At 41.4% G+C, this 122,040-nt stretch overlaps 7 protein-coding genes and 3 long non-coding RNA genes across 21 annotated transcripts; 6 read left to right on the top strand and 4 right to left on the bottom strand.

The window, feature by feature from the left end:
- Nucleotides 1-993: 993 nt before the first annotated feature.
- LOC133487157 (uncharacterized) lies at nucleotides 994-4,865 on the bottom strand. 2 transcript variants are annotated; one of them, XR_009791224.1, is made up of 3 exons: nucleotides 4,617-4,865; nucleotides 2,236-2,349; nucleotides 994-1,200 (listed from the first exon to the last, which is right to left on the bottom strand). It is a non-coding gene; the product is annotated as an uncharacterized LOC133487157 (long non-coding RNA). The 2 variants fall into 2 exon arrangements; XR_009791223.1 differs by having other exon boundaries at nucleotides 994-2,349.
- A 1,385-nt stretch (nucleotides 4,866-6,250) lies between these two features.
- Nucleotides 6,251-38,773, top strand: tbl1x (transducin beta like 1 X-linked). 2 transcript variants are annotated; one of them, XM_061791421.1, is made up of 15 exons: nucleotides 6,251-6,597; nucleotides 27,769-27,874; nucleotides 30,215-30,360; nucleotides 30,455-30,674; nucleotides 31,485-31,617; nucleotides 32,202-32,343; nucleotides 32,437-32,500; nucleotides 32,616-32,713; nucleotides 33,367-33,427; nucleotides 33,521-33,642; nucleotides 33,738-33,812; nucleotides 33,914-34,041; nucleotides 34,383-34,548; nucleotides 34,655-34,756; nucleotides 37,126-38,773. In XM_061791421.1, exons 2-15 carry the CDS (start codon nucleotides 27,817-27,819, stop codon nucleotides 37,150-37,152), a joined length of 1,542 nt encoding a protein of 513 aa, XP_061647405.1. In that variant the 5' UTR covers nucleotides 6,251-6,597; nucleotides 27,769-27,816; the 3' UTR covers nucleotides 37,153-38,773. The 2 variants fall into 2 exon arrangements, with proteins under 2 accessions (XP_061647405.1, XP_061647406.1); XM_061791422.1 differs by lacking the exon at nucleotides 6,251-6,597 and adding an exon at nucleotides 8,980-9,100.
- Nucleotides 38,774-39,645: 872 nt separating this feature from the next.
- Nucleotides 39,646-47,766, bottom strand: gpr143 (G protein-coupled receptor 143). The gene is made up of 9 exons (XM_061791423.1): nucleotides 47,408-47,766; nucleotides 45,828-45,937; nucleotides 45,647-45,741; nucleotides 44,447-44,539; nucleotides 44,112-44,221; nucleotides 43,902-44,010; nucleotides 43,701-43,818; nucleotides 42,997-43,252; nucleotides 39,646-40,028 (listed from the first exon to the last, which is right to left on the bottom strand). The coding sequence occupies exons 1-9, from the start codon at nucleotides 47,661-47,663 to the stop codon at nucleotides 39,925-39,927; spliced, it is 1,251 nt and encodes a 416-aa protein (XP_061647407.1). The 5' UTR covers nucleotides 47,664-47,766; the 3' UTR covers nucleotides 39,646-39,924.
- LOC133486387 (ankyrin repeat and SOCS box protein 9-like) lies at nucleotides 45,857-53,902 on the top strand. Of its 6 annotated transcripts, XR_009791017.1 has the most exons (10): nucleotides 47,887-47,956; nucleotides 49,902-49,954; nucleotides 50,024-50,430; nucleotides 50,507-50,586; nucleotides 51,495-51,602; nucleotides 51,787-51,937; nucleotides 52,014-52,148; nucleotides 52,612-52,803; nucleotides 52,869-53,049; nucleotides 53,575-53,902. XR_009791017.1 is itself a non-coding variant. In XM_061791426.1 (9 exons), the coding sequence occupies exons 3-9, from the start codon at nucleotides 50,364-50,366 to the stop codon at nucleotides 52,994-52,996; spliced, it is 861 nt and encodes a 286-aa protein (XP_061647410.1). In that variant the 5' UTR covers nucleotides 45,857-45,957; nucleotides 49,902-49,954; nucleotides 50,024-50,363; the 3' UTR covers nucleotides 52,997-53,902. The 6 variants fall into 6 exon arrangements, 5 of the variants coding, with proteins under 5 accessions (XP_061647410.1, XP_061647409.1, XP_061647411.1 ...); XM_061791426.1 differs by lacking the exon at nucleotides 47,887-47,956 and adding an exon at nucleotides 45,857-45,957 and having other exon boundaries at nucleotides 52,869-53,902; XM_061791425.1 differs by lacking the exon at nucleotides 47,887-47,956 and adding an exon at nucleotides 47,734-47,852 and having other exon boundaries at nucleotides 52,869-53,902.
- A 3,569-nt stretch (nucleotides 53,903-57,471) lies between these two features.
- mospd2 (motile sperm domain containing 2) lies at nucleotides 57,472-76,824 on the bottom strand. Of its 2 annotated transcripts, XM_061791313.1 has the most exons (16): nucleotides 76,602-76,824; nucleotides 76,447-76,504; nucleotides 75,763-75,918; nucleotides 75,005-75,091; nucleotides 74,738-74,892; nucleotides 73,769-73,829; nucleotides 73,653-73,691; nucleotides 73,446-73,570; nucleotides 71,536-71,709; nucleotides 65,814-65,926; nucleotides 61,920-62,013; nucleotides 60,950-61,046; nucleotides 60,595-60,715; nucleotides 60,428-60,521; nucleotides 59,418-59,459; nucleotides 57,472-57,959 (listed from the first exon to the last, which is right to left on the bottom strand). In XM_061791313.1, the coding sequence occupies exons 1-16, from the start codon at nucleotides 76,632-76,634 to the stop codon at nucleotides 57,807-57,809; spliced, it is 1,602 nt and encodes a 533-aa protein (XP_061647297.1). In that variant the 5' UTR covers nucleotides 76,635-76,824; the 3' UTR covers nucleotides 57,472-57,806. The 2 variants fall into 2 exon arrangements, with proteins under 2 accessions (XP_061647297.1, XP_061647298.1); XM_061791314.1 differs by lacking the exon at nucleotides 59,418-59,459.
- Nucleotides 59,343-61,589, top strand: LOC133486346 (uncharacterized). Its single transcript, XR_009791000.1, has 2 exons — nucleotides 59,343-59,845; nucleotides 60,458-61,589. It is a non-coding gene; the product is annotated as an uncharacterized LOC133486346 (long non-coding RNA).
- A 214-nt stretch (nucleotides 76,825-77,038) lies between the features above and the next one.
- fancb (FA complementation group B) lies at nucleotides 77,039-84,725 on the top strand. Of its 3 annotated transcripts, none has more exons than XM_061791311.1 (9): nucleotides 77,039-77,208; nucleotides 77,296-78,041; nucleotides 78,271-78,426; nucleotides 78,801-78,890; nucleotides 79,000-79,128; nucleotides 80,584-80,756; nucleotides 81,686-82,107; nucleotides 82,523-82,763; nucleotides 83,695-84,725. In XM_061791311.1, exons 1-9 carry the CDS (start codon nucleotides 77,166-77,168, stop codon nucleotides 84,092-84,094), a joined length of 2,400 nt encoding a protein of 799 aa, XP_061647295.1. In that variant the 5' UTR covers nucleotides 77,039-77,165; the 3' UTR covers nucleotides 84,095-84,725. The 3 variants fall into 3 exon arrangements, with proteins under 3 accessions (XP_061647295.1, XP_061647294.1, XP_061647293.1); XM_061791310.1 differs by having other exon boundaries at nucleotides 77,039-78,041; nucleotides 83,695-84,012; nucleotides 84,421-84,725; XM_061791309.1 differs by having other exon boundaries at nucleotides 77,039-78,041.
- Nucleotides 84,377-87,016, top strand: LOC133486344 (lymphocyte antigen 6S-like). The gene is made up of 4 exons (XM_061791317.1): nucleotides 84,377-84,514; nucleotides 85,727-85,902; nucleotides 86,493-86,612; nucleotides 86,712-87,016. Exons 2-4 carry the CDS (start codon nucleotides 85,821-85,823, stop codon nucleotides 86,864-86,866), a joined length of 357 nt encoding a protein of 118 aa, XP_061647301.1. The 5' UTR covers nucleotides 84,377-84,514; nucleotides 85,727-85,820; the 3' UTR covers nucleotides 86,867-87,016.
- Nucleotides 87,017-88,676: 1,660 nt separating this feature from the next.
- glra2 (glycine receptor, alpha 2) lies at nucleotides 88,677-104,519 on the bottom strand. 2 transcript variants are annotated; one of them, XM_061791315.1, is made up of 9 exons: nucleotides 103,828-104,214; nucleotides 103,485-103,606; nucleotides 99,827-99,894; nucleotides 96,286-96,509; nucleotides 94,977-95,059; nucleotides 94,234-94,371; nucleotides 93,950-94,164; nucleotides 91,616-91,765; nucleotides 88,677-90,859 (listed from the first exon to the last, which is right to left on the bottom strand). In XM_061791315.1, exons 1-9 carry the CDS (start codon nucleotides 103,905-103,907, stop codon nucleotides 90,578-90,580), a joined length of 1,362 nt encoding a protein of 453 aa, XP_061647299.1. In that variant the 5' UTR covers nucleotides 103,908-104,214; the 3' UTR covers nucleotides 88,677-90,577. The 2 variants fall into 2 exon arrangements, with proteins under 2 accessions (XP_061647299.1, XP_061647300.1); XM_061791316.1 differs by lacking the exon at nucleotides 91,616-91,765 and having other exon boundaries at nucleotides 103,828-104,519.
- A 4,348-nt stretch (nucleotides 104,520-108,867) lies between these two features.
- On the top strand, nucleotides 108,868-117,230 carry LOC133486347 (uncharacterized). Its single transcript, XR_009791001.1, has 3 exons — nucleotides 108,868-109,046; nucleotides 111,248-111,292; nucleotides 116,801-117,230. It is a non-coding gene; the product is annotated as an uncharacterized LOC133486347 (long non-coding RNA).
- The last annotated feature ends 4,810 nt before the right edge of the window (nucleotides 117,231-122,040 follow it).

Here is a 122,040-nt window from a genome sequence, read left to right as displayed (position 1 = left end):
CTTGTTGAACGACCTCCTCCAAGTTGTCTTTGGTCTTCGTCTGCCTCTCTTTTCAGAGCCAGACGGGCTATGTTTGTTGTTGGGTTCTCGTGTGTTTGTGTGTGTCCTATCCAGCCGCACATTTGTCTCCACAGTTCTTAATGTGTTTTACAAAGTTCTGCATTGGTAATTTTGTCAAACCATCTGTGTTAATGAATTTCGGACGTTCTTTGGTGGATCTTTTAGTGGTGTGCCGTGTGTGCGTTGAAAATGCAGATTTTTGTTTTGAAAGATGCGGTCTGTGCATTTCAAATTGCTTTGAACTGTATATAGTTTCATTAAAACATTTAGTTTTGGTGTTAACGCTGAGCTAAACGTAAATAGACACTTAGGATGAAAATAGCAGCTGCCCTGTGGGGGGGCGGGGGGTGGGGGGGGGGGGGGGGGGGGGGATTCCGACAGCGATTTAAAAGGCACTGTAAGAAGAAAACATTGTAAAGTCATTGACTGCCATTGTAGTTCAGGGGGGTGCATGGAGGCCCTCGTATGGCCAGGTCATCAACCCTTGACCTCTGTCCTCGACCCCTGGAATCTCTGACATCTGTCAGCTTTTTCCCGCCTTCTTCCACACCACAGTCTTCCCCTCCCCCTCCGCTGTCAAAGGAATTTGATTACGGCGGGGTTAAGGGGTGGGGGGAAAATGTGACTTCCTAAAGTCGCTGAAAAAAAAAAAAAAGCAGGGGTGGGGTGACTTTTTCAACTCCTCGGAGAGCCATACTACATTTCGTTAGCCTAATAGCAAAATTGCTGTAGTTTTTTTTTTTTTTTTTTTACTTATTATCAATTAAAAAATACCAATGTACAAGTATTTGCTAATAATATTTTGCTTTCTGAATATGTTTAAATGTTGGGTGAGGTTAACTTATTATGGTGGGTAGGTGGGGTTGGCTGGACGATGTGTGGTCCATGTGCCACACACACTCACACACACACGCATACACACAGTGGAGTATATGAAGTGTTTGAAAATGCTTTTATTGTCTTTCGCAGTCTGTTGTCTGCTCTCTTGAGTAGAAGCTGCTGTAGTCAAAAGTAGTAGTAGTAGTAGTAGAAGTCTGGCCCTGGTCGTCATGGTAACAAAAACCGTACTCGCCATTGGCCCAGCAGTGTATGAGGTGACGGCGTATACAGTTGCTCACTTGCATGAGATAGGCCCGGACCCTTCAAACAAAATATGTATTAAATATTTGACCAAGCAGCAAATGTGCTAACAGAAATAGCATACAGCTGGAAGCAGAATGCCACATCACATGGTAGCAACATCATGTGCTTCCATTTAATCCCTCCGCAGCAGCACACACGCCCACTGGAACCCACTAGCCATTTCAATAGGTACGCTTGCACACTTTAATCAGAACCAATACACAAAACTACTGGCTTTCTATAATTGTGTTCATGGAGGTATTCATTTCACATACAAATATGGGTTATTATTATTAGTGCGCAAGCAGAGTGCTGCAAAAGGCCTCTTGAAATGGCTTTGTCTCTTTGTCGTTGTTATTCTTAGCTTTTCCCATTCTCAGGTTTTCCACAGGCCTGCAAATTTTGGTGAACATTTGCAGTACGTCTGATAGGCTTTGGTAGCACTCTGTGGAATTTTTTTTTCAAGTTCCTGAATCCAGTTTCACTTAATAACATGAAACCCGATAGGCATGTCTATCATGAGTAGACCCGTGAAAAAGCCTCAAGAATTCATGCCTAAAAAGACACAGGAAGTCTACCATTTTGGTTTGAAGCAGCCATTATCGGCTCAATTTGGCATTTTCTGTGTGTCCTTCAAAAATTCGACTTGTTCTAGACATGGGCGACTGACACTCCGATTTCCTTACAGCAGAGGTTCTTAACCTTGTTAGAGGTACTGAGTTTCCTACGCGCATTACCAGAACTCTTCGTAATTGGAAAACTAAAATATGGTTTAATTCAAATTCAAAACGGTTATATATTTTATTATTGCACAAAATGCACCAAGCATCAGTTAAAAACAAAATCGCTCTGCTCAAAGAAGAGAAACAACAAAACACGGAGGGAAATAAAACCCTACAAATTTACTTTAAACTATGATCCCAAAACAGTTTACTATCATCTTATAGTAATTTTACAACACCACCCTTAAAAATAAAAGGCTTTTCAGATTACTTGATTCTGGAAAACCTCCCGCTCACAACCCATGCTAAACTTAGCTCCTCCCCGACTCACAAAGAAGTTGTCTCTTAGTCGAGCTGTATTTTTATAACTTTCAGGCCTCTGGCGCCATTTTGTGGCATCTTGGAGCTTTAAAGAAAGCAATCAGCGAATACCTCAGGATAGGTTCTACAGGGGGGAAAAAAATGTGAAAAGGTGAATTCACAAATAGCAAACTGTGAATTGGCGAGGGTTCACTTTACAGTAAATACTGTACAGCATATGTATGATTAACACTTTTAGGCCATAAATATTAAACCAATGAAATGAAAAACAGTGAATATGGCCAATGTGTCCTTATGCTGCTGCGCAAACTACAGTAGTTTATTGTGCGACGTTCGTAACATTAAAAAAAAAGTCGTATTAAGGAGCACCTTTAGCGTGCCTATTGACGGGATGGGCAAGGGCCAGTTTGTTTGCATTTAGAACGGGACTACTCGCCTCAAATGCTCGCTTGGACCATGTAAGGCCCGCCAGCCGTACGTTCCCCACCCATGAACAAAACAATGCACATGAGCTAGCTTCAAAATAGCTGCTTATGTAAGAGGTGCGCTTTTTGCCACAAACCTTTGTTTCCTTTGCTATTGTAAAATGATCTGGCTATTTTTCCCCCCGCATTCGGCTCGGCTTTGTGTGGAAAACGAGCGTGCGCGCGCTATGACATAACAGTGCGCCACAGAAACCATGTCTAGCCGCTGGAGATGGGCGCAATTGGGGGGGGGGGGGGGGGGATGGGGGTGCTGCTGTACATTGTGTACACAAAGCTCACTCTGCTCACTCGCCAATGAATGCCGTACACACACGCACACACACACACACAACCACTGAATCTCTAACAGGCCCGCTCTCATTGCACTAGAAATAGAGGCAACTCAATCCAATATGTCAATGGACGCAATGAGGAACAGATCTCCCCACGCTGGATTCCCCCCCCCCCCCCACGCCTGGCCCTAATAGCTCCATAACTGTCTAGCACCGCCCTTCCCCCACCCGTACATATCACCATTGCTCCTCAGTGCTGTCTAGAGAGGTCATGTGACCTTCATCAGCTTCCCCTCCGTGGGGGAGGGGAGCCACATTGAACCTGTTCTTTGTTAGGAGGTCAGCCCAGACTGTGGCAGGAAGTGCTCCGACCGTAAGCCACCTAATAGAAGCGCACGCCACATGTTTCTCGGGTGGGGGAGGTGCGTCTCAAGTGGATTCAAGCGCAAAATGTGTGGATTTAGAGCAGTCATGCACGCCAGTTAAGTAATAAAAGTTTGATCCTTTCGAAAAGAGAGTGTCAAAACAAAATGATGATGATGATGATGTAAGACGAGGTAGCGGTGGTTGAGTAAATGTCAAGCAAACGCTTCATTTACTTCTGGAAAATTGCCATTTTCCAGAGGTCGTAGCACAGCAGAATGTGAACATTTAAGTCATAATAATAATAAAATTCTTGCCATCGTACTGAGTGCACCACTGTGTTAAAAGGATGTCTGCTGTAGTTTATGTAAGTGCTGAGCAAGAAATTAAAGTAACTTTTACTCATCGATTCGTACCGCCATTTAGGAAAACTCCATTTGGTTTGACAAAATGTAATTGTGATTAAAAAAAATGTGTGTCATTTCCAATGAGGGACTTAATAAATAAATATATCAATATAATTTAATTTAATTTAATTGCATGAGTAAATCATATATTTGTAATTATTATTACTTTAAATATTTTTTGTGTATTTTTTAATTTAGTTGTTTCCATGTTAAGCAAATAATTCCTTTCTCTGAATTAAAAAATGTAATTATTTTCAATTGAATCAAAATAAATAAATCAAATGATTAAATTTGTTTGAAATTTGTTTCCCCTTGGGGATTAATAAACATTGAATCAAATGTAGCTGTATAGGAATAATATTGCTCATAATGAGAGTAATTACATTTTAGATTTATTTTCATTTCTAAAAAATGGAGTCATGTTTATCAATATTCCTATTTTTCCCATGCAAAATCTTGAATTTCCCCTAGGGCGAATTAATAAATAGTATTTGTTTCATTTATATGGATTCAAATGTAGATGTATTTAATCAATTTACAAAAAAACTAATAAAAAGATGCTGTTAAAAAATTTCAAATCCCTTTAAAAAAATCTTTTTTCAAGTTGCGGCATGAGTCATTATTTAGCAACTGTCTGTCAGCCAGTGGTGGTTTCAGCATTAATTTACAGTACACAGACGGGACCTCATAAATTAAACTTCCATGGCCGAATTTTTTTTATACAGCTGTTGTATTATATCTTAGAAATGTACCCGATGAAGTGGCTGTTGACTTAATTCTTTTCTAGTCCATTGCTGGTGGCCACCAAGTGTTTACTTGTCAAACTAATCCCTCTATTTATTTAGTGAATATTTTTGCACCCACCTGAATGGAAAAGTACAAGCTCTTCAGCAGACATCAGTGAACATGTATGGCAGAAGCAGGAGGTCGCAAAGTACTGAGAGTTGGTCTTTTCATGTATAAACAAAGAAAAAAAGTGGCATTTCCGTTCCAAGCGTGTGTGACACAAAAAGGCTCTTTGGTGAATGCCAGGCTGTGTCGTTGCGAGTCTTAGCTCCTGTTGTCGCCATGGTTGCCATCTCATATTTTGTATTGTGCTGTTGGTGCCAGAACTGCCTGTGGCTCAGTGCAAACAATAACTAAGAGTGGTAACGTGTTCCACCCACTCAAGTTGACACAATATTTTTCATTCTTTTTGTCATATGACAAACATTCCAGACTAAAATGACAATTCCAATAGGAATAAGAGGCAAAAGTTGATCTCTGCCTTTTGAAGTAAAGGAATTGGCGTCCTACACAGCACACTGCCAAGCCCCTTACAGTTTGGAGACTCGGCGAGAAACACCTTTCATGCCAAAGTAATACAATGAACCCCGGGATCAGGAAAAACAATGTTTATTGAATTTAATGAATGGATGTGATGTGATTTATCTGCAAAATTTACAAAACACAGTGCGAATGACACCATGAATATAACCAGAGTGTACCGGATTGGATTGTACTCTCAGGCCATTGTGAAGTAAAATATCCAACGTCGCACACATTAGCTACAACGTAGGAGACAGAAATTGAGAAATGGTGGTTAACATATCACATCATCATTTTGATGGTAATTTTCGGGGAAATCTTGTGATGTTGCGCCTGTCATTTTTGCTTTTGTGGCAAAAAATACAAATAGTCTAAACCACGGCTCGTAACTGAAAACAAAACAAAAACACTTGTAGGGCAATACAGTGTATACATAAAATATCATCGGTATGTAGTTCAACAGCATCATGTGAGTGAAACCGCACTGGGGCATGATGGATTTTTTTTTTTTGAAATAAATCGCTCCATACGGTTGTGGTTGCGCGCCTATTGTGGTCATTACGGTAGGCAAAGGAATGTGTCACACTTGTGTGGAGCCGTAATGATGTCAACTTGTTATTTACTTTCCAAATCTGAATGACTGGGCAAGGCAAAAGGAGAATTCATCAAGCGCCGCCTTGACCGGGCAGGCGAAAAAGAGGAGCCGCGCGCGTTGGGGGAGGGGGAGGGGGAGGGGGAGGGGGAGGGGCCGGGGGACTTCGCCTCGAGGCCTGCTGCTAACATGCTCCTTCTGTATAGCCCGTCACACTGTAGCATTGACACTCCCGAGACGATATCAACGGCGACATTTGACGCTTCAGTCTATTTTAACGAGCGCCTTTTGTGGTGAATTAAGTAGTGGCATTGGAAGCATAAGGGGCTTGTTTAATTAAAAAAAAACAAAAAAAAAACACACACACACAACACGACCAAATACAACCCGTTGTGAGAGATACGAGGTCTAAAATGGCAGACAGGCTTAATGAGTAGCCTATTCGCTTCGGTTATGTAGCGTTCAATATTCAGGTTTAAGGTCAGTGAGAAGCAACGTCCCGTCCCATCCCCCACCTCTCTCTCTCTCTCTCCCTCGCTCTCTCTCTCTCTCTCCTGTCTTCGAATGTCTCTCTACCCCTGGCGTTAAGCGGCTGCTTGCCGCTGTCGCTTCGCGTGCCCCCCCCTCTCTGGTTCTCAGTGAACGGCGAACTCCTCCGTAGTAGCCCGCAGTGGCGACACGCTAACTCGGCTTTTATTATTATTCTTTTTTTCTTTACTCCCCTCCCCCCTTCCCCCACCACCACCTGGGTCGTAGCCGATTTACCCCCACCCCACCCCCCACCCCGGAAAAAAAAAATACACCAGCGGTCGGAATTTGAAATATGACGCTGAGTAAAATGGGAGGAAAGTCGTCGCTAGCTTGTTGAAGTTGGAGAATCTCCTTGTGGAAGAGGAAGAGGCGGCGGCGGTGGACACCACGAGTTCACTCTCGTAATTTCGAAAGGTACGCTTTCCAGTTGCCTTTTTAAAAAAAATGTGTTAATTTTTTTATTTTTTTTAAAAAAAAGAGGAAAACCGCTGGTTCACGTTTATTGTGGTTGTGAGGAAGAAACGAGTGCTTAAGCGCTGAACGTGTTGTGTGTGTGTGAGAGGGGGCTACCGGCTCATATCCCCATTGACTCCACACGTGTGTTGAAATTCCTGCCTGTCCCTTTTTTATTTTTCCACAATTCTCCCCCTTTATAAGCCCCGTTTGCCTTTCGGTTACCAACTGTTTACCCTCAGGATTGTTTACACTCCCTTCCGATCCCCTCTTTAATCATTAAAAACAAGTTTCCAAAAACGCTTTTATCTCAATTTGGGCAAAAGACAACAATGCCTACTTCAGCTTATAAGCAATGCTGAAACCATTCAGCTCACGTAGTGGAACTTTCTCATATTTTTCATCACATTTGGAAATATGATGATAAATATTTATATTGCCATGCAGACTTGGGAAGCAGTTGAGTGGGGGAGGGGAAGGACATCCAACTGTACCATAGGTTGCTCCTCGGTTTTCAAGAAACTGTTCATGTTACTGTACATACATCTAATGTTACCCATCCCAAATGACTGGGTGTAAACACACCAGCAGTGTCAGTTCAAACAAAATAAACACAGCTATGTGGGATTCTACGTGTAAACTCTTAACCGGACCAATACGTCACATTGGAGCTAAACAAATCCTCTTATTTAACGTAAAACTGGATCTTATTGTAATCTGTATTTCATAGTTACGAGATCAAGTATGTGCAGGCGCAGTTAGTACCTTCTGAGGGTCAATACTGGGCAGCCAAGCCTAATAATTCGAATATAATAAGTATGATTGGCCCTGCGACTTGTATGTATTAAGTTGCAAGTAAAAGTCACCAACAGTTGAAACACCAAAGGCCTTCTACTACAGACCCAACTCTTTAAAAAACACACACACAAAAAAAACGTTAAAACTATCAAATCAATTAAACAGTGGAACTGGTTTGTTTAAACTACTGACCTACTTACCTACAGGTTGTCCACCAGCATCCTCACCAAAGTTGAGCATTTGCCATGAACCCTTAATTGCGGTCATTTTAAGAAACAGTTTTAGTGCCAGCCATTAAAAGAACAATAGTGTTTTATGACTGCCTTGCAACTACTCTAATGTTCCCATTCACTAACTATGTTAGTGTGTACATTGAATGTCATTAAATCCTCTCATTGAGAGGTTGATGATTTGGTCACTTTTCTTTTTGGCATAGTGTCTTTACCCTGTGTAATTTCCCAAAAATCACAGGCTTCGAATTGTTGTTTTGATTTCTCTCCCCCCCCCCCTCCCCCCCTCCCCCATCCTTACATTTTGTAGTCATATGAAAGTCCACTATCTCAGCTGTGAGATGACACTATCTTATTTTGATGATATGCTTCAGTCTAGAAACAAACTGAAGACCTCATGTGGTGGATTATAGCCACTCGTCATTTGGCCAAGCCATTCAAATCTGCTGGGGGACTCTGAGCCAATTCACCTAAGAGACGGCAGCGACTCCATTGGCTCATTTTAAAGGACTCCGTGTTCAAAACAGCATTGTATCCTGTGCAGAAGTAGGGCAAGGAAGTCCCCGAGAAAGCCAACGATGACCCTCTGCTGCTGTAACGCCTATATCAAGCTGTCCAAATATTTTTGTTGCAATATTTACTTATGATAGACCATTGGGGGGAGTTGGCAATTCTCTCTCTCTAAAAGGGACATGCAGTGCACATGGGCCTCCAGCCAACTGGCAGACTCAGCGGTTACTCTAAAATAACGTCCATATAAGTACTGGTCAGTTGAGGTTATAATTATTATTTATTTACGCTTATTTTAGATGTAGTGTGGTTGTTTTTATAGCCTGGGACCTTTCTGTTACCTGGAGTAGGTACTGTGTCGATGAAATGTAAATAAAAAGTTGCAGGAGGAAGCGGTTGAGGTTGGTGGAAGAGATTGATTCCAGGCTTCGCGATGGCAAATCCAGGGGTTGGAAACTGACTTGTTCCTCAATCATTGCAACTTTAGAAAAAGGAATATTGACATTTCTTTAACAGGTTTTAGTGAGTAATCATGTAGACATTGTGCTGTTTTGGTGAAAATTTACAATGTCCAAATATGGTCAATTTCATATTTTTACACAAACCGACACTAGTGCCCAGTCCCCACATAGTCTATTTTGAAAATTTCAATCCTACCACAATGTTTTTTTACATCATTTGATATATATCGCTATATAGTACAAATCACTCATCTTAAATGGTCCGTGTTACTCTTAACCTTTTATTTATACATTTTTTATTTTTATTTTTTCAATGGCAAAAGTTGGACATACGGCAGCATGGCTCAGGTGGTAAGAGTGGTCTTCTCCCAACACAAAAGTTGTGGGTTCCATCCCCGGCCCCTGTGACCATGTCCAAGTGACCAAGATACTGAATCGCCAGTTGCTCCTGATGCTGCGTCATCAGTAAGTAAATGAGGAGACAGTGTTAAAGCGATTTGAACACCTTGAAAGTGGCAAATCCCTATACAAGTTGAAGCCCATTTAACATGGCATGGAACATTATACAACCATGTAAGGCAAATAAAACGTATAATCTTACTATGCAAAAGCATTTAAGTTTTCCAATTCCAATTTATCCCCAGGGAGTTGGTAATGAGGGTCCATTTGTTTAATCATCCACTTGAATCCCCTACTACTATTTGCTTATTGGTAGCATGTCTTTTGGGATACAATTTTGTTGTTGTTTTCAGATGGGGGCTGCACGCTACTGTTTCTTGTCAGACTTCACAAAACCAAAAGAACTCCACAATACCAAACTATTCGGGCCTTTCTTGTCAACGATGTCATCTGTTGAGGATGTGGACATCCAGCCTTGGGCTGTCTCCCGTCCTTTCTTCCGAGAGGAACATAATTTGTTTTTCTCTCTTCCCCTCCAGCTCTCTCCCACGGCTGCAGCAGTAGGCTACAAAAATTAGCGGCTGTTACGTGCCGCTACTAAATTTACTGTGTGCCGACCTCACTTGGCATGGTTGTACTGACGCCACATGATGGGTTCGGTAGGGAGGGACTCATTATTTATTATTGGCCCTTCGTATTGTCCGTTGTTCGTCAACACCGTCAAAACGGACGGACCATCGTAGCCGCTAAACAGTGAGACTGAGACAGAGCACGCCACTTCAGTGGTGGCCCCTCCAAGGTTAATGCAGAGACGCACATGCTGGCCATGGTTTTTGCTTGCGTCATTACAACATCCTGTTTAGCCCACAAAAGTCTTTCAGCCAAAAATGCGCTTTTTGGCCATTTTCGGTTGCAAATTTTGGTGTATCACTCTCTACAATTGTTAATCATATAATTTGATTACAACAAAAGTTCGAAGCGAAATCTCTGCCTCGAAGCTTTACAGGGATCATTTTTCCACATGGTCTAATATTACTACAGTCGCATGTACCACTCCATGTAAATTAAATTATTGCAAAGCCAGGATGAAAGAGTCCATAAAAGACAATGTCCAAAGTTTGGGATCATTTCACACTTAACAAGAAAGATGAAGTGCAATGTCTACCCCAACAGTCCGTTTACAATCGGCAGCAAGGTAACACATCGTTGTTAGCTAATTTGATATAGCCTACTCTCGCTAGTTAGAATGTATAGTAATACCCCTGCAAGTGGTGAAGGATAGACAGTCACCAGTGCGCTTTAAATCACTTTATTGAATAAACGGTAAGAAAACAAACATGTAATAAGTACATAATTACACAATCTGCTATGGCTACAACTCACACCGAGTCACTCAGAACACAGACTGGCTAACAGCCAGCCAACTCTACACTCTCATTCGCTGACGCCCACGTCACCCTCCTTTCAAATCCATACACAGTCAAAGTCACAGATACCTCAGTAGAACGAGAGGATGGCGACCCCAAATAGACAAAAATATGACCTGTACCTCACATGCCCATTATTCTTTAAAAATGCAAAATATTTTTTTATGCAATTACTTGGTTAATCAAAAGGATATTTGGTAGAATACTCAAGTCTAAAAGTATTCGATAGCTGCAGCCAATTTCCGCCATTATTTTATCTGTGACGTACTATTGCATTGTAAGACGGACAAATTACACTCATGCGCTTGACATTTTATTTTCACAGACCACTACTTTAAACCTTTACATGGCAACAGTCACACCACCATTGTCAAAAAACCTTCACTTTGCGACAAATTATGAAATGTTTGTATTTTTATGCTCCAAAAACCCTATTGTCATGTAAAAGAACAGCCAAACAGGCAACTGTGTTTATTTGTTTTCAGTTCAGTCGGAGCAGCGGAATGATACAAGGAAGAAATTCGCAAGATATGGAACGTTTGTGGGTTAGGAATGAATTGAGTAATCTGAAGTGTACAGTATCTAGGGCAAAGGCATGGTGTGTTTTTTTCCCAACATGTAATCAACAGGATCTCGTAGTGTATTCTGAGTCTTGTAGAAAGCCACTGGATATATTTCTGGGACCTGCATTTATAACCAAATCTATATGTAATGCTGGTATTTAGAACTTCAGAATTACACTGTGTCCAAAAGTCCGACAACATACATTCATAGTGTTATGTTTACATTGTAACAGCAAGCAAGAATTTCAGATTTTTTTTTTTTATTGTTTGTGTGAAAGAAATTCACATATCCAATCTTTGCTTGTGGCTTTGCAATCATGGGAGACAAATATGGAATATACTTCTCAAACTGCTTGTGAAAAGACTGCTCTCTCCCCTAACATCATCAAAATACAAAACCAGGCAATTTATGTAAAGTGTGTGTGTGTTGTAAAAAGCCAAGGCTCATTGAAGCTGTTCTTTGCATCTGCACCTCACACAGCGAAGACATTTTATGTTGTATCACTGGCATAACAGCTGCGTGATGATGACTGAACACAAGTCCCAGAGAGAACTGGCCCAAGGGCAGGGCCCGTGAAGGACTCCACGACAGATAGCTGACTCATGATTACTAAAACAATCACTTAAATATGTATTAGCAAAGTAAGAATTGAACCAGTTATGAGCTGAAACAGAGATGCCAAGACAGTTATCCAAGCTATTAAGTAAATTGGCATGGTTGATGGCTTGAGAGGCAGCAGTTAAATGGAGTGGTAGAATGCAGGGGAGTTGCTGCTAATGGAGAGAAGGCTTGGATGCAAGATGAGAAAATATTTGAGAGTATTGTGGCAAACATTACGTGGAGTTATGATTAGGTAACAGCATAGTACATATACTGTCAAGCAATGGGGTTTCTGTCGTTATGTGTTGTGTTATGCGAATAATGAAGGGTGCATGGTTTTTGAAAATCGGAAAGATCTATTTTGATCTCCTGAAAACAGGAAAGAATTTCAGAAATCATGAGGGTAGGTATATCTGGAGTTGATTATTTTATCATAGTATTTAGTAATTTGTTGTCGTTAAGAACTCGAGAGTTCTATAATGTAATGAAAGTCGAGTCAAAATCGATTAATTGAAGATATTGATATTTTTTTCAGCACAGTACATTGGCCCCCAACCTTTTTTTGCGCCACAGACCGGTTTCACGTAAATACATATATCGACAGACTTGCTTGGAAACAAATGATGAAAAATACAAGTCACTATTATGCGGAATATCCACACATCCATCCATTCTCTCAACTGCTTATCCACACTAGGGTCGCGAGCGTGTTGGAGGCTATCCAAGCTGACTTTGGGTGAGAGGCTTCAACTGTTTGCCAGGTAGTCGCAGGGCACATATAGACGACCAAACATTCATATTTACACTAGCGCTACACAATATATCATTTGAGCATTGTCATCACAATGTACAGTACATGTGCGCAATAGTCATATCGCAGGGTCTTGCGCAATGTTGGTGGATTGATATGCAGTCAATCAACTGTAATACTAATAAGTAACCAGCAGAGGGACCTGGTTGGACATGCTAATAAGATTAGCGCTGATTTTAAAGTTATTTATAACGCATCAAATAACACATACCGAGCACCCCAGGGTGTTAGATACTTAGGTTTTGTGTGCTAACTATTAATTAGGACACAGGAAACAATTACACGCCTGCATTTACTGTATCTCTCTTCAGAATGTGACGAACGAATGCATGTCACAACAGATTACACCTGGGAGGAGCCATGGCGTTATTGAAGGGACAAACCTAAAGTGTACCCGTTTTGTTTAAATTAATGCACTCAAATATAACTGCTTACTATGTGCGCTAGCTCACGAGCTAACTGGCTAGCAAGCTAACGAGGCATCGAGCGCGACAGTACGGCGTCGGCTCATCCGTCTGACTTGGTTTTGTGTTGCGGGTGCATCCACATAACAGCGACACATTAGGGAAAGTTAACTGTTTAATAGACACAGCGACAGTCAGCTTGTGGCTATGTGAGCCGAGCTACAGACACATACTTGATTGACAGCTGAAGGGGAGCATTTAGCGGACACGCCCACACTGGCCTGCAGCTCGAGGGCGGGCTTTATTTTGAAGTGGCGATGATCAATGTGTTCTGCAATTCATATTAGTTCTCGCTACTACTTTTTTAATATCCGGCAATTAACATATGTCCCTTATGTAACCCAGATACAGCCGGCACAACCGACGTTTTGTAAACATATAAATGCAACAACCATGTTATTTTCATTCTCATGGATGCAGATGTATGTAGACTGTCACCGTCTCATGCAATACATTTCGATGCTCGAGCGTTGTAGTTAGCGATGGCTACAGATGTGCAAGTTGCAAGTCTTCTGTAAATTCACCGATTGGAAGCAAAAATTCCAAAAACACGTGATTAGCAGTTAGTCGGCAAGAAACGTTATACGTCGATGCAAAGTCGTAAAGCTAACTCTTCTAACAGCCGACTAATCTGTCCAATTCCGAGTAAAAAGAACCGCCGCTATGACAGCCCGTCTGAGCAGCATTAACCTGCTCAATACAACACTAGCATGGACACAGGATTTCAGGATGATATTTGAAGATTTTTTTTTTCAAAAAATCATCTTATTGTGCAGTTATCATTCTTTGGCTGTCTTGTGGTTCACATACGTAGCTGATTTAATGCATTTAGTAGCGTGGATTGTTTCTCAACGACCCAAGCAACACCTCCTTGTGTGCCTGGCAAAAACAATCCAGGGTGTCGTCAGCCACAATTGGCTTCAGTGCTTATCGAACAGGATAAACATTATTGAAAATGGATGGTCTCAGTTATCAGTTTAAAAATGTGAAACTTGAACTCTTCTGTTTTATTGAAAAAAGCAGACTACTTGAATAAGTCCTTGTAATTGCTTTACGTGTCTGTTGCAACTGCATAATGTTCATTTTCTGTGTTTGTTTCCTCATAAGATCCCAAATGAGATGTAATTTTGCAAGCCGTTTCATTCGTGCATGTGCACCGTATAACTGAGGCAAGAGCACGGATAATTTTAAGCAGATGACTATGAAACCTCTGCATGGGATTTGACACTTCTCAGATCTGGGGTGATCATTACTTGTGCGATATTTGTCACCTGCTGCTCCAGAGGCACTGGAGACAGAGGGTAGCGTTAAAGGTGACATGGAGGATTAATGTTCGCTGCTTCCATCTTGGACTGAATTACAGATTGACCTTTATCATATGCGATAGCACTTTGATAATCTCTTAGTATGAATTGTAACATAAACAAAATTTTCAGCAATGTACTTTTGTCACATTCTGTTATTCCCATCTCACAAACTCCCTTTACACTTAACTACGAATGTTCCTGGTCGATGGAGATGCGATAGCGCATTACGCTACTGTAATGTTGGTTACAATGCTGGATCAATGTCTGCCCAGAATAGAACGGGACAGAGCAGTTCATTCACAACCTAGGCAGAGCTCTCAAAGATCTTTTATGGAATGTTATGGTAATTAACACAGTGGATGACATTATGTAGTCATTGGTAATTTCTGTGTTGCAACGGCAGATAATGCATTATTACATCAAAGTCTCTGAGGCTTTTCATCTCCTTGTTTCCTATCATCAAAATTGTTGCCTTTTTTTTTTTTTTTTTAAAAGCCAAAGAATTTATAGACATCCATGTTCCTTTTTGTCCTCGACTGTCCGGAAGCTTAAGACAAGCTCACATCCAAAACACACACATCCAATGATTAATTGAATTCAAATGAATAGACTGAGCATGAGGCTATCTTGGGGTGGGGGGGAACCCTGTCCTTTTCAAATGAAACCATAATTCATAAGAAATGAAGGTGTATCGGTGGATTTTTTTTTTTTGTGGTACTTTTAGAAGGTTGACTATCTTTTTTAGAACAGTTGCTTCTGGTCTCTTTTTAAAAAAAAAAAATAATTTTTTTACAGAATGTACAGTGGCCCTGAAGTGCAAAACACAACAGCAAATAACTAAACAAGTTAATGGCAAGTTAAAAAACAAGACAGCAAATAACTAATCACAACAACAAATAACTAAACACAACAGCAAATAAAAAAACAACAAATAACCAATCACAATGATATAACTAAACACAACAGAACACAACTAAAGTAAACACAACTCTTCCTGTAGGTTCGTCTTAGCAGCGATGAGTCTTATACCTGACCAGTACCTTCCTTTTCCGGTAACTTAATGTTGTTTTGTTTTTTCATTTATTGTTGTGATTAGTTTTTTTTTAACTGCTGTTGTGTTTAGCTACAGTATTTGCTGTTGTGATTAATATTTCACTGCTCCTACGGTGAAGGTGTAACCCGAATTTATATGCAAGTCTGAAAGCACCATGGCCCATTACTAACTTTTAGCTAATGCAGTATTAAATTCATAATAATTAAAGTAAATATTTGTATGAATAACACTTGTAAGCCATAAAACATTCTAATGGAAAACCAGTATTGTAACTACGAGGCTAACTGAACGTGACTTCTTGTACCGCGTATGACTGTTGCTGATTGTTACACTGTATTTTTAATATTTTGCTCCTCCTCTACTTGGTGCTGTGTCACAACATAGTCAAAAATTTTGCCGATTGTTACTTTGGGCCAGCATCTTCGGCTAATGAGCGTTATGTTTTGAGCTGACGTGTCAATAATTATAGGTGTCTTTGTATATGTAATGAAATAAGTGAAATATTTTTTATTTTACTTTTTTTTTTTTTTTTTTGTCAGTACTGAGAAAATTGTGTTCAGAATCAGAAATCTACGTTGTACTGTACCGTACTATTGTACTGTATTCTCAATGGCTGTCTATATCTGAAGTGGATCATTACAGAATTCTTTTTTTAATAAAATAACAAAGTCACACAAAATATTAGCAGGTTAAGAACACTCATGGAGGTCAGTACGTGTGTAAAATGAAGAGATATCTTCCTTGATATGACTACAGAGCATTTATTACTACAAAGCTGGTAATCATTAGTGACACTCGGTAGACCGGGCAGATTAGTCTTTGTCAGAAAAAAAAAATAAAACTGATAAAGCTTACCTACATGTGTAACAAGATTTCAGAGGTGAAGTTTTAGCATAATGGTGGGATAAGTACAAAGAAGGAAAAGCACATGTTCCAAAGTATACCACAACCGCCGTCAAACAGTATATAAATGCGGTGTTGTGCGATAAGTATGTCGAGCTGCCAATCGGTGGACTTGCTTGTCTTTTATTAATGATGTGATGACCGATAGAAGTAGTGATAGAAATTCTGAAGTGTACTGGGCTTGCTATCTGCTCTAGTTAGGCCAAAGGAGGGAATTTGTATGGTGCTTCACTTTACAAGTGAATAATGTCCAGGCAAAGCAGCCCAAGACCTCAAGAAACAATATGGATGGCCTCAACTCAACCCAGTAAAGCCTTCTTTTTTTTTTTAAACTATAGACAAAAGCCCACTTTTAACTGCAGTGCAGTTTGCGAAGTCTTTTTTTTTCTTTTCTTAGAAATAAAAGATGCCAAAACAACACATCCGTACTGCTGTTTGGCACACATTTTGCTGGAGTACGAACTGTGCTAAATGTGTTATAGACAGAGCAGCAGTCCAAGGATTAGTTGATGGAGAATAACCTCTGTGTTACAACAGAAATGGAATAGGAAGAAAACAAGTAACAAAGCTTGCCTTCTTCGTGTTATAAATAGCCTCATGCCAAGAGGAAATAACCAAAATGTTGGATGTCTTCCATTGTTGCCCTTTGTTTACTGTGTCTCTGTTGAATTTGTTGGCGAGTTCCACTGTGGTGAGCTGCTGTGATGTCACATTATATCCTTCCATCCATCCATCAATTTTCTGAGCCGCTTCTCCTCACTAGGGTCGCGGGCGTGCAGGAGCCTATCCCAGCTATCATCGGGCAGGAAGCGGGGTACACCCTGAACTGGTTGCCAGCCAATCGTCACATTTTTTATGTTTGTTTAATTATTTATTTAACCTGTCCCGTGAATTTTTTGGCGAGTTCCACTGTGTTGAGCTGCTGTGATGTCACACTATTTATGCGTCCTACCCACCTCGCTGTGGAAATGCAAGCCACTTTGGGGTTTATCGTTCTAAACTGCAATGGCTTGCTGAATTATAGCAATAAATGAAAACATGGCTAAAGAAGTCCCATAAATGGACAAATTATTCCCAAAAGTATACAGTGGTACCTCCAATTAGAAGTTTTTCGAGATACGAGCCATCAGTCAGCCAATTTAAGAAAACAAACAAAAAAACTTGCTGAGTTGAGTTACAAGTGCTGAATGGTGGCAGCGAACAACACAAAAGCAGCAGATAGTAAGCAATTCTTCTAAAAAGAGGCCAAGCACTTGCCTCAGTCGGCTTATTGCCACTCCCAGTTGAAGTTTATTATAAAACTAAACACAAAATAAACAATTACGTATTTTGTATTGAACCAAACCACATAACTTTTTGCCTTACGCAAGTCCACTAGCTTAATGCTAACATGCAATGCAAAACATCGTAGAGGGGCTAATGAAACTAGCATCAGTGCTACTGTAGTTATAACAATTTAAGCGCTGAATATTTGAACACAAATGGTGCAGCAACACATGAAGACAGACAATATAACAATTCTTATAGGTATACTTTATCCTTTGCGAAAAAACGACTCTCTGCTCCATCTTCCTGACCTTAGAAGAGACCGCTGTCTTCGTTAATTTATTTTGTAAGTACAATACTGTAGTTTTTGCCAATTTAAAAACTTTCTACTATTTTGTTTTGCTGTTTTTGGAGGGTTGAACTGATTATTTGCATTTCCATTAATTTCAGTAGTGGAAGATGATTTGAGATGAATGTTTTTAGTTGCATGTCACAACAGATTACACCTGTTACTTTTACTTTGTTTTTGCATGGTTTTTCTTTTAAAAGTTGAGCATCTGAAACTGAGGACTTTGTCTCAAAATGTATTTGATTTGAAACTGTGTGCTATTTTTGATAAGCCCTCTTGACTTTGAAACGTCTACTCTCTGGTTTTGTTTCCATTTCAATGGAGTGCTGAAGACAATTAGAAAATAGATCTTTAAGAGAGGGGAAGTAAAAATAACTGAAGTGTTTGCACAAGTGTACACACCCTCTTAAAACTGTTGATGTTGCGGTGTTCAGAAAGAATGAATTTCATTCAAACTCATGTTGACTGTGAGTCTGCACACATCATCATTTAATTTAATTCATTTAAAATGCCCCTGATGAATCCCCAATAAAGTTCAGATGTTATAATGGGATTTTCCTGGCATTTTTGGAGTCACATCTAACAGTATAAGCCATGGTCAGCAGAAAATCTCCTCAGCATCATTGTTCAAAAATGTCAGACAGGAGAAGGGTACAAAAGTATTTCCGGGAAATAACAGACACTGTGGATCACAGTGAAGGCAGTCATCAAGTGGACAAAATATGGCACAGGAGTGACATTACCAAGAACCCGACTTCTCTCCAAAATTGATGAACAGACAAGAGAAAACTGGGCAGGGAGGCTGAAAATAGGCCAACAGCAACAGTGGAGCTGCAGGAATTTCTGGGAAGTACTGACTGTTTAATACATGTGACAACAGTCTCCCGTCTTCTTCATACAGTACCGTGACAAAGTATTGGGCCCCTTGTCTAATTATATTTTTGCATAGTTTCCCCACTTTTAAGATCATCAAACAAATGTAAATATCAGACAAATTGAACTTAAAATGCGGTTTTTAAATGATTTCATTTATTAAGGAAAAAAAACCTATTCATAGTTACTTAGTGCAAATGCAACACTTACTCATGGTGGTGGCAGCGTCATCCTTGGGAGCTGTTTTTCTTCAAATGGAACTGGGGCCTTAGACAATCTGAAGGAAATTATGAACAATTCCGAATACCAGTTAGTATTACCGCAAATCCTTTAGGCTTCTGCTAAAATGCACGAAAACAAGCCTACTAGAACATCTACACTTTATTTGGGGTTAATAAAAGGCGCTTTCAATTTAACAGGTTTTGAAAGTGATTGGTTAATTCTGGAAATACCCACACCCACAGTTATAAGACTGTGTGTACTTGTGCAACCACTTTAAGTTCTTTTATTTCCGCTCTCAATAAAAGATTGTATCATTTTCCGGTTGAGTTGTACAGGTTATAGGTCACATTAATAGTGGGAAAAGATTTAAAATTATTTGTCTTAGTCTCATTTTTATATTACAAAGGCATAGCATTTGAACAGGGCTGTGTAGGTTTTTTTTATATCCACTGTAGATATGTAATTGATCCCTCAGGAAATTCTGTTAACATGAACATAAATTTGGATAATCCTCATAGCAACAGGCACCATTCCCCTATCATCAGACTCATCTGTAGTGAATATTATTGAACCGAAAATAAGCACAAACAGTTACACAGTTGACGTGTTTGGGAGCCTGGAAATCAGATCACAATCAGTTTTTGCACGTGAGTATGGTAGTTTCTCTACAAAGTGGCATTGCCACTAAAAGGGAGATCATGTAGGTGTAGTAATTGCATTGCACTGTAGAAAGTCGAGGAACGGCATGGCTCGGAATGAAGATGAGTATTTCGGTTTGACCCCAAAGTCGGATGGAAGGGAAGTGCGAGGAGTGAGGGGGCTGATTCGGGTGGCATGAGCAGCTGTTGACAGAGAAGCGAGATCTACTGGTTGCCATAGCAACATTTGTATTGCCCACAGTGCGTGTGCGTGGCACTGTGTTTACAGCTTATTTGTGCAGTCCTTGTGATGCCGGAAAAATAATAATTGCCCGGCCCAAGCTTTTGTGTTGACGACTTACCACCTCAAGGACAGCGTTTCTTTCTTTTTTGCTTTGCACTTGGGAACATACATGTACTAACGAAAGACGTGGCTGAAAATGTTTTATCATACTGAAACCGTTCTTGAGATAGACCCATTTATAACATTTCCTTTTGAAAAAGTGATAGTTTCACATCCTTTCAGTAGTAAGGTCGCTCTTTGTATCATCACTGTCACTGTACTCTCACTTCTCTACATACGTTTTTGCTGTATCGCAGATGCACGCTTGTTCTTTGACACAGCACACAACATAAAGAACCTGTCACACTGTCTCACAGCAGCCTCGATTTTACGCTGTTTTATGTCGCCAATATGTCCTCTGTCATCTTGTACGTTTATAAATGCATAAGGGATTGGTACCATGTTAAACAAGCGTCTGGTTTGTATTAAGAAGAGCCATTAAGGCAGAAGATTTTGTGTTGTAGGTACATATGCTGCACTGAGGCACTGTCTGTGTCCCGCAATCTCCTCAACACACACCACACACACAATATATTCATTGCCACCCACCCCCACACTGTCATATACACATGCAGGCATCATGATCGTGCTCCCAACAGCATCCATATCAGGCTATTTGACTAATAGATAGGATGAGGTTGAAAACGGGGGACGGTTTCTGGACAGCTCCTACAATAAATTGTTTCGTCTTCGTTTTGTACGGTGGTACCTTGAAGGTCAAACGTCTTAAAGCGTCGAAACTTTTGAATTTGACCACAATTTTCTGGAAAAGTATGCGTTACAAGTAGTACAAATTTTTGACATCAAACTATTATTTTGCGTGAAGCCAACACAATTTACTCCACTTAATTTCAGCCAGAATCAAAGGATTAACTGCATGTTTTGAATTTTCCTCTTTCAATTTGTGTCTCTTTTTCTCTGAAAAAAAGGACAGTGGTAAGAGAAGAAGAAGAATTTTCGAAGAAATCCACTGGAAGTTATCTTGAAGTAAGCTGACTCATTTCAGGCAGAAAGACTCCGGCGGTGTCAAAGTAATTAAAGATTTTTTTTCAATGCCATGCCAGTCAGAGATGGTTGTCGGTATCCATGTGGATGATTGAGCAAAAGTGTTGGTTCTCTTAAGCACTGTTACCTGTTTCTGGTTGTTGTTTTCTACTTCCTATTTTTTTTTCCATTTCCCATTGGATTTTGAATTTGATATTCTGTCGAGTCCCAGTTGTTTGAATTTATAAAGGAAGAGGAGCACTGAGTTTTGTAGACTACAATGTTGGTTTCTCACACAAGCCGTGGATTGGTAAACTGCCATATGCTTGCTGCTTGTGATAAAAAGGTAGCTTGTTATATGTAAGTTTATTTTAACCTTTTATGTTATATTCGTGGTTGATTTCATTGCATACTTGTCTGACAATAAATGTTAAAAAATGAGATGCATAAGCACCTTATACATCTTTGTTATCCCCTCTCATTTGCCATTAAAATTAATTTGTATAGTGTTCGACCTTTTTGAGTACCTCTGTACCTCAGTTATATTAGCCAGATAATAAATCAGAACACTGACGACTTGCTGCCGATTAGTCCTTTGGGGCCATTTGTTCAATGTCAAAACATTCTAATGCATTATTCCCCAACCACCACCCCCACCCCCTTTTGAGTCCATGTCTGACATAATGGAAATGAGTCCTTATAAGATGGATTTATCTATAATAAGCAACAGAGGTTTGGCTCTGAAATCTCACAGGTTTGTTGTCAAAAGAAAATAGCCGTGTTGACGTGAGTCAGATTGAAGGCAATTTAAAGGCAGGCACTCTGCAATACTGCTGTTGAAATGAGCCGACCATAATGGCTCCTAGCACTGCACCATACAAAAGTTGTCTAGCGCTGCGCTGGTATGTTTTTGTTGTTGTTGTTTTTTTGTTTTTTTTTTGTTAGTGTTCTTTCATTGAGCTCAGCGTTTCCCACAGAATTCGATTCGCCCCGTGGTGACTCCGTAGGCTGTTTTTGTGTGACTAACCATGCTATATCCTCATTTATATGCATATTATTCATCAGAGCAAGCTATCTCATGTTCAAATCTGCCCTATTATCGCTTATTAGCAGGCATGTTTCTGACCAGTCCTATAAGCGAATCACATGATCTTGTGCTTTGATAATCGGGCGCGAGATACTTGGCACGTTTAAATTAATCTATGTGGTCATTTGGAACACAAACTCCAAGGGGGTGAGAAGAATTAATAGTATTAAAATGATACCTAGCTTTGTCTTTGAACAGTATAAGGCTCTTGAAGTTGGGTTTCTGCAGTGATTATAACGCAACTCCAGTAGGCAAAGTGGGAGTTTGCCAAGATGCTCCCATGTGAATCGAGGCTTCCATGATGAATCCTTTCAGCGATCCTTGTTGTTTGTCACTATCCCCCATTTATTGAGCAGGGAGTACACACTAGATAGTAGATACGCCCATACGCAACAATAGCATATGCGGTTATTTATCGAAAGAGAAAGTGCTTATGTACGCCTTGTTTTACTGAGAATCTATCGAATAATGGGGTCTTGGATTACCATAGCCAGGGTGACAAGCAGATCGTTGGACCTTCTCGTGGTATCGGTGTTACCGCCATGACCCATTTCATTGTGAACCCGCTGAAAGTAGCTGTAGGTTGGGGGCAGCGGGTCGCATGGGTGGGTGGCCTCTTTGTGCCAGGGAGAGATCTGTAGCTTTGAAACTGATCATCAGCAGGTAATTTCATTATCCGTCGTGGCTTAAAGGAATGTTAACCGCTGGGTAATTTGCTGACCTACATTGCTGGCGCTGAGTGACTGAGAGAGACAGGCACACGCCGGATCAGGAAACGCACCACAGAAATTGGCAATGCGAGCTGTGGCTGAAACCATTTTTTTGTTTTGTTTTTTTCTAATTCACGACTCTGAAATAGTGCAGTGTTTTTACTCCTGTCTTTGGATATAAATCGAGAGGTCTTGAGTGTTATCAGTTCCCACCTGTGTTTTCCTCCTGTATGGGACACACACACACACACACACACTATGAAGTGCACAAATTGCTATTGTGATTACCTGTTTTTAGGATCATTATTTATCACCCTGCCCCCATTCCACCATTTCTCTCTCTGTGTGTGTGTGTCTCTCTCTTCTGCTTCCCCTCCCCCACACTCCCTGGCCAAGCACCCCCCCCCCCCCCCCCCCCCCACCCCGCTTCAAGACTGCAGCCCAACCAGAAGCTTCAAAGGCGGGTTTTACTCAGCAGAGCAGTTCAAGAGAAAATGGCTGCTGTGTGCAGGTCTTGTTTGCACATCTGTCAGGAGGTGACTGTTCAGGAGAAAATGGGGTCCCTGGTATGCTGGGTTTCAGCGGCATTCTTTTCACAGACCTGCATGTGCTGGAGATGGCTGCTTTTTGTTTTGTACATTCAAATCAACATCCTGTTTCTTAAAATATTGGTATATATTATACAGTGTTTATTTTTTAAATGACACTCAGTGCTCTTTTGTTACATTTGTACAGTTCTATACAAACCCTTATTTTGACATGAGAATATATGGATTGAATGAATGCTTGACTCCATGTACTGTACAGCAATAGGTAAATTGGGCCCTACAGCTACTTAGTAGCCTATTGTCTATTTTTAGACCGCCATTAATGCAGCACAGTCGAGGCTCAGTGACTTGAGTGTAAAAGATGTCTTTGCATGCAACTCCATTGCCCTAAATGTTAGTGTTGCACCATTTCTTTACGCCTCACCTTTCCACACATAATACATATAAGGCAAAGGGGAAGTGAAGGATGGGAAGTTATAGTTACCCTTAATATACAAAGGGCTCATCCACAATTTTGTGGTGGGCAGTTCCATCTGTTTATTTTGTGTTGCATATACAGGATAGCTTGACATTTACACTATCAATTGTACATATGTATTGACTATTGGGTGAATATTGGATCATAAATATTTGGCATGAGCATTTGACAAAATTTCTATTATCGACTGTGGGGATGTTGTATTAAGGAGAATCTACTGCAGATGTCTTAGCCCTGACTTTGTTTTGTTGTTCTTTAGACAGCAGTGCCTCTGCTGGTTGCAGCCAAATAGTGCCAGGACATTACTAGTCAACAATCAATTCCACACATCAATGTGCCCATCTCTAATAAACACTTGATTGGAGGTCGACCTATTACAAAATATACATAGGAGTGCTGGGATTTTTGCCTCTGCAAGAAAGCTGTCAGTCAGACAATTGTCACCACTAAGTGTTTGGTTGAACAATTGCTTTTGACGTAATGGTCCTCCCCTCCCTTATAATTACATTAGTGAAGTAATTAGCAGTGTGACATAATTTACGAGAGATTAAGAGCATCTGTACATTGTTGTTGAACAGGTTGTCTTTAAGAGGTTCCTGTGTTGTTTGGGTATATGCTTGAACGTGCATATTTTGAAGGCCTCTGGCTCAAGCTAGTCAGTCTGTTTGTACATTAAAGTAGGGCTGGACGATTATATGATGGCGATTAGTGATTGCGCAAAATTTCTGTCCGATCATGGCGATCAGCTGTGTGCATGATTACTCTTATTAAACATGGCGGGAATGTACATGACAACAGCCAATCAGAGTTGACCTTTTCCTTCTCCACTTTCATTTGCAAGTTGTAGAAGGAAGCATAATGAATAAATGCGCATATGATACGCGGAGCCGAGGTTACGAAAAAGATGTTGGTAATGGCTTGGAGTTATCCTCTGAAGACGATGCTATTGTTAAGAAGTTACTCAACGTTGGTCTCAAAAACAGCGTGGAGAAAATTAAGCTTGTGACTTTATGAAAAGCATATAAATAAACGCCAGCAGTCAGCACAGTCTGTCACTCACTGCTACCAACACACATAGCATTAGCAGTTTAGCCACTACTAGCGGTGCAAACTGCAGCGACCGGAGCAAAGCAGCAAACAATTGTGTCATCGTCATTATTCAGGTGGTTTGCAATGTGACAAAACTAGCTAATCTGTAGTGTTATTCAAGATGATGCACATTTGAAAGCAGCAATAATGTTGACAGTGTAGCTGGAAAATGATCATGTTTACAATCCACAGTCTCTTCAGTATGCCCGAGGGGGCATTTTGTTTCTTTTGTATCTTGTATACCTCCAATAATACTCAGGACTATGAACTGTTATGTGATATTTTTCTGCGTTCGTTGGAGTGTTGAGTGAAAATTGTTCTGGTAATTTTCCATATTTATTTTATTTAACGGTCGACTCGGTGTTCGAATGGTGAGCACATCTGCCTCACAGTTCTAGGGACCCGAGTTCAAATCCGGCCTTGCCTGTGTGGAGTTTGCATCTTCTCCTCGTGCCTTACTCCAGTTTCCTCCCACATTCCAAAAACATGCCCATAGGTGTGAATGCGAGTGTGAATGGTTGTTTATATGTGCCCTGCGATTGGCTGGCGACGAGTTCCAGGTGTACCCCGCCTCTCGCCCAGCTGGGATAGGATAAGGGAGGAGGATAAGCAGTACAGAAAATGGATTGATGGATTTTATTTATTTGCTTAGAATGCTAAGATAATGTTGGGTTTACTTTTTTAAATATGGACCATGAGGAGTATTGTGAGCAAAAGGCATTAATAAAATGTTGAAATACTCTGTAGATTCATTAGTTTTCAGTACAGATGCTTTAAAACTGGCATTTAAAAAAAACATTTAAAAACAGTATGAAGCAAATCATGATAATCGAGATCGGACAATATGACAATATATATCGTGATAATTTTTTTGCAGCCCTATATTAACGTATTAAAAGTATCCTCCAGAAGTCACATTGTCTTCACTTGCACGCGGACAAAAGTTGGCCAAAAGATGGATGTATGCATGGATGTTTTTTTTTTACATAGTGCCATCTACATGAAACTCTTTGTCATTTTTGCTGGTCCTTCTAAAAGGGGCTAGTTTTTTTCTCCTTACATCGTTTTCGTCTGTACATGTACGTTTTTATTAGGTTGTCGTGGTGGAAAGGTACCTGAAGTGCTCCGCAAAGCAAGCGAGAGAGCTACGATAGTGCATTTGCTTTCCGTGCTCACGACAACCGATGGTGTTTGGTGTGCGACAGATATTAGCGTTCCCATGACAACAAGGTTACCCCCTTAAAAGTGTATGTGAGTGAGGAGTCACTTGTATAAAGATAACATTTGTAGGCGGTGGCTGTTTCACGAACAGTGGTTTGTGTATTTTTTTTATTCTTTAACACAAATGAGGTGATGGTTGACTTGTCTACAAGTCACATTTTGTACACATCTGCTAAACCTTACTCTTAGCCCATTTTAAAAATGGCAACAAGAGACAGACACACAAAGGACAGTAAAGGTGGTTGATGATAGTTTTATAAGCTGCTATCGCTTGAAAGAATTAACTCTAAAACTGGTGAAAACAGATCTGTATCTCTCTCTTTTTCCCCATAGACTGTTTCCGTTCAAATTCATATGTGATTAGAACTGACAAGCAGAGAGCATTTCATAGTCCACTCATCACTTCAGTGTGGATAAACCTTCAAGCATTTTGTCAGATATGGAGGCCCAGGTAGTAATGTAACGGATCATAGTCAGTCTGATTGATGCTGATGCCCTTTCTCCATCTCTAAGCGGGGCTTGAACCCCTCCAGGCTTCCTGGGAATTAAGTGTGCAGTATGGTTTGTTGTTGTTGTTGTTGTTGCTGCTGTTGTGACTGGGCTTTTGCGAGGCGAGCCCCTCAAATGTAAGCTAATGGGCTCTGTGATCAAATCAGGACACAGGAGCTAAGGGTCATAAGTGTTTTGTTTCCATGCAGAGAGAATGGCATAGACATTTTGCCTTTTGAATTAATTTGTTGAAGCAAATGATGAGTCTTTGGGAACTGAAAGGTGTAGTAATAACGTCTTACAAATGCTGTTAGTCTCGTCTGCTTTTCTTCATTTGTAATTTGCTGGACATTTTTAATCAGGTGCTTCCTTTTAATAGCTCAGTCTGCCCCACTGGGAGACAGGGGAACAAAACACATTGTGCATCCTTGAATTAAGAATGTTAGTTTAATTACAGAACCTCTACTGTGGTACATTAAGGTGAACTCCCAGAACAAAGATTATACCAATGTGAAAGAGTGCGTAATTCCTTTTGTGGAACTTATTCACCCCCTCTGGCTGTGAGCTCTTTGTTAATTGGGACAGCACTGTTGTCTGTATTTTGCTCCATCGCTCTTGTTGCTATGTTACCAAAGGGGAATTGGAGCGACCGCAGGCAGTGTTAGCGATTCAAGTTGGACAACCATACATGCCTCATACCTGATGCAACATTGATTCCTCTTTGTGAATCCTCTTTAGACCCTTTGATTTCTCTATTTTGAAGCAGAAAAATAAGCCAGTGTTCCTGACTCATTCTAGGTGCTGTTGACTTTGTCCAACCCCCCCCCCCCCCCCCCCCAACACACACATACATTATTTACATTTTTTATTTATTTATTTGTATTTTTTACACTATTATCCGTTTGCGGGCTTATAACACAATCAAAGTCCACACCCGCTTGCCTAGCATTGGTATCAGAGAGTTTAAAATCCTGCAGAATTTGTGTGGGTGGCTTTATATGAATATTTTACTTATTCCTTCTATCTTGTGTAAGTCTTGTTATTTAGCGCCTTATCATGAATTTTTCTCCATCAGTCGGTGGTGTGCCATGTCACGAGGGGCACCCCTTGGTTTTGTGTGGAAAACCTAACGTTTATTCTAGCATTGGTTAAGAAAATATGAATCGTGTCTGCACATGGTCATCTGGCAGACTGTTGTTGACATTCTTGCTATTCGTGTGGAAAAGATAGAGATGTGTTGTTGCAATGATGTGAGTCCCGAGACGTAATATTCATCCTGCTTCTATTTCGTATGTCTCTCTCTTCAGGAGTGAGCTGAGCCTTCCAACAGACTTCCACTGTTTCTTTGGGCTAAAATGAGTATTACCAGTGACGAAGTGAACTTCTTGGTCTACAGATACCTCCAAGAATCAGGTTGGTCTCGCAAAGCTGGGATTGATTGATACACTTAAGCAAGTCTGTTTCTAACCGAACAGAGAAAAAAATTAATTGTGGCCACGGAGTTACATGGAAATGGCTTTCAAAATGCTATTTTTGAACACACCACCATTATAGTGCCCTATTGTGTCCTGCGTGTTAAGTGTCCTGTTTAGACAAGCTGAGCATAAACAACAATGGCACTACTACACCGCTACTGTGCCCTGTGGAGTCGTATTACTTAGATATGAGAAATTCTACACGTACGCATGTGCCTATAAAGAGGTATTCAAAAGACAGTTTCAGATAAGACCTGTGAGAACAAGCAGTTGATGCACATGCGTATAGTGTTTATTTCCAAAGTGACATCGCCAACTACTGGCCCGGCATGAAGATTACAGCCTTTTCAGTTGCAATCAATGGCAACACTGCTGTCTGTAACTTTTCAAAAATGCAACAAAATGTGGTTGTCATGTAAATGTACAGTGACAAAAGACACAAAAACGTAAACCCCAACAAATCTTTTAGGAAACCTCGAGTGTCCTTTCAGAGTAAATATTTTCTGTACTATTGTACTGCAATGATTAATCAAATAACTTGATTACAAAAATCTCAAAATCTCTGCCTAGAAGCTTCACACGGATAATCTTTCCACACAGACTAATGTTAATGTAGTCACACGTATAGAAAAAAAGTTGGCGTGATGGCAGCAAGACAGGCGAAAAGAGTCTGTTAAAGATAGAGAATGTCGAAAGTTTGGAATCATTTCACGTTCAAGAAAGAAGAATAAGTGCAATGTGTACCACATTATGATGATGATAGCTAATTCAATATAGCCTACCATCCCTAGTTACAACGTATTGCAACGCCCCCACAAGTGGTCACGTAGAGAAGAATAGTCACAGATGTCACTTGATTGAACAAACTGTAAGAAAACAACACGTAATAAGCACATTAATACATTAGCTACCTATGGCCACAACTCACGCAGTGTCGCTCAACAAGCGACTGTTGACAGACAGCCAACTCTACACTCTTATTCGCTGACGCCAATGTTACTCAACAGGTCAGGCCCCGCCTTTTAAAGCCATATGCACGCAGTCACAGATAATATAGTTCAAATGTGAGGATGGCTACCCCAAGTGGACAAAAATATTACCTGCACATTCACATGCATGTTATTGTTTTTAATAATGCAAATAAAATTTACATCTGATTACTTGATTAATCAACGGGGTAATCGGTAGAATACTTGATTCTAAAAATATTCGATGGCTGCAGCCCAACATACTTTGCTACAAAATAATGTGCAAATGCGGGGAATTCATTGCAAATGAGAATTGTTAATATGCACAGATAAAAATATTCTTTTCATGCGAGGTTGCATTGTTACAAAAATGAGTACACCAATATAATTCCATGTTGCGAACTTTACCCTAATATACTGTAGCTTCAGGCTATATGACGTGTGTTGGGTTACATAATGACTTTGGAGTGGATTTTATTGAATCTTCCTTTTGAAATATAGTCTATAGTATAATCATTATATGATTCAATCCTTCATAGAATGTAGGCATATTATTTGTTTTGAAATATCAATTTACAGTTCAGTCCTAGATACAATCTGGGCAAATGATTGAAATCTATGGTGTTGTGTTGTCTTATGATCTTTTCCCACAGATTTTGTGGGTAAGGTTAGTTAAGTTTGGCACATCAGTCCAATGTGGCTGACATTTGCAGTAAAAAAGGTGTGTCTTTAAACTGTTGACTAGGTTATGTGGAGAGCGCAGTGGGCTGATCCACAGCTGTCACAACCAGAGGAGTGGTTAAAGCGAGGCATAAAGTACAATTTCCAATAAACTTTAGAATAAAATCCTCCGTTAATCTGTTATGTAAACGGTTTTGTAAAGAAAGCACAGAACTGGATCTATATAAAATGAGCGACTGTAAAATCAGTGAGGATGTGAACATGTCACTCAGATTTAGTTAGTTGAGTGGGTAGTCCTCAGAGGTTGGCCTCTTTTCAGCAGGACATCACTGCAGTGCACTTTGGCACCGCTCCAAATAAAGTCCATCTTGGGTGTGACTTGTTGTGGGCGGCGCCTTTTATAACATTCATTCCACATGACACAAATCTGTGCGTTTTGGTGTAGCCAAACACAATTGTGGGCAAAAAACCTTTGTAGCCTTAATTATGGAAGCCCAAAAGAAGTCTATTAGATGCTCTAAATAGGTCTAGAGATATTTTCACCCTCAATGACTCGCAGATGTCATACATGTTATGTAATTGGGGCTGAGGAAGGAATGGGACTGACAAATATATGATTTTGTTTTCAGGTTTCTCCCACTCAGCATTCACCTTTGGCATCGAGAGCCACATCAGCCAGTCCAACATCAATGGAACACTAGTGCCCCCTGCAGCCCTTATCTCCATCCTGCAGAAGGGGCTCCAGTATGTGGAGGCAGAGATAAGCATCAATGAGGTGAGATGATATTTGCTGTAGCTTCCATCTGTATGATTACAGCAGATTTATGCAATGAATTGCGCTCAAAATGTATTGGCTATTTCCCCGACAGGACGGAACGGTCTTCGACGGCCGGCCGATCGAGTCGCTGTCGCTCATTGACGCCGTGATGCCCGACGTGGTGCAGACGCGGCAGCAGGCGTTCCGTGACAAGCTGGCCCAGCAGCAGGCTGCCTGCACCATGGCGGCATCCACCTCTGGCAACCAGTCCAACGCGCCAAAGAATGGTGACGCCACTGTCAACGGGGAGGAGAACGGCACACACAACATGAGTACGTTAAAGGCACTGGAAAGGGATCCAGAATCAGTTTGAAATAGAATAGCCATGTCTGTATTTAAATTAAACTCATAAAAGATATCTTGACTTACAGAGAGGAGCGCACCACCGTTTGTGTTGCATGTGTACGGATAATGTTGTGTCTTAAATTATTGGCGAGCGGCATGCAGTCATGCTATTTATGTAACTGACGCAAGCTATCAGCCATCGTGCTTACACAATAGAAATACGAGCCTTATCAGGTGTACCGTCCAAACTGAACCGCCTGGTGGATAAATGGCTTTACTGGCCTTTTGATTGTGCTCTCGTCCTTATTTTGTTGCACAACACACAAACCTTCCATTCAAATGTGGGCTGAGACAATAGGAGATAGAGGTTACTAATCTATGTTTTTGGATGGATTCAGCGTTATCTACCGGCTCACCAGTTCCTCTACTTCAGATGAACAAGAGTGGCGAATAATACGATCCTCACAGAATGTGCTGTAGTTGGCGCTTTGCAGCGTGATGTGTTAGTGAAACCTGAGATGTGTGGAGCAGGTGGATTGCAAGGGGGAGAGAGAGAATGTTTGTGTCAACATGGAATAGGGGGATTTAATTTCAAGGTGTCAGCAGCATAGGAAGTTTTGATGTTAGTGAGGCTTTACTGTGTTTGTGTAAAAGCTGTTCGTTTCAAGACTAAAATGACAATAAAAAGTGACAATACCGTGTTGACATAAAATGGAAACATAAAAGCATGGACACTCTCCTGTAAAAACACCCTATTTGCACATATTTCATGTGCTGATGCGTGCCGTTGCTCTCAGATAACCATTGCGAGTCGATGGAGATGGATGTCGACGTGGAGATACCCGCCAGCAAAGCCACAGTCCTGCGAGGTCACGAGTCGGAAGTGTTCATCTGTGCCTGGAACCCCGTCAGTGATCTGCTGGCCTCAGGGTAAGCTGTAAAGCCCATGTGTGACAGTGCGTGTGTGAGAACGGGTGTGTGCGTGTGATGAAGCTGACCTGAATAGAAAAAAGCAGATGAGTAACGCCTCCTTGCATGCAGGCTCTGGCTCTGTTTCCTAACACGTATTCATTGCTCAGACTGTTTACACCAACAGTGTGTGTGGTGTGGAACTTACAGTCCGTGGGGCGCGAGAACATGTGATCTAACCCGCCAAGCAATTTTGGAAAAAACGACACAATACAACCTCTGAGGAGCTATTGTATAAAACTTGAATACTTTTAAACCACAACTACGCACACCATACACAGGGTTCCAACACGCTAACCTAAATTTGTATGCAAATGCTAATGCATTATTATTATTACACTAAATGTTTGTATGAAAAACACTTCCAAGCCATAAATATAAAATAATCAAATGAAAATGGGTAAGTATGGTGGTGACTGAGTGTGACGATGTATTCTCACACCGCTACACAAACTAGTTAAATACATTTTGGAGGGCGGAAATGCCCCTTGAAGGAAATGGCTGGTGTACACGATGAACCCTAACAGTCTTTGTATTCCGTTCAGTTCGGGGGACTCCACCGCCAGAATCTGGAATCTCAACGAGAACAACAACTCCAACTCCACCCAGCTGGTGCTGCGCCACTGTATCCGAGAAGGTGGGCAGGACGTCCCCAGCAACAAAGACGTAACCTCACTAGACTGGAATGTAGGTTCCAGCTCCTCTGCGGACGCGTTTTTCTTACTCCTCTTCTTTTGAAACAGACTTTTGTATTAACCACTGCGTCTTTCCACCCGACAGAGCGACGGAACGCTCCTGGCGACAGGCTCGTATGACGGCTTCGCCAGGATATGGACGAAGGACGGTATGTTCTCCCGTTTGTGCAGTACTGCTGCGCCATTAACCTTGGTCTTCATTTGGCGCTGTTGTTATTGGGAATGTTGTCTCTGAAATAACACAACATTGCTCTCATCCATTAGGAAATCTGGCGAGCACCTTGGGACAGCACAAGGGGCCAATATTTGCACTCAAGTGGAACAAGAAGGGGAACTCCATTCTCAGTGCTGGCGTAGATAAGGTATTTTATGACGCCGTTTGTCTGTCAGTAGTTGTGAAATGTTAACTTTTTATTCTTGATGAGATGCATCTCATCAATTATTTTTGATGAGATGCATAAAACTCACTTCTTTTTTCAGACCGAGAATGAGTAACAGTCACTTATATTTGAGTACACGCCATTACCAAGTACCGAAACTCAATAATACAATTACATCTTGTAATTGTGATGAAAATGTATTTTATTTTAATAATATATTGTTCAGAAACATACCACACGAACATTTCTTGAAAATAACACTTTTTAGAGTAACAACTTATTACTGACAACTCGCGGGGCTGCCCCTTGAGCGGAGTTCATCATCCGTTTTGCAAAGCATAATTTGCACTTGGCTAAATGCATGTGGCATCTGGGTTTACCTCAAACTATATCCACATGGTTTACATGGCTCCTACTGCACTTTTCCGGAATATATATGTCATCCCGGTCAAGTGGTATAGGTGTCGTAGTATCGGAGCATTTTTTCAAGCACGAGTACAGTACAGACTTACAGTACTGGCACTGCTGCATCCCTATTTTTTTCCCCATACTCTATCATGCAAATTATGCTTGTGAATATCAACTTGGGTGATTTGTGTTGCATTGTTTTGATCTGCTAAACTTGATTTTCCCAGACGACAATCATTTGGGACGCGCACACAGGAGAAGCCAAACAGCAGTTCCCCTTCCACTCAGGTAAAGTGTGTTCAATCTTGTATGCGGGACAATACAAAAAGACCTAGGCAAACACTTTTTAAGGAGCATGTTGTTCATCCCATTGTCCCACAGCTCCGGCTCTGGACGTTGACTGGCAGAACAACACCACCTTTGCCTCGTGCAGCACGGACATGTGCATCCACGTGTGTCGCCTCGGCAGCGACCGGCCACTCAAGACCTTCCAGGGTCACACGGTAAGACGATTCGTTCCATAGAACTCCTCATATAACATCCTAGGGGAGCCATGATCATGAATGCTGTGGGTTTTCTTTATTTTTTTTTGTGGTAGAACGAAGTTAACGCCATTAAGTGGGATCCATCGGGAATGCTGCTCGCCTCCTGTTCAGACGACATGACCTTAAAGGTGAAAGTGGCGCTCGGCCTCGGGATTTCAAGACAAACGGCACACCAGAGGGGCGGGGGGGCACTTTGTACTCACGTCCCCTTCCTTTGTCTCTGTTCTAGATCTGGAGTATGAAACAGGAATCATGCGTGCACGACCTCCAAGCTCACAGTAAAGAGATCTACACTATCAAGTGGAGTCCGACCGGGCCCGGCACCGGCAACCCCAACTCCAACATCATGCTCGCCAGGTGGGGAAGAGCTCGCGCTCGGTTCGTACTCACAGCAGCCCGTCGCAGTGCGAGTAACTGCCAGTGACCCGCGGTGGTGCACCCTGACCCGCATGTGCGCGTCGGATACGTTCTACTTCACACACCAAAGGGATGTAGTGACAAGATTATGATTCTCGCAGGAAATAAAACGGTCATTGTCAGCACCACTCTGATGCAACTTCCTCATCTTAAGTAAACCAGCACCGGTGTTAAATGCACCATTTAGTTTCTAGTCTCTTTCAGTTTTGCTCTGCCTGGGATAAGAAAAAAGGCAGTTGTGGTGTAACCCTTCTTCTGCGCTTCCTCCCTCACGCCCGCAGCGCGTCGTTTGACTCGACAGTGCGGCTGTGGGACGTCGAGCGGGGGGTCTGCATCCACACGCTGACCAAGCACCAAGAGCCCGTCTACAGCGTGGCCTTCAGCCCCGACGGCAAGCACCTCGCCAGCGGCTCCTTTGACAAGTGTGTGCATATTTGGAACACCACGGTAAGTCTCGGCCACGGCCGTATCTCTTCATGAGTGACCAAAAAGCACAATACTCTTCATTTTTTTCATATTCTTTTTTGTTTTCTCACTCGGTATGTTCTTTCAGTCTGGCGCCTTGGTGCACAGCTACAGAGGTACTGGTGGGATCTTTGAAGTGTGCTGGAATAGCACTGGGGACAAAGTTGGTGCCAGTGCGTCAGATGGCTCAGTAAGTGCCCACACATTCTAAATTTCTACTATACTTGTTGGGAAGGGATACAGTTAGGCCTATCACGATAAAAAAAAAAATTGAAGACTCAATATTTCCCCCGAAACTGTCACGATAGACGGTATTATCGTCATATTTCTTTTATGCCTCTGAAATCATGAAAAATAAATCCCGCCATCAAGATGCAAGACTGCGGTCGGTCCGCTGAAGACGAGCCCCTCACCTAAAAATCAAAAAATTGACGTTTGCTGAAGGACTGATCTCGCCTCACCTCTTCCTGTCCGTTGACCTCTTTCCTGACTGACTGCTTTATTTTACAATTCACTCAAGGCAGACCAAAAATTGCGCCGAACGAGTTAATTTGTATGATCAAAGCATATTCATCCACGTCAAGACCTGATTTGAAGACGGACTGATCGTCTAATGCGTAGCTAGCATAGCTATTAATGTTAGCTCACTAGAGCCCACTCATTCTTTGGTCAACACTACAAGAGATGACACAATCATTGACATTTTACTAACGTCTTTAAGCAAAGCAAACTACATCACCACATTATCTTTTTTTTTTTTCCTCCCTTCGTGGGGATTTCAAGTAGCGAGCCGTTGTTTTTTTTATCTGTGAGGGCGGGCACTTGATTAGGGACAGCGAGCAAGACGGCAGCCGACCGGGCTTGTCGTCGCCGTGCTTTTAAAAGCTTGTATCTCGTATTTAAAAGAGGGGTTTGCACTTTGTTTCTGAAAGGCTAACAATATAATACTGAAGAATGTAAAATAAAACGAAAACTGATCATATAGGCAAAGCCAGCAACCGCACAAGATTCATTGTTTTATTTAACTCACCCTGAGAGCGCAGCAATTGCATGTGCCCATCCTGTGTAACATTGTGTTAAAACTTGAGCCGCGACGTACACCCGAAAAAGCACGGAGATGCAGAGTTGAAAGGAGTCATGTCATGGTTAGGGTTCCATTCAAATTCGGGTTTCAAATTCGGGTTTGAGTTTCAAAGTTGTGTTTCAAAACGGGGTTAGGGTTTCAAAGTAGGGGAGCACAAAAGTCTTCTTGTCATCCGGGTTTGCTCTTTATCTGCATGAGGTACTAAACCTAGATATAATCTTTTGGAAATATATAATGCACATCATGGCGTATAATCAGAATGATACACATTTACTCAAATTATATATTTACAGTCGAAACTCTAAAGTTGAACGTTGAGCACGAGTTACGGAACGCTGGTATGACCTTTTTCTAATTTTGATACAATCATGGGAGATAATGGAAAATAACAAATAATAACTAATCTGTTACCATTTTAACCCTTAAACTGCACTGGCAATGTTTCAAATAACATTGTAACATTCATACAAGTGTAATCAAATTACCGGGTAACCACTGCCAGTAGTATAACGAAAATCAATAAAAACGTTAATTGAATGATGAGTGACAAAGGCATAATGCCCCGCTCTCATCTCACTTTGTAAGTCTTAGTCGTCACAAAAGTGTTAAAAAAAAAAAAGAGTGGAAACAATCCAACACTGACTCAAATCTGATCTTGTTTTTTTGAGTGCGTCGTCAACCATGACGGTGCGCAAGAACAAAAAAAAGCACAAAATTAATTGTTTGATTTTTGGTTTTTTTGGGGGGGGGGAAGGGGGCAGCGCGCATGACGGCTGCTGAAGTGTTTGATTGTAGAGGCGTGTCCCAATACTTTTGTCCCACTGTGTACGGCGGTTCCGACATACGGCATTCCGAGGTTCTGAACGTTTCGCGGTACACAAATTCTTTGGTATTACTTACTGCCGTCCTCACTGTTTTTCATTACTTACTGCTTCACTGATGGTTTCAGATTTATGGTGTTTTTCACGAGAACAATATTTACTACAATTATGACATTACTGCTGGAAGTTCGTGATAGACTACGGCGTGTTCCGACGTGTGCATTTGTCAAATTTGGGTTTACGTCATCACCGAAGGAACATAAATCCATCGTAAACCGCAGACTGCCCCGTAATTTATTGTGTACGGGGCAGTCTTCGGTTTACGATGGCATCTTGTTGTCAAGGACGTATGTTGAAGTTCACTTTGAGGAGTTTTACTTAGACATTAGTGCTTTGCCACCATCTGGTGGCATCTATAGGCAATCACAAACCTTTTGGGGCATCAATTACTTGAGTATTTTCGCTATTTGAGGCGTTTTACTGTAACTTACTTTTCTGATTCGCGTACACACTGGGGTTACGTCGAGGCCGTTGGAACAGAGGGACCCCCCCCCCCCCCCCCAATGCTTAGTTAATTTAAGCTTGCATGTAAAACATGTTAAGTTGATGGGGAAACTTTCTTAACACAAGTCAACAATCCTTTCCCCGCTGCAGGTATGCGTTCTCGACCTGCGGAAATAGCGGCGAGTCGTTGGAATGTGCAGCAGACTGCCTTCTTTAGATCTCAGCAAATGCTCTCGTTGCTTCTGGAGGAGGGGCTTGGCGGGTAGACGGAGTTAAATTGAAAAAACAAAACTCAGAGGAGCAACAACAAAGAAAGAGACACGGAAGGAGTGAACCACCACCTGCGGGGGAGTCGGCGCACCTTAAAGCTGACAGACTTGGCGCATGTTGGAGATAAGTCCCGTTTGCGCCCGAGCGGAGGCCAGCGAAGACAACATTGGAGCTACTCCCGACTCCTTGTGTTTTACGAGGTATCTCATGAGGAAGCGCCGCCATTGCTCCCCACTCCTCCCGCTGTGGTGGGCCGCTGCGGTCCAGCTGCTTGGCAGGAAGGATGACTTAACTGAGACGCAGGCCAAGAGGCGGCCATCCACAGAAAGAAGGCTTGTTGAAATCCTCCCGGCAACTCGGCGGAGACACAATGAGGGTCACCAACCATAGCGAAGCCTCGCTTTTAAAGGAGGACGGCTCGTTTGAAGACCCTCCCCATCCCCCGCCGCCCCTACAACCCTCGCTCCACAGATGGACTCGTTGCAAGTGCGGAAAGATGGAGCGTGCTGTTCCTGAATACCAGTCCACCGAAAAAAGAACCTCCCAAACCGGCCCAATTCACTCACCAATTGCGAACGTGGACAAAAAAAAAATGCGTGTAAAAGTGTGGTTTACAAAGAGAATTTTTGCCCTTTTTTTTTTGGATGTACATGTAAAGAATGTAAAGATATGTAAATTAGATTAATACACAGACTTATATACTGTGTATATATGTTTATATACAGTACACCTTATTGACGTCACGTTAGGGGCTCACTTAATGGCTAGAGCTGTCTTTGCTGATGGGCCACAACGAGGCCGCTTTTTAATTCAAAACAACTTTTTTCCAGTCAAGGCACAAACGGCGAAATTTACGGAATCATCATCATCTTCGGTCACTGTGTTGCGTCTTCGTATTGTGTGTTGATTGGGCTAAACAAGCCACACCCACTAAATTAGAACGCACGGCTAAGGCGGGTTAACATTACCACATTTTTCTTTTTTGGACACTTTTTTTTCTGCGCTCATTCTACTGAGACATCCAAAACTGAATCCAATCAGCAGTTTTTTGTTTTGTTTTGTTTTTTTGGGTGGTCTGAGCAGCAAATGAAACCTTTTCAACTTGTCCCACCCCACCCTTTTGTTCCACTTCTTTTCCCTTTCCGTCAACTTGCGCACAAACAATGTCAAGCGGAATTTTTTTTTTCTCACGGTAGCTTCGGCAATTTTTTTTTTTTTTTTTTGCTGGACGTAAAGGGCAGACATTTTTTTCCCCCCTCATCCCCCCCTTTTTCATCTCTTTTTGGGTCAGGTATCACAATAGGATTTCAACGGGTGGTCCATTGTTTTTCTGACTTTTTCAGAGCCATTATTGTCTGTGTCAGACTGAGAAATTGGGCTGTGGGTTTGGTGGCCGATGTGGATGAAATGCTGTGACAGCTACTATTATTATTATGTCTCTGGCGCACCCTGGTCCAGGGTGTGGTCACCTGTTTCAAGACAAAACATTCAAGTCGTTCAGTGTCTGAAATAAATCACTCTATTTTGATATCAGAACACCTGTGCACTTAATTGTGTCATTTCTTTGTTTTTTCATGTATTTTCCAATGGAAAGTTAATGTGTCCAATGAGGGGATGTCATGCTAAAGGCAACCTACACACACTTGGGTCACAACAAAAACAAAAACTTTTATTTGTCTTGCAAAGCTCCAGATATATTAATAGTTTATTGTCTTCCATAACTACTTAAAACCCCTGTAAAGTGAATTTGAATGTGTTCCAAAATACATTATACATGCTTTGAGATAATTGCGGAAAACGTCCATAGACTGAAAACTATGTCGTACTGAATTGTAGCGATAACAGTTTTTAACCTTTTTAGTTTTCCAATTTTTTTTGTGTGGCTACAACTGTGCCATGTGACGCACTTTGGTGGCTGGCATGAATCTCCCCTCCTGCACTATATAAAAACCTGAGTGCCTTCGTTCTCATCATTATTTGGCACAAGTGTGACATGCAATTAGCTAGCTAGCTAGCTCGCTATGCTTACTCCCCGAAAATACATCTTCCCTTCGGATACTCCGCTGGCGCAAGTTTATTTCTTGTGATTGAACTACTCTTGTGAATTTTTTTCTTGAAACGTGACTACTATTGTAAAAAAATTTCAGTTTTTATTCTTGTTTTTGTTCTTGTAAAAGTACTTTATACTCACCAACTTTATTCACGTAAAACATTTCTTTCATTTTTGTAGTATAGAATTTATTCAGTTTAATTTATTTGAAATATATTTGTTCTATTTATATATTTATGACTTTGCAACATTGTATTCTTGTAACAAATCCAATATTAGTAAGAATATATTTTCCCCATATTACAACATGTCCTGACTCAAGACACCGCAATCACCAACCACTACAAATGTAAGAAAGAGGTTTGATATTTAATATGAATAAAAGTGCAAAAAGACAAGATTGTCAGAAGGGATTACAGACATGTCACTAAAAAAAAACTAAGCAGAAGACGCCAACTCTTAGGTGTGAGTCACCAAGGAGAACGTTTGTCATGTTCTCAAGGTTTCTGTTCGTGGTCGCACAAGGGAATTAAAAAAACAAGTCGCACCACCGATACTAAAGAAATCTATTCTCTTTTTTTTTTTTCTTCTTTTACCAGCAACAGTAGTTTAGAGCGACGTAATGTTGGCTACTGCCTCCCTGACGTCCCCAAGGATTCCTCATCAGCGTCTATATCGCCATAGTCTGGTGGCTCGCTGGATATGTGGATTTCAACTGTGCTAGATTCTGAACCTAGCGAGACAAAACAGGGGAGGGGAGGGGGCACTGTATTACTCAATTGTTTTAAATGGATTCCTCTATTGTAAATGCATCCTGGGAAATGCCTTGAGTACAAGAAAAATACTGGGACGGGAAATAGGGTGAGGTCATGACATTTTCTTTGAATGCATCATAAATGCATCTGGCTCCAAAAATGTCAAAATATTTCCCATCTGTGCTAAGAATATTGAAGAAAAACTGAAGTAGAAACTATGAAATGCACACAAATGTAATATAAAATAGTGAAAATGGTCAAACTCATCCCACTCGTGAAGTCACGACAATAAAACCGACAACGTGAGACATTTTCAGCATATCGTCATAATGAAGTGTCAACAAGCGTTTTAAAATGTGTATGATAAGCCTTTATTTCTGGCACGTCATACAGAAGAATTAGAAATGAAAACATCAAAAAGTGTGGGCAATTGGGAAAAAAATGACAGACATTAGTGAAGAAGACAGTGGAACATGTCAGTAAAAGAAGTGCTAGGGAAAGCTTTGCCAATGGTGAGTTGAGTTGACTGCACTACAGTTACATACTGTATAAACACGTTAAGAAACAACAGTAAGCAATGCAAAGTACAGCATTCAAGTCCAATAACAATTCCGTTAGAAATTGCATATGAATGCATTGAGATGCTCTCAACGGAAGAAATAAAGAGAGGGAATCAAGACCATAATAATGTTTGATACGGCATAGCATAGCGCAGAAATCCCAAAATACTGTTGAAATGCGTCCACTAGTGGCTGCACGGGGGTGAAATTACAGCAGTCAGTTTTATTAAAACTGACCCAATGCGGTTGCACAATTGACATTTTTCTAAAGCGGCTAGGGCACAAATAGACAAACAGTCATTCACACTTACATTCACTCCTACGGACAATTTAGAGTCTTCAATGAGCCTAACAGGCATGTTTTTGAAATGTGGGAGGGAGCCGGCGCAAACTCCCGCAAACACGGGGAGAGCATATAAACTCCACACAAGATGGCCGCAGCTGCGATTCGAATCGCGAACGTTTCGACTGTGAGGCAGATGTGCGAATTGCTGCGCCAAGAAGCTGCCTTCCATTATTTCTCATGGGGGGGGGAAAAATTGCTTGGAAATAGAAACAAATCAATCAAAAGTATGAATTGAACACATGCCAGTGTTATCGGTGGTGTGATGAAGTTAGGCCTGTTTAATTGCTTCAACATGTTTTCCTCCGGAACACAAGGACATCACGTTGGCGGTCCTAGTGACGACTTTAACAACAAGGCAAACAAGTGACCTCAAGATGAATTGGGGGGGGGGGGGGGGGGGGTGATCTGGAGAAGATTCCACAGTGTCAGACTTAACATCCACTTTGCATGCGGTTCACAGGCTTGTGACATTCTTGGATGCTTTCGCTGGACCGGAACGGAATGGAATCATCTGGGTTTTATTATTAATAATGATCATGAGCTACGGGGATAACCATCACATGTCTCTGCCAAACAGGAAATGAGAAGCTTGGGACAAAGATCCAAAGTGTGATGCAACAGTAATTGTTTTCTTTTTGGTTGTTTGTTTGTGTTTTTTTTTTTATCACACATTTTCTTTTCTTTGCTACCTATGAGGTGTGTCAGAAAAGTTCCAGGCCTGGTGTCACAAAAGATATATTTTAAATCCAAATTAGTTTACCATTTCAAAGTAATCCCTAAAAAGTCTAACAGACTTTAGATCGGGGGTCACCAACATGGCGCCCGTTGTTGAGTTCCTCAAAATGTTGGAGAAGTGATCATTTGAAAATATAAACACTTCACGGAAATAAAGTGTTGCATATTACTACTTTTCAATTTACACTTTGTGATGAACTGTTAACATGATCAGTGTCTTCACATAGCTGGATATCATTCATGATTAAGAATAACATTTAAATAAAGGTCATTTTGAACAAATGTGTTATTTCGGAAGTGTGCATCAGAACCCAACAAGAAGCTCTGAGTTTCAAAACGCTTGGTGACCCCTGCTGCAGATGGAACAGGCGTGTTGTCATGGTGATCGTCTGGCCTACACTGAAGGGGAAAACTTGTAGTTTGGGTTAGAAATATATCTTTTCTGACATTTTTGTATTATAGTCTCTCTTTTTTTTGTTTTTTTTGGTTTCAGTCACAAAAGAATGGTTCTCCCTGCCCCAAATTAATAAAAAAAAAAAAAAAAGTTAAATCCTGTTGTCTTTCATCATCCATCATGAACTGGGAAGTAAACTGCTAACAAAAAAAAAATGGATGGACAAAAAAACAAAAACATTCCACTGTTTGAATCACAATGGAACTGGTTCCCCATCCCCAGAAAACACAAATGGTAGACTCGTGCCTGTTTAATGCTAGCGGCCTGCGTTATCCTCCATGAACCCGAAAGTAACACAAAAAACAGATGCACAAACAGAAATACATAAACTGCTAACTAATCGAAACATGGGAACACACACACAAACACACACACACACACACACAAAACAAACGCACAGCCCTCCACGCTTTTGTTCCCTACTTTTGTTAAGAGTTGCAGTTGAGAAGGAAGGGTTCTCCTTGCGCCAAAATCAAAAAAGGTTCAGTCGTGTAATCTTACATCATCCATCATGAACCAGGAAGGAGGCTGCTAGCATCCGGACCAGCAGTTCAGCCTTGTCCAATCATGAGGGGCATTACTAATGGTGAATGAGAAGTTAATTGAGCCGTGGATAAACAATTGTGTAGGATGTGACATGTACTTTAAGCTTTATTCTCATTATCCCCAGCAGGGGGCAGCAACCGTACTGATTAAAAAAAAAAAAAAAGAAATGTATCACATTGTGCAGCGTTCCGGATAAATAAAATCTCACATTTTAGGATCTTCAAATAAAATAAGCAGTCCATTCGCACGTCATCACCAGCCTTCATACATCGGCGAGCTACTGGCAGCGCTGCGAGGCCAATTACCTTCTGAGAGGACGCTGATGGCGTCGGACTGCGGCTGCCCGTGGCCGTTCACGTTTTTCTTGGCCTCCTGCACGTGACTCTGGTAGAGCAGGGCCGTGCCCACCATGGAGTTGTGACCCCCCGCGTTGGCCACCGACGTGGAGGCCGACTCCCAGGCCGGCTCGCCCCTGCCCCTCGGGCTCAGGTCCAAGTCGAAGCCCGTCCAGCCGTGGAAGGCCAGCGTGTTGAGGAAGGCCTGCATGGGGTTCAAGATCCCCTGAGAAACAAGCAACATGCCACACTGTGAGGACGCTCAACTTCGATCGATCAATATGCTGTATATTTCCTCAAATAGTCCTCTATTTGAATAAATAAACACCGCACCTCAAATAGACACTTTAGGTCATCGTGTTACATCGTACCATTGGTAAGTTTATATAGTTCAATTGTAAATATATATCACATCTTTTCATACAGGGCCCCCCCCCCCCATTCTTCATAGCTGCCATGCCCCAACTGAAGCAATAAACGCAACGCCTCCAATAAATGTCCGCTCCCACCCTCGGGTGGTGCCACTGCGTGGTTGTAAGGACCTTTAATATTACCGATGATATGATTAAAAAAAAAATAAAAAAAAAAAGATTTGGAGAAAAACATTAACACCACACCCCAAATTAAATGTCCTTGGCCGCTATATGAGGAACGAGCAGATTTGAAAAGGTTACCATGATGAACCATGTGATGAGGGCAGCGTTTTTGTAATTCCTGAGGCTGCTGTCGTCGATGTTGCCCTGCGTCTCCAGGTAGAAGAGGAGGCTCTCGTTGATGATGTTGGGAATCCAGCTGGAGCGTCACGGCAACGTGATTACCACACAAAATATCATCGTGATCACAACACGCTGCAGTGAAGACGACCAAAAACCTACCAAATAAAGAACACCAGCATAATTTTAAAGAAGCGTATTTTTATGGCGCTGGCCAGCCGACGCTCGTTTTCTGTGTAGATCCCTTGACGCCCTTTTAGCAACGATGTCACTGAATGAAGAAGAAGAAAAACATGGATTTTTTTTTTAAAAAATATATATTTTTACGGCGCATTTGGCTCAGATATTTCTGATTCGTTCCTAGACGCTGACCTGCGGAAGTGGTCCAATTGAAGAAGATGGGGTTGGCCACAAGGACCAGCAGCATGGGCGCGTACGTGGTGACGTAGTGAGGGATGGCGTGCTGGAAGCCTTGCTCACAGCTGAACAAAACACGGCATACACACACACAAAAACGGGTTGAATATCACAGGACAATGTAAGGGCAAAATAATAAGGACATGTGACATAGAGCTCATGCAAACATCCCTCTATGGATCTCGCTTTGTGCACTGGAGAACAAAAAAAAAAAAGGCTTTTCTCCCAACTGTTACCGCAATACAATTGTCGTAAATGTCACGGAAAGACAAAGAAGCAAAGAGTCTTACTTGGAGATGGAGGGGTAGTAGAGCATGGCCACGCCTTCGATACACAGCAGCAAAGCCAGACCCCATGTGATCATGTGGTAGAGGATAATGGTGCTGAGGGAGAAAGGGAACAAGTCATGAGACTGCGCTCACGTCCGCAACACATGCTGCAGCTATTTGTCCTCCGGCCACGTTTGATAATAAATCTCCTCTTAACTAATTCAAGTATAACTGCCTATTATGTCCTAAACAAGGAATCAGTCAATGGAGCTTCCACTCATTTTTGAAATTCTGGATTTAAAGTTCAAAGCAATCAGGGAGATCAGCAGTAGAGTATGTGGCAACTGTACTGCAACTGAAAAAAAGAAAATGCGATACTGAAGGAATATCATTGGTGTCGTGCGGAAACCTTACATCACCGAAACCAATATGTCATGTTTGTTGAGCCGTTAATATTGCATTGTCGAAGAGAGTAATCCATTTTCAACACTTTATCTTGGTCAATAATTTGTAAAAAATAATATTAATAATAAGAATAATAATAACATCCACGCGGAGACTGACCAATTATATGGATTTGTGAAGAAACAGGAAGCTGACCAAATTTGGACATAGCAGGTTTCGGCCCGACGCCAGCGGTATGCAAAAATGTCGGGAAAAGCCTTCGTAGAACATTTGCAATGTATTTGGTGTTAATCGGAGGCACTTTAAATGGTGGCAGGTGGTAACTCCTATTTAACGTGAGTTTGAATGTGATTGATTATATCTGAACAACGCCAATTCCCTAGTCATAAGCGGGTGTGCACACTTGTGCAACCACATTATTTCAGCCTAACGAAGCGAGTCGGACGAATATGTTAACAATTTTTGGGCCTTGGTGGAGGTCTGCGCTCTAGAGGGATTATCTGCTGCTTGTTTTGTTTGACTCTTAACCAACTCCAACTATTCGAACGTCAAAATGGTCTGCTCACATGGGACAAGTTTGTTTTTACACATTCCAACATTTGAGTTGGAAAAATCGAGACTTTTTCCACGCACGAACATCAAAGGACAAGAAACGCAACGAAGCGAAAATGATGCCATGGCCTGGCCTCGAAGCACGGTACTGAATTTGCACAGTTTATAATTAACTACATTTTTTTTCATCCTTATCCTGCTTGGGACATATTTGCATTTTTATTCATATTTATTTGTGCATTTATTATTTACTTTGTACTTCACCTGATTCCCGCAGACGTCTTGACCACCAGGAAGACATCCACGGCGTAACAAAAGGTCCACCAGAACGAAGCGCTGTAGAACAACTGGATCCACATCTGCAAGCGCCCACAACGACGTGTCATCGAGCGTCTTCAAGCAACCGTGATTTTGTTTGCTGCCCCCTGTCGGCATGACGACTTACTGCGCTGCCGAGGCAGAAGACGTCCGGCCAAGTGTCGGTGCTGTTGGCCTCGGAGATCTGTTCCACCGTGTTTGGGAGGCCCACCCACAAAGACGACCTCAAAATGATGCCTGGGAGAGGTAACACAAAGGTACTGTAACTCATTTACCTGCAATAGATTATGAAGTAATAGGACCGAGACAATCCTCTATGATGAGGGAACACTTTGACATCCATAAAATCAAAAATATTGGGGGAATCATTCTGTTATTTTCAGAGATTGCAGTGGCCATGCGTAGAGATGTGCTCATACAATTTGGTGACGATTGATTGAATCTTTGTGACCTTAAGCGACGTTAAGCTATAGTGAGCATATATGGACAGCAAAACGCTTAACATCTATAAAATCCAAAATATTGGAGTGATCCTTCTGTTATTTTTAGAGGTTGAAGTGGCCATAAGTAGAAATGTCCACATACAATTTGGTGACAATTGGTTAAGGTTTTGTGACATTAAGCGACGTTAAGGCATAGTGAGCATATATGGAGTGGAAAACGCTTAATGCCTATAAAATCCAAAATATTGGGGTGATCGTTCTGATATTTTCAGAGATTGATGTGGCCATAGGTAGAAATGTCCACATACATTTTGGTGACAATTGAGTGCAGTTATGTGACATTAAGCTACTTTAAGCTTTATTTTTCTAATAGTGACCTTATAGGTAAGTCGCTAAAAGGTCTCCAATGACATCGAACATGTATAGTTGAAGTTTACAGTTACCCTGTAAAAGTCTCAAATTCCCCCAAATAAATGGATGGATGTTTACGACAAATGTTTGTGCCATGTATTATAACTCAGTCATTAATGAAGTGCAGTGTTTGATTTTCCCATATTTAAACTTAGTGTAAATGGTCAAACTGTGCATAATGTCGAAGTGGTTTACAGTAAAATTAAATATATTTATTAGGGAATAAAACCTGTCCAGTTTTTGATGGACACTTTAGCCTACCACACTACTGTATTTTAATGTTGGTTATGATGGTGGCACTCGGAGAGTTAAGCATTTTTTTTCTCGGTGGTACTTGCTGTCAAAACTTTGAGAAGCAAATGATGCTGTTTCTGTATTTTGGCTGTCAGTTAATGACAGCCAAAATATTAAAAACAACCAAAAATACAATCACAATAATAAACATTAAATTACATTAAAGTATTTTTTATTTATATTTTTTTTTTTACCTCATTAGATTGTGCAAGTGCACCTACTGTTGTACATAAACATTTAAATCCATCAGGGGAAAAAAAGGTGTATCAAGTGAAATTCTGAAAGTCCAGGTTTTGAATGACATTTTTTGCACTGTTTTCTTTGTACTTTTCTTTGTTTTAAATTTTTTATAATCATGTTTTTTTTTTTTTATCTATGAAATGCGCTATATCAATAAATTTGATTTGCTTTGCTGCTAAAAGCAGTTGCAAAGTAAAAGAAAGGTCGGGTTAAGGGTTTAAATAAAAAAATAAAAAAATAAATAAATGTTTTTTAAATAAACATTGACGTCACGCACCCAGCAGCAAGCAGCAGGAACGCCCCTCCGCTCAATGTTTACCTGTACATCCCAAAATGTCGCAGACGCTGATGATGAGGAGGATCCGCGCCGAGGACGCCGGTCTGGGCAGCGGGTACTGGCCCAGCCTCCGGTAGCCTTTCCTCTTGGGCAGGATCTGCAGCACCGTGAGCAGCACGCTCACGGCCGCGCTGGCCGCCGTCACAACTCCGAACGGGAGCGGCTGGAAGGCGACCACCAGCTCGGTGGCCGCGTCCCGGTTGGAGCAGCAGAACGTCTCCAGCCGCGGCGACGCCATGTCGGAGTGCGCGGCGGGCACGCGGAAAGAAAAGAAGGGGAGGAAAAGAAAGGGAGTCCGCTGAGCTCAATTCTCGGACGGATCACATGGTGGATACATCATGTGCTTTCATTTAATCCCCCCCCCCACACAACCCCCCCGCAGCTCGCAGGGTGGCTAAGTAGAGGTGCAGTGAGGACACTACATTAGGTACACCTGCACCTTTTTCTTTCCTAACCAGCAGCAAATCAATTCATTTTGATTCGAATAATTATCCTTATAGGATTAAAGAATGTGCAATTAACATTATTAAGGTGAGTTCTAAATGTAGTACATTCATATCAAAATGTATCTACACGACCACAGGTGTCAAACTCAAGGCCCGGGGGGGCCAGATCCGGCCCGCCGCATCATTTGATATGGCCCGCGAACTTCCGTGACACTCGCTAAAATGTAACAAAATGTCAAATTGTTATATGCAATGAATAATAACATTGAGATATTGCAAGCGTCATTTTGTTACCAAGTTTTGCAGACTTGGACAATAGTTGAACAAACTGCAGTTCATTGTTACGTCTCTGAGCGAATTAGTGTCAATGAAATCTTACTGGGTTGTCCGTAGCAATGCATTTATATCCTGTTTTCATTTAGCCTCATGAATTGAATAGATTAATAATAGATTTCTATATATTTACAAGATTTGTATTCCATTATCAATATTTGTACAGCATTTAATTTTTTGGTCTTCAAGGAAAGTAATTTGGCGACCACTGCCAGTGCTGCTGTGGGTGTGTGTGTGTGTGTGTGTGTGGGGGGGGGGGGGGGGGGGGGGGGGTGAATTAGAATCGTAATCGGAATCAGAATCAGAATCCTCTTTCTTGCCTAGTATATCAAAAACAGACAGGCAGCCATTTGAAGCGCCCCCGATTGACCAGCCCCCACTGGAATTGTCACATGACACGTTTGAGTGTACATCAACAGTCAAGTGGGCGATCTGTGCTGGTCATTAGTGTCAGTTACATGTGACCTCTTGATAAGAACGACGGTCGACTCCACCACATTCTGTGTTTGGAGTAGCTGATCGGGCCTGCGTGACTACATGACGAATGTCAGGCTGTGCGCACTTCATTTTATGCCCGACTCGTTCCGAACACTTTTGACCCTTTCTCTCTCTCGGGAGATTTACTGTATTAGGATTAAGAGTCTATCTGGTTGAATATTAGCCTCACCAAAAAAAGCAGCATGCACACTGGGGAGCTGCGGTCTTGGATTCAGATATGACCCACCACACCTCCCTAAAACAAACAAACAAACAAACAGACAAAAATAACTCAAGTTATCAAAGTAAAATTTCTTTTAGGAGTAGGCAAAGCATCAAACCTATTCATTATTAAGTATCTTTACTTCAGCTTGCTTGGGTGAATGTTAACGCATTCATACTTTCACTTATATGGCAATATAATCTTACAAGCTAATAAGTCAATATATATATATTTTTAGAAATCCCCGATGATGGTGGTTCCCAGGCGCCATCCCAGGCCCCCCATTTTATTTGTATTTCTTTTTGTTAATACTTTTGTATTATTATATTTCTTCTTGCAAAAAAATAAATAAAATGTATATAGTTTTAGTTTTTGTAATATTATTGAAACATTTCTTGCACTATTTGGGCATTATTCTTGTAAAATAATGACTCTCATGTAACATTACAACTTAATTCTCATGAAATATTTGCCTTTTTTTCTCAAAACAGTACTTAATCTTTGTAAAATTTTATTTTTTCCTTTTAATATCACAGTTATTCCTGTAAAATTTCAATGTAAAAATAATGTAAAATATGTAAAATGTGAATTTTTTTCTGTATAGATAGTACTTTATTCTCATTAAATAATATTTTTATCATCACAACATTATGACTTTGGGTTGTCTTAAATCTTAAGTGTCCTAAAATTGTGACTTTACGCTTGTAAATTTGTGTCTTTTCTCATAATGTTATGACTTTATAAGTAATACAAATGACATTTGTTTTGTATTATTTTGAACGTTTTTTTTTTAATCAAAACTGGTGTAGTGTAGTATAATTGTTGCAAAAGAATGGCATTAGTTTTGTTCTCTTTACTCTCATAATATTTTGAGCTGTCTTTTTTGTATTCCTTTTTTATTGTCATATTAAAACTCTTTCGTTGAGTAATTATCACGTCATCATTTTATTGTGATTCTTTGACTTTATATTGAAGTATTATTTTTTTTCCTCATCAGTGTGGCCGTAATACGCCTTCCTCAAAATAATGAGCCATGAGTCATCTAACAATGTGAGTGTTTTTAAAAGGATTTTTATTTGTATTTTTTTGTTGTTGTAATTCTTTCCATGTGTTTTAAAGGGGAAAAAGAAGAAGACCGTGAATATTACACCTCCCAACTTCAGATCTCTGGTGTCAAGTGTCAACGCAAAAATTCCGACCTGCCCGACAGGCCTTCCCTTTCTTGTTTGGGGCACCTCCATTGGCTGAGACACACCCACGCCATTGAAGCCGCCAGCTTCCTGGAGGGCGAATAGCTGCTCGGAACAGGAAATTACATCACAGCGCTGAGGAGCATTTTGCACGCCGAGAACAGAGAAACCCAAAACGAGGAGCAGATGTTTTTCAGACGTGGTTAAAAAAGAAGGGCAAAGCAGAGCGTAGAAAAGCAGTTTTGGTCCGAGCTGCTGGGAGAAGAAACATGTCAGGGGGATATGAAGAGAGTCAAAGTGGAGCTTCTGTTTTCTTCTCCAACCCTCTGATGAGTGGTGAGTGCCACGAAGGAGCTGCCTTGTGTTTTATAACAAGCATTTTGATGTGAACGTCCGTGCATTGCCCGCACAGATCTTGAAGCAGACTGGTCTCCAATTCATGATGCTGCAGCCAATGGACGCACGCTGACACTGCAAAGGCTCATTGCTCAGGTAACTCAAAGCTCAAATACTTCACTCGCAGACTTCCTGAACTTAATAACCGTTAACAGGGTTCATCAACTAATGGTACAACTATGGTAAATGTTACAAAGAGAGTAAACACATGGTTGCACATGACATGACACAGTCGGATTCCAATTCCAAATTCCAAAAGAACCAAAATATAAAATGAGATTGTAATAGACTCGTATACTTCCATTTGAAATATCCATTTAAATTGTAAGATTTTGTGTAAAATGTAGAAAAAAATAAAATAAAAAAGTGTAATTATGTGATATAAAATAACAATTACATGAGAGTTAACTTGAATATTTCCAAATCATAATAATATTCTAATATTGAAAAAAAGTTGCAGAAAAAGATAGAAATTATATGGAAAAAAATAGATTACTTTCTGTGAAAAGCACCAATTAGTATGTGAAAATTCAATAGAGATTTGTAAATTTACAATAAAAAGTGTATATTTCAAAAGAATTCATTGATTGATTCATTCACCTTCCTATCCTCACGCGGGTCGCGGGCGTGCTGGAGCCTATCCCAGCTCTCTTCGGGCGAGAGCCGGGGTACACCCTGAACTGGTCGCCAGCCAATCGCAGGAGAATAGTCATATTGTGGAAAAAAAATATTTTTTTTTTCAAAAGAAAGTTGTAGTTTTGAAAAATATTTTGAAAAAAAAATAGAACAAAGTTGTAACATTTCAAAATCAGAATTTTAAAACATTGATATATGAGGAAAAAGTTTTAATTTAATGAGCCTAAGTAGTAATGTTATGAGAAAATTGTAGTACTCTGTTTTTTAGTTGTATTACTCATATGGAGTTTGTACAAACTACTGTAGTGGAGTGAGTGTTTGCAGAGAGTGATGCCCTTAAAAGGTAACCTCGTGTTGTTGTTGACCAGGGTGCGTGCGTGAACCTGAGCACGTTGGACCGGGTCTCCCCCCTCCACGGCACATGCGTACGAGGCCACACAGCCTGCATCAAGCTCCTCCTGCAACATGGCGCTAATGTCTGTATGATGTCATATTCTCTGCTTTTTACAAAAAGTACACGCTGTTGAGTTTTGTGCTGATTCACCACACACACTTGCGTGCAGACAACCCTTAACAGGCCCAATTTCCGACAGTGAGCAAACACCCTTTTAGCTATTAAAGAAAAGTCCTAGTCTGAGTGAATATATTTTGTGTGAAAAGGTAAACAGTTCGACGTCAGATGGAAAAACGGCACTGTCGGAAGCGTGTGGCCGGGGTCACGTGACCTGCGTGTCGCTGCTCCTTCAGCATGGAGCGAGCCCTCTGGGGAGCAATCTGTCCAGTTCCCCAATGCACGTTGCCGCAGCCAAAGGTAAGACCTTCCCACGCATGTGGGCGAGGGTGCTACAAGTGGTACGTAGTGTCAGACATTGACGATTTTCACACAGGCTACCCAGAGTGCATTGAGTCTCTCGTGCAGCACGGCGCCGACGTGGATCAGAATTTAGATCAAGTGGGCACACCGCTCCATATCGCCTGCTCCAATCGGCAGCTGACTGCTGTGAAGAAACTGCTTCAACTCGGTAAACATCCTGATTGCCTAATGCGCTTAACTACGGCTGACAATGTATCAGACCATTAGCTCTGAATTAGATCAAATTGCCTCAGCAACGATCTTAAATAAGTCTATTTATTTATGTATTTTAACACCTAGAAATAAAGGGGACTGAGGATAGAGCTGTGGGGAACACACAAATAAATGAAAAATATTGAAAAACAATTAGAGCAATTTTTAAAATTTGATTGACACTATAATGTTCCGAAGATTAAGTCATAATATTGAAAGACAAAAGTCGTACTGTAATCTAACAAAGTCCTAATAGTGCAAGAAAAAAAAACTTTAAAGAAAAAAGGGAGTTTTTCCCCAAATGAAGTTATTTTATGACCGAAGTTTTATTTTAATATAATAATAACATAAAACTAATAAAAAAAAATATTACTGTGCGACAGTGTCCACCTCCCTGAGCCGTCTGTCTCATGTTGCAGGCGCGAGCTCAAACATCGTCGCGTCCGGTGAGTCTCCCCTGCACGTCGCCGCTCGTGCGTCCTGTCCAGAGACAGTGTCGCTTCTGTTAGAGCACGGGGGCGACGCCTCCCTGCGGAACCCGGAGGGCAAACGGCCCGTGGACCTGGCGGCCCCTGACGGTCCCGTGGAGAAGCTGCTCAGGCAAAGCGGAGGTATTCCTTTCCAAATTCCTCAGTGGGAGTAAGCCAAACTTATACTCGCTATTGGCCACCCTCAGGAGTCGCCTCGCTGATGCAGCTGTGCCGCCTCCACATCAGGACCGCTTTAGGCAAACACAGGCTGCGCTACATCCCTCGCCTTCATCTGCCCACACTACTCAAAAACTATCTTCTATGGAAAGCCTGAGAATTGATTTCATATCCTGGATTACCCCCCCCCCCCACGACACGTTACTACTAGTAAGGCAAAACTACACAAGTTGACAAGTAGTACTACTGATGAAACACTAGACATTTAACTTCTATCATTTTATATTGTTAACTGGTAGAATTGAGCGTCACTAATAGTACGAGTAGTGCACGTTGTCATCTCGTGCAGTTTTGGCTTACAAGAAATGTATATTGTAGTTGTCCTACTGAGGACAACTACAAAACTAGTGATGGGCATTTTAGTGCTACTTGTAGGGTCCAGGTGCCTACTAGTGCGTGGCACATGCCTACGAGTTGGGCCTAGTAAGTTGTGTTACCACTGCAGCACAGTAGTTTACTAGTATGGTTTAATTGTGTACTAGTAGGCCAAAATTAGTACTACTAATGCAAAAGCTATTACTAGTAAGACATAGTTTTATACTAGTGTGCTGAATTGTCTTACTAGTAAGGACAAAGAGCACACTGGTACCTGGATACATCAAGAACATCAAGGGTAAAATGGTCAAACTCCTTTCAATTATCTTCCCTTGCTGCAGTTCTTCTTTTTGCCAACAGAGGGAGCGCTCGCATAATACTTGAGGGCAAACTTGACTTTGAAAGGACGTCCAACTGCAATTCAAAGTCACGTGAAGGTCAGCGTCGACCCTCATCTGCAGCATGTTGTATTCATGAGCTGGCACACTTTTTTTTTTGCTTTCATTTCCTCTTGTTGGTGCCCCAAATAGATTTTTTTTTTCTTTCTGCCTGCCTCACCAGGCTCGTGTGAGCCTTTCACGCTGAATTTACATATTTTAGACAGCAAAGTTTAAGCCAGAAGTGCTGTACTTTAATCTAAAAGATGGATTTGATGCTCAAACTTTGATATAAAATTTCTAAAACTACACTGGCCGCTTGAAGGATTTTTATTTTATTTGGTCTCAAACCCCTCGGACCCACCGAAAAAAAACAAACTGTTTGCAATATTGTGGTATTATTGTTTTATAATTAAAATGCTTCTTAGTTATATTTGCAATGAGAATGAAGTCATAATAGCAGCATGCCATGTCTGAGGTGAGAGGTTCTGGGTTGGAATCTGGTTACCCGACCAGTTCAGGGTAAACCTTGCCTTTTGCCCAAATGTCAGCTGGGATAGACCCTAGTCCTAATGAGGATAAGCACTTGAAAAAATGGATGGAACGGAGTCATAATATTGTCAGAAAGTCAGAATTTCAACAGAAAATATTTGTGTTTTGTCACAAATTACAAGAGAAATAATAAATACTATGAGAACACGTTTGAGAAATTAACAATTCTCATTATGGTATAGTGGAGCTGTAAACCACCGCAAACTGCAACCATAAATATATTGTTATCGTTAAATCTGCTAATATAAATTGTTTTATTCTGCAATTTTCTGTGTGTTCTGCAAGATAACGCTTGAGCAGGTAGTTTTTCAGCAACCCTTCAATTAGACAACATAGACACAACAGGGGATCTGGGATGGTGCCTTGGGGTATGCCAAAGCTAATAGCTTTACCAAAAAGTTCCCAAAAAAAAGAATTTAAAAAAAATGTTAAATTGAATACAAACTTTGTCAGTTCGATTGTGTACTAACAAAGTAGAATATTACCTATACTGTATTTACGACACTACTTTAAATGAGGAGAACATTTCACCAATTCCATCCAGTACATCCTTATACTTGAATGCAGCACTCAATTCATTTTTTATTGATCTCTTCTTCCAATTTGGCTGAATGAGTACATGCTCAAACGCTGCAGCCGGAGGTCACGTTAACATTGGGGCAGCTTTTGATTGGATGTAAAAATCAATATAACTGAGGGGCTTCTAGCTCCTAATGCTGCCAGCAGAGACATACAGCGTGGCATTAATGACAGCGGAGCAATGATGGGGCCATGAACGTGTGTAGGTAAGTCACATGACCGTAAACAAGCTTCAAGGATGTGACATCACTGATGTTTTGCGTGTGTGTGTGCTGAGTGAGCTGTTCTCTGTCTATATATAAAACTGTGCTATCGCAGACAAATATTGACTGGCATTGAATGTATCAGATATACAGATGTAACATAAGATAAAAATGTTTTATATTCAGATCATATTTAGGAATATTGGTAATTTTATGAGAAAAATGTTTTATATTCAGATCATATTTAGGAAGATTGGTAATTTTATGAGAAAAATATTTAATTTTACAAGCGTCATAATGAGAAAGATTGTTTAATGAAAAAAACTGAAAAAAATGAGATTTGTAATTTTATGAGAATTTATTTATTTCATGGGACATTTTAAGAGTTTGTAATTTATTGGAAGAGTTGTAATCCTAAGAAAGAATTGTCATTTTTATGGGGGGGCGTGTCATTTTATGAGAAATATGTTTTTTATGAAAATAATTATTTTAATTTAAAATATCAAATTATTTTAATTTTATTCAAGATATATTTTTTGATATTCATGATTTTGATTTTATGGGAAATATTTTTCATTTCATAAGAAAATTTACAACTTACAAAAAAAATAGAAAGAAATTAGAAAAAATAGTGTTTGATTTCATGAGGTGACAGGGCGTTGCTAGGTTTTGACGATTGGGGTGGCTTAGTCGCCCAAAACCTTTGTTGATCAGGGTTGGGGTGCTAAGGAGTTGTTGGTCCACATGAAAAACTTGCATACGTGAAGGTTATTCTTTTGTTTATTGCCGGTGTACTTGCTCATATAGTCAATGTTACTTTTTCGGGGAGGAAACCCACATTTATAAAGCCCCCCTAAAAATAGGCCTAGCGACTCCACTGTGAGGTGACATTGCATGTCCCTAGAGCCAGCTTCTGCAGCCGGGGAGCAGTTTGCAGCTGTGACACGGTTTGGATGAAAACCTCCAAAATATGAGACCATGGCTGGGGCCTTGCTCACGAGTGAGGGTGAAGAATGGAATGGGAGCTAACAGTGTCTGCAGTGATGCGGACTCGATGGAATGGGAGATAGTGTATGCAGTGATGCGGACTCTTATCGGTCTGTGGTAGTGAAGGAACTGAGCCCAAAGGCGAAGCTCTCGATTTACCGATCATTCTATGTTCCTACCATAACCTATGGTCAAAGTAACTTCCTCAAGACATTTGCACCCTATTGGTCTGAAGCGTACCTTTAAAGCAAAATAAACATTTCAGGTTTTACATCTGAAAATGTTGCGAACAATCTGAAGAGTTCAAACTCAAAAGTAGGTTAGACCAGGCCGTCTCGGAGGCCCCCGCGAACAAGCTTGTCATAATCAACATTAGCATTAACGCGCTCATTATTGGCGGGTTTGGACAGCACGTTGATAAGCAAACTGGGATGGTTGCTCGTCGCATGGCGTCCTGATTGCTTGGTGCCGGATATCATTGCGGATAAGGCGAATTGTCAATAAGTTGCATGGGGCCCACGCACCCGTGTCCTTGCGCTCGCCGCTAATTGCTTGTGTATTTTTAGTAGGCCCACGCTGGCTAATTAAAAGCAATGGAGACCGAGCTCTCCCGCGGCACACCGGTGTCGGCGTGGAGCGCGTTGGCTCCGCCGTGTTTTCATTTAGATACATGCGGGTGAATAGTGGTGTGCTCTTTCAAGTGAAAACAAAATAAATGCAGTGGTGGGAAGTAACCAAGTACTAACAGTTACATTACTGTACTTAAGCAGACTTTTTAAAAAGTATTTGTAGTTGGGTTTCCTGACATGCCAAATGTGCGGTTGCACAGCGCTTTTTGTTCGGGGGCTGGCGACGGACCACTGCTCTTAGAAATGAGCTCACTCTTCCTGTCACTGTGGATCAATATTAATGTTTTACGCCTCATCGTACCTCTGCGATATTTGTTCAGCTATATAAGGTATTGCTTGTTGCCAAGGAACAAGTGTTGAAGTGAGGAGCTTTAAATTTAGTCAGGCCACAGACCTGTCTAACTCAAAAGCAGTGCTTTGCCACCATCTCGTCGCATGTATAAGCAACTATAAACCCTTTTAATGTGATCTTGGGGACTTGGGAGAGGGAAAAACGAGCAGCAGCGACATGGAGGAACGTGAATCAGGAGCATTGATAACCGTGGCGCAACAGTTTCAGAGAAGATAACCCCCAACCATCGCCTTATTCCAAACAATTGCTTGATGTTTTTGGCACTACTGATTCATGATTGTTGTGTCTTGGCCCAGACTAAAACAATCATCTTCTGGCTTTCAAAAATTCTCCGTCTAATCTGGGGGAAAAGAAAATTTATTTATTTTTTATTTATTTATTTTTTATATATATATATATATATATATATATATATATATATAAAGAGGGAGCTAATTTAGCTTTTTTTTTTGTCATTTCCCAACGTTATCAAAGCTATAGTAAGATGTTCTGGCAGCGTGCAGTGTTGTTTCTTCTCAGAACGAGTACTTTGTGCCAAGCTATCAAAAAAGGTACTATATATAATTGACAGTAAAAACTCATTTTTGCTTTTTAATTTCAGGGTTATTTTTACATTGACTTAAGGAGTAGAATCAGTACTTCTACTTTCATTAACATGGCAAAAAAAAAAGAGTATTTATTTTCACATCTGCTAGAGTATCATGTAAAATATTGTACAATATGATCACAAAAATATATATTTCCTACATATTTTTTGCAATAAATATATTTTTTTCCCAGCTTAAAAAACTGCTTCAAGGTTGTTAAAAAGTGTCTTTGTTCGTTGTCAAGGGGCAGCACAAAACCTGCCCCTCGATTTGGCGCCAAAAGGTCTTTCAAGGGAGGCGGATCGGTCTTCGTAGACGTGCGGTGGTCAAGAGAGTTGCTGGGCCGTCGTCAGCAGGCGGATGCAGTACAGGTTGAGCATCAGCAGAACCAGGACCAAGCAGACCAGAACCTTCTGGACCCACACGCACGTGTTCACGCTCTGCTCTAGCCGGGAGTTGGAAGCCATCAATCGCATGAGCTGGTGGGACAGGAAAAACAGACTTGTAGGATTTAGGAAAACCTGGACAAGATGCTCCGGGAAGAAGGAGAAGACTGAGGTCGTACAAAATATCAGCATCAAAAAGATTGGCAAGTGAGTCCCCCCCACACCCGCCAAGAGAGAAAAAGAATTGAGCTGCTTTCACACAAGGATCACGCAAAATTGACACATCCGAAGATTCTGTCTCACACGAAACTCAGCGAAGCCTTAACTGTGTCATGTATGGCTGCAGCTATTGAGAATGTCTAGAATCGTGTCTTCTATGGATTTGAGTAATGGCTAAAAAATTTATTTTGCTTTATGGGTTGACATCCTCGAGTTCTACTGTAGTATCTGTGACTTTGAGTGTGTAAGGCTTTAAAATTGTGTTCCACATCAAACCTCTGTGGGAGCATTTCAAAATTATCGGCATCTATTACGGCTCTGACACTACCTCCAAACGGCGGAAAATTACTGGGCCAAACTTCATGCCCCCTTTGCATATCAAACGAACAATGGCACAGAAAGAGGCAGGCTCAAGTCACCATAACAGGATGGAATAAGTGAGCAACTGGTAATAAGACTTTGCACCTTTATGTCATTCCTTTAACACACATCCTGCTTCCAACTCTCATGCTACTCCCAAGAGCAAAGAATTTCATTCCGAGTCAGTGCCATCGACGATTGCTTTTGCCATAACCGAAGTGAGTGTCAGCATCACATCTGTGTCCCAGCATGGCAGAAATCCTTTACATTCAGGCATCTAAAACTACCTCCGAAGTGCCTCCATTATCAGTGCCGTTTATACAGAACAGTGACAGGGGAAAATACTGGAAAAATGCCGGCTTTTACAGGCAGTGTCAAAGAGGCTTTCTACAGAAGCAGTGCCCATTAGTAAGTTCAGTTATAATTGATGCCCATTATAACATACATAATTATAATGCATTGAGGGGGAAAAAGGTTTTTTCTCCTAAACCCCAAATATTCTTCAACAAGTGGAGATAAACCACCAATAAGCATTTTCGGGGTCTGACCTAAAGCTCCCTAAATGTATAATATAAAGAGATGTACCGTCTGTTAGTAGAACTTGCAAAGATTTAGGTTAGTGTAAAGACTAGAAAGGCAGTGGACTGGACTGACAGTTTTTCACCTGGATTCCAAGAAGCAAAAAGACCAAATTGTGCAAAGACGTGTCCCGCAAGTAGGTCAATGATAAATTGAGTTTATCAGGTCTTCCACTGTGTTCTCATATTTATCCGTAAAATCAATTGGGGAGATGTTTATGACATTTGGAGGGAGTCAGTCACACTGTCTCGCCCGTCCACACGTTAAGCTCAAGGCTAATGGAAAATGGGGGGGGGAGGGGGGGGGGGGGGGAATTACGAAAGTCTGGAAAATGTAACTTGCTGCTTCTCCCCAGGAGAGAGGGAGAAAGCCTTCATTCAATCAAATACTTACGAAGCTGTCATCAGATGCCCGGTAGCCTTTCTGTGCAACATGCTATGAAAATACAAATGGTTACGTTTAGGAGTCTTTAAAACTGTGACTGCAATGCCTGTCAAACCGAAAAGGTTCACAAAAACATTGCACATCATCACACGGAACACATACCCACTGCCCAGTCACAACATTAGGTACACCTCCACAATCTAATGATGTCCGACAACAGAGTCATCACAAATTGCGCCTCTAATATGATAAAAATGCTAAATTCTGATTGACAGTGTCAGTGATCGTATTTCTTAACTTCACAGGTGTATTTATTTTTTTTAAATTCTTTGTGGTAACCACAGAAAAGGTCATGGAACTTACTGTGACGTGGGAAAGTGGTACACACATCTTTCTTGGCTTTCCATCCTTTCTTTCACACGCCGTCAAAGGTAAAGGTGAGTGCAAAGGTTTTACTATTTACAGTGGTTCATTTATTTTTACACTTGTATGACAAGAATGTTACTTTGACTACAAAGAATTTTGACCCTGGAATGGACTGATTCAATTTTCAGACAAAATTTGAATGGACTGACTCAAATCCGATACTGTTTTCATTTACTTTTTCATATCATTTCATTTAAATCTTGTTTTTACCATTCTTAGTTTTCAAATTTATATTATATTTAATTAGATTTTTGTAATCTTATATTTATATTACAGTGATGCCTTGAGATGGGACAAATTTGTTCAGTGACCACGCGCGTAACTAAAAACATCGCAAATCATCTTTCCCCATCGAAATCAATGTGAATGCCATTAATCTGTTCCAGCCTCCCACAACAAAACAAATTGGAATTTTACAATAATGTAGTTTATAATAAAATATACATCATTAGAATTCGAGTATTGTCATTGGACAGTGTACATGATTAATTCACTGTGACTATATTTAGCCACATCACAATAGTATGCATTGGATCTTTTTAGGTTGTACTGGTGTACCTATATAATACATGTATATACATTGTTGTAATTACCGCTGTGTTTATATTCTTGCTGCTTCCTAGATCGCCAGCCTCCCTCAGAAGGTTGCCCGCTGGTTTAACGCTCTCTAGAACATGACAGCGCAACCTGCGGAGAGAAAGACCCCTCGAATAAGACCAGCGGGAAGTTCATGGAACCAACAGTAACATACTGCAAGTACCTGTGCTCCAGGATTTTGGGCTTTGGTACTTCTTTCCAGTACTGCGCAAGTTCTTGAGATCCTACGTTGTCCATCTCAGCCGCCATCACCAGGAAGCGATCCTGGGGGGACGCCTGAGATCCTGGGTGAAAATGAAACATACCTTTGACAGCATGTCGGTCTTAAAAGGGGGCCCTCTGTGGGCCAGTCAAACAAAACAACACAAGGGTTTGTTGATGATGTCTGGCATCATGGGAGTTGTCCTCACGTAAGCACAAGTCATGCTCGCGGAACATAAATGTCAGCCACTTTAGAAGGGCAACCGATGAGCTCATCTGGAAATATTCAGTCAGCTCCAGTAAAGTTGGAACGGTACCTCCATGCAGGGACACCACAATATCGATGGAGGCGCCGGGTTCACAGGTGCTGCTGCTCGGCTTCACTCTGTACTTCTCGGGTGCTGTGGTCCGCACCTGTAGAGGAACATCAGTGAAAACGAGAACTATTTTGTGACCAGTGAATGAAATGAAAGCAGATTACAGCATTCCGACACTATCTCAGATCATCATAGTACCCCGTTTGCGCTATATCGCACATTTTATTAGTTCAACAAACATTGTACTAATCCTTCTGGTGTGTGTAACTTGGCCACCAGGGGGGCAGTATAATAGATACGTACGTATAATACACGTTTGACGGGGGTACATGAAGACTAAGCTGCACTAACAGGCGTTTTTCGCAGAGCAGAACTAAATATGCCTGTCAATATTGCTATATTCTGTCTTGTGTGTGTTGCTGCACTGTTTGCGTTCAAGCTTTACAAGTACCATGATGTTGATGCCAGTTTTGTTAGCCAGTCTATGACATTTCACGTTGTGTTAGAATGGAACTAGCAGACATTGGTCAAACACAGTTATGTGGTTTTGTAAATACAAAATCTGTAATTCTCTTTGTTTATAGTTTTACAGTATACTTCAAATGTGAGTGGCAATAAACTACTTGAAGCAAGCACACAAGGACTCTATTTTCCAAGAGACTAGGGGGAGGGCAGAATAGAAACTTTTTTTTTTTTTTTTTTTATGTAGTGCTTGGTGTAAAAAAATAGGGAAGCATTGTTCTACACATTTTGTGTTCAAATACATTTACAATGTCTTTAAAAAGTGTGTTTTAATATGGTTGAATCCGTTTAATGCCAGTGGGAGGAGTAAAACTGTATATATATATATATAAAAAAGTGTTTTCTTTGATTTCTCTACATTGCGAGTGGGTGTTGAACCTATCCTCCGTGATAACCGTTTATTGTAATCCGTTTTAGCATGTATAATCTCCAAGTGGTGCACGCTCACCTTAAAGGCCAATGGGTTTTTCGTCACATTGCTCAGAATAATGAGGCTTTTCTTCTCTGTTTCTCCACAACCAAAACTGAGTTCTTCTGCAGGGCTACAAGCGGCGAAAAAAACTTTGCATCATACACAAACATCGGAAAGCCTGTAGACTGTTTGGACTCATTCAAGAGTTTATTCAAAGTCGTGTTGACATATGACAAAGTAGAGGTCATTTCAGCACCACTATATTATGCCAGCATTATCCTATTATTACCACCATTCTCTCATCTAATTGTAGTACCACAACAAAACACAGATAGCGTGTGCATTCAGTCTCATGAACTGCAATATTCACAATATGAAAAAGGTCATACAGCAGGTACAGTCAGCAATAATAACTTAATTAAATGGATATATAATAGATTGTTATATAGAGTAGTGTAACTGGAAGCAACCTCTAACAATGCTTTTCAGGTAGTAAAATTCAGAATTTGACCAAGCATTTTCAGGAAAAATGTGCCGCTAAAGACAAAATCTTAAGTGAGCATGAAGGATGAACTTTTTCACAATCATGGATGACGTCATGCTGGATGTAAACATATCACGCGAGACCTCAAGTCAGTGACCGACATAGGATTAACTTAACGTTTTACTTTTTCATTGGCATTTATTTTTTTTGCAAGACTCACAGGTTGTATGTATATTGCACGAGACCTAAGCAAGCATCAAAAGATTAGCCATTCCTTTGACACTTATCCCAGAGGGAGAGGAAGGACTGGTCCTGAAGTGAAAATGGTATTTTGGAACCGCCGGAGACAAATGTTACGATGGCAAGAAGGTCGTGCAATTGATAATTCAACAAAAACATTTCGGGGAGTAATATGCCTCATGAAGGTCAGTTTAAAGGATTAAGACCGGGAATATGTATTGCTTTTTCTTTGTCTTTTTTGAGATACTGATTCAGAAAGATGGACCTCCTCCATGCATAGTGGTCATTTTTGGTATTTGCAATATGTGCTGCTGCAGTTTCTACGTGAAATTGTTTTCTACTGTCATGACGACATGTAAATCATCGGTGTTTGTATGTAATTTGCACCCCCTTGTGGAGACATCAGGGGTCTTCATGGATTCAACCACTAAATGTTGACTGAGAGGTTACTGATGTCAAGGAAGTATGCCATCTCCATTGCCCAAATATCTCTAGATTCAGGAGAGGAGCTACGGTTGACCCGTTGTTGGTAGAAAGTGACTTGAGAGTGTCATGGCCGCATGTGTATGTTGCTTTGTCAAGTGGTTGATTAAAATTGTAAGCTAACTATTCAAGGAAAACATGTTATACTTTGACAATCGACATGTGCAAGTTGCAATGTTCTTGACTTTTTTTTGGTTTAGATGAATTGACATTACATCACAGTAATAGTAAATTAGTATTCCTTGAAAAATAGCGGTGGTGGTGGGCAACATGGGGTGGGGCAACGGGGCTCTCGCACAGGGCCCCATTCAAGCTAGGACTGCCACTGCTCTTGCATGATAATGAATATTAGATTCCTCACGACACTTCGGTTCAGAAAACACGAAAGGATACGCAGGTTTTGCTTTTTCTTTAGCTTTGCTGTGAGCTATTCCAAAAGAAAGTGCAGACTCATTTGAGTTAAGGTGGAAGAGAAGCAAGCATAGGCTGTTATGTGATGTAAGCCAATTATTCTATTATTCTTGTCATTTTTACATGTTCCAGTGGTTAGGCTCTTTGCACACTTTCTTGACAATTTAGAATTCTAAAAAAGTGAGCTATGCAACCTTCAAATCACCATCATACTCGGCCTTTTGAAGTTAAGGTTTTTTTTTTCCTTACGGCAGCGGAGTGACAGTCGAGAATGTTGCTTGTACAGTTTACAGGAGCTTGTGGTTGCGCTTACAGGTTTCACTGCATTTTCGCGATTGTGGTTGGACTATGCAATGGTGCAGAACTGCACTGTGTATATATTGCCAGTCTCAAATATCCTGTAATGCTACACAAGCTCATTCGAAGAACGTGAACAACAGCTCACTCTGCAGCCCTACTTCAGGCTGTAGATGCCCTTAAAAGGATTACACACTATTATCCGATGGAAACAGGAAAGACCTCGATTGGGAAAATCTGTGACAAAACACCCATGTTGTCATTATCTTATAAACACACAAGCAATGCTATAAAATACTTAGTGTGCAGGGCAGAAAAAAAATATAAAACATTCTCAGCCTCTTGTCAGTGCAGCTTTGGTGCATCTTATGGATAGAGGAACTGCTGTGTATTTTCTCCTTTTTATGTCCCAGTGTTATTTGCCCACAGTACTCAAAGAGAATCTAAGAGTTGAGCGACGGTTGGGTGAAACAGGCGATCAAAGCACCCGCGCCCTCCTCTCTCCAGGGAAGCCCCCGGCCTTGAATTAAAAAGTAAACCGGCTCAGGAACATCGCAGCATTTAAGGCTCATTGCGATGTGTTTACTGGCCTGATTTTGTAGCCTTGAGCTGCCACAGTCCACACATCAAAGCGGCTACGCTCTGCGAAACAGACCTTGACGGCATGCTCTGACAAATATATGCTCATTTCAAATATATGTAATATAGACCCAAAAAAAGTATTAGGACACCTGGCCATTTACACCTACAAGAAGTAGAAATGATGAATAATGAAGATTTAGAGTCCATATAGTGTACAAAAGGGTGTGTGTTAATCTCTTAAAGATTAACCTTGCTCAAGTTGCTCTTTCAACAAATATGCTCCAATTATCTGGCAATGTCATAAATCTTCCTTTATCTTCAAACTGCTCACATTCATTCCCTGCACTGTGAAGCTCCAACATCCAAGCCAAGTAGCAAGAGGCACAACATGTTGCAGATCTGACCGAGTGCCTCACAGACGGAATCGATGACCGACCGCTGCCTCTCGTTGCTTTCTGTTAATAATTAACCGAGGCGAATCCCTTCTACTCAATGAACAATTGATTTGTGGCACCCTTAATTCCCACCCCCACATACAGCTGGATCAATTGAGCTATTAAGCTACAAACACATCAATAATGGCTCAGTGACAATATGGGGGGGAAAAAACATTTAAGTCAATATGTGCAACCCTTTCTTAATGTTGCATGTAACTTCTCTTGAATGTTATTTTTTAAGGTGTCTCACTTTGAGTGGCGGGAAATGAAGGTGCTTGTCACCAAGTTGGGGCGGGGGCACTGGGTTTTGATGATATGCTGGGAAGAGATTTCTTAGGATGTTTTTACTGCAATGTCAAACTGCTGGCGTGTCATTTTATTGAATTATTTCCGAGACTATTGTATTATGAAGTACAAAACAAAACCAAACAAAAAAAACAAGCTCCGTCGACTAATGAGAAGATTACAGGAAGTACTGTTTATTTTCTCTTTCTAATTGTGGCTTTCTATTTCATACGTCACACCAGACCGCATCGAATTCTCTGATGCAGTGTCACTATGTGAAAGTTCACATTTGCAACAATATCCTGATTCATTGGCTTAAGTATAAAAGCCACAGTTAAGATATTTTTTTATGGCTCAGACGCAACAACAAACATATACAAGTCATCTGTCACTTGCAATTTCTTCCTTCCAATCCCGAATTCTTTTAGGGTCAGTGTAGAAATAATATGGAGTGCTCCCCGCTGACCGCAGCAGCACAGATGCCACTTGCGGGCAGCGTCTATTGTGGTCAAGGTGTCCACCGCAACACATGGTATTAATGTTATCAGTCGTAATCTCCCAGTGTTTACTTGTTGGCGTGTACGACATACCTGGCAACTAGTTAGGGCATGCCATCGATTCGCGCAGACGCCACTATTTGTGGAAAAACACTTGAGGATGCACACAATGCTAGGGGAGAAATCTATTACTTTAACTGAGGGCAGTGCATACCTGATGTCCAACAGGGTGCCTTTAAATGTGGTCATAGGCCTCCTGGCTCCTTTGATTCGGCTCTCTCCCTTATCGCTGTCTTCTGTCCTCAAATTGTCTTCCAGGAAATTCACCTGCAAAGACAATGAATGCTGAATTACGCAAGATACGCAGAGCACAAAGAACCTCGGAGCATATTTCCAACAGCTAATCTCCATTTGTGGTGACCTATCAGATAATGAAGGGTAATAATTGTCAGTGTAATATGTCAGTACTCTTTCTTGGAAGCCCCCCTTGGAACTCTTGAAACCCCCCACTGACCCTTGTGCTCATTTAAAGGAAGCGGAGATCAACAAAAAGCATATCCATGGAAGAATACAGAACTAAAATAAAACGCAGACTTCTGACTCGGAATAGAAGAACCTAAATGCAAAAAGTGTATTAGCCGTACACACTTTGATGTAAATCGTCCCGAGACACACCGCAAGATCATGACAGGATGTTCATTTTGAAGATGTTAGCATAAAAGGAGGGAAAGAGAATGTAGACGGGAGGTGCGGTTGGTTGGTCGGGGGTGGGGGAGCATAGTGTGTGTGTGTTCACGTGGTTGGGATGGGGAAGCAAAGGTAAGAGGGCTCTGCATGCGATGGGAAAGTGAGTGACTCACAGGGCAAGTGAGTGTGATTCGAGCAACATGCCAGCTTGGCATTACTGTTTTCGCAAGAATGAAGACATTGAGATGATCAGCTGATAACAACTCAGTTTATTCATCGTCATCATTTTAAAGCAAAGCAATTTATATAGCGCATTTCACACACAAGGTAACTCGATGTGCTTTTCATGATTAAAAGCATTTTAAAAAACAAAGACAAAAAAAAATCAACTTATAAACATTTAAAACCAAGAAGAAAAAAAATAAAAGTACACAGAGGCTTCATGACTGCTACTTTAAGAGCTTTAGGAAACTCGTCTGACTGAAGTGAGCAATTGATTATTTGCTGAAAATCAGCTAGCACAGACTTCGCAATAGCTTTGAAAAGTCAGATGGGATTGAGTCAAGATAGCTCGTTGATGGTTTCAGCTGCTGAACTGTTTTCTCTACAGTTTTTGTGGTCAACTATTAAATTCTGACATGGTCATAGAGTATTTCCTGGGCGGCTTCAGATGTAGTATCATTTTATCATTTCGCTGATTTGTGCTGCTATTTAACTTGATGGATTGTATCTTTTTTCACTAAAATAACAAGCAAATTCATTGCATTTATCTGATTCGGGGGGTTTGTGAGCTTGTCAACCACGGCAAACAGAGTGCGAGTATTGTTCAAGTTCTTACTGATGATTTCAGAAAAGTGCTCAGTCAATTTGGAGTTTAGTATTTCTCCACTTACATTCAGCTTTCGTACACTTTGATTTAAAGGTGTTTCAACATCCTTAGAGATGACCAGGTCTAAGATGTGACCTTGAGTATGGGTTGGACTCTTAATATGACTCAAATGTGTCGAGTATAGCAGAGAGTTCTTTAGATTTTTCCCCCATGTTATTGTCAACATGAATGTTAAAGTCTCCCGTTATGACAAAATAGTTGTACTCAGTACAAAACTGACAGCAGTTCTGAAAAATCCTCCATAATTTTTCTATTGTATCTTGGAGACCTATAAATTATTAAAACAATAACCTTTGGGTCACCTTTAACTAAAAACAGATATTCAAAAGAGCTAAAATCACCCAGTATAATTTCTTTACACTGAAATAATGACTGAAAAATAACAGCAATACCACCGCCTTTTTTTCCATATTCAATTTGCTGGTGCTGCCTCATTTAAAATGGTATTACAGCTACTTTCTGTTAACCCCATTTCATTTAGTGACAAAAAGTCATTAATCAACATTGATTTGTTACCCTGTGACCTGATATTGAAAAGAGCTAGTCTCGCAGAGATAACTGGTGACCATGGTTTGATAGATTCACGTTTTATCCTCACTAAGTTTGGAGTTCTACTTTTTTTGTGCCATATTTCTTTGACCAACTTCCTGTCCCTTGTAATTACAGAGATGAAAAATGCCTGATCCCCCCATAGGGGTCTGACTTATTCTGGAAAAGACCCCGCAGATATCAGTCAGATTCGCAGATAAGATTCTTCATGGGTGGTGGAGGGGCCCTTCGCATTAAAGTGCAAACTTGACACATAGGAAGTAAAGAGTAGATACAACGGTAACACGTGCCTGTGTTACTAATTGAGACTTAACAGATTGAAATGAAAATACATTGGTATTAGAATGATCTAAGGCACTTGTCCTACTATATTTGTAAAACCCATACAGACATTGATAATAGATAATAAAAAAATAAAATCAAGATCATACAAACAAGTAAAAATGGAGAGGATGATTTCCAACGTTGATTGCTTGAAATGCTTGAAGTAACTCATTAAGTACTTTTATCGGACATTTGAGGGTGAAAATATTGTGGAATGTTTGATTGGAGTGATGGTTGGTAGTGAGATGAGTGCCTTTTGGCGACTGTACAAAAAAATAAATCAACAGGCAAACACTCCTGCAGCCTTCATCGCTTCATGAAAGAAGTCAGAAATGTTGTCGGTTCGTTGAAATGTTGAAAGGTTGAAATGTAGTAGGTGAAAAAGAAATGTCGCATCCAAGACGGAGTCAAAGGGGCTCACAGTGATGCCGCTCATATGAGCACACCTGCCTTGGCGGCCTGCAGAAATCTTCCGGAGTGTGAACGCCGTGTGTGGGTGCAATGATCCTATGCTGCATCACCACCTCCAGCCCTTGTTTCAAAACAAAGAGAGAGGCAATTAGCTACCAAGTCATCAAGTACCGTGCCGTCCGGATCCCACACGATCATGTCTTGAAAAAGAACGGACGGTAGGCGAGAGCTCCTTCAGACAGGTTGGTATAGGAGAGCACATGACAGCCCCAGCAAGTGCTTTGTCCTCAACTTCGACTTTCCACAGGCAAAGAGTATTGTCAAACTTCCTCTGTGCAACAATGAAATATTTGAATGGGAAGGAAAAAAAAAAGCACTCCTGGTCTTGCCAGTATGGTACAATGTGACAATATTTACATAGTTGACACCTACATGCTTCAATTTGATTGGGGTTTACCTGATCTGAACCATTCAATGGCGAACTGAACTGAACCATATCACTGGGTGGAAACAAGGAATAGGTTCTTTGGTACGAGATCACTTTTAAATTGGGTGTCGATCTCATCTTGGAATCAAATGCATATAAACAGACTTTAATGTTATCATACAAGCATTAATCTGGTCTTGGTCTTGACCTGGTTTTAACCTGCCTTGGCGTTGACTCTGTGTCGAGCAAGTTTTGGTCTTGACTTGGTCTGATCTCATCGAAGTCTTGGTCTTGACTTTGTCCTAACTCCTCAAAAGCGTTGGTCTTGACTGTCTCAACACCTCAGAGTATTAAGTTTGACTTGGTCTCAACTTCTCTCAGTCTTGGTTTCAACTCTGTTTTGTGCCCTCAAAACCCTGGTCTTGACTTGGTCTCAGCCCCTCAAAGTCTTGGCATTAACTCTGACTCAATGCTTCAAAGTGTTGGCCTTAAGTCTGTTTCAGGACCTCAAAGTGTTGGCTTTAACGGTCTGCAGCCGTTCTCAATTTCTCTCAACTCAAGCCCTCAAGACGTAGGTCTTGACTTGGTCTCAACATCTTGAAGTCTTGTTCTTAACTTGTTAACAGTCGGTCAAAATATTAGTCTTAACTCCATCTCAATGCACCTCAGTCTTGGTCGTGACTTGGTCTCGGCTCCTTTCACAACAACTTTTAAGAATGGGGATAGCTTATTGAATTGAAATGTACAACTTGGTAGAAATAGGGCTGTACACTGTGTTATCAAACAAATGTAATCTACCTCCTCATACGGTTGGTAGGTTCAAGTGCAGGCAGTCTTTTGGGATGTGCTGATCACGCCACCCAAATATTTCTGGCACAAGCCAGAATGGAAACTTCAAATTCATTTTTCACATAAATGAGGCTAATAACTACTGATTTGCACATTTCTTTGATTACGTTAATCTGTTGTGCATGATCAATGTGGTGTTACTCTACAATGCTTTCTCTTGTTTGTGTATCTGGGATTCAAAGGTTGTGGGTTTTGCTGTTTTCAGTGGCTACAGTTTCAGTTTACCACAAGTGATGTTGGCAGCCAACAGAAATTGTTGTCATGCTCGTAGGCTCGTACAAATGTGGGTCAAGCCCAAGTTGACGCCCAACTTTCTGCCGGGCATGGATTTCATGCAGGTTTATTTTGCACACAGCGAGCTGCAAGAGAAACCATCCATTTTCCGTACCGCTTATCGTCATTAGGGTCGCAGGGGTGCTGGAGCCTATCCCAGCTGACTCTGGGCGAGAGGCGGACAGATATAAACAAACAACCATTCGCACTCACATTCACACCTATGGGCAAGTTAAGAGTCTTCAATTAACCTACCTTGCATGTTTTTGGGATGTGGGAGGAAACCGGAGTACCTGCAAACTCCACACAGGCGCGGCCGGATATGTTGTAAATAGTTTCTTTGCATATATAAAAAGAGCAGCATATAAAACCAATTTATTACTATTAATAGTAGTATTCGTAGTAGTTGCCAGGTGAGTCACACCCGTGGGAGATGTGTGAGACGTATGAGTGTCGTCAACTTTTTCGACACCTACAACCAAAAGCGTTGCGGGCCGTGTCAAATATATATTTTTTTATATATTCCATGGGGAACTAAAAAAAAATGGACAGCGGTTCCACAAATGGTACCCGGGCCATAGTTTGGACACCCCTGATGCAAACGTAATCAAGCGAAAGTCAGCAGGTTTAGTGGACATATATTATTACAGACTCAAATGGCTCACACGAGGATGGATGGGAGATGGCGAGAGAGGCGTTCGCATCCATGCAATCAAAGACGTTCGAAGTCACCTTCATGAGTGCAAACTTCCAAATCTAAACATTACTATGCCTCTCAACTCAGTCAGCTCCACAGAGAGGGTCTGATTACACGCTGTAATCCTTGACTCAACTTTGAATATGTGAGAGAACAAAGACAGTCCTGCACCTTTGGAATCATTAACTGTGAGAAGAAGCGATATCATTTGATGCGCATACTATAACACATTTCCTCAAATCGTGACCGTCTCGCTCATAGACACCGTGGCAATATTAGTCAGTCAATTCACTTGAGATTTAATGAACACTTCCCTAATCCCTTTTACCAATAGGAACAAAAACAAACAGCAGTTACTAAAATCTCAGTTGATTGATGCTACTGGCTACACTGACATTTCAGAAGTTAGCTGCTGAGCCCATCTGAACTTTGTCGAAGTACCTACACCAAGGCATCTAGTCTTGCAAATGAGTTAGTGTGGAGACTTATTGCATGTTCGAAATTTTTAATTTTACGCTATCAAAACTCATTCACCGCCATTGACGGCTATAGAAGTCAAAACTCCATTTAAATTTGGAAGGGCTGGGCAGTGAATGCTGATCTGTGCTAAAGTATATTGCCGTTTCTCGCCATTTCTAAATATTCATTTTTACTTAGTTTTTAACTCCAGTTTCACTTGACATAAATGGCAATATACTAGTATTCACTTGACATAAATGGCGATATACTAGTAACATTTCTGATTATTACCACCACTGAAAGGCCTGTCTCATTTGCAGTTGAATAACCTGATTAAGCAGCTGCTATTTGTGGAAATGGGAGAAAGGTACCTTTTTGGGCTTGACGGCAACCTCGGAGTTGATGCTGGACTCGAGACCGTCTTTGCTCTCCAGCTCGCTTTCTTTGCTCTCAATCTCATCCTCGCTGACGATTGGTCCATTGTCGCTGATGGGCGTCTGGAAGTCGTCGTCGGGGAGAGGTGGGTAGCTGTACTTGAACAGATCCTGGAATGTCCCCAGAGAGCTCATATCAATGCACGAGGTCGTTTTGAAGACACATGGTCACATGGAGTATTTAATGAGGACTCGTAAATATTTTCACCGAAGATCTGCCTTGAAAGATGACAATGGTCAGTTTTGAATGACATATCTCTCTGGTTAATTGAACAATATGTTGATTATTGGGGACATCAACTGAAATGCCGTAACTCTTCATGTAGCATGACTCTGGTAGTATGAATATTAAAGCAATTAATAACTAGTGTAGCTGACCCTGAATGAAGACGAAGCTATGAGTATCAATGCTACAGCTTTGCTTTTAATATTTACAAAGCCTGTCCATGAGTTTAAAGATGAGTATTGGGGTGGGGGTCCGGGGTTGGTGCTGCGGGTCTGGGTGGGATGGCCCTCTTTGTCGGTGGTTGTCCGGCCTAATGGGCACGACCGGCAGGGGCCATGCCTCTTAATCACCCACTTAGCACACACTCACACCATATATTTTTCTCACTAAACAGATCTGAGCACATACACGTATCAAAGGGTCCCTGGGGGACTGGTATGGGATCGGGAGGGTGTGGGTGCGGGATCGGGTTTCAGCACGTCTGTGCTGTTTCCCGGTCCGTGCGCCCTGCTCACACCCCTGGATTTTAAATGCATCACACAAACTCCCCATGTTTTAATGCACCACATACACCTATCTCTGGGGGGGCGGCGGGTGGTTGGCTGAGGGGGTGACATTGGGTCCCTGTGGCTCCCGCTGTGTGGCCGGTTGTCGGGGCGCCTCGGTGGGGCTGGCGGACTGCCCAGGGTCCCTCGGTCTGGGACGTGTCCCGTCCGCCGGGCTGCTCTCGAGTGGACCCCTGGGCCTGATCCCACCCCTCGATTGATTGGGTGTGGTCCTCAGCCGCCATGGTGCAGTCACAGCAATTACGGGACACTTCTGTCAGTCTTTGTGCATGTAAAACGGTATCAATTCACTTGCATGTATCCGCACACACACCCCTGGGACTCTTTCACTGGGTCTGAGGTCACGCACTTCATTCGACAAATAACTCATGAATATACAAATCGCTTGTGTATCCCCTCACTAATACTCTCGTCCCGTAGACTTACAATTCACATAATTAATGTCACCACACTTCAGTTGTACAGCCTGGTTCACGACCCTTGTCCTGCGTGCTTCTTCTCCTATCCTTGTCCTGTTCTATCTTGTCCTGTGCTTCCCTCGCAGGGTGTAGCACTACAGCCCAATGCAACACTCATATTTAATGTTTCATTGTTGTAGATAATGTAATGATTTCCTTCTCTCATCCTGTTTACAATTAGTGCTTTGTCTTTGTTTCTCTCTCCCTTCTAGAAACTTTGTTCTGTTGGACTGATCGAGGCTGATTGTCAATAAACCTTGATTATAATACCACAGCGGAAGCTTAAACCTCCACCGTGACACAGTAAAACTGTTCCGGCATAAAAGGGATACAGGTTTTACCTGACAGCCGAACAGGACCAAAAAAAAAAAAAAAAAGTATTGACAGCTAATTTAAAAAAGAAAAAAGGAAACATTAACATAAAAATTCCAGTTGACAATTTTATAATGAAAACAGATGCAAATACTCAGCTTTGTAAGATTTTAGAGATACAATGTGATCCTAATTTGGCAGAAGGTTTCTTCTAAGATAAAACATCCTCTATCATTCGGAAATATTGTGGATTATGTCTCCAATAGCGGGTGAACTTCAACGTACCGTTCCACCCATGTGAGGCGGTAAGTACTCCGGGTCGATAAACGACTGGAGTTCAGATCTGGATGCAAATTTGAGCTTGCTGATGGCCTCTGGACCCAACCACGTTTTCACGATCTTCCACGCGGCTACATGAGGCAGGGAGAGAGAAGGACACGTACATTTTAGGATGGCATCGTCGAAAACAGAATGTCACAGACTCGCGCTCACCATTCATGATCCAAGGCATCTCCACAATAATCATCTTGGCTGAAATCACACAATAATTCAATTTAGTTCAATTAAGTGATAAATGCCAAAGTATGTTTGACAAAAGGTTTACTTACAGAGCAACTTTGGATAATATACTTTGAAGCAATTTACAACATACTTCACAAAGTCCATGTCCTGCAATAAAATGAGACTTTAATCAGAATTGTATTTCTGTTAGGCATTATAAAAGCTTTGTTAAAGTCCCAATGTTTATGAGAAATGTCATTATTTTCTGTTGCTTTTAGGTTTGTGTAAGAATTGTGTCAGTATTTCTGTACATTGTGGCCTCCACTTAAATTGAGGCCATACGTCAAATAAACGCCTGGTACTCTCTGCAGTTGGGTAAATAAGCACCGCACTACTTGGGGAATTTTGCCATTTTGGGGAGACATTTTTGTGGAAAGACTATTTCACATTTTTCCTCCTCTTCTGAAATTGCAAAGACCAAACACACTTTATCGATTAATTAATTAAGAAAATAATTGGCAGCTGCGAGCCCGAAGGAGCCTGTGATGGATGTTCAGCGTAGCGTTTCACGTAGACTGCAATCATCATTCCAACAGATTTATCAATAGAAGCAAGCCCTGCTCCCTGACTGGGCTCCGTAATTGGCAGGGGTCCTCATTGCTATGCAGGCGAGGCGCTCCTCGACCTTAACGAGATCATACTGAACAGCGACGACGCTCCGGCTCCCGTTGAGGCTCTGCTTTCCGATCGGATTTTCTAAACTCCTCATTTCGTATGCGTGCTATAAAGCCGTTTCTTCGTTTTCGTTTTCTATGCATCTTGCTGGTTTAGGTCTGTAACCCGTTCGCTGGAGAGCTGCGCGAGGGTGCTCACGTGTGACACGGCACGTCCATGGATTAGAAAGACCCCTTGAATTGACCAACAGGATTTAAAGGTTATTTTAATCTCTAAAGCGTAAAACCACTGAAGAGCGTCAGTCCCTGCAAGTACAGAGCAGGCAATAGGACGATGACTTTACAGCCATATAACACGTTTTCCACAATCTGAATAAAACATATTTGACAAAGACAACTTACTATATTGGTGAGGCCAGACTCTGACATGTCAAACACGACTGTTAAGGGCATCCCAGGTTCTTTTTTGACATTTCGCTCCAGCCAGAAAGCCACATATTTCCTCTTGTCAATGACTGCTTTTGCATCCTTTACGTGTAGTTTTACCTTAAACCAGACTGGAGAAAAGTACATTAGTACATTACTGTCAGCTTATTCACATCTAATCAAATCATCTTTTTGTTATTCCAGCAAAAGAGTGAAAGGAAACGGCTCGAGCGTCAAACATACAGAGCTTGTTGCCCTCTTTGTCGTATCCATGGAGAAAGACCGCCCCTGTCTCAAACATCCATCTGGGAATGGAGCTCTCGGAGAGATCTGAGGGGGAAAAACAAGCTTGTTAAACAATTTCTCCACAAATGCGGATTGCGTAAGGAAAGCTCAACACATTGCCTCAACCGCTTGAATCCATTGGTCGTCATCCTCTGATGTTTTTTAAGGAGTTGAGTAATCTCAAGCTGAAGAGAAGAACTGAAACTAGTCTGACAAATTGCCTTTATTGTGATCACAAAAGAACTAGTGTTTGATTTCATGAGAAAATAAAACCTGTTTATGGATGACAAAAGTAGGAATGGTATCCAACCTCTGTGACATTGATCTCTAATCACATTCCCTTAACACGACTGACTCGCAAATTGCATTTGCTGGATGTATTAAAGACTTCCCCAGAGCGAAGAAAACCCCGAGGATACTTAAACAGCAGGTATTGTTGTCAAGAGGCCTATTCATGATGTTTAACGCACAATGGCACTCTTGTGTGTACGGGCTCAGCCCCGAGAAGCGGCGTGGATCTGACAACCATCGAGCGAGGCGACGTAAACAGCTCCATTGACAGGCAGAGCTGAACTTGAGCACTTGTTGATACCAGCTGCTGCGCTGACGAATAGACGTTTACGCTCTAATTAAATCCCTGATCGTGTGTTATGTGCTATGTTAATGTCAGCCTCTGACCGTGCATGTAGAAAGACAGTGATTACGTGACCCCTCACCGTTTATGCCGTACTCTTTCCTCCATTGGAAACTCTCGTCAATCATTTTCAAGGCGTCGTCCACCACGTAGAGTCGCCACATCAGGTAGCCCTCCACCATGGAGTTGTCTTTCTGCAGTCTGTCCACATCTCTTAGGTCATATTTGTCTGATGAATCTGACATTAAAATCCACATTTTTTTTTCACTACACACCCTGTCAGTGAGCTGGCAGATGATGCACAAACGTTAAGTAATTATGAACAAAATGCTTCAGGAATTCCTGCATTTGTTCATCTATGCCAGGAATGTATTAACTTGTGTAGTCTTTTTTTTAATATATCAAAGCAGCCTTTTGAGTTTTTAAAGCCCATATTAAATGCATTATAATCATGTGTCGGTTAATTAATTTGAGGAGGCTTTTTTTGTCCGGTACCTCTGAGGTTTTGTGTTCAGAATTGCCCCACATGTATTCCAGGCATAAACGTGGATGTAACATAGTAAGAGCGTGTGGCCACCATTAGCTGGTTATCTGTTTGAAGCTTATCTGGACCTTGAGTTAACTCATGATGCTGTCATGGTCACAAAGTAGGCACTTAAGAAGGGATATTTTACATACAATAGCTGGTTTGTGTATGTAAGCAAGTGTAACATCGTGCAAAAAGTGTGAGGGGAAATGACAGCCTGAATCATCATGACTACCTTACCTCGGAGGAATTCGTTTTTGAATCTCTCTCTCGTCTGCTCAATTTTCTCCTCGATGCCCTGCCACAGGAGAGTTTATTGAAGTTGAGACACGCGTTTAAAAGCAAAAACAACATCGGAAAGTGCGCTCCATCTTCCCATTTCCAATTTCAAATACCTGCTCTCCTTGGTGTTGTTCAAGTTCAGCCATGTTCAACTGTCACCGGCGCGTTCCCTTCCCTTGTCTCGGATAGTTCCCCGTTAGCTCGCTCGCTCGCTCGCTTCCTAGCTGCAGTTTGGGTGCATCAAAGGAAAGTGGGGAAACTGACGCCCTGTCGAAGCCATTTTGGCTCGGGCTCGTTGGCCACTCCTCTTCGCTTTGTTGTTCTTTTGTGACGGGGTAAAGGGAAGAAAGGGGCGCGCCGTCGTGTTCCAGATAGCGCGCACACATACGCACAATAAAGGCGTGAAAGCAATCGCTTTTACACGGCCGGTACGTTCTGGCTTCGTCACTGTGGCTAACCCTGTTAGCTTGTGTCCGTAGACGCACGGCACCACTGTCGGCAGAGCCAAACTCCCACAATGCACTTCGAGGTGACACTTCCGGGTCGGCGCGCGTTTTCGAGTGACGCGCGGCCGACAGAAAGTCACTTGAACTCCTGTAAGTGTCAACACGCGGATTGATGTATAAGTGCAACGCTAATGACATCGCAGAAGTGTCTCGTTGTCATTTAAATGCATCATGAAGGGCGTCACGTCGACTTCGACCCAACTCTCCTTCTGCGGTAAGGTAATCACATTTAATCACACCTTGAGTGAAAATAAGACGAGCGAGTTGACCTTCCGTGGCTTTTCCTTCCAACCGGAGCAAGAGGTGTTCGTGAAGGCATCACAAGGCGCGGCTGTCATCAGCCACAAAAGCGCAGCAAGCGTGGATGCCTTCATCACGTCCAAAAGCGTCGTGGGTGTTCACAGGAGGACGAGCACGCCCTTTGTCCTTGTGGCAAAAAACAACAAGAAGGCGGACTTGTTTGTGTATAAACTTTTCGCTCTGAGTGTCTGCAATCAGCTGGAGCCTTGCATTGAGTTCTCACTCCCTCATTGCCTGAGTGGGGACGTTTGCATCCTGCAGGGGCCCACAGTGCTGTGGACGCATGCTGATGCTGTGTTTCATGCGTCAAGTGATTCAGGAGGGGTCAAGCGGGTGCCCCTCCAGCTGTCCCACTGTCTTATCGGCGAGCTCCCCCTCCATAAGCCTCAAGGGTTCATACTGGGACATCAGGAGTGCTCCACCAAACAGACTGTGGCCTATTTGCTCGGGACCGGTCGCACCGTTGACGGCTCAGTGGTTTTACCTCACCCTTACATTCGCATCACGAAGTGCATCTCTGTGCTGTCGGCCAGCCTGGCGGGCGACGCGCTGCGGTGCACTGCGGTTGCGGCCACTGCCAGTCGTCAACTGCTTTATTTGGAGAACGGCGCCGTGGAGGACGCGTGCCTTCTGCCGTTCGAGAGTCCTGAAGCAATACAGGTGGTCGACGCTGGAAGAAATGGAGTCATCTTTGTCGTAGCTTTCGATCAAGGCCACGTGTGCGCAGTGTGGAAGGATGCATTTCAAGTATGTATGACCAACATGCAGCAGGCACCCTCAAGATATTGTTGCATGCACTGAAAACTAATCCCCAGCTCACCTGCGACCCTAATGGGAAAAAAAAGGAGTGATGGCTGGGTTATCACATATTGTACTGATCTGACTTGGTCGTCTTGTTCAGAGTGAGTGCGACAGTTTTCAGTTTCTCACAACTCTCAGCACAAAACCCATAGTTTGTGCGAATTGTCTTTTTCAGGTAGCCGCCCAGTGGTCAAATGTGAGCTCGGTGCACGTGGACGACTATCTAGGATGCGGCACGGAGCAGATATTGTTGGTTTTTAAGGGTGACGACGCATCGGGACAGCCGCCGGAAGATTTCATCATCACTGACCTCTGCGGGATCTCTTACTCTGTAATGAAAACTTTTACTCCATCGGTGCTGTATATAACTTTTTTTTCACATTTTTTAACAGGTCCCAGGTGACTTAAGGAAATGTCTTTGACATGCTTTCATCAAAATACCCCAGTGATCAACAACAACAAAAAACACGTAACAGAAACACCCTATTTTACGTCTTTCTGAAACTACAAGGCTGCTCCTAACTGTGTCGTTCATTGTGAGTTTTGTTTTCAAAGCCTGCTAGCTGACCACTTTCTGTGGAAGTCTTTCAGATGAAAGTCAATGTGAGATGAATAAGGAGAGATCAATTTGAACATTATAAGCAAACACTGAAAAAAAGTCAGTTAACCTAGTGTCTCAATAAATGCAAAATGTTGCCATTTTAGCGTGGCGAGCACAGTGGCGCAACGGCGAAGACGTCCCCTCCAGCAGAGAGCCAGCTCCTCACAATTCAAGCTTTGGAATCCAGACTGCAGGTGACCGATTAAAAACACGGCTAAAGTTACATCACCGCATCACATTTTCCTGATGCTGACCCATGCCTTTTGACTTCCTCCGTCACGTGCCCGTCACGCGTCTCTCAAGAGTGGACTGAGCGCACTGCGAGAACTTCAGGGGGAAGTGAGAGTGAAGGACAGAGTCGTGCAGCAGTCGGTGCGAGCGCTCACCGATGTGGTGCGCCATCGAGAGCCAAATCTCGCGCAGCCTGAGCAGGTACTACGCACGTGCGCATATAAGGAATTAACATCCGTTTATTTATTAAAGCAGTGCATTGGAAAATCCAGAGTCGAACACAACACAACAATTCCTGGCTAAAACACATTGAAACCTTTGAAGTAACATTTTAGTATTCTTAACTATCAAACAAGTGCCAAGTAAAACTACTGGCGAGGGAGTAGGATGGTGACTTATTGTGAATAATGAAATACGGTAAATTATAAAAAAATCTATATAATGCAGCCCTATGGGGGGCACAAGCCAGTGCAAACTGTAAGCCGGTCCCAAGCCCGGATAAATGCAGAGGGTTGCGTCAGGACGGGCATCCGGCTTAAAACTTTGCCAAACAAATATGAGCGTTCATCCAAAGAATTCCATACCGGATCGGTCGTGGCCCGGGTTAACAACGTCCGCCACCGGCGGCGTCACCCTGCAGGGCGCCGGTGGAAAGTCAGCTACTGTGGGTCAAAGTCGAAGAAGAGGTGGAAAGCGGGTTCTTCGGCAGAAAGAGAAGAGGAAAGCACAGAGCCTAGAACTGAATGTTGGGACTATGACAGAAAAATCTCGGGAATTGGTTGGCATGATGATTCGGAGAAAGCTTGATATAGTGTGTGTCCAGGAGACCAGGTGGAAAGGCAGTAAGGCTAGAAGTTTAGGGGCAGGGTTTCAATTATTTTACCATGGTGTAGATTGGAAGAGAAATGGAGTCGGGGTTATTTTAAAAGAAGAGTTGGCTAAGAATGTCTTGGAGATGAAAAGAGTATCAGATCGAGTGATGAGGCTGAAACTTGAAATTGAGGGTGTTATGTATAATGTGACCGGTAGGATGTGACTTAAAGGTGAAAGAGAAATTCTGGAAGCATCGAGAGAGTCGTGATTGGTGCAGATTGTAATGGACATGTTGGTGAAGGAAATAGGGGTGATGAAGAAGTGATGGGTAAGTACGGCATCCAGGAAAGGAACTTGGAGGGACAGATGGTGGGAGACTTTGCAAAAAAGATGAAAATGGCTGTAGGGAACACTTTTTTCCAGAAGATGCAGGAACATAGGGTGACCTACAAGAGTGGAGGTAGAAGCACGCAGGTGGATGACATTTTGTGCAGACGATGTAATCTGAAGGAGGTTACCGTCTGTAAGGTAGTGGTAGGGGAGAGTGTGGCCAGACAGCATAGGATGGTGGTGTGTAAAATGACACTGGTGGTGGGCAGGCACAAAGCCGTTAGATCCGATCGGGCACTTGTCACTCATATTGATAAATTGCATCTCACAGCCAGTGTTTGTGATGATGCCACAAAGTCTTGTCTCCAGCAACACTGCAGCAAATGATGTTTCTTGTTTAAACGCAGTGGCCCCCACTTGGGTCCCTTTCTTGTCTTTTGTTGACATCCAAACCCCAAACGGCGATCGGGCTATCGCACGCTTGTCGTTAGTCGTTACCGTCGCTCTTTCCAGGAAGGACTCGTCGCTCTTTGGGAGAGTGATGACGAGTCAAAGGACGAGGCCGCCGATGACGAGACCCGAGTCGTGCCAGCGGTGCTCCGCGGACCTCACGTTGACAAGCTGTGGCATCGCGTCGTCGACGGACGAATGGTCGTGGGAGTGATACTTGCTGCCGACAGCTCAATGTAATTCAATTTCATTGTCAGACACTCAATTTAATTTGTGGTTGTAGTTTTCTTTACTGTGTAATATTAAGTTGTTTGTAATATTATGGTTGTCCCAACATTGTTTTTTTTTTTTTGCACCCGAGTCACTTGATTTTGAGTATCTACAACTACAGAGTCCCGATCGGATACGTCGGCAATGCAATAAGAAGAAGAAAAAAGAGCCCGTGCAAATTTTCCTAATTTTTCTTAATTTAGTTTTTTTGAACAAAAGCATCCAAATGTTCTATCTTTTTACATGGCTGTAAATACACAAGTTAATACAAAACGTTGGAAAGATATCCCTCAAAAGTCCAACAAATCTCGAGTGAGTGTATAAAGCAGTTGTTCTCAAACTTATAAAAACAAACAAAAGCAAAAAAAAGGGTTTTGAAATTATTAACCGTCACAGAACAAATTGCATTTGGAGTTTCCGCTATATTTTTTGAAATAACAGTATCAGTGAAAACGTCATCATCATTCTCTTGGTGAGGATGAAATTACAGGGATAGCTGAAGATCTTGTATTGGAAGTCATTAGCATGAGCAGTTTAACCTGTAATACTCGAAGTGGTCAAATAAACACATCTATTATTAGCAAACAGGATGTAGTGGGTGAAGTATAATTTGTACTTGTCGATTGCCCCTAGTGTAATGTGAATTTCAGCCCAATGCAAGTGTCATGGCATGGCTTTTATTTTTTTTTCTCTCTCTCTCTCTCTCTCTAATAACCTGACATTCTCCTTTTGTGGGAGCAATCTGATATCTCCCACCACCTGCTCCAGCACATGTAGAGAAAAACTATTGCCTCAGGAGTCGCCGCAATTTCTGATGTATTCTCACCATCTGGAATATTGTTGTTAATCACCTACTTGTATTTCTACACGCACATCTGTGCTATTTTTGTTCCAGACCAGCGGTCAGTACGAGCTTATCCGTCCTGACAGAGGCGGGCCGCGGCTCCGCGCCCGCAGTCATCCAAACCCAAAGCCGAGTGTCGTGGCTCCCCGCGCCCGCCCCCTCACCCTCACCCTCCGCCTCCTCGGCCGCCACCTTCCCTGAGCCGGCAGCCAAAAGAAGCAAGCGGCACGACGCAGGGGGCCCGAATGATCTCAACGCGGCCAGACTCGCCGTGACTGCCGTGACCGGGCTGGGACCTCTGCTGAACTCTGGCTATGTCAAATGCAATGTCATGCTCCATTACAGCCCGAGAACGGACGGCTCGGTTCTCGCCCGTGCCCCGGCACCGACGGTCTTGCATTGCGGTCAAGTTACTGTAGACATCCACGCAGACTTCAAAACCCAACTTTTGAGCAAGCCTGAGCTTAAAACAGGTAAATTGCAATGTCACCTAATTTTTACACTGCGTTCCAAATTATTATGCAAATTGTATTTTCCTCACATTTTCCTGAATAGTTGATAACAAATGACAGTCGGCATAATTTCCAAGTCGTCAGAATATAATTCAAATGATTGTCATAACCGTATTTCTTTGAAGAATGAAAGACTTAAAATGCACTGTTCCAAATTATTGGGCACACCAGTTTGAAGACATTTGACATGTTTTAAAGTGAAAATAGTCATTCATTGAATTTGCAGCGTATTTACTGAAATCAAGTCAACTTTTTAGAGGTCATTTTCTCACCTTCAGGGACCATAAAGTGACCAACAAGCTCTCTTCCCAGCATGTTTTTGTAAGTACCAATACATTCATGTTTGTTGACCATTTTTATTTTCTTGGTTACCCAGACGAGGCTCAGGAGGATTTGCTGTGTCTGTTGGCGGTGCTGGATCACTGGGTCTTCCGCATAGACTCTCCCGAACACAGCTTGGGCGATATTGACGGCTGGCTGCAGAGGAGAGTGGGCTGTAAGAGGGTCGAAGTGAGCCCTCAGCATCAACTATTCGCTTCTCAAGGACTCTCTTCTCTCTCGCTGCTGCGCTGGCGTCGCAACAGTCCTTTCCGGGGGGAACTGGAGGTCCACTCGAGGTGAGAAGGATGCATTTGTAGTGCCAAAAGCAGAACACTCTGGCAAACAAGACGTTTGTATTAATCTAGGAAAGGTGTGACTTTGGAAGAACACTTTATGTTGTAAAACAAATTGGAAAAAAAAGTGAATAAATAGCTACTTTTGAAAGCAGATGTCAAATATCTGTTTGGTACAGCTGTCAGTGTCTTCTTTATGTATATTTTTGCTATTCACAGTCTACTGTAATCATGATGCACAAACTGTTTAGTTCGTTACATTCCATTCACGTTATTACTGTATATTTTTGCATGTACGATACTATAGAGTAGGGGTGTCAAACTCATTTTTGTCACAGGCCACATCGTAGTTATGACTACTTCCCTTGAAGGGCCGCTATGATAAAATAGCATACAGTATTTACAACAAATTGATAACCAGTTTTGAAATCAGAAGCCTATAACAACGTTTTTCAACTGTTACATTTCTTTTCAAAGGCGGATTGGTAACAAAAAATGCTTGCAACCTCTCAATGTTATTTCACCAAAACAAAATTAACAATTTTGATTTGCTTTCGCGGGCCGCAAAAAAATGTCATGGGCTGGATCTGGCCCCCGGGGCACCAGTTTGACATGTGCTCTAGCATGCTATTTGTCTTCTTTAAAAAAAAAAAAAAAAGTCGTTACAAACATTTTCGTTCTGTGGTTTTGAGTGGATTAATGGCCGACATTTATGCCAATGAGAGAAGATGATTTGTAAGTCAAGGCACCATTGTATTTTGCAAAAACAAAGCTGTGCCTTCACAAGTCGCGAATCAGGAAACACTGTAGTCACATGGTCACTGTTACGTGTAGAGCATTATTATTGTATTTTTCAATGTCTTGTATTGTTTTCAAAGTCTGTTGGGCCACATCAAATAAAAATTCATTTGAGGGCTTGATTGCTTTTTCGCAGCCACTTGGAGATCCTCAAGCTTCTGGACACCCTGCTAGGTCACCTCCCAGCGTCCTGCTCCATCCAGCCCATCTGTGGCATAAGAGGAGAGGGGTCATCTGAAAATCTCGCTTTGGCTCTGGAGAAGGAAGTGGCATCACTACGGGAGTTTGTGTCAATGCAGCTGCGTGGGCAGCAGGAACGCGACGAGAGAGCGACTGGGCCCGAGGAGATCCCTGAGCCGGGCACACCCGAGGGGCTCCACAGGTGTCGACTGGTTTGGGAACAGGACGTGGAGAGGAGTTTGCGGAATTTAAACCGACAGGTGGACGTGAGCAGGTACCGCGAGTTCATCCAAAAGCTGTCTGTAGCCCAGCTTGATGCGGATTTAGCTGCTCTCATGGAAACGCGGATGAAATAACGTTATTAACTGCTGACGGTGTGCGTTGAACAAAGTCACATTTGGCTTTGAAGAGCAAACTGATGCCGACATGGTTACATTCCGTGCTCGCGTCCTGTCTCCACTTGAGCGCATTTCTACGTGATCACCTGCCATCGCTTCAATCTGCTGCGCTGTGATCGTCTTAATCCTCTGGACTTTGTGTCCTCGCACTCTTTGTTGATGCTTTCTAGTTTCATCCCGAAGTGAGAAATGTCAGGGGAGGGAGGGGGCATCGCACAAGGGAAAGCTTTTACTCGTTCTTCCACCTCACGGTTGACTTGTTTTCTTCCTGGGACATGATGTAGTTGCTCATACGATGCTGTTGGGAAAAGGCCAGAAGTGCAGAAGATGTCTTCCATATTGACCTGACCAGCATGTGTAGCAGAAAAATGGCCAGAGGTGACCTATACAAATCTATTTATTTTATTTACCCGAGCCACATGTCGCATTATTTTTTTCCCCACATTGCATAAAAATCAAGACGATTTTATCAGGTACCGCTTGTGCAAATTAATGAGATCCAATACAAGAGATGTATCAATAGAGTGATATTTTTGCCCTGTTCATGCTGAATTATTTAACAAATTCATTATAAAAATGATACACAATTTTGAGGTTTAATTTTTAAATTTTTTTTTTTTATATGTTACGAAGCTTGAATGCTATGGACAGAATAACAAAAAAATAGCAAATACAAAATACTAAAAAAAAACCTATTAATACAACATCTTGCACATTTGCCATTTCCTTAAGTAAACTAGGATGGGAATAATAATCAATTGGTTACTAAATTAAATAAGAATTTTTGGATTGTGTATAGAGTTATTTTATGGCATCCAGAAGAATTTAAGGCAAACTAAGAGTGCTCTACTTGGCTGCAACCGGTAGAGACGCTGTTCCATTTTCAACTACTCGGTGACCTGAAGAAGTAGGACCTGATGTGACTTGTGCATATAAACAAGAGTTCACAATAACCAAAATTATTCCGTTCCATTGTAAATAGTAAAATTAAAATGTTCCCCTTAGTCAATAACATTTCGACAGATCAAAATCCCTTAAAATGATTGGCTGGCAACCAGTTCAGTTTGTAATGTGCGTTTTGCTTAAATAGGCTCCACCTCCCCACAACCCTGAATAAAAAAAATAGGAAACTGATGAATGGATGCCCATCGCTCAAATGAATAATTTTCATTGTGATGCAGTGCAGTTCTGTAACGCTGCAAACCACGACTGAAACTCAAACTCGACAATAATGATCCTTGTATCTTTACAAGCAAACAAATACAGTATGTGCATCGGAGCACATCATTATTAAAAATTAATAATGGGTCAAAGCATGACCTCCTGTTCCCAGACCGATGTGCTAATAATAGCAGCAGAACATCCCTACATGCACAGCAAATAAAGAGTAACTCCTAACATGTTCGTATTCATGCCGTATGATGAGTAGGTCACAAGAGCGGGAGGCCATTAATTGTAGTGGACATTGTACATATACACTACATGAGTCAACACTTATTTGCTTAACTACATAGTACCATGTGTTTACTTTAGCCGCTATTTGACATTTGGATTTATTTATTTTTTTGTACAAACGCCTGTTTTTATCAGGGTGGAACTAGAGATGCTTGCCGTCTGTCGATTGGTCAAAAAAAAAAGAAGTGTTATTTCCATGTAAAGGTGGGAATAGAATACACAGTATATAATGCAGGAGCACAAGAAGAAGCAAACATCTGCAAGGATGATGGTCACAATGGAGCTGATCCTGGTCATGACTCTGTTCACTGGTAAGGACAATGGCAACAATTGCACAAATTAAGGAGCATTCAAGTCAGTGCTGTAGATTTAATTCATGTGCAGAGTTTAGACAGTTTGCCTGGGAAATATAAGATGCCATTGGATAACCTGATATTATATCAGAATAATTTTGAAAGGACAAATTAGACGTTTTCAGAAGTTAAAAGAATAGAATAACCATGTGATTGGAATTTCAAAAGTTAATTCAGTGGTTCAATTAAAAAGATGAAGCACACATAAGTATGCAGATTCATTAAATCATTTGCAAATTCAATTCCTACCAAGTTTTTGTATATATATTTTTTATTATTTCTTATGAAATATTCTAATGTCTTGAGATGGGGAATTTGATGGTTTCTTATACGTAAGCTATCAACATTGTGAAAAATGTTGTGTCTGACTCTAAAAGAATTAAATTGTTTGAATAGAACTACTGAAAGGCATCTGTATCTAGCCAGTGTAGTAAATACAATAAAAATATATTTCATATTGTATCCATTGATGAAGCTCCACGCTGAAAGCCAAATATGCCTAATATCAAATAAATGCAACAAAGCTGTGTGTATTTATTGCTGTGCAGTGCGCACCCCAGTATTGGGATTAAGATGCTACACATGTTCAACCAACACCGTGAAAGAAGCCTGCAACGTTACAACGTGCTCACTTGGGACGGACTACTGTTTTTCAATGCACGTCAGCGGTAAGTAAACCACTTTTCGTTTACAAATTGAGCTGCTCGAAGAAAGGATGAAGTTGCTGACTTTTTGTTGTCGTCGTTTGTTTCCATGATGTCCCACAGGTGAGGTGTTAAAAGGCTGCATGAACATGTCATGTAGCCCTAAAGCATCTTGTTGTGTGGGCAACTTGTGCAATGGGGCCTCGCCTGCTGCTCCCCATCTCCTCATCCTCGCGATGAGCTCAGCTTTAAGTGGTTGTTTGGGCCTTGTGGCATGATGGTTGGCCAGAAAATGTCTGAAGTGAGAAGTGGTCAGGAAAGAAATACAATCGAGCGATAGATTGTTTTATTCCTATGTGTATTTACAGAGCAAAAACAGGATGTATGACACAAACAATAAAGAAGCAGAATAAAATGACTGTTTTCAAGTCTCTGTGTTCCCTTTTCAAACAAAACACCTGTGTCAAGTATCATCAGTTACAGTTGCTCTGCTACATGGAATTAAACCCTATGACTCACTTCTTATTTATTTATTTTTTATTTCCCCATGAACTGAATACAGGCAGGAAACGTAGATTTATATTTTTTAAAGCATTTGGCACTTTAATTTTTATCCCACTTTTAACATTTTGTAAAATTCTGTAAAAGAAATACATTTCAAGAATTGAAAATTTGAATCTATTTTAACTCTACATTTCCCCCCCCTATATATATCACACAAATTTTCTTTGCAGAAAGATTTAGTTGTCAGTGGCAGGAAGTAACAAAGTACCAATGCTTATTTACCAAACTTAAGTAGATTTTTCACACACCTCTTATTTATATTATATAGATTTAAGTTTGAGCAAGATTACCAAATTAAATGTAACTACAGGAATATCGTTTGAAGCTGCATCATGAGTTAAAAACATGCCCAATTTATATATTCAAGTTGATTACAGTACATTACAGCGTTGAAATGACTTTTGGGCAACAGTTTGATGGATGTTTTAGTGTGACTTCACTCATTGGGCCTGACAATTCCTCAGAATGTCTTCTCATTTTTCAAGTCGACAAACTCGCTGGCACAAGGACGGATGACGTCATAATATTTGCATATCACTGTACCGTTTCAAACTTATTGGAATAAAAACTCATTTAGTAGTTGTTGCAATTACTGCAATTTTCATGTTAAGCCAGAATACTCTTCTGTTTCAATAATATATGAGCGCTCTGAACAATTTGCTCTTCCTCACGCCTTGCTTGGGCTTCCTGATTGGGTGCCGTTGCCACGGCAACTCTCATTTCTCGCCACTCCGTGCTCACAAAGTCCTCCCTACACCGCAATAAATGAGCGCAAGTTGTTTCAATCCTGAACGCAATTAGAAACTGCAACTCATTTTTCTTTCATGCGCTGTCATACGGCCTAATGACTCCCCCCCACCCCCACCCTTTACACATTTCAAACAATATTAATGGGTTGTTATGTAAGGTTGGAATTGATGGGATTTCTACATGAGGATTAGTGTTATTGATTAGTGTACAATCCCTGCGATTTGGGCTGGATGACTCATGCAGCCTTGCATATTTATCTACTAAAGTAGCTCGTATTTTCTCATAACGCATGAATGCATAAGCTAGTGTAATTATAGGAAGTTAATCTGCCTCTAAATAATTGCACTCACCTGTCTCATTACAGTTATACATGCTGTATAATCATGGATTTTGGCCAAGCACATACTGTAATAACATTATATTTATGAACCTTTCACGTCAAATTGGCCCTCTGCTGTTTGTGCAACCATACACAAGGTTTTACCATTCGTTTGGTACTTGAGCCAGCACAATGTGACGATCCATTATCATGCATTGGAGGAAACCCAGTGTCAGATAATATCCACACCACCTCAGGCCACGCAGCCATCCATGGCTAGTGTCATCACCTCAGCGAGATGAGACTTTTTATCTGACCTGTGATCGGGCCATAGCAGCATTTGTGTGTTATTTTCTCATAGAGAGAGAGAGAAAAAGATCTAATATGATAGAAAAGCAATATCAAGTGTAGCCTTTTTCATAAATGTATATGGCTGAAGTAATTCTATGAGGCGAGAGAAAAGGAAGCAAAATACGGTGCAGTCATGTTTATTGATGTTCAGGCTGATAAATAAAACGTTTTCAATAGCATTCAAAAAAAAACAAAAAAATAAAAAAAAGAGTTCCTCAGGTCGATTAGAAGTTCTATAGAACGAGCGTTAGGCAGTTTCAGCGTCGTCCTTCCGCCCACTGCCGCCGCTGTCTTCAGTACAGTACTTTATGTCTCCATCCAACAGCCGTTGCAAGACAAGCATACAGAAAGGTCATTTATTTTTCTATTAACACAAGCCTCCCTTCAGTTATAGTTCAGTAGACTTACGGCTACGAAAAAGATTGTTATTTACTTGGACTATGACACATTCAAACACACTCAAAATGTTCAATGTCTTTGAAACTGTAAAATGGTTTGTCAGGGTTTCCTAAATGTTTTCGGTTCAAGATTTAAAATAGAAACTTGGTTGCTCTCTGGGAGCTGAATTTACAAAAATAATCTGTACATCGTCGCCACAACGTTAACACGGACACATGAATCAAAAAGAAATTGTGTGCCTGCTTGGTGATCAGTGAATAAGTATTTTACTCTCACTGTCAAGGGCACTATCTAAAAAATATAAAATAAAATACAAATTGTGAAAACCCTAGTTTATACAGGATGTTCCAAAAGTCACTGTACACTTCCTTTTTTTCTCATTTGTTTTAGGTATAATGTGGACAACTTGAGGCCAACAGCATTGGACAGCTTCGGCGTCGCAGTTTTTGTAAGCATATCCTTCCCTTGCCCTTGGCTCACCAGTTGACAAAATTGTTATTTGGCAAGAAGTTTTTCCATCCCCGACTGCAGTTCGCCGCTAGTTTGAGAAGCTTTGTGGCCGTCAAACTGCTCCGATACGTAATACAATGGCTGCTATCTATGGCAAGTTTCTCAAAACTATTTGTTCTTGACAAACCATGCAGCGGAAGCCTTGCTACTATCACCACAGATGAAAACACCAAACTCCTAGAGCAGGTGTTCGTGCGAAGCCGAGGAAAGTCTATCCAGAAGGTTGCACAGTCGGTGACAGAAAAACCTTTTTGCCAGGCAGCAATTTTGAAACGCAGTAAAGTAGCAGTAAAGTTCAGAAGTCTGCCACTTTTGATAGGGTTCAGTGGTGCGGCAGATACAACTTTGCAGGGTGCTGATTGGTCAATAGGGAATCGTCGCATCTCGAAGAAATCCTGGATTCTCTCCATCCTTCGCCTTTGTGTACTCTTGTTGTGTTTCTCTTCTTTCTGAATCGTGTCGTGATGTCAACACTATTTACGTCGTCAACGCTTACATCCTAATGCGTAGCCACAAGACGAATCAGGGTAGACCAGATCGTACCACGATGAACTGAACTGTACTCCTTGGTGGGGAAGTGTCTCCAAAAATTTTTTATCCGGTTAGACCCCTTTGAGTCAGGAGCTCCTTGTAATTTTCGAGATGCACGTCACCAATATTCGATGATTTCATGTGTTTTTGCTTCTTCTATATATATTACATTGTTATCGCTTTATATTCTCTTTAAAGGAAGTGTCTACAATATAAAACAAACTCCTTTGATAAGAACCCATGAAAAACTGGAGAAGACCCAGAGGCTCCAACTACTGTAAGCTACCATACGATTATAAATAGTATCTTTTTTTCATTTTTTTTTTCATAGTCGTACAGTCCTCAAGGCAAAAATGGGTTAGAAAAGATTTGGTCCACCATAACCAGAATGCTACTAAACCTTGCGTATGACCCCCAAATTCCTCAATCAGTATTTGCAGCCGTACAACTTGAACATCCCTGTAGGATTCCCGAACATTGGACATTATCCCTGAAAGAACGTCACTCGGCATTTCTCCTCATCTTATCTCAGTCTGAGAACCGATCAGAATGATGCTGCGAGTCATTACTTTTTGTCGATGTCCTCGTGTCTGATGATCTTGTAGGTGATCCAGTAGAAGACGTTGAAGATGAGGAAGGCCAGAGGGAAGGCAGCTCGAGAGATCGTGTCTATCCTCTTGGCTTGGTCCACAAACTTCTTCTTCATGTTGTCGGTGTCTTTGGGGAGCGACGGCTGAGGATTCGGGGCCGGAGCGGCGTTCTTAACAGCTGAGCCGTCCTTAGTTGGCAGACACTGGTTCATATTGTAGCCAGCGAAATTAAAGCGTCCGTCACGCGCGTCTTCATCCTGGAAAAACACATGTGGACACATTAGTGCTCAGATGGCTTAATCTACGAAGAGGGAAGTTAGGACAAGCAGGGATGTGCAGTTGACTACATTGAACTACGACTATGTGGAGAACTGACAAGTTATTATTGCTTTTTCAATATTTTTAACAGAATGGGAGCATTTCTTAATGTTCTGAACTCCTGTTTCCATGCCGTCGCCATAGTTAGCTATGAACCGAATGTTTCCCAGAAGAGTTGTGTTATGCCTGACGTCATTTTGTCCTTCTCCTTTTTTTAGACAGCAAACTACTTGGGACTTAACCAAGTAGCGCACTCCATTTTGCCTCAATTGCTACAGGATACGATTCTGCAATCAATTCCGCCCAATGGAACAAATTTGAACGGATTTTACATATCATGAGGTCACTTCTAATCAACGTCGTTCTGACATATTTGCAGCTTCTTTATATGTACCTACATGCTAATGACCGCGCAAACTAACTTAAGATGGCCAAAAGGCTCATTTAAATAGTTTGAGCATAATTTCATTAAATGATAAGAAAACACTGGTACAAATTTCCAGACCAAATTTCATCAGTTCTTCTCCAGGCATCATAGACTTAAATCCCCAAGTCCCAACAGTCTCCAACTATACATAATAGAAATCCAAATGTTGTTGTTGAGCTATTTCACTGTTGGCAACGCTTTTCTTATCTTCATACGCCCAACGTGCCTCACAAACTTGATATAAACAGCGAGGTTGAGAAAAGTCTACCTTGTGATTCTTCCTTTGTCTTCGCCTCAAGCGGAGGAACTCTTTCTGTTGCCTGGAGACGAAATTAACCCCGGCGTACTCGAGCAATGCCGCAAATACAAATAGCAGACACACCGCCATCCAGATATCAATGGCTTTCACATAGGAGACCTGCGGGCGGCAGGAAACATTTTTGTATTAGATCTTCTCCAGTCAGACAGCGGATCAATTGCACTTTGAGTGCGCTTCGGCACAAAAATAATTCTATGCTTTTCCACAATAAATCATGGCAGATGATGGTCTTTACATTTTCCACTTAACAAGAGATGTGGCTCAGTGGAATTGATCTTTATATGATAATAAACGGGCGCTGGGGAGATAATAACCATCTTAACTACAAACAATCGTCGGATATTGATACAAATCTTGTCATCATTGGCGAGGAAGATGAAAGCTGTTTGTCAGCGTGACCTCGCTTCTTCCTTGACTGGATTAGCATGTGGAACACAACAACTCGGGTTTATGAGGCCTCTCGAGCTCTGCCGAGTGATTGTTTTCACGAGTGGCGGCTCTCAAAGGCCTCATTTGAAATATTCCGCACGTGTCTTTTATGTTAGAGACCGTGACGTGTTTTATGGGCTGTCACTGCACATACAAACGAAGACTAATCAGCAACACCTCAAGAATCCTCAATATGTCCGCCCACCTCGTGCATTTACCGTCAGCTCCGCCAAACACTTAGAAGTGAGATAGATAAGCGTCAAAATAAAAGGCTGACTTCAGTCAAGTTCTAGAACACTGTGATGTCTCAGCACTGTGCGCCAGACACTTAACTTGAAAAAGTACAAAGTGAAGACTGTGTTCAGAGGCAGTTGATAGAAGCTGCACAGGTAACTGCGAGTGCACGGGCGATTAAGGTGACTCTCTAAATTAGAGTCCCTTTGCTAAATAACTTGCTATAACTTCCATTGTGCATTTGGGATGGAAACACTCTGTGCAGAATGTTTTCATGCTTAACTCATGCTGGCTAGGACTGAAGATAACCGCAATGTCAGCCTCAACGCCTCATTAAGGCAAATCCACTTTACCAGGGGTGTATTTAGTATTTCTGGCTCTTGCTTATGCTTTTTAGGCATATTTCGTGTCACAGTAAAAAAGGAAAAAAACCTTCTCACCTTCTCCTCTTCTATCCGACGGGACAACTCGCATCATGTACCTCAGAACCCCTGGCCTAATGGAAAGTCTGCCCCTGCACTTTACGGGGCAATAGCTTAGTGGCCTTTACCAAACCTTTTGAAGCCACAAACCCCCTTCAGCATTATGCTGTCAAAAATATTTTCTTTGTGTGGCTGAAGTGCATTTTGGGTATCATTGCTTTTCTCTGGGGGTTCAAAAAGATGTTTATAGAGCAAATGCTAAATGCAAAAAAATAAAATCACGCTTGGGGAGGGGGGAGAAACGATGTAAATAAGTAATTATTATACCAGACACCCATTCTACTTATATGGATTAGGATATAATGTAATTTGTCTGCGTAGATTCCCAGTAATCTAGGTCATATTAATCCACAAAAAAAAATAAAAAATTGGATTGAAGGCAACTGGACTTCCTATACTATCTGACTGCATTTCTTCCTCATTTTAACTTTCTTCCAACTTGGTGAGGAAGTGGAGCATGAGCCTTTGGAGAACTCATTACATCCCGCAAAAGATCCCAATCAGATCTTGAGGAAGCAGTTTTTCCTCTTGGTTACGACCGACAACATGTTTGGAAGCTCCATTGGGAGGCATCACACATTCAGTGGAAAAAGGTGGTCATCTTTTCACTCCGCACACATTGCCACAACAAACAAAAGTGTGTTTTCTTTCACTTTCGAAGAAAGGAAGACTTTTGCCCCATGTTACCACATTTTAATTTACGTGTTTTAAAAAAAAAGAAGAAGTTAGAAACGACCCAAAAAGCGAAGCATTGTGTTCAATTCGCATGATGAGTCCACAAAACAGGACAAACAGAAGCGTTAGAATTTGCTAGTATTTCAAAGTGTTTAGGGAATATTCTTTTCAATAATAGAAATGAATACTATTGTTTTTTTATATATATGTTTTTCATTTTTCATTTCAACCAAGGGTTTCCAATTTGGGGGTTCAAAATAATATCAAATGAAATGAATTACAATTTTCAGACTTCAATTGCAATTGACAGCTAAATCTTAACGATGACATTTTTGTCAGAGCATACTGCTGCATGTGATGGGATAATGTCTTTCGGCAGGGTGACGCAGCATGCGGCTCATTGCACAAGCTTATTCTGGTATGCTGTGTTCTAAGTACCAGCAACAGCCTTGCAACCTCTTACCTTCGGAAGAGAAGTTCTGGAACCGGAGCTTTGCGTGGTCATGGTGAGCACAGTGGTGATCCCCAGTGCTACTCGGGCCGGGGCGGCATCCATGTTGATCCAAAAGGACACCCACGAGAGGATGACGATGAGGAGGGAGGGGATGTACATCTGGATCAGGTAGTAGCCCATCTGACGCTCCAGATGGAATTTCACCTCAATGCAGGTGAACTTTCCTGTTCAGAAATGATCAAACCCGGTTCTGACAGCGCATCACTCAGGCGAGCTGCGTTGCGTTCACTGACCGGTGTTGTAGTGCTTGGTACAGTAGCCCAGCTCCTTCTCCTCGCTCATGATGAACTGAGGCAGAGTCAGACCGTCGGACACCTGCACTGCGCCGTTCTCCAGCCACTCGAAGATCAGGTCGTTCATGGTGTAGCCGACTGCAGAGAAGAAAAAAAGAAGCTCATTTGAATCCTTTCTGCACAATTTGGTGCAGTCACCCAGCACCTTCTCCTTCGGGATTTGCGACAAACCGGCCTCAGTGTATAGAAATTCTTTCCTTTACACAAATGATAAAGCTCGGTTTTCACTGCTTTAACAGTTTTTGTGATTTACGGTGCTGTTCGCTTTACTAGGGGACAAATATTAAATTCCCAATATTGTGTAATGATGTCTTCCATCAATCCATTTCCGATACAACTTATCCCGTTCAGGGTTGCAGGGAGCTGGAGGCTGTCCTAGCTGACTTCGGGCTCAAGGCAGACTACACCCTGGACTAGATGCCAGTCAATCACAGGGCACATATAATACAGAGACCGACAACACATCAAACATTGAACCGATCGCAACTGGACTGTACTGGTTGTCTTAGAAGACCTTTCGCATCTCATTCGAGCAGGCTTCATCACTTCATGCAGCAAGACGAGCCTGAGTCGGTGTGGAAAAACTCAAAAGTGTCTGCCAAAGTCGACAGCCATGCTTTTTTTTTTTTTTTTTTTAAGCTATCTTTGGTTTTTTTATGACGTAAAACAAAGTGGATGCTTACAACTCTCCAGTTGCATTGTACACGTTTGGACATCCATGGGGAAGTTCTTCAGATCCATCGGGCAAGACAGGATGAGAGTCAACCTGTGATGTAAATGATACACAGCACAACAAATGAATCGAATCAATGATTTTTAAAAAAGAGAGAGAGACATTAGAAGTGAGGTGCGGCAGTTGTCGCGCTCTTGCGTCTCCCGTGCTCGCCACTTGAGATACATCAGCAAGGATTCGCTCCAGCGGCTTCCAATCACACTTTCATTACTGCAACTTATTGTCTGGGCCCCCCGCCGTCCTTCCCCGCCGCGAACAGCGATGGAGGCTAACCAGCTTTCATCTCTGGCATCTCTGCCGCTCTGCCGCGACACCTGAGCGCCACTCAGCCTCCGAGCAGCCTCCGTAATAGACTGAAACACTTTCAGTTCTGTGTCGAAAAGATTGAATTTGGTTCCCGTTCGTCGGTACGTCGAAACGGAATGCAACATTTTCATTCACGTGCTGGTTTTTGCTCGACTATTTGGCCTCGATGAAAGTTCCAGATTGTGTTTCGAACTCTTAGAGTCCTCCGATCCATGAAAACCCGGCATGACGTCTCAATTTTTTTTTCTTGAATCTTTTGATCCCTAACAAACCCCATGGAGATTACCTTGCGCTCTTTCCATCAGAAGTCTTTGATTAAAAATCTACATGCAGTGAATTACGGGATGTCAAAAGGGACAATCACGATGGGATCAAATCTAATTCAAACTGTGTCCCTACAACCTTTTACGTAGAAGAAGAAATGAGCTAGTACTCACTTTTTTTTACAGTTAGAGTCATACCTCAGCTAACTGTCAAAGTAAAACTGTACTTTTAATTAGTTTTATTGAAAAAAGGGAAAGGCACCAACCACTTGTGTAGGCTACATTACTACTACATACTAATAAAACTACAGTATTCGTGGTGACAATCAACTTCCAATTCATCTTGCATATTCAACTGCCCAGAAAACAAACAGCTAAAGCGAAACAACCACAATACAGATTTGGCAATGTAGTAACAGTTCCGCTTGCCTGGTCACTCGTTGCCGGGTAGAATTGTACAACAGAACCGATTCAATCATACTTGCACAACAGATTAAAGGACATCAAGAGCCGGCAGCAGCACAAGTCAAGTTCTCGAAGTTGGCGATGTACTCGTGAAGGCGTTACTGAGCGGAGGCCGCTGTTTGAGGATGTACAGGTGCACAAAGTTCGCCTTACCACAGTAACTACGAGTCACGCCATCTCGTTTTGGTGTAGTCATTGCTCTTGTAAATGTTTCTTTTTTTTCACCTGATACTGTAGAGCACGTTCCCGTTCTTGAAGATCCTCAGCAGCTTGTTGTCCGTGGTGACGTCGTGGAAGTTGGCGCCCTTCTCGTTGGCGAAGAAGAGGTCGGGCTTCCAAATGGAGTCCAGCATGGACGGGTCCAGGTCCAGAGAGGAGTCTGGGTATTTGCTGTACGCCAGCCGGGGGTCATTCCACTTCTGCCGCAGGAAGATGTTCACTCTGTAATCCTGCAGACACGACAAGCGGCTTTGCATATTTTTGTGGTGCAGCTATTGGACTTACGGGAGAGGGGACACGCTGGTGGCACAAAGTCAGCCATCTGCATTGTTTTTTAATGCAATATCTCCTCTTTCTTTTTTAGTGTATTGGGAAATTGCAATAAAAAACATTGCTGGGAAATATCACAGGCAACAGTAGTCCCCGCGAAGGGATCATGAGTGAGGAAAATTGGACCAGAATTGACATAACTATTCGTCAGTCAGACTGATTTGACCTCGGCAAGGATATCGTTCCAAATCAATAGACGTCTTGTTATAATGAAGATAAATTAATCTTGCAAGTTCAGTAGATCATTTTGATTAAATCAATCGCTCGATAAAGCAACATGTACTGTGCCTACTGATCTGACCTCCACCCAGATATACTTTCAAATCAACAGGATTTTGTATCTTTGTTTGTTTTGATAAAGATGAATCATCCCTTTCAATTGGGAATATCATTTTGGATTGACTAGTGGCCCAATAAAGTGCTTGAACAAGCAACCTCCTGACCTGACCTCAACCTACCCTCCCCATTTGGGACGTTGAAAATCAATTCAGTTCATGTTTTGCTACAGATCCAATACGGCTTAAATGTTTCAAGCTCACTCAGTAGCGAAAGCGGCATGCGCATTTCGATCCTTGCCGATCCATACGGTTCTTTCTTTGCTGCAATTCAAAGATGAATTTAAATTCCGACACTGGACCTCTACCGCAGCTCTCCAAAAAATCAATACTGTTCTTGCTTTGGTGCTGAGAAATAATGGCGGAATGTTTTGAAGATCATCTTAACCAGTTCCCTTCAGAGAAAGTCATTTAATCTGATATTTGAAATTAGCTTCCAACAACATATTATATCGTGAATTCAGTATATCCTTCATAAACAATCTAAAAAAGCTGTCGAAATGCTTCTATTGTATACAGGGATCGTCAATGACGACCGACATCCGCTGTTTCGAGGTTACGAACGGTGCGCGATGAACTAGCGTAAGAATTTGTCATCATGGTCAGTTACCGCCATACTTACTGCCTACATGTCTTTTGTCTTTTTTTCTTTTTCATATTTCACTATTATCTCCGTGGTAAACCGGAGACAGGGTTCTTGTTCTGACATTGAGGAAAAATATGCATGATAGATCCGTTCAAAGAATTCTACTTTCTGATCTGACATTTGACTTCAATTTGGGAATGATATGTTTAGAAATCATCATTTTCCTTGCTAACCTTGAGACGTCATCCTTTCGGAAAGGGATTCCTAACTATCGTCAGGTATTCAGTTTCACTTAATTGGTCCGAAAACGATTTATTAACTACAAATAATGCATCTTTGCTTATCTCTTATCCATGCCACTGACGTGTAAGTGACAGGCAGAACAATTCAATGCCCTTCCACTAGGTAGCGGAAGGTACAATTAACCCGTGTATGCACTTGTTGCCATTCACACAACAGAATAATAGCTTTGTGTTCAACTCAATGGGCCCAAATTTCCTATTGCACGTATATTTGTGAGTAAATTGATACAAGATCATCATTATTTGACCAGATATACTTTTGGTGACATTTTTGTTTGGTGGTGTGCGGTGAGATATTTCGAATGTAAAATATGTGCCTTGGCTGAACGGTTGGCGAACACTGTTTTAGAGTGGAGCCTGGTCCATTACTGAAAAGGAGTAAGTAGTGGCTGGCTGACATGTGAACATTGTCAATTTGTCTCTGTTGCCATTCAAAATCAATCTTGCTCTGACAGAAAACAATCCCCTAATGCAAAATCCTCTGAGAATTGTCACCTGTGGTATCTGTCGCTTCGCGGGAGGCTACAACAATTTGCTGAAAAAAAATTAAGGAACGACGTCTCGCATGCTAACAACAGCAATCACCAAACTGGCCACACAAAAAACGAAACATCAAAATGGGAAAGTCTAAAATGAATAAGGAGTGAAAATGAATCCGCATCATCTAATCGTCTTTTGCAAATATTTGAATACGTTGCCTATTAGAAAGTGGCGGTGCGCCAATTTGCAGCAACTTTTCTCATTAAGTGCAATCATGTAGGAGCCATAATACAAAGCAAACGATGTGTTTATTAGATACGGCGCGCAGAGAGCTGCAAAGCTCGGAGCAACGGGAAGCATGTGTCTCCGCCATGACACGCTCTTATGTTGTTTGACATTTCATCAGCGTGTTGGCGCCTTTCGAGCGTTTGCGCGCGTGTCGGAATCCGTGTAATTGCCAGCCCGTGCGCAAATTAACATTCTCCATTCACCATCAAAGTGGTGATTAGCAGGCCATTATGAAGCCTTTGGTGGTGTGTTGCCGTGCGGCCTCGCAGGTTTTTGTATTTTTATCCCGTTAGCAGCGGGGATATTTTAGCATATGAGCGCTTTTTGAAGCGCCAGCCGCCACCCGCCGTTATTGGCTGGACTTATGGAGATTTACCATCTGGGATTTACTGTATGAATTATTAACTTGGAGTAATGTTAAAAAAATAAAGGGGGAAGGGGGGGGGGGGGGGGGGGAATCATGGTAGCTGAAAGCAAAATGTGTCGTTTATATTCGCTGCATGATCTGCCAACAGACTCTTTAAATGAGGAGGAAAAGTCCAGTGCAACCTTTAAGGTCCAACACAATTGGTAGCCTTTTTCTGATTTTGTCGCACACTCACGGGGCACACTCATCATGGGAAAATGCCATAGACGGGTTAACAAATAGCAATGGCGTCGCGGTAGTTATATCCCTTTAAGCAACAGATATTTGAACACAAACGGTTGTTGACAGACAATACAAAAATACTCACAGACGTGTATTCTTTATCCTTTGTAAGAAATGATTAATATTACGGCAGTTTACTACGTCACTTGTTAGACTTTTTGTATGTGTGTCTGTATTATACTGCCGCCAGGTGGCCGAGGTGTGCACAGCAGAAGGGGCAGCATAATGACCATTGAATCAAAGCAAAGTATGTGGCAAAAACTCTTGAATTCTTTCCATTCTTTTTAATTATGTCATTAGTGTGTTTTTATAAAGTGCAATATTATAGAGTGCCATGTTTGTTATTAAAAAACATGTATTGATTTTATTTTTTTTGAGGGGGGCCGGGAGGCTGGAACGGATTAATGGCATTTCCATTCATTTTAATGAGGAAAGAGGATTTGAGAACGGAACGAATTCCACTGATATCTCAAGGCACCACTGTATTATATTTTTGTGACAGGATGATAAAAAAATTATAGAATAAAAAAATGAAAACGTGATGAATTCACTCAGTGTTTCCGACCCCTCAACTCACCATGGTAGTTTCAGCTATAGAACCAAAGCTGTTGATAAATATGTTGCAGGTAACGTTAACAGGTGGACCTGCAGGTTGAGGGACAGATAACACGTTCACTCACACTTGTGCACAGTAAAGCAGCCACAATGCCGGAGAACTCACCATGGTCGTCTCCGTGACCGAGCCGAAGCTGTTGATAAAAATATTGCATGTAACGTTTACGGGGGGACCTGTGGAATGGAATGACAATGACACGCCTTTAACACATTGATTAGGTTAAGTGGTGACGAGGTGCAATCGTGCTGGCTTACAACCTGCCGGACACCTTATTAGGAACCCCATCTAATGCGATCCAATGGGAGCTGTATTATAAAAAATATATCATTCTGTCAAAATTATAAGGATGAAACTGTTCAAAAGTCAATGTTCAAATGCAACTCTAATTTAATGACACATTTTCCGCACGTTTACATCAACTTTGTTGAACATGAGTGCGAGCACGTCACAGAGAGAAGGCCAAAGAGCACAGTAAAAAAGAATTTTTTAAAAATGTAAAAGCCCCACAGGGCAGCCAGCAGGTAGACTGGGTCTTTAGAGGGCCTCGTTGTCGCGCCATGGAAAAGCTGTGCGACGACCTGGTGGGATCTATTTCAGACACAGAAAGCTTTAAGCGCATATACTGTATTTCCGCGGATCGAAAAAGAAAAAAAAGATGCATCTAATTTTTTTTTTTTTTTTTTTTTTGCGCGGTGTGGTTTCACACATTTTGAGTGGAGAGTGGAGACAATGGCTTTATTTTTCCCAATTTTTAAGCCTGACTTTATATGGTTGGCGAGTTTTTTAATCATTCAAATTGGGCAAGGTTGTTAACAACACTTCTCTGTAGTATCTGCAATTTACAAGACATTTATTTTCCCTTTCGAAGCACTTTAAGATAACGAAATGGATACGGTGGTGGATGACCACAATGTAACCCACCAGACATGTTTTTGGGGGGTTTTTCTGTTCCCATAATCAAGCTTAGAGTGTGGTTGCGCAACCGAGTGGAAGGTTGGTGTACTACAATAAAAACAACCCCATCACAATCAACGTCAATCAAAACAGCTCTTATATTGGATCTCGTTAGATTGTGTCCTGGCGTACCTAATGTTGTGGCCAGTGAGTGTACATGCACTGATTGACATTTCTTTAATGTGCAAAAGTGCTCATCAAATATGCAAAGACTCTGAATGTCCTCATTTCTTTCAGAACCCCCCAAATTGAATGCGCAGTCATTCAACATCAGTTTCCCCTCAATCTTGTCCGACCACCGAAAAGCTTTTTCCTTCCGCTCTCTAATCAGCTCACTTTGCGGCATGGCTCCCAAGTCCGCTTTGCCAGCCGTGCTAGCGTTTGCCATTTCAAGTGACAGCAAACCTTCCGCCAGGCGCAAAGCGAAGTTGTCAGCCTTTGCCGCTGCCCTTTTCCCCACGCTTTCCTCATCAATATTGCATCGGACGCTGTATTAATATTTGCCTCGCTTTGTTGTCAGCTGACTAAGACTTAGCGGGCCGAGCAGGAAAATAAAAAGCAGCTCACAACAATGTCAGCAAAAGAAAATCTAGGTCATCCTTCAGCAATGCAACGCGCTCGGCAACAAGGTGTGATAACCAACGGGCGGAAGTGTCTTCATATGAAAAAGTCATATGAAAAAGTTCTTACAATGCTTTTTCAAACTTGTGTTAGGTCCAAAATGTAAAAATAGTTTCAAGTTTGCGATTTTGAAGGGAAAAAAAATGTGACAAGGACTTTTTTTTTTTTTTTTTCGTAATAAAGTTTTCATATTTTGAGGGGGAGAATTCAAAACATCTTCCTGTAGTCAACGTCTTGCTGCTCCACTTGACTCCAACTAGAACCCAGAGGGAGACCCCCTTTTTTTTTTTTTTTTTTCGTAATAAAGTTTTAATATTTTGAGGGGGAGAATTCATAATAGACCTTAATTTACGCAATGAAGTCGGAATGTTAGGGAAAAGAAAAAGCTGACTTCTTCCAAGAACGAACCGTAGTAGTAGTAGGAGAATAATGTCGTAAAGTTACCGAATAAAGTTGCAACAACAAAAAAAAAAGTTCATAATATTATGACAGTAAAATTGTAAGTTTGGATATAGTTATATTAGATGATGAAAAATTCAATTGGGAAAGTAAGGTAATACGAGAACAAAATCAGAAAGTTACGGAATGAAAAGTCAATGTTACAAGGATAAAGTTGTCATTTTTCCCCTTTGAGTTCGGTCCCCCATACTGGCCGATAATGATTGGAAACAAAACATCTTCCTGTAGTCAACGTCTTGCTGCTCCACTTGACTCCAACTAGAACCCAGAGGAAGACCCCCCCCCCCCCCCCCCCCCCCAAAAAAAACAGCTGGACTCATCCCTGCCCACCAGAGTGGGCTGGCTCTCTCCTCGTGTTTCCTGTGACAGATGCTGTTTGTGTCTCCGCAGCATCGCAACACCGGATGCCTGCAGCCTTGCCACAGGGGCACCATCCATCACTTGGAACTGTCAGGGTGACCCCTCCCCCCTCCCCACTGCCCCCCTCAAGACCTCCCTACAGACGGTGGTATTTACACTCCTCAAATTTGTTTGTAATACATTTGAGCATGTGATGATGGGATGGTTAAAAAAAACAACAACAAAAAACATGCAGCATTGGGGTGAGAGGTTATAGCCGCATTTAAGGTTACCTGTATTTGAATTTAGAAACACAATAATACTGAGTTTTGATTGACACGTCACTGTTACACTATTATGGTTGGATCTGAACCCTCTCATGTAACCAAATAAAGTGCAAGGGCGATTCTACATTTCAAAGGTTTTGGGGTGCAGAGCTCCCACACATATCGTTCTACACTTTTCTATGTTGTTTAAAACTGGTTTTTTTTGTTGTTGTTTTTTTTCATCTCTTAAATTTTAGGGTTACTGGGATTGATTTCAGCACCTCGCAAAATTGCGGTCGACAAGATCTTGAGGGGAGCAGCGACGAAGAGGATTATCAACTTCTAATGAGTAATTCATCTTAGTTAAGGCTAAGCGTTCGTTCAAGAGACCGTAGTTCTAGTACACTCACCTGTTATGACTTTTTATTCACAAAGCATAGTACTTAACATTTAAGTGTAACTTCATAGTTGTGTAAAAAAAAAAAAAATTGGACTTGTCTGTTTTTTAAGAAAATTAATTTCTTGGGGGTTTCTGGTTTTGCGATGAAATGACATCCAAGATGTGTTTTTTTTTTTAAATGTATTTTTACAAATTTGCCTCTTAGTTGCCTAATATACAAATATTCACTTTTAATATCCCTAAATAAAAATGATTAGCTTTAACTAATTTTACTCAATTCACGAAAAAACGTAGATGCCTGCTTTTACATTTAAATCCTTATTGTTACACTAGAGGTGTTTCTAATATTTTGGTTTCCTTATATGTCATATACACAAAGTATAGTTACCTCAACACTGCAAAGTGTCACGTGTCAATCAAAACTGTGTATCCTTGTAAACCCAAATTATGTATCAAACTGTTATTATTAGACTGTGCAGGTGTACCTAAAGAAGTGGCCAGTGAGCGTCCACAAAAATCTTTTTTTTTTTTAGCGGTGTGTAAATAAACATATGAAGGGACTCCAAAGAGGAATGCAAACCTTTAAAATTGGGTCGTATTCGTGCGTCGTAGCCTGACGTTCGACCCATGAGCGAGTCCAGAAAGTCGGACGGGGACATGTTGGACGAGGACCGGGGCTCGTGCTCCTTGGCGTCCACGAGCCTGGAAAACACGCACCGGGTGAGCAGTCGAAACGCGGCGGCGGCGTCAGCTGGGTGGGACCGTGAACGGTGCGTCAACGCGCACGACGCGCGGTGCGATTTGGAAATGTGCGCGCCGCATTATACCCCGCTCGGTGCTGTCATTGAAGTTCAACTATTGTCAAATGTAGGGGATCCAAAATAAAAGGCTACAAATGCGTACACATTCGCACGCTTGCCTACCTGAAGTTGAAGAGTAAAGCTCCCCAAATCATGACCGAGGAGCGACGCATTCCGGGTGCTGTCTTCTTCACTTCTTCCATCTGTCAGCGCTCACCCAAAAGGCGTCCTCCTCCCGCATGGCCGAGATCTCGCGTGGCCCATTCCACAGCATACTTTAGTTGCGTGAAACTCTTTTGAAAAAAAAAAAAAAAGAAAAAAAAGATGGTCAAAGACGATCGCGAAGAAGAGGAGGAGGATTAAGGAGGGGCTAAAAACTAAAACCAAACCCCAAAAAAACATTGAACTCCCTCGAAGAAGAAGGAGGAGACAGGTTGGAGGCGCACTCAGAGTGGAGGAATGGGTGAAGAACGCCTCTCTCTCCTCTGGAGGGCTTTATTTATTTATTTATTTATTTTTTTGGCTCCTTTTTTACGCGCACGCGCACAAGTGACAGACGTGCGTTGGGTTCCAATATAACACGCACGCGCAAGGTACAGTATTCTGTCAAATGTCTTATGTAACATTGAATAATACATCCTGATGGATGCTTTGACTGTTATGCACATTTGGAGACGTACTTTGGTGGATTTTGCAATGCAATCTATATTAATTACCTTTGTGTGTGCATGTGTGTGTGTGTGTGTGTGCGTGTTACGCACCCATACCCTCTCCACAGTCCACACATATAGTGTAAACAAAAGGGTGCAGCAGCAGTCAGCGAGAGGCTGGATGGAGAGTATTTGGTGCCCCGGTTACCCTGGAAACAGATTCGCAGGCATATGATTGGAGACGCCGCAAAGGTCGGCCTCTCCGAGCGAGACGAGATGAGATGTGAATGACAGACAGGGAGGAGGCGATCCTCCACGAGCGAGAGGTGTCTGGTGTCAACCACCCCGGATTAACATTTCCCATCGAGATCGATTAGAATTCTAATCATCGGTTGCCAGAGTGGCAAAATAAAACGTTTATGAGCTGCGTGGGACGTGTTTGAAGTCACGTTTTGACGTTCTTGACCATTATACAAGTGTAAAAAGGAGTTAACTGTTGTTAAAGACAACCTGATAAGAGGATGCACATCACATTTTAAACGACACGATTTATATGAGCGGCGGGGAAATATCTGTATTGCATATGAGAGGATTTCAGTTGTAAGTGTGAGTAATGTGCCTAAGGCCGAACCCGACTTGGACTACTGCATTGCAAAAAAAAAAAAAAAAAAAATGACAGTTGGCGACTCACACCTGCACATTGAGCAATTTGATCCCGTATCGCCTTTTGAGGCTCCACGTACAGTCTGATGTTTCGTAAACAATAAAAAAAAAAAAAAGATAGAGTGACAGTCAAGGAAGAAGCAGGTTGCTACACAGAGAGAAAAAAAAATACAAAATAAAAGCGAGAGTTGGGATGAACTCAGATGGGCTAACCTTCATTCACTTGAATGTACTTGGCGGTGGACAAACAACGCTGGCGTGGATTTTGGCGACAATGACTGCAAGCCTCGCTATGTCATCCTCAGCCACATGTGAAATTATAATTATAGTTAAGTATTGTTGTAAAACACAATGTATGTATACTGCGTATACTGTATTTGTATGGCTGGGTCTCGCTAGCTCAAAACAGGGAAATGTATTTTTGGCGTGCGTGAAAGCTTACTGTACGTGCATTTCGATTGGCTGTATTTCAAGTCATTAAATAATCATTTAATAGCAGTAACAGCAGGTCATACCATTAAGTGAAATTGGCAGGATTAATGCTTTGACGTTCGCTAAACCGAAGTCTGAAGAGGTATACCGACAATTTATGGCATTTATTTTTTTTTTCCTCCCCAAAAAACAATAAGACATTTGTGAGTTTTCACTGTCCATAATAGATGCGGCGACTCGGGCCTGCCAGTGTGGAAGTGGGCTGTGAAGTGACTCATTTGTGAATGTGCTGTGGAAGGATATAGAGCTAAAAAGTCTCGCAGTCAGTGCCAACGCGCTGACTCTCACGTGTGGAATGTGTGTGTGGTCGGGGCGCTTCACACTGTGACACGCTCGGGGCCATATTGGCGTGTTGCTCGGTTACTGACCGGCTTCCTGATCCTCATGGCCTTTACGAGCCCGCGGAAAAACCTTCCTCTTTTAATGCTGAGGTCACCAGTGTCACATTGCATCGCATGGTGGCGGATACGCGGCATGCTTACAGTATATGTTTTATTTGTGTGTGGGCTCATATATTTTTGTGTGTCATCAGAAGCCTACAGCGCGTTTAACTCTTTGAACAGCGAACGCCTGCTGTGGAATAGTCAAAGCTGCATGTACCATTCTGTGACAAAGTCCTTTGTGAAAAGTATTGTTTTGATTGCCACTTTTCAGTTTTTTGTGTTTTTTTTTTTTTTTTTTTTTTTGCAGGAACAGTGGATCGAAAGGACCTAATTTCTATGAAATTTGTGAAGGAGTGGTAATTCTATCTAAGTGACCGACTGACTGCCTGGCTGACTAATGACCACACAGCGAGCAAGAAAACTGACTGACCTCCCGACCAACTAATTACAAGATAAAAAACAAACAAATGGTTTGACCGACCGCCCAACCACCCAAATGACTGAACAACTAACAACCAGATCACAAACTAATAAATGCACTCACCGACAACTTACTAACAAACTAAGAAGTGGGACCAACAACCAGAGGATAAACAATCTAACAAGTGGATTGACTGACTGACTGACCATGTGTTGACTTTCTGTAGATCACCTGACTGACTAACAACAAACAAATGAACTCACTGACTAAGTGACTAAGTGACTAACAACCAGATAACCAATGAACAAGTGGGCTGAATGGGCAATGAATTGACTGAGTGACCAGCTAACAAACAACCAGATGACAAACTAACAAGTGGATTGACTGACTCACCAAGCACCTGCAGACTTCCTGTAGGCGAGCTGACCAACTAACTAACTCATTCAAACCCAGATGGAATTGGAACAAATGAATTAACTGAATGAACAACTGCACAGCATACAGAGAGAAAACAAACTAACTGACCTACCGATAAACAAACGAGTGGACCGAACCAGTGACTGACTAATTTACGAATGAAGTGACTAACTCATGACCAGGCGACAAACAATACAGTAGATTGACTTATTCACTGGCTGACTGACCGGCAGTGATCAAAACAATACATGACCAACGCAGGAACGTGCTGCCTACCTGTAACCGGTAAATGCCAAAAGAACTACTTTTGACCTCGAGCTTTTGCGCGTTACACGTGTACGTCTCTACGTTTGCTTTGAAAGGGAATTGAAGCCAACTTGGCTCCTGACGCGACTGATCTGTGACAAAAATAACCGCCGTGTCTTTTCCACTTTTCACATTGTCTCCATTGTCTCTCTAATGACGCCCAAGCAGAGCTTCTGGTCTCATTTTAATGGCACCGATGGCCATTAGTTTAATAGGGGGGAAACTTTGGGCCAGGTGGGTCATGCAATTAAAGGAGGAAAAGTCAAATCCGCGCATCATTAAGAGGAGAAGCCTGGGAAAGGAGAGCCTAAAAGAGAGAAGTGTCATTTATCCACACAGTCATAAAAATGATTGCCTCTTAACAGGCATAGCAGTTTTAAAGCTGCCCACGCGTACGCACAAAATGTCTTTTGTCATTCTGTGGGGGATTAAGGGTGTATTGTAGTCTAAGAGGGATGTTCCGCTCAATTGATAACTTGACAATCATCGCTCAAAATAATTTGCACCATTCGACAAATATGTCACAGTCTTGCTTAGGTGCACACGGATGGCATTTGGGAAGATTTAAGGCGCTGACGAGTCCATGTTGCCTGGCTTGGACGCTATTATTGATCTCTTTCGCTTGTTGTCGAGCTCACCTGGAAGCTAACGTGCATCCGATGCATCTGACGATCCGGTGCAGTGGACCCGAGACAACGGAATATCCATTGCTCCGTCGATTCCTTATGTCTTTATTCCGCTCTCTCCACACTAATTCCGCTCACGGGGGCTGATCTCGGGCCTTGCACGGATGCAGCGGAATAACTGGGAGCTCTTTCGATTGGCTGCCAACGCACCCGCTAAAAGAATGCCAAGGCTTTAATGAGTGGATTCTTGAAGAGAAGGGAGGACCCACCCCTCCTAATTCTCTTGTGCCACAACACAATTATCATAATCCCTCCGTCGTCGCAAAAAGCGAGCTCTTCTGCTGCCTGTATGTGTCGGCACGTGCTCTCGACATTGAGCGCATCGATTTGGAGCGAAGCACGTTCTAAATGCTCGCCGACGTGCTTCTCCTCGGGCCCTGCTCCTCCCCAGCTGCAAGATCACACCCCAACTCGCCTGTCAATCACAGTCCTCATGTCTCTGGGGTACTGACTGCCACGCTGAACTGGTTCCAGTCTACAACCCTCAACATTCATGTGGGAATGTTCGGTAACTACAGAATATCGTCAAATTCCAATCATTTCTTGAAGTAATAAACGTGGAGTTTCACCAGGATAGTTCGAACAGTTGGATTGGACCAGGCCAGCCTGGAGAGGAACAAGTCAGAAAGACACTAAATAATCCAAAATCGAGTCTAGTTCATTTATATCCAAGTCCTGCTCTGTATTGCATATAAAATACATATAAGAAAGAAAAACTCTGCTGTAATGATGGGTCATTTTGACATCCAGTGGGAATTGTGGTGTGACTTCCCTTGTGTTTCCCCTGCGATGGCCAACGTTTTAAAGCAATATTTGCTCCGGCTTGCTGTTGATCTATTTCCGGCGTGTGCGCTCGTCTCAGACGGCGACGTCTTCGGTATTCCACGGCCGTCAGAATGATGCAAGACGGACGGATCGTGTTCCTTGGCGAGTTTACATCAGCTCGTCCTTTGGGAGGTGCTTACAGGAAGTCTGCGAAGCCACCATTTACACGGAGGAACAGCTTATTCCCTGATTCTCTTTTCCCCTTTACATATGTATGGGGAAATTAATCTCCCCCACACACAGATGCACGTGTCGAATATGAACGCGAGACAATGTGACAATGTGTTTGGATAGCCGTTTTGCGGGGGAGTGTCGTTTCTCAGGGGCCGCTGCATCCTCCCATCGCAAGGCGAGGAAGAAGGAAGATATGGTGTGCTTGCACAAACACGGCTTCCCAAAAGTGATTAGCACGCAGTCTGTCTAATAGTGAAGCGCACGTGAAGAGGACGGCCTGTCACGCTCACATGAAACATAGAAGGCAGACTATTCTGGTCCTACGGTGAGGCGCTTTTAAAGTTAGCTACCACCGACCGACATGAGTAGAGGATGAGTAATCAGAGAGATTGATGACATGATTGTTTGAAGCTAAACTCGCAAAAAATGTTGTTTTCCTTATGGCTGGTGTCTTTGGACAAAAGTTAAATACATCTGTAAATAATTTATGCAAACATGAAATGGTACATGTAAACATGAACGAAGCCTAAACATCATCTGTTGTCATCTTCGGTGGCTCTGTGGTGAGTGCGGTGTGTTTAAAAAAAAAAAAAGACATTGTAGATATTTTATGCTCCTGCGGGCTGCTTTGAAACAATCCCCTTCCCCATTCACCCGAGCGAGGAGGAAGTGCTTTTACCTGATTTGCCGAATGTGGAAACCGGATGCGCATTTACCGGATTAGATTGACAGTTGACAGTTGAGGGTGGCGTGAGTTCTGTGCATTCAGCTGACATTTTATGGGGAATTGAATGTGATGTGTTCACAAATTGGACTTTGACACAGAGCAGAACCGTTTTTACTTGAAACTGAATTTTGTTATGCGTTGCAAACTTGCAACTCATTTAGTTGTAAAGAGTTTCTTTGTGTCTTTGCATGTCTAGGATATCTCTTTAAAAAACCAGTTGATTTATTATTAGTCGTAGCCAGTGGTTGTTCTCGCTTGAATGTGACTCACTTGACTGTTACCTGTTTTTAATTTTTTTAAAAATCTTTTAAAGCATTGTGGGAGAATTTAAAAAAGCTTCTTTTTAGTATTCAGTACCAGTCAAAAGTTTCCCATTTAATAGCATTAGAAAGGGGGTCCAAACTTTGACCGATAGTCATAAAATGGTCGGTGATTTGCAAATGGCACACGGGCCGGACTTTGGACACACCTGCCATAGGACAATCAAGCAGAATGAAACCAAATGTTTTAAAAAGACGATATATTATTTATATTTAAATCCTGCTCTCTTGAATTGATTGCAAGCATTTCGTGCCACAACTTCAACTTTCAACATCTCATTTGCAATCTAAGTTGCCCTTAACAGATGCGCCACCACTCAAGAGCTGCTTCCAAAACGTGTGCGGAGCGAGAGACCCTCATTTGACAACAGATTGACACCCACTAACCAAAAATGAAATATTTTTCTTCATGAGAACGTTTTTTTGTCTTTTTTTTCTGTCATCCTGCCAACTGTCGCACCGTAGCGCTGCTTCCCCTCCGTGCCGTTATCACCATGGAACCCTTTTTAGAAAGCTGTGGGGCAGTAAACACAGTTGCCATGGAAACACAGCCCAGACACACATTGATAAGCGGATTGTAGCAGCTGTATTTCTCTGATGACTAATGAAAGCTCAAAATGCGGTGAGGGGTTTCAGCTGGCAAGCACAATTAAATGCCGCCAATAGGAATCTGTTTGATTTCTCATTATGGAGCAGATAACAAATGACTCTTATCTGGCTTTTGCCAAAGTGCCCTCTCCTCCCCTCTCCCGGCTGCTGCCAGCCACGGGGTGCACCTCGGCGTCGGCAAAACGAGCAACAATTTCCAATTCGATTTTGACTTGGCAAATGGACATATTGATCTGCTGGTTGCTATTCTCGTCAGGGCAGGGGAGGGGGAGATAATCACGGACATTTTCATTTGGCAGCAGTCAATAATCTTGAGCAGATGCAACTAAGAATGCTTGTTTAAAAACATGCATCAAGGTCAGCACAACATAATGTGCGTGCTTATGACCAACACAATTTGGGATTAGGAGATGCAATAGCATGTCCCCCCTCGGTGGCCTTTGGGGCCTCCACGGGATGCACACAACATGTCTGACATCTTAAAACACAAGCTGCGCAGCCTGTCGACCGCACCTCACAGTGAAGAAACACACTGGAAACACTGGTGTTTTTTTTTTCTTCCATGCCGACCAAAAACAACAAAGGCTTGTCTTACTTTTGCAAAACAAAACATCTGAATGATTCCAAAGGCTCAGGGGAGAATATTCTATGGACTGACAAGATGAAAGTTGAACTTTTTGGAAGGTGTGCGTCTCATTACATCTGGCGTAAATGTGACACAGCATTTCAGAAAAAGAAATGGAAAAAAAAAACATCACACCAGCTGTCAAACATGGTGGTGGTAGTGTGATGGTGTGGGGCCGCATTGCTCCTGCAGGACCTGGACGACTTGCTGTGAGTGATGAAATGATTTATTCTCCTCTTTTTCAGAAAATCCTCAAGCAGAATGTTCAGCCATCGGTTCATGACCTCAAGGTGAAACACACTAAGGTTCTGCAACAATTCAAAACACACCAGCGAGTCAACTTCTGAATGAAAAAATGAAAAAAGAATGCTGTGGCATGATGTTAAAAACCCTCAAATCCCCTCCAGTGTTACTGAATTAAAACAATTCTGCAATGAAGAGTGGAACAAAATACCTTTGGCTATAGCTTTGGTAGTTTTGAATTTGAACTTTTTTTTTTCCCTCATTAAATAAAATGACATTTAAAAAACTGCATGCACTTAATTTTTACTTGGGTGACTGTGTCTTTGTCTGATATTTACTTTTGTTTGGTGATCTTATACATTAAAGTGGGGAAACTATTCACAAAAACAAGAATTTGAGAAGAAAATGCTTTTTCACAGCACTATACAGGTATATAATTGTTTTGAATAGCTTTTTTGTATATAGTTATTATATAGTGTAAATGTACTGTACTTATTAGTTTAGCATTATTAGTTATTGTGTGTAAACTGTGTTATTATTTTAATTTGTTTTGTGTTGATTGTTGTATTCACAATTCAGTACTGGTATTATATTAGGTGTAATAGTGGTTTGCACTTCTGCCTCACAGTAGAGAGGTTCTGGGTTCAAATGTTGTGCTTGTGCGTGCTTTCCCCCGAGTACTCCAGCGTTTCCCCCACATTCTCAAAACATGCATGTTTCGATTTTCAAGATTTCAAAAATCAAATGTATTTTGTACTGAATATAAAATCCATACTGGAACAAAAAGCAAAGCAACAAGTTTTACTGTCCAAATCCAGGCCGACTGAATTATGTCCTGACTGACTACTTGGATCTATAATTTGTGGATCAATGTGTGTGATGAAGCTGTCCCCTGGCTGATGTCTTTCTAATGAAGCCTTCAGACATGGCGGAGAAATCAGCACACTGAGTATATCCCAGCCAAATAGAGCACTATTTAATAACACGCAGCCAAATACGCCACCACTTAATGATTCAACAAACATCCTGTACTGTTCGACAGAGCTATAATGGAATGCAGGGGGGGAAATCTGGGCTAAAATCATCCATTGTGGCTGATCCCAAATGAGCCCATGAAAGCGTCGTCGGGCTGTTGCTTAAACAATTGCATGTAGTAATGCATGGCACTATTACCCAGCCAGCGTTAAGACAATCGGCCATTATGTTCAAAATATATGGTAGCAGCGCTATTTCCCATTAGGCGAGAGAGCATCCATAATGGGGGTAAACATAAAAAGCATATTGTTTCAAAAGTAGCGAATATGGCTTTTGCTGTGAGAGTCGTTTGATTTGGTGGTTAAAAAGAAAAAAAAAAGTGAATAAAATGTTATCATCTCATCCTGAAATTGTGTTGGCATTGTTTACTTTCTAAAATGATGTCACACGTGACACATGACAGTCTTGACGAATGACCTCCGCTAATGCCTTGTGATTTACAAGTCATGTTTCTAACGGTGAGGTGCACAACCCCACTGGAAGGTCAGCAAACCTTTAAATGAATAAAATATGAGATGTTCTCGAATTAGTATCGACAATGTGCGTGCTGGGGCAGACACAGTGTCGTCAGGGAGCCATCAGAATAGATTTACTCATGTCAGAATGGAAGCATGCAACGATTTTTTTAACCTTAAATTACGGTTTGAAATTAAATTCAAATCACAGATTCAATATTTTCATGTCTGTACATAGACGATATACTATATATGTATTCCGAATGTTCTACAATGTATATGTACTGTATTCTGCACAGTAAAGTAAGATACAAGAGATGAAGCGTGAATTTTGTTTTTATAGAGATAACAATGTTGGGTTTTAATTGACACTGTCAGAAGGAATTTAAGAATATCAAATCGCTATTGTGTACTGTGTACGGGATTATTTCCTCTGAATTACAAACCCAGATACACAGTAGGCATGGGATATAGAGACAACGTATAAATATTTCAAGATTATGTGGGTTAGTCGCAATATTTAATAGGGAAAATATTCAGAAAAAAAGTCTAAAATTTAGATTTAAAATATTTAAAAAGCAATGTGGAAAACAAAATCTCTAAGGAAGGAAAAAGCTCTTGAAAGGGTACACAAACTCTTGGCTGTAAAACAAAAATATTGAGAAAATTAAAAATAATAATTTATAAAAGGAATAATTGTAAAATATCAAGAAAAAAATCTTAATAAGAATATCTTGATAGTATTGGTTGTAAATTGTAGAGTGAAAAAATCGCTCAAAACGAAACCCAGAAAAATCAAACACGCTCTCGAAAAGATATTTTCTGTAAGGGAAAAATATTTAAAAATCTAAGACCTTTAAGTTTTTGTTGTACAATGTTGAAATACATTTTTAAAAAAGAAAAGTACTGCCATGTAACAAAAACCAAAAGGATCCCCTGTAAAATACAGAATTTAAATTAAACAAATACACCTCTAGAAAGATCATTTGATGTAAACCATAAAATAAAGTATTGCAAAAAAAAAATAGAAAGCGCATTCACTGAGTAAAAAGAAAATCTTTCGAAAGCGTTATGAGTAAAAATAGTGTCAAAAATGTCAAAGCAAAAAGTACTAAATGTAGAACCAAAAGAGTACAAATATTTTAATATTCGTTGTAATTAAAAAAATAGAACATGTACTTAGACCAGTGATTCTCCAAGTGCAATAAAAGTGCCATTAGTGATACGCAAGAACCACTGAAGTAAAGGTTTAAACTGTGCAGTTGCAGTGTCTTCCACTTTTTTTGAAATACAGTACAGTACATTGGTTAAATACAGTTCGCTTGGATTCAGCTTTTAATGTTTTAAAAAAGTCTGTTTACAAAAATTGCTCTCAGTAAAATTTTACTTTCATGTGCTTTACATTTGAATCCTTATTAAACCTTACATGGGCTTACAATAATACTAAATATACTTTTAGGTATAAAACCTCTGCCTTGTTTTTGTTGAACACTTGGGCCTACGAAGTTACTGTACGTTAATGTTGGTCAGTTTGGTGGTACCTGGAGACTCAACTTAGTATTTTTTTTAGGTAGTACTTGGTGTAAAAAAAAACTATTGACAACCACTGATTTAGATTATGCAGTTATTGTAAATTGTGTAAATATATTCCCAATATTATCCCAACCTTATTTCATTGACTTTAAATGAGAGTATCACCTTTTAAAATTAAAATTTCGTGGACTGCCAGCACTTCCTGCTGCTCGTTTCTAGAAAAATCAAAGCGATGACATTTGAGCTTCATTTCTAACAATAAAATGCCGGCAGGCTTTTCACTGTCCAACAATCAGCTGCATGCACAGATGTGGTGTATTTCAGGAGTTGGGGAAAAAAAAAAAGAAGCACAGAGATACACAGCAAACCACTGTATCTCTTTTAACTCAGAGGAGCCAACATCTGCTGGCGGGCGATACCATTCACATAACATGAGTCGCCTGTCAGCCAATGACTTGATAATTTCCCTCAGGTAAACTCAAGCGCACTACTCCTTTAATCTGTCAGAGAACATAACAGGAGTCCTCTGGAGAAATTGACTTCCATTCGGCAGGAAAAAAAAAAAAAAAAACAGATCTCAGTGCTGCTTGTTAATTGAAAATGTTGATTTATGTCGACGTGCGCGTGTGTGTGTTGGTGTGCGTGTGTGCCATCACCACGGGAATCTAAAAAATAGACAAAAATTACAGGTGGTGAAAGTTTTGGGGGAAATAGTGGTTCATTACATTGCTCTCATGCTTTATATTCTACTTTTATAATGTAGAAAAAAGTAAATACAGCAATTAGATCCTACGTTGGAGTGGTAGACATTTGTAAATATAATTATGACACTATTTGCGATGCAAAATCCAAACATGAGGGCTAATGCCGCCGGATTAAAAAAGAAAATCTTATTTGCTCCTGTATATTTTGTATATTTTTTATGTATTTATTTATTTACAATCAAGGATTATTAAATCCGGTTTTACTATTTATAGTGTAGTCCTAGACTGTCTCTGAGTGTCTGCATGCTGTGTAATATTTGTGCAAAAAAAAAAAAGCAATCGAATTTTGATTGTTGTTGGACTTACAGCACTGAACAAAGATTGGCAAAATTTACGTCACATCTGATTCCAGTAAACAGTACAGTGGAACCTCGGTTTACGAATGCCCCAGTTTACGAACAATTTAGTTTATGAAAATATTTTTTTAAAGAAAAATAACCTCGGATTACATACTATTTTTGGTTTACAAAGATTCTTGGCATAGCCACGGAGTGTTCAGAACGTTGTGCTTTTTCTTGCGCTTAAAAACATCATTAGCTCCGTGCTTCAGGTATCTGTTTGTTTGCATAAAATGCCCACCATGCCCCACAATGCAATGCAAAAGCTGTATTGCACTGTTGGAGGTGGTGGTCATTTAGGGCTAGTAGTAACCACAGTGAACGTAAACGTTACTCTACCCGAAAACCCGATGACACTACGCAGTGAGTTGTGAGCGAACCCACTGTTATTGCATCAGAAGTTGGGTTTTCACCTATTTTATTTTTTTTTTAACCAGACAACAATGAAAAAAATTTAACTATAAGGTTGTTCTGCACCTGGAAAGGATTAATTGCATTTTCATTCATTTCAATGGGAAACATCACCTCAGTTTACGAACATTTTGGGTTCCAAACAGGGTCACGGAACAAATTTAGTTCCTAAACCGAGACTCCACTGTATTTGTTACACCCAAAATATATTTATTTTTTGGTTTCTGTAAAAAAAAACAAAAGATAAAATATCATTGTTTATTGTTGTCCATTAAAAAATCATTCACTGCCAGCCTTCCCAGATAACATGGATATTTGACTTCTAAAGCCGTCAATGGCAGTGAATGTGTTTTAAGGTTAAGTCAAAGTTGGATAGTGCCATATTATTGACTTATTTAAATTAATTCATTGTTCTGATTAAAATGATATCCAAACATCCATTCATTCTCTGTAATGCTTATCCTCACTAAGGTCGCAGGTGTGCTGGAGCCTATCCCGGCTGACTTTAAGTGAGATGCAGGGTACACCGTGAAGTGGTCGTCTGACAATCGCTAGGCACATATAAACCAACGAAGCATTCACAACTTACATGTACACCTACGGACAATTTAGAGTCGTCAGTTAACCTACCGTGCATGTTTTTGAAATGTAGGAGGAAACCGAAGTCGGCACGGGGAGAACATCACTCAACTCCACACAGCCCGGATTTGAAACCACGACCTCTGAACTGTGAGGCAGAGTGGTGCTTGCCAGTCGTCCACTCTTCTGCCCTAAAATTATATGAAAATATTTAATAATTTAAATGTGGTTATTTACTTGCATTACCGAGCAGAATTAAAAATAATAATAATAATAATTGGTGTGCTTGATAAATTTTCAATTTTTAAAGTTCCAATAAAATGTCATTATTTTATAATAATACAAAAAATAAATACTAAATACAGTAAATATGCAAATATTAACATGATACAATATATTATATATTTGTATGTATTTCATCCGTCCATGTATTTACTCAGGCTCAGGCTCTTTCCCTGCCAGAGAGGTGAAGTTCCACGTCCCTAGAGCCGGCTTCTGTAGCCGGGGATCGGACCGCCAAGGTCCCCGCCTTGGGCCGCCGCCCAACTCGGCAACACGGCGCCCCCAGGTGCAAGGCGCCAAGGGAGCCCACAGGAAGGGAACCGACGTTGCCTCTTCGGGCTGTGCCCGGCTGGGCCCCATGGTTGCAGGCCCGGCCACCAGGCCACCTCCAAAGGGGGGCACTTGACCCTTCACCCCCCCGGCAAGGGAAAACATGGTTCAATAATTTTTTTTTTAATTGAGGGTTTTAAGCCGTGCTTTTTCGGGTCAATCACCTTTGCTTTTATATGTATTATTATATAAATATTCTTATAATTTAATTGTAGACGTGTTATTTACTTGCATTCCTGAGCAGACTTTTGCTTTGGTTTCCACGATTGATTTCTAAACATATTTTATGTTGCACTAAAGAACAGTACTACAAAGTAAACGTCTTTTTTTTTTTTTACTTGTTTAGTTGATGCTGCAATACACCACTAGATAGCAGCATAATACAGTGCACCGGTGCTGTTATCCTTTCTAAATTGCATTTATGGGGTCATTTCAAGGAACATTGTCACTCCATCAGGTCATATAACTCAGACATGAGTTTAAAAAAACAAAATGGAAAAAAAAAAAGGCTAGATGAGGCAAGTTTTGTAGCATGTCCCCCTCATGCCATCAGAGAATCTGTTTTCCGTCTCCAGTTTCACAGCTGCTGGCCTTTTGCTGCGTTTTTACAGTGGAAAACATTGCTCACGCCGCTCATGATGCATCCTCTGTGGTGACTAACAAGAGTCGCGGTGACCCACTTGTGTGCAGGCCTCACGAGGACACGCATACTTGGGCTTTTGTTTTTGTGATGACTCGTCCAAGTGGGACCCCTCCCAAAAAGTGTCTCCTCTCTCTGTGAGCAGTATGAACGACTATGGTTTGAGGTGTTGTTATGTGCTATCCACCGCTGGAATCGGTTTGTTCTCTCGGTTTAACAACCCCGGCTTAAGTGAGCTTATCGACGGGAATGCTTCTACGGAGCCCGTAAGATCCAAGATGTGACTTCCTGTGCAGAGGCCCTTACCCTGCGCTCTGTTTTTGCCAATTCGCCTTTAATGAGCTCGGTGTCGGTCACTGCTGGGGCTGACTGCAGTTTGCAGAACCTCTAGCCGACACTGAATAAATGATGTTCGCTCCAAAGAGAATGTGCTGCGCGGATGGATGGAAAATGTTGAGACCCAAAACATATTTTGTTAATTGGTGTCATCTGTGTTTAGGGATCTAATAGTGGCCCTTTAATTAAAGATGTGGTCAACAGTATTTATTTATTTTATTTTTTTGCAATAAAGCTTCATATTTCACTCAGCGAATGCTAAAAAGGGGATGGTCAGCTGACATGTGAAGTAATGGTGTCCACCTTGAACTATGAGCGCTTTCATCAACTGGATTACTTCCCATGTGGAGGCCATGTGAAAGAGTGGTTAGCTAGTCTAGGATTGAATCTCAGCTCAAGTCCTCATCAGAAAAGGGATGGAAAGAGTACCCAAGGTCCACGTTGGGTGTCCAGTGAGGCTTTTTGTTCCCCCCCCCCCACTCGTCCGCCTTCTTTCCATTTTGTGCGCGCACTCATGGCCGACAACGAGGCACTCTAAAGCAGCCACGCCAGCTCGAAGCCCTGGTCCACACAGTGGCTGTCAAGTTGTCAAGTGCCTTTAACTTCAAAAACGCAAAACCCTGTGTTATGTCATCTTGCCAAACTCTTTTTAGAACCATGAGCAACATAATCAATACAACAAGGAGCTGACTAAACTTGTGTAGGAATGAATTTGCACGCAATTACCTCAAGCAGCATTCTTTCTTCTGCAACAAAGCATTACAACGAACAATTTGAACAAAACAAGCCTACTCAAATGTATCTAACCTCACTCTTTTCACTCATTATTGTCTTAAAACACATCCAAATGTTTAATACAGCCACGCAGATCTATAGTATCGATTTGTAAAGCAACAAATAACACATGCTAGAATACGGAAATGTGCTCGTCTTCTGTTGCTGACATCAGCATGCTCACGCAGGTTTCCAACCTGAATGTGGGCGGGCCAAAATCTGGCTGAAAATCAAATATGTTGCCAGAAAACAAGCCCAAAATCACTACTGAGTCTGTTTGGGGGGATTTTTTTTTTCGGCAGACATCCTTTGTTTTTAGGTCCACAACTATGGAATTTTACAGCATTAGAGAGGTCCTCAAAATCGATACGTGTGCCTTCAACTATGAGACAAAGACAAGAATAAGACAGTCGTGCGATGACATAAAGGACATAAAATATTATTTTACCAAATTAGCTACAACAATGTTGAATTGTTGTTTTGCATTGTTTTTCAGCCCCAAAACCTTTTTTTTTTTTTGGACAAAAACACATTCTGAACTAGCTTGCAAAGCCTTAAATCTTTGAGAATCCCACTGCTGGTTTGGCTCACATTCAATATGTCTGCCACTCTCGCCGCAGTTTGTAATCATGCTGTTTGTTGTTTTTATTCCAGCCCTCCAACCATAACTGTCTAATTTGCATGCGGACGCTGCAGAATTTACCTTTACTTTACTTTTAGGTTGTTTGTAAACATTAAAGAGCACAGGGAAATACTTTAGGATATCTGCTTACTTTTTGCTGTAGTGCTTACTGGTAGTAGGTGCTTTAAAGACTGCACAGGCAATACAAGCATTAAGAGAAATTAATCACTGTATAGTAAAACTAAAAGAAAGTCAAAATTGCTCACCCTTTGAAGACACCTGGCAAGCACAAAATACTGTCAACTTGTGGCCTTTTGTACGTATTGCTGGAAGGAATCAGTGATTTAAAAAAAAAAACAATTACAAAATACATTTAATACATTCATGCCCACGAGATTTTCTGACGTCACACATAATGATAGTTTGGCTATTTTTTCCAAAACATTTCACTTGAACTCGTGTTCTACTTTGGAGGTTCCAATGTCCACAAAAAAAAAAAAAAAAAAGTGTCGCTTGGCCGTTGCATCGATCACGTCGTGATGAAAAATCCCATGGAGCGTTGCCCACTTGGCCCCCGGTGAAAAGGCCGGATCGGCTCCGGGGCTGCCGAGACCTCCTTGGTTACCGGATGCCGGCGCAGTCGAGCGATGGCGGCCGGTTTCGGTGGCGGCGTCTCAATGGTACACGGCACACAATCGCTCAATCTGAGTCAATACGAGCGTTATACGCATGTAAAAAGAACTCACTTGAGGACAATATGCAGGACGCTAAGTCTACTGCATGTGCATATGTCTTTTACTATATATTTTTCATTTTTTTTTTATTGTATATAAATTTCTACATTTTGTTATTGTTAACTAGTTTTTGTTCTTGGTTGTTATCTTTTGCACCGGACAATTATTTATAAATGCTCACCATCTCTTTTCTATGTGGAACTGCATTCTACCAGGTTGTTATTGCTATTGGTGTCTTATTAATAATTTTGTTTTATAGCTGTTTTGTCCTTTGCTCTTTGGCCGTTCCACTGAATCGCTGCCATTTGCTTGTTGTAACTCAATTTCAAAATGCAATTGAATTGTTGCGTGGAAAAAAAAAGACAACTATAACAGATCCCTCAACGTTTGTCATTTGCTCTTTTTCGAGACAAGGGACATCACACCACGTGAACTACGACGTTGTTGTGATCAACACCACATTGACGACAAGCTTTCTTTTGAGCTCACAAGGCTCACGGGATGCAATTGATGGCCCATCATCATGAGACCTAACGTGAATCCCTCAGGGGCGGACTTACCATTAGGCAAACACAGGGAAATGCTTTGGCCCTCGAAAGTTCCAACATCCCAGCAAAGTAATTAATAACGTTTTCTTTGAGTTAATGCAATTATTATTATCTCACTTTTAATGCATATGCTTGAAAACACAACAAAATGCAAAATCTTTAACGATCGTTTCGACTGCTGTCCCCTCGCTTCTGACGCAATGGACTACTCCGTCTTCTTTCTGCAAGTGTGCAGACTTGATTCAGGAGGATGGCAGCAAAACAAACTTTTTGATGCGGTAGTGAGGAAAATAAAGCGCAGTTAGCCTACGACGGTGGAGTGGAGAATAAGAAAGGGCGAGATGAAAACACAGTTTGAATGAAAACTACCAAAGGTTTCAGCTTCTTTCATGATGACACAAATTTGTTTCTCTTTTTATAGCAGTAGCACTGCTGTCACTGTCAGCTGAGGAGGATGCAGTCGAGATCAACTCGATAGTGACGCGAGTTATGTTTTTCATGAGTGATACATCTACAGTATGTGAATTGTCAGTGAGTAATTTAAGTGCTTAAAATAGCAAACTATTTTAAATGGTGATTCATCTTATCAATTACAGTAAAAGCATTGGGATGATGCATTTGTTCGATAATCGGGTCAGCGTCACTATAAAAATGCTTTGGTGTCCTCATCAAATTGGCTCAGTCTTCATGAAAATGTGGGAGAATAATGAAACTCTGAGGTTGTAATATCAGGGGCCAAATATTTGAACACATTCCAGTGCAACGATAAATCTTCTAAACTGTGTTTCCTTCATTTTAAACCTTCTTTTTTCAATTAGATGTGCTTGTGATTTCACCATGTCCCACAAACTGCTCTGCTAACCGCAGTGTGTGTAATAAGTAGTTAAATTATACTAATTCATTTCCCCCCCCCCCCCCCCCCTTACATTTTATATGATTTTATTGTACACGACAAGTGATTAGATAACAGGAGTCGTATAAATCTTTAAACGGTTTAGGTTTAAATGCTAATGGGATATAAACCCAGTGGGGCTCTGAGATCGATAGACTCGGGTCAAATAGTGGAGCACAGAGTCCAAAGCAAACGTGGTGAAGGAGCATTTAGCTATTATGCTGCACACAAATGGAATCAGTTGCCAACAGAACGTCAGCCCCAAGTGTGCATGTTTTTAAGTCCAGGTTAAAAACTCTTTTTTCCCCCCCATGCTTTCGAGAGCATTTCCACTTTTACATGATATTTCCTGCACTGTACGCTGTTTTAATTGTATTTTGTATTTTTTTTCTCTTTGTTTGAAATGTTGGTAAGCTGTTTTTTTTCCTTTGTTTTTAAATGTTTTGAATCATGTAAAGCACCTTGAGTTACCTTATGTACTAAATGCATGTATGTAATAAATACATTTGCTTTGCTTTGATC

The sequence above is a fragment of the Phyllopteryx taeniolatus genome, chromosome 12 (genome assembly GCF_024500385.1).
Source record: "Phyllopteryx taeniolatus isolate TA_2022b chromosome 12, UOR_Ptae_1.2, whole genome shotgun sequence".
Classification (NCBI taxonomy): Eukaryota; Metazoa; Chordata; class Actinopteri; order Syngnathiformes; family Syngnathidae; genus Phyllopteryx; species Phyllopteryx taeniolatus.
Note: the sequence above shows the minus strand (reverse complement) of the source record. Positions and strands in the feature narration are given on the sequence as shown.

What these genes read in the sequence shown, in the direction of transcription:
- tbl1x (XM_061791421.1), top strand. Translation starts at nt 27,817, where the DNA reads ATGAGTATTACCAGTGACGAAGTGAACTTCTTGGTCTACAGATACCTC. An exon ending in CAGACGACATGACCTTAAAG is followed by an intron (nt 33,813 to 33,913) that starts GTGAAAGTGGCG and finishes TCTCTGTTCTAG; the next exon opens with ATCTGGAGTATGAAACAGGA. An exon ending in TGCATATTTGGAACACCACG is followed by an intron (nt 34,549 to 34,654) that starts GTAAGTCTCGGC and finishes ATGTTCTTTCAG; the next exon opens with TCTGGCGCCTTGGTGCACAG.
- gpr143 (XM_061791423.1), bottom strand. Translation starts at nt 47,663, where the DNA reads ATGGCGTCGCCGCGGCTGGAGACGTTCTGCTGCTCCAACCGGGACGCG. An exon ending in ATGCTGGTGTTCTTTATTTG is followed by an intron (nt 43,819 to 43,901) that starts GTAGGTTTTTGG and finishes GTGACGCTCCAG; the next exon opens with CTGGATTCCCAACATCATCA. An exon ending in CATCAGCGTCCTCTCAGAAG is followed by an intron (nt 40,029 to 42,996) that starts GTAATTGGCCTC and finishes TTGTCTCGCTAG; the next exon opens with GTTCAGAATCTAGCACAGTT.
- LOC133486387 (XM_061791426.1), top strand. Translation starts at nt 50,364, where the DNA reads ATGTCAGGGGGATATGAAGAGAGTCAAAGTGGAGCTTCTGTTTTCTTC. An exon ending in TCCTGCAACATGGCGCTAAT is followed by an intron (nt 51,603 to 51,786) that starts GTCTGTATGATG and finishes TTGTGTGAAAAG; the next exon opens with GTAAACAGTTCGACGTCAGA. An exon ending in GCACGTTGCCGCAGCCAAAG is followed by an intron (nt 51,938 to 52,013) that starts GTAAGACCTTCC and finishes ATTTTCACACAG; the next exon opens with GCTACCCAGAGTGCATTGAG.
- mospd2 (XM_061791313.1), bottom strand. Translation starts at nt 76,634, where the DNA reads ATGGCTGAACTTGAACAACACCAAGGAGAGCAG. An exon ending in CAAAAACGAATTCCTCCGAG is followed by an intron (nt 75,919 to 76,446) that starts GTAAGGTAGTCA and finishes TTTTAATGTCAG; the next exon opens with ATTCATCAGACAAATATGAC. An exon ending in CGCCTCACATGGGTGGAACG is followed by an intron (nt 71,710 to 73,445) that starts GTACGTTGAAGT and finishes GGGACATTCCAG; the next exon opens with GATCTGTTCAAGTACAGCTA.
- fancb (XM_061791309.1), top strand. Translation starts at nt 77,166, where the DNA reads ATGAAGGGCGTCACGTCGACTTCGACCCAACTCTCCTTCTGCGGTAAG. An exon ending in CTTTGGAATCCAGACTGCAG is followed by an intron (nt 78,891 to 78,999) that starts GTGACCGATTAA and finishes GCGTCTCTCAAG; the next exon opens with AGTGGACTGAGCGCACTGCG. An exon ending in CTTGCTGCCGACAGCTCAAT is followed by an intron (nt 80,757 to 81,685) that starts GTAATTCAATTT and finishes TTTTTGTTCCAG; the next exon opens with ACCAGCGGTCAGTACGAGCT.
- LOC133486344 (XM_061791317.1), top strand. Translation starts at nt 85,821, where the DNA reads ATGCAGGAGCACAAGAAGAAGCAAACATCTGCAAGGATGATGGTCACA. An exon ending in GGTCATGACTCTGTTCACTG is followed by an intron (nt 85,903 to 86,492) that starts GTAAGGACAATG and finishes ATTGCTGTGCAG; the next exon opens with TGCGCACCCCAGTATTGGGA. An exon ending in TTTTTCAATGCACGTCAGCG is followed by an intron (nt 86,613 to 86,711) that starts GTAAGTAAACCA and finishes GATGTCCCACAG; the next exon opens with GTGAGGTGTTAAAAGGCTGC.
- glra2 (XM_061791315.1), bottom strand. Translation starts at nt 103,907, where the DNA reads ATGGAAGAAGTGAAGAAGACAGCACCCGGAATGCGTCGCTCCTCGGTC. An exon ending in AACGTGCTCTACAGTATCAG is followed by an intron (nt 95,060 to 96,285) that starts GTGAAAAAAAAG and finishes TTTACATCACAG; the next exon opens with GTTGACTCTCATCCTGTCTT. An exon ending in TACAATGCAACTGGAGAGTT is followed by an intron (nt 94,372 to 94,976) that starts GTAAGCATCCAC and finishes TCTTCTCTGCAG; the next exon opens with TCGGCTACACCATGAACGAC.